The sequence below is a fragment of the Cupressus sempervirens genome, chromosome 6 (genome assembly GCF_028749045.1).
Source record: "Cupressus sempervirens isolate cs-2001-9-10 chromosome 6, ASM2874904v1, whole genome shotgun sequence".
NCBI lineage: Eukaryota > Viridiplantae > Streptophyta > Pinopsida > Cupressales > Cupressaceae > Cupressus > Cupressus sempervirens.
This window is the reverse complement of record NC_143123.1, coordinates 665,847,685-665,981,377: the sequence shown is the minus strand read 5'-3', so window position 1 is coordinate 665,981,377 and position 133,693 is coordinate 665,847,685. Positions and strand designations below refer to the sequence as shown.

General features: G+C 36.0%; 1 protein-coding gene across 1 annotated transcript; it reads left to right on the top strand.

Annotated features, from left to right (window-relative positions):
* The first annotated feature begins 21,993 nt into the window (after window positions 1–21,993).
* LOC149553950 (coatomer subunit zeta-1-like) lies at window positions 21,994–90,203 on the top strand. The gene is made up of 6 exons (XM_089789287.1): window positions 21,994–22,224; window positions 31,501–31,660; window positions 57,684–57,831; window positions 89,433–89,510; window positions 89,691–89,775; window positions 89,937–90,203. The coding sequence occupies exons 1-6, from the start codon at window positions 22,219–22,221 to the stop codon at window positions 89,994–89,996; spliced, it is 537 nt and encodes a 178-aa protein (XP_089645413.1). The 5' UTR covers window positions 21,994–22,218; the 3' UTR covers window positions 89,997–90,203.
* The last annotated feature ends 43,490 nt before the right edge of the window (window positions 90,204–133,693 follow it).

Here is a 133,693-nt window from a genome sequence, read left to right as displayed (position 1 = left end):
CTAACCTTTTCTATACAAGGAATATTCAAAAAGTCTTCAAATCGTGTATCCAATGATTGAATTTGGTGTTTGCTAGCTTCCAAAAGTGTTTGCCACCTTGAAATAGTGTTTGCCACCTTGAAAGAGTGTTTTTTGTGTTGAAACCCGCAATTTCTGTCGGGATAACAGAGTGTAGAACAGAACAAAAGTAGAGAATGAATAAAACGGGCCACAAAGTTGTTTTTTGACCATTTTTAGGTGATTTCACATAGCGTATACGCGCTATAGCGCATACGCACTATGTGAGAACACATCACTCTCCACCCTCCCTACTCTCTCTCTCCCTACTCTCTCTCTTCCTACTCTCTCTCCCCTCTCCCATCCCCTACACTCTCTCTCTCCCCTCTCCCATCCTTTACTCTCTCTCGCTCTCCCTCTCCCACCGCCTACTCTCTCTATCTCTCTCACCCTCTCTCCTCTCCCATCCCCTACTCTTTAGATCTCTCACACAAACTCCCATCCTCCCTCTCCCACTTCTTACTCTCTCTCTCTCTCTCTCTCCCCCATCTCCCTACTCTCTCTCACACTCTCACATCTGCTACTCTCTCTCTCCCATCCCCTAAACTCTCTCTTTTACAGATACACACTCCCATCCCCCTCTCTCTCTCCTCTCCCATCCCCTACTCTCTACTCTCTCTCTCCCATCCCCTACTCTCTCTCTCTCACTCTCTCCCATCCCCTACTCTCACTCTCTCTCTCTCTCCCCCATCCCATTCTCTCTCTCTGCCACCTCCTACTCTCTCTCACACTCTCTCCCATCCCCTACTCTCTCTTACACACACTCCCATCTGCCCCTCTCTCCCATCCGCTACTCTCTTTCTCTCTCTTAGGCTACTCTCTCTCTCCCCTCTCCCATCCCATAAACTCTCTCTTTTGCAGATACACACTCCCATCCCCCTCTCTCTCTCCCCTCTCCCATCCCTTACTCTCTAGATCGCTCACACGCACTCCCATCCCTCTCTCTCCTCCTCTCCCACTCCCTCTCCCACCACCTACTATCTCTCTCTCTCTCTCAAGTTCTCTCTCTCCCTCTCTACTCTCTCTCTCTCTCCCATCCCCTACTCTTACTCTCTCTCTCTCTCCAATCCCCAACTCTCTCTCACACTCTCTCTCATCCCCTACTCTCTCTGACACTCTCTCTCATCCTTTCACTCTGTCTCTCTCATCTCGTACTCTCTCTCTCTGCCACCTCCTACTCTCTCTCTCACTCTTTCCCATCCTTTCACTCTATCTCTCCCATCTCATACTCTCTCTTTGCCACCCCCTACTCTCTCTCACACTCTCACACTCTCTCCTATCCCCTACTCTCTCTCTCTTTCACACACACACACACACACACACACACCCATCCCCCCTCTCTCTTCTCTCCCATCCCCTACTCTCTAGATTTGTCACACGCACTCCCATCCCTCTCTCTCCTCCTCTCCCACTTCCTCTCTTAGGTCACCTACTATCTCTCTCTCTCAATTTCTCTCTCTCCCTCTCTACTCTCTCTCTCCCATCCCCTACTCTTACTCTCTCTCTCTCCCATTCTCAACCCTCTCTCACACTCTCTCCCATCCTTTCACTCTGTCTCTCCCATCCCATACTCTCTCTCTGTCGCCCCCTACTCTCTCTCTCACTCTCTCCCATCCTTTCACTCTATCTCTCCCATCCTTTCACTCTGTCTCTCCCATCTCGTACTCTCTCTTTGCCTCCCCTTACTCTCTCTCACACTCTCACACTCTCTCCCATCCCCTACTCTCTCTCTTTCACAGACACACGTGCACTCTTATCCCCCCACTCTCTTCTCTCCCATCCCCTACTCTCTACATCTGTCATGCACACTCCCATCCCCCCTATCTCTCTCCCTCTCCCCCTCCTACCGCCTACTAGATCTCTCTCTCTCTCTCAAGTTCTCTCTCTCCCTCTCTACTCTCTCTCGCTCTCCCATCCCATCCCTTACTCTCTCTCTCTCTCTCGCCCATCCCCTACTCTCTCTCTCACTCCCATCCCCTAATCTCACTCTCTCTCTCCCATCCTGTACGAGCTCTCTCCGCCACCACCTACTCTCTCTCTCACACTCTCACACTCTCTCCCATCCCCTACTTTGTCTCTCTTACACACATTCCCATTCCCCCTCTCTCTCTCTCCCTCTCCCACTCCCTCTCCCACTACCTACTTTCTCTCCCCATCCCCTACTCTCTCTCTCCCCTCTCCCATCCCCTACTCTCTCTCTTTCATAGACACACACTCCCATCCCCCCCCTCTCTCTCTCCTCTCCCATCCCCTACTCTCTAGATTTGTCACACACACTCCCATCCCCCCTCTCTCTCCCTCTCCCACTCCCTCTTGCACCACCTACTATCTCTCTCTCTCTCAAGTACTCTCTTTCCCTCTTTACTTTCTCTCTCCCATCCCCTACTCTCACTCTCTCTCTTCCATCCCCTGCTCTCTCTCACACTCTCTCCCATCCCCTTCTCTCTCTCTCTCTCTCTCTCTCTCTCTCTCTCTCTCTCTCTCTCTCTCTCTCTCTCTCTCTCTCACACACACACACACACACACACACACACACACACACACACACACACACACCCATCCTGTACAAGCTCTCTCTAGCACCCCCTACTCTCTCTCAAACTCTCACACTCTCTCCCATCCCCTACTCTATCTCTCTTGTACACATTCACATTCCCCCCCCCCTCTCTCTCTCTCTCTCTCTCTCTCTCTCTCTCTCTCTCTCTCTCTCTCCCATCCCCAACTCTATCTCTCTTACACACTTCCATTCCCCCTCTCTCTCTCTCCCTCCCACTCCCTCTCCCATCACCTACTATCTCTCTCTCTCTCTCCCTCTCTCTCCCATCCCCTACTCTCACTCTCTCTCTTTGCCACCCCTACTCTCACACTCTCACACTCTCTCCCATCCCCTACTTTCTCTCTTACACACACTTCCATCCCCCCTCTCTCTCCCTCTCCTACTCCCTCTGCCATTGCCTAATCTCTTTCTCTTCCATCCACCCTCTCTCTCCCTCTCCCACTCCCTCTGCCATTGCCTACTCTCTTTCTATCCCATCCCCTACTCTCTCTATCTCTCTCTCCCCTCTCTCATTCCCTACTCTCTTTCTTTCACACACACCCATCCCCCCTCTCTCCTCTCCCATCCTCTACTTTTTCTCTCACTCGCTCTCTCTCTCTCTCTCTCTCTCTCTCTCTCTCTCTCTCTCTCTCTCTCTCTCTCTCTCTCTCTCTCTCTCACTCTCACTCTCTCCCTCTCTACTCTCTCTCTGCTACCCCCTACCCTCTCTCACATTTTCACACTCTCTCTCTTTCTCTCTTACACACATTTCCATCCCCCTTCTCTCTCTCCCTCTCCCACTCCCTCTCCCATCGCCTACTCTCTCTTCCATCCCCTACTCTCTCTCAAGCTACTCTATCTTCTCCCTCTCCCATTCCCTACTCTCTTTCTTTCACACACATGCACTCCCATCCTCCTCTCTCTCGCTCTTCCTCTCCCACTCTGTCTCCCACCACCTACTCTCTCTCTCTCCCCCATCCCCTACTCTCAATCTCTCCCTCCCAACTTGTACTCTCTCTCACACTTCCTCTCTCTCCCATCCCCTACTTTCAATCTCTCTCCCCCATCCCGTACTCTCTCTTTGCCACCTCTACTCTCTCTCTCACACTTCCTCTCTCTTGCATCTTGTACTCTCTTTGCCACCCCTACTCTCTCACATTTCCTCTATCTCCCATCCTATACTTTCTCTACCACCCCTACTCTTTCTCACTTCCTCTCTCCCCTCTCCCATCCCCTACTTTCTCTCTATCTCTCTCATACACACAAATAGCCATTCCCTCTCCCCACCCCCCCTAGCTCTCTTTTGGTTTTGGTTTGCAATTTAGGTCTCAATAGTGTGTGCGCACTATAGCACATGCGCACTACCTCGAATTCAATAGCGTTTTAATAGCGAGTGCACACTATAGGGCGCACGCACTATTCAAAGCTTTGCATTAAAACCAAGCCTAAGGCTTGGTTTTGCCTTGGAGATCCAACCCAAAGGTTTGGAGTTTATAAACAGGTTTGAGACATGTTTTCTAGCAAACATACAAAAAATGATTGATTTTTCTTGTGTGCTCCCCTTCAAGATTCCTCGTGGTTGGGTATCGATAAGATCGGGTTACATAACATTATAGGTCTCTGTGTTAGCTATCTAACCATATAATTTATTTTTAATTTGAACTATTTTAAGTCTTTCATCTATAATTTCTTTTGAATGTATGTTCATTTTTTGTCAAAAACCACCATGTACTAATTGGGCTGTAGATTTTAGCTCATTCATCGAATTTTGTAACAACTTAGTTTTTTAGAAACTAGACTCCATTCTACACACTTTGAAAAAAAGAAGTTTTAATTTTAGATTAGTTTTCAATAATTTCTAGGGGGAGCACATAGATATTTCATGTTTTTGGGATGGGTCTAATTAAAAAATTCATTAAAAAAAAAATACACATTATAAAATTACTCAAAAAATCTGGGATAAACTACATAGTGTTAGGTAACTTTTGACTGGAGTGATTAAAGAATTTCAAAAAAAAAGTTAAAATTTTAGGGGGGCCACACTTTGTACTATGTTATGTTTTTTTGGAATAAACAGTACCACTTTCTGTGGCCCCCTTTTTTGAGGACCTAAAACTAAACCATTTTGAAAAAAAATTAGTAGTTTAGAAACTAGATTCAAAGGACTACGACTTTTGTTTTTGTCATATCTTAAAATTTTGACCGTAACTATCTTCAAATTCTTGTTGAAGTCCAAAATTTGCTGATTTCAGGAAGAAGGTGTCCACTTATACCCCCCTTTTGGCACCACAACTTTGTGCACTTACCCACCATAAAATTCCAACTCTCTGACCCTTTAGGAAGAGTTTTCATTCTAAAAATCGAAATAGGGTTTTCTGGATCCAGGTACTTATCGTACATAATCTTAGCCCATTTGTGCTCCCTTTTCATAAAAAGGTGCCAAATTAATTTAGCTCCTAATGCTTCATTTTGCCATTGTAAGTTCTTAATCCCTAACCCTCCCATATCCTTTGGTTTGCATATATTATCCCATTTGACGAGGACCAATTTTGTGGATTCCTCACAATCATTCCAAATAATTTTTTTGAGTTTTGACTCAAACTTATGATGAAGATGCTTTGGTAAAGGAAGGTAGGAAAGAGATTATGTCGAGATGGCCGATAAAACCAAACTTATCTTGATACTCTTCCCAGCTTTTGAGAGCCACCTATTTTGAGAGCCGCCTATCTTTCTAGTAGCCAATCCTAGCCTCCAATTTCTCCAACATATTATGCCAAACCTTACTAGATTTTACACCCTTCTCTAACTCAATACCAAGGTACTTGCATGGGAACAAACCTTTTCTATATCCCATAATATGAAAAATCTATTTTTCCACTTTTGGATCCATGTTCAAAAAATATATCTTAGATTTCAATTCATTCACTTTCTACCTGAATGCATTCATGTATTGTTGTATGATGGATTTTAAACCAGCTGCCTCTTTAACTATGCTTTTAGCTGGCAGAATTGTAACATCTACATATTTTTGATGAGTAATGTTAGGAATATTCCTGGTGACAGTAATACCTTTAATCTCTCGATTGTTTTAGGCCTTAGTTAGAGATCTCCCAAAGGCTTTAGCCATAATTATATACAGAAATGGAGAAAGAGGGTCTCCTTGGTTTGTGCCCTTAGAGGTTTTAAAAAATCCTTCGAGAGACCCATTAATAAGAATAGAATTTTTTGTAGAGCAGATGCATTTATAAATAAGGTCAATCCATTGATGGGAAAAATTGAAGGCTTCTAGTATTTTGCAAAGAAATTGCCAATCCACCATATCGTAGGCTTTTTGAATGTCAAGCTTCATGAACATGCAAGCCTCTTTATTCTTTTGGGCAGAGTGAATAGCTTCTTGAATAGTGAGAATACCATCAAGAATGGATCGTCTTCGAATGAAGCATATTTGTTCTTCGAAAATAATCTTTGGAAGAATAAGTTTTAATCTATTTGCTAATATATTAGAAAATATTTTATAAATGGTGTTACATAGTGCAATGGGCCTAAAATCTCCTAGACTCTCAAGCTCTAACTTTTTTGGGATCAGAGTGAGAAAGGAGAAATTAATTTCAGCTAACAGGGATCCACGATTCCTTGATGCTTCAATGGCTTTCCAAATATCTACAACAATAATGTCCCAGCAATTTTTATTTAAAAAAATGCCTGAAATTCATCTAGACCTAGAGACTTATCAGGATTCATGTTAAAAACCACTACTCTGACTTCTTCCAAGGTAATAGGTTTATTTAATGCTTTATTATCTTCCATAGTGACCACTTTAGGGATCACTTCAAGAAAATTCTTTGTTTGAACCTTCAAAGTTATTCAATATTTTCTGAAAATAATCCACAAAAATCTTCAAAATTTTGATTGGTTTATCTATTGGAATACCCAGATGATTTTTAATACTAGATATTTTACTTTTAGCACTAATATAAAGGGTAGAATTATGGAAGAATTTGGTGTTCCAATCTCCCTCCTCTAGCCACCTCTCTTGTGACTTTTGCCTCCAAAAAAATTCTTCTGTGGATAACATTTCCTCTTGTTTAGCGAGTAATTCTTTTTCAAAAAGATAGTTATCATTATTCATACCTTTCTTAATGATTTCTACATTTAATTTCTTTAATCTATCTTCAACGTCTAGTTTTTCTCTAAAAATATTATTAAAGTGTTCTTTATTCCATTTGAGAATATTTTCTTTGAGCATCTTCATTTTAGACACAAAAATGAACATCCTACAGCCTTCAAAATTACCTTGAGACCACCACTCCTTTATATTGTCTAAAAAGCTGGAATCTAAAAACCACATTTTTTCACATTTAAACGAGTTCCTAGTAGGTTTATGTGGCTTAGAAAACTCAATTCTAACTGGAAGGTGATCAGAATCGGTAATTAGCAAAATAGAAGATTGGATGTTCAAGTTATTAACATCTAGTTCTCCTTTAATGAAGAATCGATCTAATTTTTCAGCTATATATGCAAAATCCTTTTGTTTCTTATTCCATGTAAAATTCCCATTATTAAATGGGATATCTATCAGATGGTGGAGTTCACACCATTTTTAAAAATCTCTAGAAGATTGAGATATATGTTGAGAACCCCCTTTTTTCATTCAAGTCTAAAATGGTATTCAAATCTCTACCTAGTATGATTAGGCTATTCTTATGATCCTTCAAAAATATATTAATTTCATCCCAAACCCATTTTTTCTCTAGACTATTAATTGGCCCATATACATTAATTAGAATAAATTTGAGATTGGTTTTTAGACTTTTGATAATACCACTAATCTAATTATTGTTTGTGGTAATTAAATCTAAGGTTACTTTCCTATGATTTCAAATGAATCCTAAACCCCCAGATGCACCTAAAGTTTCTTGCATAGAAATACTCTAGTTACCTAACCTCTTACCTAACCTCTTACCTAATTTAATTCCTTCTATCTTATTTAGTTTAGTTTCCTGTAATAAAATAATTTCATAATCAAATAGATTTAGATTTTGTTTTAGTAACCTTTTTCTACTAGGGGCGTTTAGACCCCTAGCGTTCCATGTTGTAATTTTCATGTTTCCTTGGGAAGGCACTTCCCCTTCCCATTATAAAATATCTTATCAATCTTTGGCTGATCTCTATTATGACTTTTTGTTTCCCTGAGTTCTTTAAGATATTTTTTGCCTCTTTTAGCCTTTGATTTTCCATATTTAGGTGAGTTTAAACCTTCCTAATTCATCTGAATTCCAAACTGCTCCATTTTCTTTTGTGCATTTTGAGAAACAATCCACTTGCTACTGTCTTTACCTTCCATATCTTCATTTTCCAGTTCTCTTAAAATTTGATTTATTATGCTTGATTGATTATTCATCTCTGAATCTGAACTTTATTTGCTTTCCTTTCCCATAACCTTCTCCCTTTGCTCTATATGTGCTCCATTTTCACTTATCTGAGATTGACTCTTATCTTTATCCTCATTCTCAACGTTCATCAAATCTCTTTTCAAATCTTCACATGTATAATTGTCTCCTCCCAATTTGAGTACTTTCTAAATTAAATCTTATCTCTAAGCCTCAGCACTTTTATCAATATTCTCAAAACTAAACACTTGGATTAATTCCTTGATTAAAAGATCAAGGTTGTTTTCTTCTGCCTTTGAAATGCTCATGTTCTCCAATTCTTCTTCCCATATTGTATCCCTATGTAAGAAATCACGAAGTTCTTTTGAAAGAGGATTTTCTACTTTATATAATTCATTGTTCTTATCCTTTTGATTGCTAAATAGGGTAAATGGTGAACTAATTGAGGATGTTGGTGTCTATCAAAATTTGAATAAATTGTTGGGTACCTCTTTGTTGGGAGTTGTTGTTGTGTCCTGTACAACATACAAATGGTGTTGATTTGATTTAGTATCCTCAACTAGGCTTTTTGGTTCCCCTTCTCCTCCTACTTTCACTTTGAATAAAAGGGAGTTCTCTACATCCTCTAAGTTGCCCTCTTCAATACCAAGTAATTCCTCTATTTGTTGTATTGTTGTGATATCTAAATCTTTGGCTTTTGCACATATAAGGCTTAAATTTTTAACCATAGTATCTTTACTATAGTTTACGTTTAATTCCTAGAGCTTTGTGTCAATGATGCTCGACTTTTTCTTTCCCTTATCTTTGGATTTTAGCTATCCTTCTAAATGCTATAATTTTGTGCCCATGCTATTCTTTGTGCCCTTACCTTCTTCTAAATCTTACTCTTTCCTTTACTATTGTTTGATACTCTCTATTTCTCTATAGTGGACCTCTACTTTTCTATTGACTTGTCTACTAGTTTAAACCCTGGATTCTTCCTATAATCAACCTCTATAACTGAGCTAAGATTTAGTCTTTCTATTGATACCAATTCCACCTTCCCTTTTTTATCTGCCCTTTCTATGTTATGCGGGTTCTAAATGAATCTCAATCTTTTGATAACAGTGTATAGGAGTCTTATTATCAAAAATCATTTGGCGTATTCTATTTTTCCTGATTCTCAACATTGAAAACTCACTGTTGAAATCTAAAGTAAGTGGTAGTGTTTTAAATCTGGTCTTCCTATTGTCATCTAATCTTATTATTTTTAAATATTTTATCATCAAAGCTATGCAAATTTAGGTTATATGTCACTTTATTTGTAATTACTTTTCTTTGCATACAAACTGACTAATTAATCTTACTTTTGATAAGCATTTTCACATTGTTGCAGCATTGAAAAAAAGAGTCTATACGTATTAGATCTCCCATAGATGAACCTAATTTCCTAAGTATCTCTATGTGAAGCAACTCCAGAGATAGAGATTGAATGACAAACCATGTTGGTAACATGATATCTAACACTTCCTCCCTACAATCTAGGAACCATTCTAAAAATTTAATAGTGTATCCTTTGAAAAAACACTTAGATACAAAAATAAAATCTTTTTAACATATTCATCCTTACAATACAAATAAAGTATAATGTATGAATAGTGAGAAATACTTACCTACTCCTCGCAATTATCTTGTAGCCAATTAGTGAGACCAAGTAATTCTTTCTTAGGACCATTCCAAAAGGCAAACACTCAGACTTTTTGACATTCATGCCATATGTCTTAACTTTCCTTATTGCTAATAATAGTGATATTGTTGTTGGGAATTGGTGGAGCTAGGATAACAGAAGGCCTACTGAGCTTCGATGGATCATGAGAACTCACAATCATGGGTCTTCGATGAGGGGGAATATATGATCTAGGAGAAGTGTCAAAGGATGGAGGATATGGAAACCCTAGCCTATTAGGATGTTCCAGAGAATTATGGAGATGATCTACAGACTCATTCGAGCAAAACCCTATTTATTTATGGAATAATTTATTGAAGTTTGAATGGGCATATTTAGTGAGATTAAAAACCCTAATTTGGTTGTCCAGATTAGCAACAATAAAAATAATTGGTTGTGATCTTTGAAACCCCAAAGAACCCATAGATCTATGAGGATATTTGAGCTTGGAGTAGCTATATTGAGGCAGACTATCCACCTGCCTTCTTCTTTCCTCTTGTTGCATGATAATGGATTTGTGAACACTAGGTTGCTATCCCTGATGTTCCTTGTCCTCAAATCTCTCTAGAATGGAGAATTTGTTCTCAATTTTGAGTGCATAATCTACCCTTGTCGAATCTTTTTGGGCAAGGAGACACAATGCTCTGATCTAGGACTTCATATTTGCCTTAGGATTGTTGGCCTTCCACAACTGCAAATTAGGGTTTTTTGAACCAAATTTGTTTCTATGATCAGTCAACAGGTCTGCTTTTTTCGCATTTCTAGGTAAGTTCACCATTTTTTATTTTTTATAATATGGTCTAAAGTTTATTTGTGACTTTTCAAGCTCAATTATTTTCAATTTCAAACAACATAAAATATAGAAATCTCCACCACTTGTCCTCTTTATGTCATTAACGTTGCCTACCCAATCAGAATCAGTGTATATTTTCAATTAAAACTTTTCATTCTTCTTATAATATAAGCCATACTTTTTTGTTCCTTTCAGATATCTCAATATCCTTTTCACTTCCATTATGTGATTCTCCTTAGGGTTTGGAGAAAATCTTGTAACAATCCCAATTGCTAGGACAATATCAAGTTTTTTGTGAATAACATATTATAGTTTTCCAATCATTAATCTATATAATTTCTAGTTCACATTAAGTGAATCATCATTCTTAGATAGCTTATGTCCTGTAGCCATAGGTGTACTCACTAATCTTGAACCTTCCATTCCAAAAGTTTTTAGTATCTCCTTGATGTATTTAGATTGAGTAATGTAGATACCTTACTTCATCTGGTATACTTGTAAACCAAAAAAGAATTTCATCTCACCAAACATAGGCCTTTCAAATTCCTTCTTCAGCTTATCTAAAAATGATTTGCATAATTCATGTCCTTCCTCCAAATACGATATCATCAGCAAAAAATTTAGGATAATAATATCTCATTGTTTCCTCCAATCTTCAAGTAAAAATTACAATTATCATTAGTTCTTGCAAATATAATCTTTACCAAATAATTATACAACCTTTGCTCTAGGGGCTTGTTTCAATCCATATAGAGCTTTGTGCAGTTTGCACACCATGTTCTTCTTGTTGGGATCTACAAATCCTTCTAGTTTTTCTATGTAAATTTATTCTTCAAGTATTCCATTCAGAAATACAAATTTGGCATCCATTTGGTACACTTTAAATCCTTTATAAGAAAAATAGGCAAGTAGTGTTCTATCTCCTTCTAATGTTGCAATTGGGGATAATCTTTCCCCATAGTCAATACCTTCTTCTTGTGCATATCCTTTGCACACTAGTCTAGCCTTGTTCCTTGTGACTTCTCCTTTTTCATTCAACTTGTTCCTGAATACCTACTTTGTTCCAAAAACATTCTTGTCCTTTGGTCTAGGTACCAGTGCCCAGGTTTTGTTCTTCTCTATCCATTCAATTTCTTTATTCATTCTCCAAAAAATATTTTAATGATTTAGGTTCAACCTCAAAAATTAAACATGTATCTCTTCACAGTCTTTTCCTTTTCATAACTCCCGAGTCGTTTTCTCGAATGATTTGTTCAAGTACATGGTGTCTTCTCACATATTTTGCTAGTACATGTTCTTTTCTTCTTTCTTCTTGTATAGGTTCATCTTGAAAATTGATTCCAAGTTCATTTTGTGTCTCTACTTTAGGTTATAGTTTAGGTTCTAATTGATCAACATTGTCTTCCTAATGTTCGGCATATACTACATGTCTCTTAGCATCATTATGCTGACGCTTGGCACCCACAATCTATTGTTCAACAGTCTGCTCCTACAACTCAACATTCATTGTTTCTTGTTGTTCAGTAGCTTCATTCTCTTCCTTAGATAAGGTGTGGGGAACACCTTCATCCACATTAATGAATGTGTTGTAATATTTAGGTTTTTTCTTGCATTCAAGTTTATTCTTTTATGCATACTCAACAACTTTCACATTTGCACTTTCCAAAACTTTGTTAGTGTTAGAGTTCAAACACTTATAAGCTTTGCTCTTAGTAGAATATCCTAGGAATATTCCTTTATCACTTTTGGCATCAAGTTTTCCATTTCTATTGTCTTTCAGTATATAAAATTTTCTTTCAAAAACTTAAAATACTTCATATTAGATGAATAGCCATACCACAATTCAAAGTGTGTAACATGTGTACCTTTCTTGACTTGTACTCAGTTCAAAGTATAAATGGATGTACTTACAACTTATCTCCAATATTTTTGTGACACGTTCTTCTCCATCATAAGTATTCTAGCACAATACATGATTGATCTATTTCTCATTTTAACTATTCCATTTTAGGTAGGGGTCCTAGGTGTTAACATCTTCTTTTTTATTCCTCTATCATTGCAGAATATGTTGAATTCATTAGAGATAAATTATACTCCTCTATCATATCTCAAGCATTTCAAAATCTTACCTATTTTCTTTTCAACTATGGCCAAATGCCACTTAAACAACTAAAAAGTGTCATATTTTTCTTTAAGAAACATTATAGTCATCATTCTATAATAGTCATCAACAAATAGAATGAAATATTTATCTCCATAATAGCTTTGTACTCCAATAGGTCCACAAGGGTCAGTATGAACCAATTCCAAAATATCATTAGATGAGTAGGTTTTTTCTTTAAACTAGACTATCATTTTTCCCAATTGACATTGTTTACATATAGCATTATCAATTTTCTTCAATCTTGGTAACCCTCTTACTCTCTTCATCTTACTAATGCTTACCAAATTATCAAAGTTCATGTTCAACATAACCTCTTATACCAAATTACTACTTTGAACCTTTTTAATTCTTGCAGACCTCCTATTACCTGCAGGTTTGAAATGAACATCAAAACAAGAATCAGTTGATTGCTCAGCAGGTTGTGCCTTTTTCATTATTAACCAAGAATTGGTCCTCTCAAACACTGTCTTTCTTCTCTCAAGGAGGTTATCCTCTTCTTTAGATTCACAATTAATAATTTCTTTGCTAGAAATTAAAGATTTTGTTATTTGAGTTCATGTTAAACCTACTTTATCTTCTTTTATACCAGAGACATCAATATCCAAATTTAAATGGAAAAGTCTAATCTGGGAAATGGTGAACCTGCTATATTCTCTCCTCCAAACTTCTAGCTCATCTACACAATCTTCCCAATAGTCTTAAACATTAGGATCATGCAAAAACTTCACACAAGAATCAAATAGGCTATGAGCTATCCCTTTGCTATCAAAGTCCTTCCTAGCATTATAGGAGCCAAGATGGAAATTGATTAAATATGAACTTATGCACATAGTGTCCTCCATACTCTTATAAGTTAGCTTACCTAGTTTGAGTAGAAAAATAACATTAGAAACTTCATCAATTAAGAGTTTATTTATGACTGAGACAAGTTATCAAGATACTTCAGCCAATATGAAACAATCAAGGGCAAACCTAGGGAGTCTCAAAGGTTCTTCATCAAAACTACCCACCCTTACGTAGGTAAACTTGGGAAATTGGATATAAATGCTACTAAAGGTTTGGACAAATTTTAGAGATTTAGAAGAAAACCTACTATGAGGAGAGCCTTTTAATTCGAAACACAACTTCTTTGAAAAAGTGTCATGAACCCTCCTGAAACTATCCAAAACTTTACCTCTATGCAACATAGGGTAATAATTATATACTGTGATGTTTTCTATCTAGGGTTTATGGGGTAAGTATTACAAATCTTGTGTATTGGCAAGCATATATGTCAACTAGGAAGACATATAAAAATCTTTCTTCATACTTAAAGCTCCTCTGAGCCAACTTCTTAAAGAACTAGCAATCAATTCGGCCCAATCTAAAAATTGAGATCCTTTCAAAACAATTTGAATATAAAAATGTATTCATTCCTCAAAAGAAGATACATATGAGGAAACATAAATTTGATACAATAAGACCATGACATCATGAACCTAAGGAGTCATCTAACCTTTCTTCAAGACCTTGGGCAACCTAGAGCCACCTTTATAAGGAGCTATAGTCCAACTCTTCGCAATGACATTTCTATAAACATCTACCTTCTTTGAAAATCTAGCCTGCGATAAAGTAGGAGTCAAATCTGCAAATTCTTGTTCTTTAAGATGGAACAACATAAACATGGTCTCCCTAGAGATATTCAATAGTATTCTTTTATCTTTCTTCAAAATATTTCCACTAGATATATTGTATCTCTGAATGCATTCTTGAATAAACTCCAGACATGGGTAGGCTTGTGGGAAATCAGAGGCCATAAGAAAGTTAGTGTCTAAGACTTTGGTAGAGAAGAGTCATGCTAGTTTCTCACACAATCTCTGTGTTACCCTGCCTATATCGACCCCTAAAATATTTGTGTCTAATGCAATAGGAGATTTACTATACAAACTGTGGGTATTCCCAAAAATGTGCAAAGTAGACTTCATGGTTTAAAATTTCCTCCTGTTGCTTGAAATTCAAAGTAGCAAACACAATTTCTTATGCTAACAGGTGAAAGAAAAAGGATTGAAGGGTTCAATAATTACCTGAATAACAAAGATTATCATGACTACAAAAGAAAGTTCCCTTCTTCAAACTCTTGTTGTCGACACTCAATCAACTAAAGAAAAAAATATGTCTTCAAAGAAGGGAAATTTCACTCATATATAATTCATAGCCAAATCAAGGCATTAATCATGGGAAGGACATAATTAATTAAATATGCAAAAGAAAAAGGAGGATGTGACAAGGTGGCATCTGCCAATAAATGTGAAGCAAGTAATGTAAATGATATGTTGCCTCTGCACGTGCCAAAATTCTCTTTCACCCTTTAAAAATAACTCTCGACATGATATTTGATAATTACCTTACTTTGATTTATTAACCATCCATGATTGATGATGTCACATGTGATCCGTGTTAGACCCAGAAAGGCATCTAGCTATAGTGCATCTTTTAAGAATCAGACTCTGTGGCATGAAAAGATAAGGCCCATCAACCATATTGCATGAAGACCAAAAATAGTTTGAAGCAATGAATCAATTGAGCCTTTTGAACTTAGTTCAAATAGTACAAAGTGTACAAATGGTTCAAGAGTTACCAAAGGAAAATAGATTTTTGAGAACTTTCCCTAACCAAAATGTTTACAAGGAAAACTTGGGGGTTAGACTTGGTCAATGATGAGCTTGGGGAAAGAAAGAAATGAAAGGGTGAGGTTTGTGAATAATTGATGAAAATGTTATCATACCTCAAATTACATTTGACTCTTGGCAGAACTAATGGTCCAACATAAACATTTGAAAACAAGAGTAAACCAAAAATAAAGAATAAAAATGGGGACTCTGAAAAATTACAAACTAACAATATCCAAAAAGGAATTGTATTCCTCACTTCTCACTTTTTGAAATAGAAATTTGAGAGTGAATTCCAAATCCTCTTCATGAGAAAATATTGTTCTATTCATTGTGGGAGCTACGAGCGTGGGATCATCGCGAAATTAGTGTCATCGGATCCAGCTTGGGGAGACCTTGGATTCCCATGATTTTTAGCCACTTCTATACGGTTTTTATTTTATTGCTCGTGTTTTCATTTTTTCCCTTTTGGTTGTGAGGTAGGGATCTCTCGTTTTATTGTTTCAACTTCGTTTCTACTTCTATTTTTGGTAGTCGTTTGTTAGGAGGTTAAGAACTAGTGCTCCCCTCTATTTCTGTACACTAGCTCTACTTGGTTGGGTGGGTATGAGTGTTTCCCTATTTTTTGGGATGGGGGGTTTGGGGTTTTGCACCATTATGCTAGTTGTTTTGCATACAAACTCCAAACCTAGATTTTATTTGCTATTCATGGCTTTTGTGCCCTAAGAAAAAATGGGTTTTAATTTTAAAATTTTTGAGTTTTGAGGTTTTCGCCTTGATTTGTGTGTCACCCAATTTTCTCAAGTTTTCTTGGCATGGTGTTGGTCGTGGATTTAGATTATCTGTAGGATGTCAATTCGACCATTGTTGCATCTCTATGTTTGCATTGGGATGTGTGTTACATCCATACTCCTAACTTTGTGTTCGGTTAAGTGATTTTGTATCTGGTGTTATTGTTCTAATCAGACCCTTGTTGGTATTTCATGGACGCTAGGATTCATGTAGAATCCATAATCCTAAATTGAGGTTGGTTGAGTGAGTTCATGATGTTTGGTTCAGTTGCATCATTTGGATTCGTGTAGAATCCATACTCCCAAATTAAGGCCAATTGAGGGAGTTCATGATGTATGGTTTTATTGTCCTTTGTGATTCGTGTAGAATTTGTTCTCCCAAACTTGTATATAGTAGAGTGTTATTTTGCTTGTGTTCTCATCCAACTCTTGTTTTATGATCTTCGTGATGGAGTTATGTTCATTGGGGTTGGGTTGGGAATATGCATGCCTTCAAGCACTCATCATTAGATGAGTATAGGTAGGGGAGGGTAGCATGGAGAGAGCTTCTTTCTCGCAGCCTGGTGACTATTTTCTCAGAGGGTTGGTGTGAAGAATTTCTAAACAAGTGATAACTAAATAAATTACCAGGTAATAAATTTAAGATAATAAAATATTATGTGAGCACCCGGTTAAGTTCGGGAACACAAGATTGTGCTCCTTTTGCTGGGGAGTTAAACTTTCCAATACTAGCTTGGGCTACCCGATGCCAAGTGATTTACCCTTTGGTGAGTCCCTACATAGTTTACTGATTGAGTTTCTAACCAAGACTTGATCCACTTGCATTGTCTCATGATCTTGGTTGCAATCCTCTTTACTCTCTAGCGTGAGTGTTAGCCATGGGTGTTTGTTTTATGTGTGTTTGTGGTTGGATCATTATCTCCACCAGCATGATGGGAGTGGACCTACGAGTTCCATGTGGTTGGAATGCATAGCTACCTTCACCACTATTGGGGACCAGTATACAGAGATGGTCTATTTCTAGTTGAGACCAATGTTTGATGTTCACTTGGTATTTTGGGTTTTCCGGAGTATGTTTCCTTATGATTTATGCTTTCATTGGAATGTATATTTTGGGTTTTCCAGAGTATGTTTCCTTGTGATTTATGCTTTCATTGGAATGTATGGATATCATGTTTAAATGATGTTAGCTTTCATTTGACACATTCCTTTAGTATGATGTTACGACATATGGTTAGATGATTTAATTCACTACTAGTTGGAGTATCTATGCTTTGTTAGATTAGCATGTTAGATCGTCTTGTTCTTATGATGTTAGTTACATTTCTAGTAGTAACTCCCTCATAAGACAACTCTAACTATCTAGTTGGCAGTTTGGGATATTTCGTGCGGGGGATGGCTAGGGCCTTTGAGGTCTCATGATGCTATTATGGTTGGGAGGAACTATGCACAAATTTCTGTTGCGTTGGTGCTTAGATATTTATGTTTTCCTTCATATGATATTTGGTTTATAAACCATGTATGTACATTACGATGTTGCTTTTGACATGTTCCTTCATATGTTGTTATGGATTAGATGGATAGATGTTTTCTACTTCCTTTTGCATGTTGTCCTGTGTTTCATGTGTTCGAGTGTCCAAGCCTCGATTATTGTGGATCTAGTACTCCTTGGTATGAAGGTCCTAACTCTTTTTCCCCTCTGATTGTTTTGTTAGGTTGTTTCTTTTCAATCTTGGGTGACAATGGTTCAACATTGGGTGATAATGGAAGAGTATTGCATGCCTTAAGGAGAAAGATCATATGGTACTGGAAAGTATCGCACCATAGCAGTGTGAAATATCGTATGATATTGGTAAAGTATTGCTTGGCCATACTGAGAATTATCGCCTGCCCATACTAAGAAGTATTGCTTATCTATGGTGAAAAGTATCACCTGGCTATAGTAAGAAATATTGTATGGCTACATTAAAGTGTCGCCTAACTTTCTTGCAAACCCTGCTTAGGCAAACAACAGGTATCTCTCAACTTTTTAGTTGTTAGTTGATTGGTGTTTTGGGTACCCTTTAGGGTTGTACTCCTTCATAGTTCAACATATGTTTCTATGGGGTTCAAAATATATTATTTAAGGAATTGTATTTAATTATACTTAAGATATATTTTAATATATGCGATGATTCTTTTGAGATATGTTCTAGACCTATCTAAGTTAAGATAAAGATTCTAGAAAATTTTAGGGCTTCAAAAATTCAACCTTAGCCAAATTTTAGGGCTTTAGGATTTTAGACTTAGCCAAATTTCAAGAGTCAACATTATCTTTTAGCATGGTGTCTAGTAGATGAGTGGATGTAACTTTAAGACCTTGTCTTTTGTATGATCGTTATTGGTCTCTGCTTGTGATTCTTGATTTTGATATGGTTAGTGGATATGGAATTGTACATCTAACCATGCTAGGAGCTTTTACATCAGGTTTAAGGAGAACTTTCCCCTTGGTATATTCTCATGATTCATGTGGTCTTGGTTTGTGAGTTGTGGTTTTGAGCTTAGAGATCTTTGGAAGTAGTTGTAAGACTTTCATTGGTGTAGGTGAATATGTGGGTCTTGCTATGTTCCCTATTCTCATCATCTTGTGTTGATGCTTCACTCTTGAACTTGGTTACTTTATGTTGTTGTTCAGTAACTTATCTTAAGAAAAAAAATATTCAATGCATGTTTTACCCTTGTCTTCCAAGGATCTTCGGGCGGGGCATTGTAGGTGGTTCATCTTGCTTATGTTTACCAATTTGCTCTACTTTCTTAGCTTCATCATGTTTCACTGACAAACCAAATAATTCAATTTCCTTTGATACTTCAGTAGTTGTGCTTGATTCTACTTTACTCAAATCAGATTCTTTAGGGGATTCAATAATTGGATTTGGTCCTCTTCTAATTCCAACTTTCTTGGATGATTTCTCTCCAATAAGATATCCAAGTTTTGTCTTATCATAAGAAGGTCTCTGGTGAAATATTTGTTCATCTATCTTCTCACTACTGGAATAAAATTTCTCTAACTGTTGCTTAGCTTGTGTGAATTATCCTTTCACAATGGTATTGTAATTTTTTAATTTTGCATGCTCAATCTTGATAGTATCTAATTCAAATGTAACTAGACTCAACTGGGATCTAAGGTCTACATTCTCAGTTTTTAGTTTAGGTTCATTCTTTCTACCATTTTTCTTGAGACTCAACTTAAGTAAAACAATTTTTAGTTCATGTTTCAAAATCTCGTTTTCTTTCTGGAGATTTCCTACTTCATCATTGTCACTAGTCTACGTAATTGATCCATTGCCAAATTTTAAATCTATTAGAAATATAAGAGGAGTAACTGAGAGGGGAGGTGTGAATCAATTGCCAGAAAAATAAATCCTAGATCCCTTAGATGTCAATTTAAATCAAAACTCTATACAAACTGAACTCTGTTGTAACTCGGTAAAAACACAAGCACTTGTTTTACACTAAAAAATATCGTAACTTGGTAAACACTGAAATAACTTGGCAAATGCTTATCATGAAAATCTTAAGATATTATCCGTGCTTAATCTTACTTTAATTTAGTTGCATACACATAAAAGAAATAGCATGAATACAATTGACTCCAAGATTTAACGTGGAAACCTGATTTGGGAAAAACCACCAATTGCAACTAGTTATTGATTTTCACTCTTCTAAAGTGAGCCCTGTTAGGAGCCAACCATGTTAAAGGTTACAAAAAAAACTATTGCGTGTGACCCTATTAGAGGATTTAATCACCCTATTAGGAGTGGCCTTATTAGAGGTCTTTAGACAATTCAATAGAAATGCTACCTTGTTAGAGGATTTACAAATAGTTGTTAAGCCAACTCTGTTAAGAGATTTAGATCACTACTACAATGGTTAGAGAGTAACAATGAGATGATCTAATTTCTGATGTAACTAAATTGTTGATTACAAATCTAAATTCTGGCTTGTATACTTGATCCTTCTTGATCAAATGTATCTTTGCATCTCAACAAAGATATTCTACTTATCCTTCTAATTCGCTTCCTCTAAGCATCATCAAATCTTCAATGTGTTCCACACTCTTTCAATCCTTAACTTGACCTTATATTTATATCTTACACATTGTCAAGTCAGCTTGGATACAACTTAGAATAATTAATATTCATCTCCTCAGTCAGTTAGAACCAACAAACAAAACAATTGAACTCAATATGCTAAAACAATAAAATCTTTCGTTAGGCAACCCTACTCAGTAGATACTAACTCAAAGTGATTTTCCTATGTTAACCAAGTGAACTCGGTTGACACTACATATTCACAAAGTTCCTTTGGTAACCGAGTGAGATCGATTAACACTAGTTCCATCCAACATTTCCTTCATTAACCGAGTGAGCTCGGTTAATACTCAACTTTTGTAAACTATCATTTGTCGCTTGAGAGAATTGGTAGACATTGTCTTCTGAACTAGGCAAACTCTGGAATGCTCAACAAACATAGGAAACTATCTTCAATGCCTAAGTGAGCTCGACATACACTGACTGGCAATGATATGACATTTTGTGTAACATTAAAGATAAATGTTACCAACAACCTCCAACAATCAGTATTCTACAAACTTTTACTCACAATTGAATATTATTAATTACTTTATAACTTGCCTATGAAAGTAAACCAACAATGTTGAACAGTAAACATAACCATACACACAAAGAACTCATAACACCATTATTTGTTAACTAGGGAAAAACTAAAAAAGGGAAAACCCCAGTGGGGATGATACCCACAAGATGATTCACTAAACAAAAGGATGTTGTTAAGGATATTGACCTTGTTAGGAGTCTATGAAGTACATATAGTGTCTCGAGTCTTTGTTAGAAGCCTCAATCTTGTTAGGAGTTGCTTCAACCCTATTAGGAGTTGGTAGATCAAATACAATATATGCAAGAAGAGCCCACTGACCTAACATGCAATTATACAATTAAGTTCTTCACAAGAATAGATATACATACAATATTTTCTGTCTAATGTAATTCACACTTGCTTTGATCATACATTAGATGTAGTTCAATATCATCTCATCGACTGCACATCAATCACAAATATCGCATAGATCACACATATGTCGCACACATATTCCACTTAACTGCACAAGATACGATCTCTACTTATACTAGGCAAATTAGTAAATCTTTGGTTAGTCAGCCTTCATGCCTTCACACACTGCATAATATAGAATAACTTATGGAATAACATCCACAAAGTTGGCTCAACATGACTTGGTAATTATTTTGTTACCAAAATAATTCCTTAAGTCATACAACTCAATTCTCTGCTATGCTCTGTCAAATACCCGAATTGGTATTTCAAGCATAACTCACATCGTACTATTTGCACACATTTGTGCAATAGTATACGTCATCATGACATTGCCATAGAACTTTCCTCAACTACGCATAAGCTAACTCTCAATGAGTCGTCCATACACATCGCATTTGTTCTCTGTGCTGTTGCAAAATATCTAATAGTTAGACAATTTTCTATCTCTAAATACATAAATGAAATGTTGTATACATATTACCATAAATGACAACTATCAAGATATCTATCTGACCATATTGCCAACACTTGTATCCTCCAACCCTTTCTTTATGAATATGTAACTTTATATTTTATTAATAAAAATGAACTATTCATTAAAAAAATATTACCAACAATACATAATTATACTTTATTAACGAGTCAAAATAAATATATTTAATAATATAAAAAATTAATAAATTAAAATTACGAATCTCATCAATTTTAATATTGTAAATACGAACCTCAAATTGAAAAATAGTCAAAAGCCATCAAATTCCAGGTCTATTACAATATTAATGTCCTATTTCCACGCTGCTGTGTTCTGAAGGAAATAGCTGTTAGATGACAGTCTCACATTCAAGTTTTACTTCCGAATGCCGGTCTCGTTGATCGCCAGGCTGAATCGACTGCATTGAGTTTGCTGCTGGCAGGCTTCAAATCCGCAGCTTTCATTGAATTGGCTGTCGAATTTAACATTTGCAACCAAGTCCACAGTATTCCGCGCAAGACGAGCAGTAGAAAGTCCTCCAATATTCAGTATGGAGGTAAGATGCTTCAGATCTGTTTGTTTCCGTCAAAATTGCTCATCCTCGGACAGTTTATTTTTTTTCGATGCCAGATATTTTATATAACCTAGTACATTGGCATCATAATGTTCGTTAACCTAGCAATGGCCGATATTGTATTGAAAAATTGAAAAATTCCCAACTAGAGTCGCAGATCTTTAGAGGCTTACAGATCTCTTTACTCGTAGGAAATGCCATTTTCTTGGGGCAGCAGAAGTTGAATTTCTGTTTACTAACAGAGATCTGAATTCTCTTAGAGTTTCTGTATGGTGAATCAGACGAGTCAGGATGGCGAAGCGTGCCGCTGCTGGCTCGGCGCATGGCCTTAATTCATCTATTAAGATTATTTACTCCGGAATTGTTCTATTACTAAAAATTGCATACGGACTTATTTACAAGGATTTCGATCCTGGGGCATTGCCATGACAGGTCTATTAATTTACCGCTTTATTGCTGCCGTAGCTTATTCCTGTATATATATATTACAGAAAAGCCACTTATTCGTAAACTGAAATATTTTTTATTTCTTACCATCAGTTGTTCATATTCTTTTGGACAGCTGATGATTTTTCTTTATCAAACATTTTGGCTGCACAAATTTTACATAATGTATATTCTAATATCATTTTAGCTTTTTAATTAATTGAAATTCTGGGCCATCAGAACTAATAGAATGCGCAGTGGCGAAGATGTATCATTGTTGATTACGACCCCAAATTTAATGGAACCCCTATGGTGGATTTATTTTGCCTACCAACCATATTATCTGCGTCTGCCAAAGATTAAATTCCAAAGGCTGAATTATATCTTTCACCGTACCCATCTAGCCTTGTTGTTCCTAATCTTCTCTGTTGACTTTTGTTAACAGATCACAGGTTTTATCATCTCAGAATTTAAAAGCATTTTACGATGAATGTCTTCTTTTTACCCGATTCTCTAATCTACTAAAAGTTGTATGTTTTTTCCCATTTTGTTCTTCCATGCATTTTTTGTTTAGTAGTGAGAACAACATTGATAAAACCAATATGCAATGCAAAATAATATAATAGAAACAATTCAAGTTATTGGTTGGACAGTCAGTGATGTTCCTGTATATGCATAATCTGATATGTTACTTGTGTACATTAAACACTCACTGAAGATAGCGGAAAGGAACAAACCATTGAAGGGCTGGTAAACAAACAGAGACGGAATGATATATTTCAAAGTGTAAAATTATAAATATTCAGATCTGACAAATTCAGGGACTGCACAGCAGCCTGATGTCTTTCATACAATATTTCTCTAGCTTGAGGTTCAACTTTCAAGAAAATAAACAATTATAATGGTAGAAATCAATCGGCTAGCTAGGTCTCTCACACCTGATACAAGTTTGATGTCTTCCTTATTTGGCTGGGTCACCTTCTGGTTACATACAGTCGTTGTGTGCTTTTCCTAGTTGTCCGGCTGGGGTGGTTAGTTGAGTGCAGGAGCAGCAGGCATGTCAGGTGAATATGGATAGAGATTGTTGTAGAGGTGGTGTTGTTGAATGCTTTTGATCTGAGGTTGCTAGAAGGGTGGAATTTGTCCACCAGTGATAAGGGACGAATTTGCCTCCTTAATCACTGTCGCCCTGGTTGCCAGTTGGATTTCCCTGCTGTTAAGTCTCTAGATCTCTTTCTCAGCTTGCAGTAGATAGTAACTACCTTTGCACTGTCAACTGTTTCTCTAGGAATGGCACCTCCTGATTTGTGATTATGTGGCCTGTGACCTGGAGCTCTAGCCTTATCCTCCCTAGATTGGGGTAGGATTATCAATGATGTGTAATTCCTTGCCCCGTAGAGTTCAAGATTTGATCTAATTAGTATGCTGCAGGCTTGATTGGAAATGCAAAAGAAAAAGTTGACGTTTTAGTCCTAACTTTGAGGGTGCTGCCAAGGATTTTGTCTTTGTATGTATTGTGCTTCTTTAGCTGAAAACTGCTAATAGGAAATTCCGAATGTATGCATGGGCCCAATTCTTGGTATATATAACCTCGTTAAATGAGGGGGCATTATAAGTTGGCCCTAAGCAATCATCACACTAATCCCAACAAGTCCAAGAGCAGATTTTATACCCTCTTGGCCCCAAGTGGCAGACACATTGGAGATCCATAATGGGGTATCGTACCTAGTGGGATGCTTGTCTTCTACCCTCCCTATTCAGGTCTCCTTATTCATCCTTTTATGGCTGTGATTTCTCCAACAATCAAGCATTGCAGAGCTTGGAAAGGAAAACACAGTAGGGTGCCTAGAAATCCACCTATCTAAGCCCAAGAGTAGACTTAATACCCCCTTGGCCCCAGCTGGCAGGCACATTTGACATCCATCGTGGGGTTGTCTACTTGGATGGTGGTTTCGTACCTCATTCTCTTTCTTGCACTTCCCTCTCTACTCTATGTGATTGCTTGCTGGGTTACAAAAATGAATGATTTAGAATATACATTTCACATTGTTGCACAGCAATTATTGGTTCTACTATTAAATACCACTAAACTTGTAAAATATAAGATTATTGCAGGTTATATGTTTTCATTTGGCTGCTGTCAATTAAACATATCTAACTTGATGCATTTTCCTCTTGGATGCTGCTTTTTCTCTTTTTGGACAAGTACCTATGCTGATTGGCTGAGTCTTTATATTTGATTGCTGAAGACTGTTCTGCTCCCTTACGAGGATTGATCCTAATTGAATTGCCTTTCTTCATGGCTACCTCCATCATGGTCTTCTTGCCTTTTATATCTTCCTTTTCATAACCCAAACTAATTGCTGCTTTATAAGCTAATTGCCACCTTTTTGATCGCTGCCTCTTCATGCACTTAATTGCTGCCTTTATGTAATATAAATTGCTGCTCCTTTAATATTTTATATATATCTAACTTGGGCAAGCCACAATTAAAAATATTAAATACATGTTTTTATTTCATATTGCAAAGCATGTTGGCCCAAAGATAAATAAATAGAGATTTATTTATATTGCATTATAAATCCCCAAGGTTCGCCAGAGTTATGAGACATGGGTCCACCTTTCTATTTTTTTTAAAGGCAACATAAAGTTTAATTTTGGGCACGAGCATGAGATACTTTTCTGAGGAAGTCTGTATTCAGTTAGACTGGCAGGGGCATGACATTCTGCACCACTTTCCTCAAGCGAAGATTGTATGTAGTGCTGTAACCTTTGAAAAACCATGTATTGAACCTTGAAAGATTGTCTTCTTGTTAAGGTCTCTATAATTGATGCACATCATCATAGCCCTATTCTTCTTCTTCATCAATATTATTGGAAGAGGCAAATGGGCTAGAGCTCAGTAACTCTATGTCTACCACATCCAACTACTCATTAATTGCCTACTCATTAATTGCCTACCCAATTGGCTCCTTATGCCTCCTAGGATGACAATAAGGTCTACTAATGGCTGGTTTTGCTTCTTTTTCCAACTCACGTGCTGAAAACTTCTATCTTGTGGCAAGCTTGAAGGTATATTGTTGAACACTTTGCTATGCCTATCCAAGATGGATTGCATGTCAACATGATAAGATCTACCATCCTTGGATGAATTTGTATTTGTAATCAAACATTGTGCTACCTAAGCCACTTGGTACCTATGAAAAGTCATCACCATCCTTTTTGCCAACACAATCTTGAGTCTTGTTGGCTCACCATTGTCCAAGAACCTCTTCCTTTCCCTTAGATTTGAATCTCAATTCCATGGTTTGATAGTTTTGTTAAACTCACCAAGTGAATAAAACCATTGCACACTAAAAAACAGACCTGTCTCACCAATGCCAACCACATAGAGATCATCCCGCACTCTATGCCTCCCTCCACATAGAAATTATCCCGCACCCTATGCCTCCCTAGGGTCATATCAATATGTTGAATTCTTTTGTTATCCATAATAGTAATCTCATTGGCCATCATAACATTAAATACCTCAAAATCATCTATCCTCAGCCCCATCCTAGTCACCAATTCCTCATCAATTAAACTATGGGTAGCCTTGCTATTAATTAACATTGCTACTCTATGTCCCTGTAATACTCCTATGAGTTGAAAGGGATCATATGTGGGTGCTCCTAAAAAAGTGTAGTCAATGTGCCTCCCCATGACTCTTTTCCTCCTTTGCACAAATGTTTTTCTTCGTCTACAACCTTGGATTTGGCCTCTTATTTCTGAGTCCTTGTTGGAAATCACCTTGTTGTAGTGCACTTGCCCCTTTCCTAAACATTTGTGATTTGGGTCACAAGGCTCTGTGAAAGAAAATTATAATATTTTACTCTGGAGGCCATTTTCCAGCTCTTCCATCTTCCTCGTCTTTGAAGGTAGTCTCTTGGGTTGAAGGAAAACGTTATGAAAAGGTTTCTTATGTTGAGCTGATGGTGCACTCTTGGATTAGTACTTGTTGCTAGTCTCAAAATCCTCCAAATTTAATGCTTTCTTGGTGGTTTCTTATAGAGATATTGGGTCAAAGGTCTTGACCAAATCCCTGAGTGGTTTGGAGAGTCCCTCCACAAATAGGACAATGAGCCTCCTCTTTGTCACACCTAGAAACATAAGTGATACTTGTTGATATGTTGCAATTTTCGATATATAATCATCCACAGTGCCATGCTGTCTCAACAAAGCTAACTTCTTGAAATGTATCTGAAGGACCTTTCTATCAGATGTATCCATTAGTCTGTGTGTAAAATCAACATAGGTGACAATATGACAATGTCCTTGTTTGTTGAACCTGTAATGCCACCACTCATGTGCTATACCCTCTAGATAAAGAATTGCAAATTTGATGGCTTCCTCTTACAACTTTGAGCTGAGTGAAAGATGGCTATCCAAGTTTTGAACCTAATCATGTGCTGTACTTTTTTCTGATCCAGGGTAGGGTTAACTTGCTCAATTTTTGTTGCAAATCTTTATGGGGCTATTGTGTAGGTATTCTATCCTCTCTTGGTCCACCCCTTGACCTGAAATTGAAACACATTACACGGTAATAGTAATTTGATAAGATTCAAGACCCATGGCTCGTCCATGCAAGAATTGATGTCATATTTTGTTTGGTTCTGCCCTTCAATTTTAGGTAGTGCTTCTTTGAGTAAAAAGATGGGCTGCATTGGTCTAGCTGCTGATTCACATTGATCCCTATTATGATTGGTTGTGCAATTTGAGTTGATCCCATAACCTGTGAGATTCTGTGTGGATCTAATGGTATTTGAAGTGGCATTCATTCATTGTATTACCTGGATGAGAAGCTGATTTGTTTGCTCCTGCATTTGCACAAAGGCATCAAGTCTGTCTCCCTGTTTTACAATTGTTTTCTTACCTCTGCCTCTTACTCCAATACCAATTTTTATTTGTGCAGCCTCCAGCCTTTTTCTCTCCCTTTCTAAAGTCCTTTGATCTGTCCAATTCAACCACATCCATTAAACAATTGCATTCACAGGCTGGCAAGACTAATTGGATCTCGTACTAATGTGATGTTCTTGTATGATTATAATCTGATCTTTTACTTGTTTACATTCACTTAATCGCTAAGTTTTAACTAGAAACAACAAACCATTGAAACCTTGAAGGGCTAGTAAACAAACAGAGATGGAATAATATATTGCAAAGCATAAAATATTTTGGTCTGAATAATCAAGAGAATGCACAGGATGCCTTTAATACAACATTTCTCCAGCCAATGATCCAAGAAAATAAACCATTTTGATGGTAGAAATCAATTAGGTAACTATGTCCCTCCGACATTGTAAGTTTGATTATTCCTTATTTGGCCAGATCACTTGCTACATACATATGGTCTTTGCGTGCTTTTCCTATTTCACTAATTTGGGTTGGTGGTTTGAGTTCGGAGCAGTGGTGGTTATCAGCAGGATAGGGATAGAAATATTCATAGAGGTGTTGGTGCTGAATGCTTCCAATTTGAGGTTGCTGGTAGAATGGTAAGCTATGTTCACCAATGACGAGGGATGAATGCACCTCCCTAATCATTACTGAGCTGGCTGCTAGTTGAATTTCCCTTGCTGTAAAGTATCTAGATTTTTCAGTTGTGGCAGCTCGACCACCCTGTGATGTCAACTTTATTTAGAAATGTTGCCTCTTTAGTGGCAATTACATGGCATGTGGCTTGGAGCACTAACTTGATCCACATCTAGCTTGGGGTATGTTCAACAATGATGTTTGATTCCTTGCTTTGCAGAGTTCAAAATTTGATTTGTTTGGCAGTTGCAGGTCTGTGCTTTCATCTTAACCTTGAGGCCACCAGTAGTGAATTCCTTGGAGGTCCATGTGGAGTTTTTACACCATTGCCCCATTGCAAACGAGGACCTCCTCTTTTTGCTTTAGTGAGTAGGAGTCGTTGTCTTAGGTGGTTTTAGCTGGCAATGTTTTCAAGTCTTTACATTCAAGGGTGAGTTTGAACAATTTTGGGCTGCTAGGAAGTAATATTTGTTCAGGGTTTGTGTGAGAGTTTTGATGTCCTTTTGAGGTATTTTTGTAGCCTAAGTTCTAGTGGAAGGGTAGAGTTATAGTTGAAGTGAGAAAGGTTTGTGAGCTTAGGAGAAAAGAGTAGGAGAGAGCTATTAGTGTAGGAGACTAGAATAGATTAGAGAGAGACTTGATGAAGTTGTTGCTATAATGCTTGTCAAGTAATTGATAATTCATTGTTGATTTTTCATGTTGGATTACTTAATATTTCTTTGAAGTGTTTCATGGTTTCCTCAATCTTTTAGTGGGAGTAGATTTCTTTTCATGTTGAAGTAGTTTAGTTGAATGGAAGTTGTTGTGGATGTCTACTTGCTTGACTCGAACAAATATGGGCGACTGGCCTCTGGGTGATGGTAGGAGTGCCTTGTGTGGTAAGCCAATGATTGAGTGCACTTAACTTCAATTGGTGTTGAATCTTTAGCTTGCATCCATTTGTTGGGATTGGAGAGGAGATATTGATTTGAAAACCATCCTAGCGTTCATTCAAAGCTTGCACTAGGTGGGTGGAGTCGCTGGCGAGATTACATCTACTAGAGTCCAAGTTCATCCCTGATTTCTTGCATTCATAGTTAGAAGTAGAAGTGGAAATAGAAGTTACAAGTTGTAGTTGGAGTTGAAGGGGAAAAGTTGAAAAATCAAACCACATTTTCTTTGCACATTGTGAAGCAAAATCTATTGGAGTAAAGAGTTGATATCCCTTGAATGAATAACATAAGTCCCTTTTTGACAACCAACATATCACATCATAAAACTAAGTGAAGTCCATGATTAAGAAGGAACCTTGAAGTCATTTCATGATCTTACTTTGCAAGCTTAGCATAAGAGATGACCTTATATAAGGAGAGGATTGAGTGTTTGGTGTTTCTCCTTGAAACATTGATGCAGGAGCATCTTGAGTGTAAGAGCAATCTTGCATCAACCAAAAATATTTTGCTTTTACACCAACCAAAAATATTTCATTTTAGTTGTTTGAATAAGGGTTTGATGTAGAGTTGTTTGTGGTGGCTTGCTACTTAGTAAGTCAGTTATACGAGCTCGGAATGTCCTAATTTCAGAGGTGGATGTTCATCTTGGATATATTAGCCTACCAGTTGAAGCTCAGTGCCATATCATGCGTATTCATTTTTTTATTGTGGATTTTTGGTGTGCAATTTTGGTATAAAAACTTTAGGCTCACCGTTGAAGGCCTAAATGTGCCTAGATGAGGCCCCAAAACTCGATAGATGGGTGCTTGCACCAATATGAGCTTGTAGATAAAAAATGGAGAATTCCTAAAAGTGGTTATAATAGTCAACCGGAGCAACAGTTCGAGAGTTATGGCCTTCCAAAGTTGGGCCAACCAAAACTTCCAAAAATAAATGTCAAAAATCTATTTGGCCAACTCTATATGTATTGTTAGGGTCTGTCAACCCTAGGTATTAAGTTTGAGTGTCTAGAGCCTTCCCAAGTGGCATAAAATTGCCTATTTAAGAAATGCCTGAACATTGTCTAGGATAGCTCTGGGTGATAGTTCACTTGTTTTGTAGATTACTGTAATGAAGGCGCTCATGTAGGTTAGCATATTGTAATTCTGAATTCTGTAATTCCGCATGTGCGGCGATAATAAGAACGCCATATTTTGTTTTTGCAAATTGTTGTTACTTCTTTGTTCCTAATATGTGTTTAAGGTATCAAGGGGAGCACCCGTCATCAAACATTAAGTATTTGATTCTGCATGTTGTAGTGGAACAAAACTCACATCAACAATACCATTTTTTGAAATCCAACTAAATACTGCCATTATGAAAATTCAGTATGTATCTAGAGCAATAAAAATGAAAACTCATATAAATATACTTCCATGGAGGGTGCATGGGCCCATTTCTTGGTGCCAAGATATGAAGTTGCCTTCTCTTTTTAATTTTTTTATCATATATGTGTTTTATTTTTATATATATATATCTTATGTTGAAAAACACTTTTAACTAACCACATTGTGGTGTTAGGGTCAGCTGAAGAAAAGGAACATGGCACATTTAAACATGTGCTACTGGTTTGCTGTCCCATTCTTTAAATAGTGTATATCTCATTTCTGGATTTTACTTTTATAAAACTCGACAATGCCTAGCTTTACTATATAGTTTTTTAATATAAGCGAGCATTTGAATATTGAAAATAAGGTTAACTGGCATATATTACTGTGTATTAGGAATATTAATATAGTGTGCTTATTTCCCTGGAAAAAAGTGCATGCAACAAATTTTCTGTACTTATAGTTATTTAATATTTACCTTTTGTCTAAATCCTTTGCTCTAAGCAACTGTTGTAAGAAATCATCACTTTTTGCTTGTACTGTGTTTGTTTGATTAAATTACCAAGAGGGATGGATATGTTTTGATAATCTCAAGTTACTGAGTTTTTAGTTAGATGCTGTTCAAAGACCTAAAAGAGCGGAGTTCTTCAAACTGCAATCTCTTCTTGCTTTAGTTTGTTACTCACGCGTGCAATATTTGTAACTCTTATTGATGGAATTCGAAAATACACCTTTATTCATTTGCACAAATATCAAACCTTCACTAATTTGGGAAAATAATGAGCCCTGACATATTTTCTAGTTCCTGCAAGAGTCTGGAGGAGATATTGAGGACATTGATTCATTTTTTATCCTTTTAGATGATTATTTTAAATCATCAAATGATAGGTGATTTTATATCATTTGGCAAGGAATAATTAACATTCAAGATCAATTTATCTTTACAAGCTATTTCTGTGATCCAGGTGTCCTGCCCAGTTATTAAGAACATTTTGCTTCTGGATTCAGAAGGCAAACGAGTAGCAGTGAAGTATTATACTGATGATTGGGACACCCTTGCGAGCAAATTAGCATTTGAGAAGTCAGTTTTTACAAAAACTCAGCGATCCAATGCTCGTGCAGAAGGTTAAATTTCTCTTATATTTTTCTGGTTGCATATTTCACATTTTCTGATTGATGGTGGTTTCTTATCTTGTTTGGCATAAGAATTACTGTGTAATCTCTAATTTTTTATGACAAAGTTCAGGTAAAGGCAAATTGAATGTATGAAAGTTTCTTCATAACATTGGGTTTGTAACTGTCATATATTGCAAAAAAGATTTGATTCTCATAATCTAAAGCCAATTGATTAATCTTTCGCACTCTCTCTTCAAAACAGAAAGTATTTGTGATGAACAAATCATTGTAGCTTTTATATGATTCCCAAATCAAGTTCTCTAGTAAAAGGTGAAAGAAGAGTTCACTGTGCCTTGACCATGATGAACAAATCATTGTAGCTTTTGTTTGATCCCCAAATCAAGTTAATGCATTTCTTTTTGTAGTTTTGAGTTTGTTTCAAGAAGATGAATTAATTCATTATTCAGCAGTAACATAATATGTCTCTTCTCTCTTTAAATATTTTGCTTATGTTAATCTAGATGGGTTGTAAGAAGGAAGGACACTTGCTTTATTTCTATGGTACTTCTTTCTTATGAAATATGAGTGAATGTGGTTGAACTGTCTAAGGGCTCTCATAATGGGTTGCCCCTCTAAACTATAATTATCCAGGTCTCCAAGGGCAATCAGTTACCTGTTACTTGTCATTATGCTCCTTAGGTTGGCATTGCCAGTGTAGAACGTGTCATGAAGCTTCCTGGATAATGGGATGCCCATAGATAAAGAAAATTGAATGCGCACTGAGAATTGTTTGTAATTTTTCAGTATTGGTTATGAAATGTTGTTGACAGAAATATGTTTAATTTGTAGCCTTGTTCATTAGCTACCTATTATGACCATTCTGTATTGAGTTGCTTTGTCAGTGTTCACACGGTGACAGCTGCCGATCCAGACCTGTGTGCAGCTGAGAGATCAGCATGAAGATAATATAGTTTATAGGAGAATAAGGCCCATCTATGCAAGTGTCTTTCTTTGAGAGTAAGGCCCAGCTATGTGGGGAGTCTTCTTTGAGATTAAGACCCAGAAAACTACATGAGACTTGAGTGATTTGTTGTCATAGCTTAGTTTCAGTGAGATTAAGAATTATTTGTTGTTATATTAGTGTGATTGAATATTCAGTTGAGTTGACTGATTAGTCAAATTGAGTGTCACTCCAGTGAGTTGTAAGCTTAGCTTGGAGCTTTACTCAACACTTTATCTAGTTTGTGCTAGTTATATTTATAGTTTACTTGTCTATTTAATGGGCACATATTCTAATTTTAATCACGATGCATATAAAGTCCTTTTATCTAAATTTTCATTCCAGTGTAGTGTATTACTTTTCTGGTTTAATGAGAAGGCGGTTGCATGTTTGAGAGTTCATTATTGTGTATTCACTATTCACATTTCAGCAGCATGTGTTTGTAAATATAGCATAGTTAGAGATTATTGTTTTGAATCCTTGATTGAAGCTTATGTCTTAAGATACCTAGTTTTAGGACTAAATTTTCAGAGTGTAGAATCTACGTTTCAATGTCTGAATATTAGCATAGTACTAGAGTGGTAAATCCAAATTGTCCAAGGTTGAAACGAATGTTACTTGTAAGAGGGAGTTGTCAGATGGCTTGAGCAGGTGTAATGCCTGAGCTTCAGCCATGAAGCCAATACATGTTTGTGAGAAGCACAGTAGATTGTTGGGTATGATGCCTACAGTCTTCTAATGATTGAAATTTGGAAGGTTGATTTTAATTGGAAATAGTTGGCTGATTTTTGTGAGAGGGTGAGATGTGCAAGAGTTATCAGTGAATGAAGAGATTAGGAATTATGAAAGATTGTATAGGGGGGTGCCCCAAGTGCACAAGTGTTTGGAATGTTTGATCGACACTGGTGATAGGCTGTTGGTTTGAGTTATTTTCAATCAAACTGTTTGATTTTGGTGTGTTCCAAGAGTTGTAGGTATGACTAGTATCTACCTTAGAGAATGTGATTTTCTAGAGGACGCTTGCAACTTTTCACCTTGGACTTGTATATTGTAGATGCTGTTGCAGGAGGTTGATTGTTTTTGCAGAGACAAAGGTTGCATGCCTAGTAAACCTTGATTAGTTTGCTAAACATAAGATAAGTTGGCCAAGCTGAAGGAAATCATTCTAGTTCTGGTGAAGGACCATTTGATTCCTTCTCTTCATAGAGAAGAAGGCATCAAAGAAAATTAATGATGCCTTGATCCTTCTATACCATAGCATAAAGTTTAAACATTTCTCACAAGATGTTGCTGAAGAACAAGCTTAATGCCATACACAAGTGCTATAGACAAATTAGTCCGTTACATCATGAAGATTGAGTTTTGAGATCAACACAATGCTATTTGAGTTCTGGTGGAGGACAATGAGTTGGTACCGTAGCTATTAATGGGCTCTCTCCATCTTGGGATCCATTTGTTTGGGTGTTTGTTCTAGTGAGAAGCTTTTCACATTTAGGAAGCTATGGGATGATTTAATCCAAGAGGAGACTAGGTTGGAGTTTCAACTTGAGCACAAAAGAGTTGGAACCTAGCATTTATTGAGGAAAGGTGGTAAGAAAGGACTTGAGAAGGTTGATTTGAAACCTCGAGGAAAAAGGCTCGAGTCATTTGAAATTTTTCAAGTGCTGCGATATGGGCCACTCTGCATCTTAGTGTTTTGAGAGGAAGAAACCCAACTGGCAGAACTAGGAATTTCCAGGGATTGCAGAAACTTCAGCTGGAGTGGATGAGTTAGCATCTAGATTTGAGACGACTTTCTCACGGTGTCAGGTCTATCCACTGACACTAATTCAAGTGTAAGGTGGTTTGTGGACAGTGGAGTATCAAGATACATGACTTTCAACATGAAGGCATTTAACAGTCTATAAGAAAAAGAGGATTAGATATAGGTGGAGTGCGCCAGTGTTCCACTTGATATCAGATTGGATTGTCTTCTTCCAGATACCTTTAGGTGATACCCTTGAACTAGTTAATGTCCTGAGATAGATATGATGTCCTGTATGTTCCTGGTTTAAAAGAGAGGACTTTTTAAGTTTCCTGTATGAAATATCTTTATTGTATCATTCAATTTGCTGGTAGGATATCATAATTGAGGAGTGTTCTTCCAGCTTTTAAGAGCTAGTTTCTAAACTTACCATGGAATCATTTATTGAAAACATGCATGCAATTGACAGGAGCATTGAAGCCTACTAGGACCAATTTATTGCAAGAGGATTTTTCTGAGAAGCAGGGAATTGAACTTGTTAATGAAGTTTGAAATGTTGAAGAAGAGACTTGGATTGGTAGAAAACACTTTCCTTGTAAAGGGGACCGTTAAGGGTTTTCACCTTGAGTTCTTTAGCGTTCTTACTGTGACAGCACAGTAGTTACAATAGCAGATCAAGGTCTGTGTGCAGCTGAGTGATTAACATGTACAGGGTTTAGTTATATAGGGAGTGATCTTTTAGATTGTTTGTTGTTAGAGTAGCTTGGCTGCTTAATCAGATTATTTGATTGTACTGTCAAATCAAGTGTCACTGCAGTGAGTTGTAAGCTTAACTGGGAGCTTTACTAACCTTTTTTGGATGTTTATAAGGTTTTTTCTTCCTACAACTTTCTATTGTATACCGATATACTTTGAAGTACCATTGTCTTACTTTTGGTCACCTGTTGACATTAATATAATTTATTCCTCAGTTAGATTCATAATGCACTTGTATATTTAAAGATTAGATTCATAGTACACTTGTATATTTAAAGGGCACATATTCTAATTTTAATCATGATGCATGTAAAGTCTTCTGTAAAATTTTATTTCAGTGTGTTTTATATCTTTTCAGATTTTAATAAGATAGTTGCAGGTTTGAGAGTTTATTACTGTGTATTTGGTGTTCCATTTTCACCGGTACGTGTTTGTGGGTTATTGTAGTCATATATTATTGTTTTGATTGAAGTTTTTGTGTTTCAAGATTCCTAGTTTTAGGACTAGATTATCTGAATGCAGAATTTGCTTATGATGGTCTGAAAATAAACATTCTTAACATGACAAAATGCCATGCTTGGTCAAATTTGTCGTTCTATTTTGGGCATCCTTCATTTTATCTTCCTTTGTTGTTTCTTAGGAGGTTTCATCAAGTAAATCTTTTGCCATCCGCTCTTTCTTTATGCACACTTGGACATATTAAAATTTTCTTCCCTTGTTTTCAGGGTGTTGGTTCAATGTGATATTAGCTTATATACCTTTGGTAGTTTGTTTTTCAAGGAAATTTCAGAATTCTGAAATGCTCCTGCCTTATATAGGGCAGATTAATGTTGTGTGTTCTTCATAGCATTGATTTCTCAAGACTAGTTCCTTGACTGTATTCAGATCCTTGAACGTTTGTTTGATTGCATGAATTGATTAGATGATTTGAGTAGTGTCATGATTGGGTTTCTTTTTCCTCCATGGAGTTTGTGGCAATAAATTAGTAAGGTCAGATTTCTGTGTTTTGAGCCGTATGCCAATGTTTGTCTGAACTCAAAGTATTGGGAATGCATGTAATGTTCCCTTTGCCCTAGTGTTCGCTCTAAATCACAAATTCTAAGGAGAACAAGAAGTACAATAGATTCATATTTCTGGTTGAGAACTTGCAACATGTGAGGGAGTCATTGAAACATAATCCACAAATTAGAACTTTTTTATAAGAGACTCTAAAAACATAGATAATTTCAATCAGGGTTAGGAACATTACATTAATCATAAGATATATTTAATTTATTAATGGAGTTTAACCATATGGGAGCTAGGATAAGGAGCATATAGGGTGCCTTAAACAATCCTCTACTCTAGGCCCAAGAATGGATCACATCTTTTTTGGCCATCATGTGGCCCTTTGCCATCAATGTGAGGTGGTGTACCTAGTAAGGAATCCCATAGTTGTTTCCCTCTTCCATGGCCAACCTTATCATCCGCTTTATGATTAGAGTTCCGTAATATAATGGTCAACCAAGGTATAGGTTTGAGGAAACTGCAATAGGGTGTCCAGAGCGTCTTTCCCTTCTAAGCGCAAGGGTGGATTACTCCTGCCCCCTTCACCTCATGTGGCAATTTTTCACCACCACGAGGTTGTGTGCTTAGAAGAGGACCTCGTAATGGTTTCTCCCTGGTATTGCCCTATTATCCATACCATGATTGATGACAGCAAACACAAAGAGTTACACATTATTGCATGTATTCTTCAAATGTAAGATCACATAATAATATCATACTCATATACATTATTCATAAACAAGAAATTATAAATAGGACCCTCGATGCATCCTATTATAGGAGCTCATACTTCATACCAATCTATACATATAATATTCAGATTCTATATGGCTGAGTAAGATCTCTGTAGTTTAGATCTAATTGGTTTGATGTTATGCAACTGCTGATGCTTATTGATGTCCTGATTGCATTGCACATTTGATTGTTGTTGACTGATTGATTGATTAAATCAATTCCTTTGATTTGAAGATTTGAGTTATTGGTGAGTTATGATTAAGTTATCATGATTGGATGATTGCAGAGTGATGATATTATGAATACTAGTTTGATGCGTTGGTGGATGATAATTGAATGAACATTGATTTGATAGAGTAATGCTTGATTGCTGAATTGTATGTTTTCTTGATCCCAAGATATAGTGATGGTTGATGTGGATTTGATGATTGGTTGCTATCTTTCTGATTGATTGTTTGCTTGATTTCTTGAGGGATTAATAATTGATGGAAGAAGGATGATGATTGATAAATCCTTCTTCTATAGTTGGAATGAAATCTCCTTCATACTCTATAGGTGAAAGGGTCACCACCTTTCATAAGAACCGAGTCACTACTTTTCATTGTTCCTTTGAGAATAATATATTATTCCCCACAACAATCTCTCGCGAGTGTCCTCAAATGAAGCCTTCTACCCTTAATATTTTCAAATGTGGGGGAGAGTCACACCTCTTCATCTTGTCTACACTTTGCAATGGTCATGACCATTCACAATTACCACCCTTTGAGAGTGTGACAACCCTTCGCCATTTCTGCCCTTTGTGTGAGTCACAACCTTTCATAATTACCACCGTTTGGGAGAGCCACAACCCTTCATCATTCTTGCCCTTTGAAAGAGTCACAACCTTTCATTACTTTGACTTTTGAAGGAGTCACTTCCTTATTTTCTTCTTATTCCTTTTTCACTTCCACTGATTCTTTCTTGAATTACACCTTCCCTTTTCTCTTCCTTCTTCTTTCCCTTGCTATATCCCAAATTTTGACCCAATTTAAAATGTCCATATAGCTGTTGAGGTTTCATGTGAAGTTAGTTAACAGTTAAAATTTGTTATAATCATGTGAAATGGTAAGATGGTTAATCATTATAATTTCATATGAAGATGACGTGCTAGTTAACCATTATGATGAGACTTTAAAGCTATTTCGAATTGTTGGTTATTTATCATGAATGCATGGGAATTGAAAAGGCAGTTAGTTGTCATAATCATTTATGATTAATAACTTGTTATGGTAATATGATTTAACTGTGGAGAATTTTTTTGTAAGAAGCACGTCAAAGGGGTGGAAGCATTGTTAGAAAAGAATCGGGCATAGGGGCAAATGGGTATGAATCTTGAATCACCATGGTTGAGGACCTAGCGACTGCATAACAGAATACATACATTGGACACGCATGAGCTAGTTGGACAATCAATAAAACATTAAACATTTTAAACATAATCAAAATATGTACCTTTAATGGTTTATGTTGACATTCTCATCACTTCAAAATTTTATATATATATATATATATATATATATATATATATATATATGCCACATAAGTATAAGAGTATGGTGCCACCATAGTATTAGATTATTCAAGCTCATCTCTATTATACGTATACATAAATATGCGTATACCCCAAGCAGATATGAAGATAAAATAATCTTCCAAATATACACGTATTTAAATATATGTATCCAAATAAATACAACCTTGGACAAAAAATAATAATATGATGTTACCATTTTAAATTATATATATATATATATGTGCAAATAAATATAGATGTATAATTTTATAAGTTATCCTTTTTGATTAAGGTAACCTTCGAGTTCTTCCTCATATTTATTAGGCTCTATAAGAGACGAGAATGTACACTTGGCATTTCTTTTTATCGGTGAATCAAGAAGCTAGTTTTCTTTCTTATAATTGCTGCAAGAGTCACAACTTCTTCCAAGCCTTTATATTTTTCCATATGTCTTCTTGCGGGATACAGGTCTGAGAATCAAAAACCGAGTTCAACACTTTACCTCTGTTCTCTCCTTTTCTTATCTTCTTTATTTCTGTGATTGAATTTGAAGACAAATCTGAGTCATTGTTTTCATTGAAAGATCTCCGATTTGAGCTCTACATTTTGGAACATGCACTTCAAGAGCCGACTGTACGGAGTCAAGCCCAAAGCTCCATATCTTTATTGATCAGGTTAAGTGATCAACTTTCCCATATTGTATTTGATATATATCTTATGCATTTGATAGTACAGTTGCAAGGATTGTGTCAATGATTTATATGTATCAATGTTTGATTGTAATATCCAATAGTACATTTGATGAGTCCATCTCACCATGTTAAGTCTGAACCAATACATATGTTATGCTAAGATACCTCTTTGTTTCAGTCGTATTCTAGATTCAAGTTTATTTCTCTGATGAAGTTCCTTAAGTGAAGTTCTCGATTCTTAAGAACTGTATTGTGACAGTAATGATTTTATATTATTTTTCCCATTAGTTGGGTTTCAGCAAAAGAGTTGATATACTTTGAGATTAGACACCCGGAACTCATCCGACTGGTTGGCCAAGAAAGAGGGTGAAGAGGTGGAAAGAAAGTTCTGCAAGAACAAGAAAATAGAATAAGATCTAATATGATAATTTTATTACTTATAAAGAAACTATTCAATAGCTCATGCAGTCCAATTCATATACTATGTTGTCAAGTCGAGTGGTGGAATGAAGTACCAAGATGCTCAATGGATGGACAAGGTGTTCCATGTCTATTTCGGGTAGAGAGGGCCTTTCTAGTTAGAGAAAGTGTGGGGATAAGTTTAAGGTCCGTGGTTGGGAGGTTAAGCCCCTGACAATGTTTTCCCTCTCCACAAGATGTTAGGATATGCATCAGACAAAGATAAGTTAAGCATTCAAAAATTTATTGGTAACAGGTATTTTAATTTTATGATGTTTATTCAAGTAGAAGATAAGATGGTTTGATTTATGTCATTGTTTCAGTTATCTCCTTAAATGAAAGGAACTCTTCTCGTCAATGTAATTGGCAACCAGTTAGATTGGTTGATTTTCCAACTGGACATGGAATATATCTATATGGAAGAGATAGGTTTATCTAATGGATTATTATTTTAGTCTTCCATTTATTTGCATGATGAATAAGAGTGTACCTTCTAACTGTATGTTACCACCAGAGTTAACATTAGAAAGAAAATGATACAGTGATATTTGATGCCCTAAATGATATAGTGGTATTTGATGCCCTAAATGATACAATAGTATTTGATGCCCTAAATGATACAGTGCTATTTGATGCCCTAGATGATATATTGGTATTTGTCCTTATGATAAAGTAGTATAGCTATTTGTTCCTTAAGCGATATTTATGGACTAACTTGGGTTTTGTAGAAGAATCCCTAGACGGATTTTGGTTTTGAATTTTATGCTACGTAGATTTTAAATTCCTTCTTAAAATCATTGATGGTGTTTTTTAAATTGTTAGTTATGAAATTTTCCGTTTAACTGTTTTATAACCATTAATCTCATTCACATGAACATAACTGTTATTACTATCTTCCTATGAATATGAAGTATGTTGATGCGAGTTTTGTATCACTTACATAACATATTAGTAATTGAACATTTGATACGGAGTATCAAACATACAATTCCTCTCTTGAAAAGTTATTGCTCATGGAATATGAGAATAACTCCAATGTTCCTTACTCTTGTGGATACTTGCTCAGTTTTCTCGATATGATTTGCTATTAATCACGTAGGCGGCTTTACGCAAATTGTTGAGGATGACTTGGACTTTGGTGGGATGAAGGTGATGGTGGTTCGGTTTGTGAAATGTGCGAGTGGTAGATAATGTTGATGGTGGTGATGATGGAAGATGAGTCTGCCGATTATGATGTTGATGGGAAAGCAATGGTGGTGGAAGGTGAATGGATGTGTTCTAATACTCGACCTACTCCTGTAACTCCTTTCCCTAAACTTCGACTATCTAGCTACTCACTATTCTACTCCTACTATGAATGGAAGGTTAGCAAATGGACGTGGATCGAACCTAATGAGAGCTGACCAGCGGCCTCACTTCCACAAGTGCAATGATTCAAAGGAATAATAAATTAGTTTGCCACACAAAGCTTCCCAACTAGCCGCTAGGATGCTAGTGGTCTAGTATTGACCCCTATCAAACATTTACCAAAGCTACCATACAACTATCCATCTACTTTAATCTCACTTAAACAACTTCAAATAAAATTTGCTTCAACAACTTGAAAGGAAATCTAATTATGTGGAAGTAGAAAACATGCAATAACACCCAATGTTCTTAATCAACATGCAAATTGCAACAATGAAAAAGAGAGCAATTTTGGTATCATCTTCGCAACAATTTCTCCAACACTTTACAAATGAGAGCAAATGGCCTTATATAGGGGCTAGAAATACAACGAACAATGAAGATCAAAACAAGATCAACAATCCAGATTGGATCCTAAAAACTCTAATTAGAGTTGCCACCCCATCGGCCAATGAGAAGTTGCCACCTCATCAATGGACCAATGAAAAAAGTGCAAAAAGTGGCAACCAATGAGAAGGCACCAAAATGGTGGCCAATAAAAAATAGACACTTGTCCTATTCTAGAAGAAAGAGAAATTGCCACTTGGGTTTACATCAAATGATTTTCTAATATAAATCTTCCTTTTTCTTTCATTTTCTTAGCTAAGGCAATGAACTTAGCTAGTCTTTCATTAACTTTTTCCGTAGGAGGACAAGGTGTGTGCTTTGCCTTGAGTTCCGTTGACTTCGCCACGCCGTTCGCTGCTTGTAGTATCTTTTCGTGATCCTTCTCACATTCTTTCGCAAATCCAATAAAAACATTGAGAGAGGAAAGGGTGCCCAAATACTTCTTCTTGATAGCAACCTTTCCTAACTCACCCAACCTCAATCCAAAATTTGTCTCGTTGACATCCTCTTCTTTGATATCTTCAAAATCAAGTGCCACTCCAATGTTGCTCATCATGGTTGAAATAGAAGTGTTGACGCTTGGGCTATGATGTGCAACTGCCTTTTGTATTTCTTTTTATGGTACCACCATTGGTATTGGTTATTCGCCTCATTTTTGAGAAGAAGGGTGTTTTGGGCATCATATCCTCTTTGTCTTGCTTAGTGTTTGTCCCTTTAGGATTCTTGCTTGTACTAACATCCTCCATCTTGTCGCCCTATTACGGGATGGTAGAGTGGTGGACCAGAAGGCAAGTAGAACCAAGGGAAGCAATCTTTAGACTAGAACGAAAGAAGGATGTCAACTTAAGGACCCCTTGCAACTCTAAATGATTTGAAATTACCTTTACCAATAGCCAAGGGGGATTGTCCTTCCTTTAGTCTGTCTTTCATCCGTATCATGTCCACTATACTGATATTGGTGTTGGTTATTCTCTCCATTTTTGAGAAGAAGGGTGTTTTGGGCATCATATCCTCGTCTTTCTTAGTGTTTGTTCCCTTGGGATTCTTACTTGCACTAACATCCTCCATACTCGTCGCCCTATTATGGGATGGTAGAATGGTAGACCAAAAGGCAAGAAGAACTAAGGGAAGCAATTCTTAGACTAGAACGAAAGAAGGATGTTAGCTTAAGGACCCCTTGCAACTCTAGATGATGAAAATTCACCTTAATCAATAATCTTACGATGACTTTTCAGAATTAGGACTAGACCTCAAGAACTTCAAACCCACTTGCAAATCAGAAATTTATCATGCAATTTACCTCCAAATAAAATTATCTAACCTAGGGCAAAAATCGTAGCCTTTTGCAAAAATCAGAATTTTATCTTCCACAAATTTCAGCTCCCTCAAATTTTGTATTTTGGCTCCCACAAAATTTGGCCTCCACAAATTTCGGCACCCACAAAATTTGGCTCTCACAAATTTCGGCCTCCACAAATTTTGGCTTCCACAAAATTCAGCTCCCACAAAATTCGCCAAGCAAGAAGAGTGTAGATCTGCTCTTGCAAAATCGCCAATGCCTTGAGAAGGAGAAGTGAGAAGTGAGGAAGAAATGGGAGAGAGGCCTCTTATTATACCCAACTTTCTTACTCCCCCCAAGCTAGCTGACTTGGACCCTGGGAGCAAGAAAAGCAATAATTAATGCAAAATTATGGCCCACAATTAAATACTTAGCTAAATATTAATTTTGCCAAAATGAAAATTGCCTTTTAAAATTGCCAATTAGTTCTAAATTGCAAAAGGAAATTAAATGGTGCCTTGGAGATGTTAAATATTTTCATTTAATGAGGATTTAGTAATTAATACGTCATTAAAATTGGATTTTGGCTAACCAAAAACCATTTTTCAATATTAAATTACCAATTTCATTAAAGGCAAAAAGTTTTCAAGGCAATTTTAATCTATTAAAGCCAATTTTTTGCAATTTTTTACCCAAATTGATTTTGCTATGCCAATAATTTTTTTTTGACAAAAATAAACTAAAATTGCTTCTAGAGCCAAAAATCAATTTTTTGCAACTTAGCCTAATTTCAACAAAATTAAAATTTTCACCTAAAAAAAATTTGAGATTTCCCAAAACTCAAGTCTAACAAAATTTCTTCTTTTGAAAGATTATTCAAATTTACACAATTATATTCGGATTTTCAAAAGAAAACGTCTAAGTACAAATTTACAATTTTATCCTGCCAAATATTGTTCTTAAAAATTTTGTTTGGCCTAAGGATGAAATTGGTTGCTCTGAAACATCAAGCAAAGCCAGGTGAAAATAAGCTAAGCCTCCCCACATTTGTCCTGAAGGTGCCAAGGCATGAAATTTTCAAAACTCAAAAATTTTGGACAACCCAAAAATTTGTCGAGGTGATCAAAAAAAGGGGGTCCCCAAAGAATTTGGGGCGATGGTGTGAGAACATCACAACATCTGGCGACTCCACAGGTGAAATGTTCCTGAACGTTTCAAGAATAGAATAACTTAGAACACAAATCTCAGGATGGCTTATTCGCAGATCTACTTAAGGACAAGCACTCAACAAAGGAAAGAACTCTCAAGTTGAACCTAAGCATCCTAACTATAAGTTACACACGTGTGTGCAAATGATTTATTCCCCGCTCGACAAGAACTTGATAATTTCTTAGATTCATCAAACTTAGCTATTTTAGTATCCTTACTTCAAAAGCAACCTGGATAGAGCCCCGCTGCCAGTCAGGCGTCTATAGCCACAACGGAGTTATCGCTGTTGCACCACAATCATGGATCTACCTTTAGTGATTATTTTTATAGCACCGATAGAGATGATTGCACACCCTTGAACCAAATTTCATCTTTTATTTTCACCTTCATAATGCTTTTTCTCTTTTCTCATGATATTTTCTTTTTTCTTTTCTCTTCAATCTTTTGTTTGGTTTGTAGACAATGAAGCTTGCGGAGGGTTTGGAAGACCACAATGGCGCTGAAGCAAGCGTATGATTTTACTAAGTCCAATTTCACTTCGAAACATCAAGAACTCAGAGAAATTAAGTGTGAGTAGAATGTTGTAACCATGTTAGAGATAACTCAAGAGCCTCTATCAAGTTAAACCCAAGTTTAGTACAAGTCCTACCATAGACCAACGACTAAACACATCCTTTAATCTTTGGTCCTTGTCAAATATACTCAAGAAATGAACGAGATGGACTCCGTTTCGTCACCAAAAATGTAAAATCTACACACCTCGCCCACGAGTGATAACATGGACCCTCTTTTGCATTTGCAAAGGCCCAAAACCAAAACTGCTAACTAAGGGAAGCTAAAAGATTTCAAGTCAAATGACTTGATGCAAATCAAACTCGAGCTTCCTCACAACATCTAAACTAAACAACTGAAAGAAATCTATTTTAACCAATTGAAAGGGAAACTACTCTAAACCCTTGGGCCAAATGGTCCAAGACAAACTCTACTCTAAAGAATAGAAAAACAAACAAACTACCAATTGAAAGCAAACCTATTCTAACTATGTACAAAAGGGCTCCAGAAGGAGTCCTAGGCTTGGAAATAATGCTTGAGGAATTGCCCATTGACAGGCAATGGGACATCCTCGCCAGTGAGTGTCTTTAGTCTAAATGCATTATCTTCGATGATCTCGGATATCTGGAAAGGACCCTTCCATAGTTTATCAAATTTGTCATGTTGTCCTTTTTTCTTATGGTCTTTGTCCCAATATAAGACCAAGTCTGAGATCCTGAAGGCCTTATTTTGTGCTCTTCTATCGAACCAACGTTTCACTACCCCTTGAGGTTTTGCAAATTTATCTAGGGCTTCATCTCTTTTCTCATCTAACTGCATCAATTGAGTCAACCTAACTAGGACTCGATCTTCGTCCTCATCATAGTATTCCTGTATGAACCTCAAAGTTGGAATTTTCAATTGGATCGGGAATACAAGATCTTGTCCATAAACCAAATGATAAGGTGTGATTCCTATGGACTCTTTTATTCTAGTTCTGTCTGCCCATAAGGCGTATCTCAGTTTTGTGTGCCAATCTCTTGGGTTCCTATCTAAGAGTTTTCCAATCACGGTCAAAAGTTTCTTATTTGTAGATTTTGCTAGGCCATTTCTACGGGGATAGTATCCTGATGACAATTTTAAAATTATCCCATGGTCAAACGCCCAAGTATGGAATTTTAAAGAAGTAAAAGCAGAACCATTATCACATACAAAGGCAGAAGGACAACCAAACCTGGTGGTAATCGTTTCTTCTAAGAACTTAATGACAATCTCAGCAGTGCAATTCTTGAAAGCTTGGGCTTTTGACCACTGAGTACAATAGTCAGTTGCGGTTAGAATATACCTGTGTTGTGCTGAAGAAGGTGGATTGATGGAACCAATGAAGTCAAGTCCCCACATCATGAAAGGTCTCACCTCGATGATTGGCCGCAAAGGCATCGCTGGGTTCCTTTGTCTCTTCGCCGTAGTTTGGCAAACATGACAAGTCTTCACATGCTTGTGAGTGTCTTTGAACAAAGTTGGCCAATAGTATTTGACTCTTAGTATCCAATGTTCTGTGGCCAAATTTGATCCATGTCCTATTCCCCATTTTTCATGAAAATGTTCTAAGATGTTCCTGGCTTCTTCCTTTCCGACGCATCGCAAATATACCCCTTCATGATTCTGTTTGTACAACACTGCTCCTTGTAGCATATATCTTCTTCTCTTAAATCTCAGCGCCCGTTTTTGTATTGGATTCAAATGTGAAGGACATCGGTGATTTAAAAGATAGTTGATAATGTCCTGATACCATTCATCAGAATGTACCTCCTCTAATTGATAAACTTGTTGTACAAGTCCAGGTCCTTCTGATGCCATGGTCTGCGCTAATTGTTGTCCTCTGACTAGTTTCATTGGTTGGATCTCTATGTCATATTCTTGAATAGTGGCGACCCACTTGCCTCTTCTTTCTCCAAGTTCACTTTGCATAAACAAAGTCTTTACTACTATGTCAGGCACGATTGCGTGTACTTTGCTTCTCAAGATGTAATGCTTGAATTTCTTTATTGCTTTCACCAAGGCATAGGCTTGTTTTTCCACATTTGGGTAGTTCAATTCGGCCTCCTTGAAATGTGCACTCATGAATGCAATCAGATGCTCTTCACCTTCCTTATTCTTTTGTGTTAAAATGGCCGCACATGCGTCATTAGAGGCGAAAGAATATATGTTGAATGGCCTCTCATAATCCGGGCTTACCAGGACCGGTGCATTGATAATAGCATGTTTTATTTCCTCAAATGCCCTTTTCGCTGCTGGATTCCAATCTAGCTTTGCCTCCTTCTTCAACATGTCATTCATTGGTTTCACAATCTCAACAAATGCAGATATGAACTTCCTCATGAAGTTGATCTTTCCAAAGAAAGATTTGAGTTCCTTTTTGCTACCTGGCATGCCAAGTTTGGAAATTGCTTCCACCCTCTCTGGATCTATCATTATACCCTTCTTTGAAATCATATGTCCTAGAAGCCTCCCTTCGATAACTCTGAACATGCATTTCTTCAGATTCAAAGAGATTCCAAACCTTCTACATCTTGTGAAAACTTTCCTCAGGTCCATTATGTGATCCTCTCTGTTCTTTGAAAATACTGTCATGTCGTCCATGTAAATGATAATGCATTTGTCTTTTAAGTCCTTAAAGGCATAGTCCATAGCTCTTTAAAATGTTGCGCCTGCGTTGATTAGGCCAAAAGTCATTCTTCTATATGCAAATGTTCCCCACTTCGTGGTGAAGGCCGTTTTCAATCTATCTTCCTCTTACACTATCACTTGATTGTATCCCGAGTATCCATCCATAAATGACATCATTTTAGCTCTGTTCACAATTTGCAGAACCTCGTCCAATGATGGCAATGGGTAATTGTCTTTTTCTGATGCTCTATTTAGGTTTCCGAAGTCCACACACAACCTTATCTCTCCATTCTTCCCGACTGGGACAAGATTGGCGACCCACGTTGAGTGTCTCACTGGGAAGATGATTCGTGCATCGACCAACTTCTTGACTTCTTGATATATCAATGGTTCCAACAAAGGGTTGACTGGCCTTTGCTGCTACCTAAATGGCTTTCTCCCTTCCTTCAGTGGAATCGTGTGTGTAATAATGGTGGGATCATATGTCTTCAAATCTCCATATCCCCAAGCAATCACGGTAGAGAATTCCCTCATCAAATTCAATATGTCTGCTTTCTCTTTAGGTGTGCAAACTTTTCCAATGTGGACAATCTTGGGACAATCCTTTTTTCCCAAATTAACTTTTTCACACTCATCGTCTCTCGTAGGTTGATACTGTGTTTTATGGAATTGGTCCATGTCAAATATTCTTTCCAATTCAATCATTCCTTTTGGAATAGTGTTGGTCTTTAGGCTCATAATTCCTTCTGTGTCAATCTCCGCTTCTTCATCCACTTCACCATCTATGATTTGTGTTGTGAATATATCTGAATTGGTCAAGAATTTAAGAATATGTCTATCATCTTCGAACGCTTGGAAATTCTTGACGTTGTCTGGTACTGATGGAACCGATGCCAACTCAACTCTAAACATCTTCAAGCCATCCAATCTGATTGGTGCTAGTGAGCTTGCAGTTTGTGCGAGGGCATTTGCCACTTGATTGTTTGCTCTATAGCTGAACTTGATGTTGAAGGCATCAAAGCTTTCTATCAAATCCCAAACTCGGTTTCTATAACTCTTCAACCTCTTGTCATGGCAAGCAAACTTTTGCTTTATCTATTCAATTATTAGATATGAGTCCCCGAGTACATGAAGTATTTTGGCACCTTTCTTGATAGCACACAACAAGCCTAGAATCAATGCTTCGTATTCTCCCATGTTGTTGGTGCAGGGGAATTGTAATCTGTGTGCCTCCAAATATGTTGCCCCTGTTGGGCTGACTAACTCAAATCCGGCTCCAGCTTCTTGCTTGGTTTTGGAGCCATCAAACCTTAGAGTCCATACTCCATTTCTTTCTAAATACTCCTTTTGTAAATTCTTCGACTCATCCGTTTCATCATCTTCTTTTATTTCTGCATTTGGTGGTGTAATTTGGTTCCTTATTTCACCCATCATGCTACTTTCCACTTCCTCAACTTGTTGAATCTCAACCTTTTGGTCACCATGTTGATCTTCTCGTTTTAGGGTCCCCGGGATCCTCTTTTCAAGTTGTTCCAAGGCCACTGTACACAAAGAGCAAGATAATTCCGAGTGGAATGCATTGTGGATTCTGCACTAGTTGGGTAATAATAAGTCTCTTACTGGCATTCGGTTACCGAACTCCATTCCTTGCTGCATAGTTCTAGTCATGAAATTCTTGAAGTTTTCAAACATGCCTTTACCCTCATCGGACAAAGCATCTGGATCTGACTCAATCGGGTTCTCGGTGGAATCCTTTCCTTCGCTCATGATGGTCATAGTCAATACTTCTACTTTCTTTGGTCTGTATGTGCTCATATTTGTTTCCATGAACAATATTTCATTTGGTTCGTCCTTTTCTGTGATTGTCAATCTCAACCTCGGGGTGCTGTTGATTCTGATTTGATTGGCTAGTCCTTTCCAAGGGAGCCACATGCGAGAGAAGTCCGTTGCCATATATCCATTCAATCTTCTAGCCCAATCTCTACCTAGGATCAATCCATAGGTATCGGCTACATCTACTACGAAAATGTCTACCATGTGTTCCATTCTTGGATCGGATGCCAACTGCATGTGTATGTTGTGTAGCTCACCTACCTGACACTTCGGTCTTATCTAATTGAGTAACCCTTTTGTTGGAGCCCAAAGGCATGATTCCTAATCTTCTGCAAATGTTCAAAAGCATGACATTACTTGATGCTCCTGAATCTATTAGGCAATTGTGAAGCAATTTCCCGAACATCCTTACTGACAGCAAAAATGGGGCTGGCTCATCCTTCCCTTGATAATACACTACTGGTGTCATGCACTTGCTTTGGCTTCACTTCGAAATCTATTGGTTGAGTAACCTTTTCCTCCTTTACTTTTTGTTTGTTGTTTATCAGGTCTTGACTCCTTTGAGTTTGTTGTTCTACAGGCGTTGATCCTTGAGCCACGTAAACTGGTTGAGGTCCCGGTTGTCTATTGAACTCACTGATATCACCATATGCAATTTCCTGTGTACAACTTCCTATTTCTCCGGATGAAGTGTCTTGAGACGAGTTTACCATATTTGCTCCTAGAGCGTCTTGGATTACATGCACTGAATTAGGAGGCCTCCCTTGAGTCTGTGTTGTTGCACCTTGAGTGTGGAATCTTTGTGATTTACTATCTTTCAAATTATCAAGGAACGAGTCTCTAATCTCCACTTCCTTCAATAGTTCGAACAAAGGGAGACTGATTTTAACTTTCTTCATCTCCTTTGTCACGCTTTGTCCTAATCTCTTCAACTCTTCATTGTTCACGACATCGTTTCCAGTTCTTCCTCTATTTGCTTCTTGTGTTGATTGGACATTCTGCGTTCTTTGAGTACCTTGATTGTTCTGCTGTGTATTTTGTTGAAAGCTCGGTTGTCCATTCCCACTGCCAAGGTTACCTTTTGTGTATTTGGGTGCATCCCTTGAAGAATTCGGTATATTACTCGCATCGGGGTGTGGAGGCGTATTGAAATTATTTGGGGGTATGGAGGATGTGAAGGGTCCATCATTTCTCCTGTTGTTCCTTTGATAGGACCTAGCATTGCTAGCTAGTTGTTGAAATGTTTGGTTCCCACCTGTTCCTTGAACTAGAACAGTATCTTCCAAAGGTGGGAAAGAAAAATCCGACCCATTGCCATATCCCTTCTGATCTACTACCTCATCAATAGGTCCGTTTGCTGACTCGGGAGGAAATCTCCCTTGGGGTTCTTCATAAGCTTCAAATTCTGGTGGGAATGAAAACTCCTCAAAAGTCAGAGATTGATCATATCCTGGGGATGGGATAATCTCATGCCCCGTAACCTTAACATCTTCCTGGTTATTTGATTCATCTATTATGTTTTGAAACAGGTCGGATGCTCTCTTGAATTCCGCACACCCTAACTCTGAATGTTGATCCATCTCATGGAATCTGCAATACTTGGACATGGCGGACTTAGCCAAGAATATTTGGTCCACTGGTCTATTATCTGCTGAAGCTTGATTATCAAGTGGCGACACCACATTTCCATTGTTTGGACCCGTGTTCCAAGTTCTCCTCTAGTTGGATTGATTGTTGTATCCTTGGTCTTGTGACTGATTGTTACCTTGGTAGTTATTGTTTTGATAGTTCCTTTGGTAACTACCACCTTGGTTATTCCTTTGGTAGTCTTTGTCTTGATAATTCCTCTGGTATCCTCGTTCTTGATGGTTTCTTTAATATCCTCCTTGATAACCTCCACCTTGATTTTGGTAATTATTCCCTTGATTATTTCTTTGGGAACTTTGGAGTTGATTGTTCTGGTTTCTCAAATAGGTGACTTCCGTAGACAGCTTCTTGACTTGGTCAATTAACTCTTTCATCTCATCCTTTTCTTCTTGCGTCCTTGTGGAGGAACTTGCACCTTGCAGATAAACTGGTACTGATGGTGGTGCTTGAGATAATGGAGGCCCTGGTTGTACCACTAACTAATTTGCAGGCGCCTGGTATGCAAGCTGTGGAACAGGATTGTTTGGATATCTTACACCTTGGGGTTCCATTCCTTGTTGGCCTAATTGCCTTCCTATCTCAATTGCTTTAGTGTAGGCCTCAGTTAACGTTGTGGGAGCAGGATTTGCCATTCTCGTGAACATAGCCGTCTGGTTGCCTAAGGCACTGTAGTATGCTTCCAATGCACCGGCTTCTGTCATTGTGTTAGGGGCTTGCAGTCTCGTATAAGCCTTATGGAAATGATCATAGAAGGAACTTATTGTTTCCCTATCATGCCTCCTTACGTCCACACACCTTCTATGTAACTCCAGTGGTGTGATGGGCATACCAAACTTTGCAAGAAAGGCTTCCTTGAGTTGAACCCATCCTGTTATTGATGATGTTGGTAAATTGACAAACCAGTAATAAACTTCTTACCCCAGTGAATAAGAGAAAAGCCTATACGCGACATCTTCCTCTTGAATTCTTCTATTGCACAATGCCTCTTGGAATACCTTGATATGCTCGTTTGTTGTATGATTAGGATCATTCATAAAAAACTTGGAGCAAAATACTGCCAGATTCTTTGGTAGATCATGGTATTGTTGGAATAAGAGGGGTGAGGCGTTGTTTTGGATCCATGGTGGTTGAGCCATTGTTGGTTGATTGATCTGAGCTTGAACTGGCTGATTGACTAGGGTCTGAATCGGTGGATTAATTTGAGCCTAAACTGGTGGACTGCTTGGAGCCTGGATTGGTAGACTACTTGAGGGGCTAGCTAAGTTTGAGGTATCAGCTACCCAACGATTCCTTGGTTTCTTGGGAGATTCCAACACAAGTAAGTCCTCTTCTTGGTGTGGTGTATTTCTCAGTATCCTTTACCTTCTATTAGATATCAGTCTCTCAAATCTCTCGGGGGAAAAAGACCCAATCTTTCTATCCAGCTTGAAAATAATCCCAGCTTGATTGTCTCTAATTCAAGTTCTCTTCAACAATAACTTGAGCTTGTCTTTGTGCTTTCCTTTCTCTCTCAAGCTTCCTTTCCAATTCTGTTTGATGTTCTAATCTCCTTTGGATTCTCCTTTCAATATCTTGCTTTCCTTTCTTCTTGATTTAGCACGTCAACGGTGTCTAGGTACTCTCTAGTGTTCTCACTTTCCTCCCAAGCAGTTGAGCATAAACTAGCTACAATGTGATCATGAAGTGTTCTCCAAGTTGCTCTAGGCTGATTTAATCTAGGAAGCACCATTCTTCATAACTGAATGCCAATAAATCCTCAAAATTAAAATTTTTGGCCCTCCTTCTAGCGCCAGATAATGTTGATGGCGCGACGATGGAGGGTATGTGCCTCAACAATGCTCCAATTTCCTCAAGAATGAATTTAAATTCATGCCCTCCTAGCGCCAGATAATGTTGATGCGAGTTTTGTATCACTTACATAATATATTAGTAATTGAACATTTGATATGGAGTATCAAATATACAATTCCTCTCTTGAAAAGTTATTGCTCATGGAATATGAGAATAACTCCAATGTTCCTTACTCTTGTGGATACTCGTTCAGTTTTATTGATGCGATTTGCTGTTAATCACTTAGGCGGCCTTATGCAAATTGTTGAGGATGACTTGGACTTTGGCGGGATGAAGGTGATGGTGGTTTCGTTTGTGAAACGTGGTAGATAATGTTGATGGTGGTGATGATGGAAGATGAGTTTGCCGATGATGTTGATGGGAAAGCGATGTTGGTGGAAGGTGAATGGATGTGTTCTAATACTCGACTTACTCCTCTAACTCCTTTCCCTAAACTTCGACTACCCATCTGCTCACTATTTTACTTCTACTATGAATGGAAGGTTAGCAAATGGATGGAGATCGAACCTAATGAGAGCTGACCAGCGGCCTCACTTCCACAGGTGCAATGATTCGAATGAATAATAAACTAGTTTGCTACACAAAGCTTCTCAACCAGCCGCTAGGATGCTAGTGGTCTAGTATTGACCCCTATCAAACATTTATCAAAGCTACCATACAACTATCCATCTACTTTAACCTCACTTAAACAACTTTAAATAAAATTTGCTTCAACAACTTGAAAGGAAATCTAACTACTTGGAAGTAGAAAACATGCAATAACACCCAATGTTCTTAATCAACATGCAAATCGCAACAATGAAAAAGAGAGCAATTTTGGTATTATCTTCGCAACAATTTCTCCAACACTTTACAAATGAGAGCAAATGGCCTTATATAGGGGCCAAAAATACAATAGACGGTGGAGATCAAAACAAGATCAACAACCGAGATTGGATCCTAAAAACCCTAATTAGGGTTGCCACCCCATCGGCCAATGAGAAGTTGCCACCTCATCAATGGACCAATGAAAAAAGTGCAAAAAGTGACAACCAATGAGAAGACACCAAAATGGTGGCCAATCAGAAATAGACACTTGTCCTATTCTAGAAGAAAGAGAAATTGCCACTTGGGCTTACATCAAATGATCTTCTAATATAAATCTTCCCTTTTCTTTCATTTTCTTAGCTAAGGCAATGAACTTAGCTAGCCTTTCATTAACTTCTTCCATAGGAGGACAAGGTGTGTGCTTTGCCCTGAGTTCTGCTGACTTTGCCACGCCGTTTGTTGCTTGTAGTATTTTTTTGTGACCTTTCTCATATTCTTTCACAAATCCAATAAAAGCATTGAGAGAGGAAAGGGTGCCCAAATGCTTCTTCTTGATAGCAACCTTTCCTAACTCACCCAACCTCAATCCAAAATCTATCTCGTTGACATCCTCTTCTTTGATATCCTCAAAATCGAGTGCCACTCAAATGTTGCTCATCATGGTTAAAATAGAAGTGTCGACGCTTGGGCTATGATGTGCAACTGCCTTTTGTATTTCTTTTTATGGTACCGCCATTGGTATTGGTTATTTGCCTCATTTTCAAGAAGAAGGGTGTTTTGGGCATCATATCCTTTTTGTCTTTCTTAGTGTTTGCCCCCTTAGGATTCTTGCTTGTACTAACATCCGCCATCTTGTCGCCCTATTACGAGATGGTAGAGTGGTGGACCAGAAGGCAAGTAGAACCAAGGGAAGCAATCCTTAGACTAGAATGAAAGAAAGATGTCAGCTTAAGGACCCCTTGCAACTCTAAATGATTTGAAATTACCTTTACCAATAGCCAAGGGGGATTGTCCTTCCTTTAGTTTGTCCTTCATCCGTATCATGTCCACTGTACCGATATTGGTGTCGATTATTCTCTCCATTTTCGAGAAGAAGGGTGTTTTGGGCATCATATCCTCTTTGTCTTTCTTAGTGTTTGTCCGCTTGGGATTTTTACTTGCACTAACATCCTCCATACTCGTCGCCCTATTACGGGATGGTAGAGTGGTGGACCAGAAGGCAAGTAGAACCAAGGGAAGCAATTCTTAGACTAGAACGAAATAAGGATGTCAGCTTAAGGACCCCTTGCAACTCTAGATGATGAAAATTCAGCTTAGCCAATAATCTTACAACGACTTTTTGGAATTAGGACTAGACCTCAAAGAACTTCAAACCCAGGGCAAAAATCGCAGCCTCTTGCAAAAATCAGAATTTTATCTTCCACAAATTTTGGCTCCCTCACAAAATTCGGCCTCCACAAATTTCGGCTTCCACAAATTTCGGCTCCCACAAAATTCGCCAAGCAAGAAGAGTGCAGATCTGCTCTTGCAAAATTGCCACGCCTTGAGAAGGAGAAGTGAGAAGTGAGGAAGAAATGGGAGAGAGGCCTCCTCTTATACCCAACTTTCTTACTCCCCCCAAGCTAGCTGACTTGGACTCTGGGAGCAAGAAAAACAATAATTAATGCAAAATTATGGCCCACAATTAAATATTTAGCTAAATATTAATTTTGCCAAAATGAAAATTGCCTTTTAAAATTGCCAATTAGTTCTAAATTGCAAAAGAAAATTAAATGGTGTCTTGGAGATGTTAAATATTTCCATTTAATGAGGATTTAGTAATTAATATGTCATTAAAATTGGATTTTGGCTAACTAAAAGCCATTTTTCAATATTAAATTACCAATTTCATTAAAGGCAAAAAGTTTTCAAGGCAATTTTAATCTATTAAAGCCAATTTTTTGCAATTTTTTACCCAAATTGATTTTGTTATGCCAATAATTTTTTTTTGACAAAAATAAAATAAAATTGCTTCTAGAGCCAAAAATCAATTTTTTGCAACTTAGCCTAATTTCTACAAAATTAAAATTTTCACCTAAGAAAAATTTGAGATTTTCCAAAACTCAAGACTAACAAAATTTCCTCTTTTGAAAGATTATTCAAATTTACACAATTATATTCGGATTTTCAAAAGAAAACGTCTAAGTACAAATTTACAATTTTATCCTGCCAAATATTGGTCTTTAAAATTTTGTTCGGCCTAAGGATGAAATTGGTTGCTCTGGAAAATCAAGTGAAGCCGGGTGAAAGTAAACTAAGCCTCCCCACATTTTTCCTGAAGGTGCCAAGGCATGAAATTTTCAAAACTCAAAAATTTTGGACAATCCAAAAATTTGCCGAGGTGATCAAAAGAAGGGGCCCCCCAAAGAATTTGGGGCGATGGTGTGAGAACCTCACAACAAAGTATTAACTGTATTTCTTTGATATGATATGATGTTAGTTAAGACCCGAGAAAAGTGGTTGTTACATCCCCTTTCAAACAAAGTTATCTTCTCCCTTTTTATATCTCATGTTTGAGGGAGTCATAGCTTTTAATTTCATGCCTATTGACCCTACATTAAATTAACTAAATTTTAATTTATTCTTTTATTTTTAATTCTTTTATATTTTAAATATATTATTATTGTTTATTATTAAATCCTATTTTGAAAGGGGGACATTTCAATGCAGGTAGTAGGCATCATGGGATTAAGGTCGAGATGGACAACTCAGATTAATCCATAAGATCTCTGACTATAACTATGCACTTTAAAAATCTAGTCTTTATATATGGAGAAATATAGAATCTTAAAGAGCTGCAGGATATTTTAAATAACCAGTATAATCAATTACAAGTAAGTGTATATCCTGCAATGCATCAAAATACATATTTTGAGATAAGAAGGATAAAATTGATGATTCATTGCTTTCCATGATGTCAAACTAAAATGACTATATGATGGCATAACTGTGCTTCATGATAGATTTAAAACTGGAGAATATAACTCCAGAATAAGGAGATTGTGAAAGTTGAAACAATGAATAAGTCAACGACGAATCAAGATGCTATGAAAATGATGCAAATTAACATTATCAGATTTCCACGTTCTATTTGAAATGTGTAATTTTATTTCTGGATTCGATTGTGTAAGTTTTTTAGCATCAATGTTTTGGATGACACTCCGTGATCCATCATCAGGATGAGAGAATGCAAGAACGGATCACGGAGTGTGATTTGAAACACTGATGCTAAAAAATCTTACACAATCAAATCCAGAAATAAAATTACACAATGTGTGAATTGAAACACTGATGCTAAAAAAACTTACACAATCAAATCCAGAAATAAAATTACACAATGATGCAAATGATAAAGCAGGATCAAACAGCTTGTGTTTAGGTCTATATCTAGTGTACGTTTACAAGGAATCAGGTTTACTTTGCATTGTGGAAATCTTGTCTTTATATATCTATATAGAGAGGAGTAGAAAGCACGTGGAACTGTTAAATGTTTTACATAATGACGACGGTCAATTACAAGTGCATTATGCATCATATACATATTTTGAGATGCAAAAATATGACATTGATGAGTCACTGTTTTTTGGATAGCAAACTAAAATATATAGTAATACATCTGTTATCCATGATAGATGAAAAACTGAGAAGTTAAAATGTAGGAGTTGTCAATAACTAGACAATGAATGAAACAATAAGAAATCACTCTCCCAATCTTCAAAACGGGGGCTTAACTATGGCATATATACTTCAAACTTGGGGCATAGCCTCAAGTAACCTAAATCTAAACAGATATCCTACAGTCTTCTTTTCTGACGAAGATTATGGAGGCCGTGCTCACATAAACGAAAGAAAGATTCAAATTTCACTGATTCAATGTAGTTAGTCTCACAAGAATGACACATTAGACAAAAGAGAGGAAAGGTAATCTAGAGCAGTACACCATGAGTCCATGTTTCCAATTGAGCAAGGAACCATGCACGGAGCACTATTTTAATTTTCTTGAAACATGGTGTTCTATTGATCGGCCATGTCAAATTTGTGGAATTTAATTTAATTTAGTAAATTCATCTTCTTAGGTAGCTCTGCCAGCTGTACTTTGAGCTCCCTTGTCCTTTTTAGGGCATTTATGGCCATTTATTTTAATTAATTTAAATTGTCATTTTCTGTTTTGCTGCTGTTTTTGTAAATTTCTGAAATTTATTACACAGATATGTCAACGAGGAATAACCTACTTTTCATATTAGGTTTAGTCAATATATTTTAATGCATTTCTTTGTTTGAATTTTGACATTTTTAAATTTGGCTTCTAATGGTACACAAACATATTGTGTCAATATGCATTTATTTCTTTTTGGAGCTTTTTTTAATTAATCAGTTCATTATGCAGCTGAAATTGGAATGTTTGATGGCTACATCGTTGTCTACAAGTTCATCTCAGATCTACACTTTTTTGTCACTGGGGGTGAAAATGAGAATGAGCTCATTTTAGCAACAGTTCTTCAAGGTTTTTTTGATGCAGTTTCTACTTTGCTCAGGTATGCTGCTGCTTTGTTTGGTTACATACTCCTTTGAGCTAAGAACAAACAATATAGATTTTATTCCCCATTTTATAAAATCAGTTTTATATTGCTGTTTGTAGAAAAATATGGTCTGTGAATAGCCAGAGTGCGTTACAGCTCAATTAATTTCACTTTGGAAGAATAGTGTACTGTGTCCAATGATTCTTACTCTGCTTAGGAGTTCAAGCATCAAGCTGGATATGCTGTACTTTTCTCTGCATTTCTGTAGTTCACATTTTTTCCATTCATTGCCATTGGTTTTCTGGTAATGTAGTAATGAAGAAAATCACGTCTTCAATAATTTGCTGCAATTCTGTAACACGTTTCATTATTATTCAGTTATGTATTATATTAATAACTCGATCGGTCCAGAATTTATGAAAAACTCAGAATTGCCAAAAACTTGGCAAAGAAATCAAAAGTTCTATTGAACATTTAAAAACATATAATTTCTTAAAATATTCCTAAAAACACACACATTTACACCAAATTTGTAGAACATATACTGATTTCAGATTTCCATTATATATTAATCAAATACATAGCAATTAGGACTTAGAAAATTAACATAGAATTATATAGGGTTATGCCAAATTTGACTTGTGGCTGAACTTGCAGCCTCAACATTGTGGATAGGAAAATGAATGAGAAAACCCTATTTTATGTTTAACTATTTATGTATTAAGATCTCTGTCTCCATTTTTTCAGAGAAACTGCGGGTTCTCCTGAACAACATTGCGCGTGGCAATGAAAAACTTGCTGTGATTTTTTGGGTGACTATATCGTATCCTGAAGTGAGGCAGGATATATTGCAGATACTTTCAACCATGATATATACTTTAGGTTGGATGTATTAGTATTTATGTTCTATGATCATGAGCCAAGTTTTTATTTTATTGTCTGCTAAGCAAAAACATTATTGCATAAAACACCAATCAAAAGTGGGTAAATATCTTTTGCGATCATAAATATTTGTTATTCATAGGGATTCCTTCATAGATACTAATAACCATGAGAACAATAAAAGTAAAATCCTAGAAGGATACAAATGGCAACAAGGATGAAATTTGGTGATAGAAGAGGACACAAGGAGAGAGGAAAATGAGGGTGGAAGGGCATATAAAGAAATGGAAATGTTTTGGACATGAAGAGGGACATAAGGACACATGGTGTAGGAGGAAAAGGGGCCTAAATGAGGTTCAAAAAGCTAATGGCTGAAGAGGGAGAATGGACAACATCACATCAAGATGAAAAACTTGATGAATCCATTAGAAGGGACAAAAAAATGCTCAAAGAGATTTCAAAAAGCTACCCCAAAGCTCCAAAACAATGCTTCATCAAGCCTCCAAAGTCCTAAAGCTTCCAAGGATGTTAGACAATAGCTTTACAAAAACACAAGAATATGATGAGAATCAATAGCTTGTAGTGATAAAATAAGGGGCAATCTATGGTGGCAACTTCATGTCATTTTGATCCACAATAAGTGAGATATAAGGGGTGTTAAAGATCCCACTGTATGTATGAAAGTAGTTTACTGCTGTAACTTGTAATAGCACTACTTTTTCTGTGTGTTTCATGTTACCTTCTCAATGAACATGTATATAATATTAAGAGACATGTCTCTTTAACTCTCATTAGTTATTACAAATAATATTTGCTTAAGGTATTTATCATGATTAAAATATGTGATATATATATATAGAACATCCCGATTTCCCGAGTCTTAAATAACAACTAACATACTTGAGAAATTCAGTTATTACTTTAATTTCATAGGAAGACAATTATAATAGTCATGTTCACGTGAAAGAGATTTACCGTTAAAAACAATTAAACAAAATTTCTTAACTAAGAACTCAAAACATCATCAATGAATTTAGTATAGAAATTAAAATCCATATACCATGGAATTTGAATCGATAAATCATTGTAGGGATGTTTTTGCAATCACCCAAATTAGTCTACAAATACTACTATAACAATATCATATAATGACTTCCATCCAATACTGCTCTATCAAAATCAAATGTTGATTACCATTAAATACCACTATATAAAATTAGGGCATCACATACCACTATGTCACTTAGAGCTTCAATTACCATTGGATCATTTAAGGCATTAGATACTGCTGGATCAATTAGGGCTTCAGATACCACCGAATCAATTAACGTTTCAGATACCACGATATCATTTAGGGCTCTAGATATCACTGTATCATTCCTTTCCTTCCGTTTGCTTTACTGTGGCAACAACTCAAGATTAAAAGATATGCTCATATTCAATATTCATATAAATAAAAGATTGAGATAACAATCCATCAGATAAATCTATCTCTCTCAACTAAGTGTAAAGTAACCGTAATGATGATAAAACTCAATTATTCTTAACTTCATCTTGCATGTACGTCATAAAAGTAACACTACCTATTTTCAACAACAATTTAATGTATAGCTTATCTTTTTTCAGTTGTATGTCCGCAACCTGGGGAGAGGTGAAACATTGTCAGGGGCTTAACCACCCAACCTCAGACCTTAACTTATTCTCCACACAATCTCTAATGAGAAAGGCCCTCCCTACCCGGAATTTGGACTTGGAACATCTGTCATCTACCGAGCAATCCTGGTATCTACACCACCTGACTCAACAACAAGAGTTACATTAATAGGATCATGCATGAGCTATTAAATAATTCATATTAAAAAAAAATGATAAACATTGATATGTCATAACTGATTACTGTTTCATGTTATTACAGATTCCTTTCTCTCACCTCATTACCCATTTCCTTGGCTACACGGTCAGGTGAGTTCCAAGTGTTCGGAATTCTCCAACCGGTTCTGTCAATTATACAAGAAGATTACATGCATCTAGCATTTCACAATCTGTGATTACATGACTATGTTCTCTTAAAAATTTCAAAATTGATTCTATTATCCAGTGGCAAAATGATTTATGGATCCATACCATGGTTACTTGGTTATCACCTGTCATGAACAAGGCTAATTTAAAGAAGTTCACTCTGTAATTTCAAACAAGATATCATCATGATAAATATTGAAACTTGCTGCAATCCATTCTATGCATAGATTCGTTGCTTAGTATGCTTATCACAACTGTGACCAGAAGATTAGGTTCTTGAGGCTATTTGGAAAATATCCTTGGATAGTATATTTCATTCCAGACTTCAATGCATTTGGAATTACGCTTCCATAAGGGTTGTATCTAATTTATTACGAAAGTTTAAGGAAAAATGACTGATAATAAGGGCATTGAATAAGTAGCATCTCATATTAGTTCTTGAAAATAAATCTGAAATGATAAATATCTTAAGACGCCTGATTGGCTGCTTTGGAAGGTAAATAAAATAATATGGAAATGTCATACATGACTTGATGTAATCACTGGATATGCTTGAGTTCCTTGAAGTTTTGAATTGGAATCTTCTACTCTTTTGTTGCAGACATATCAATGCATACTTACTCTAAAGTCTGAGTTCTTACAGTAGAATAACCATTGCAAATTGTATGCATAGACTGGAAGTAAATGGAAGGAACTTCGGCTCACAGGTTTATGTGGATTCAATGCCGAAAATGTTAAAAGAGCAATGAATGCTGTAGAAATGGAAGGCTGATGAAATAAGAAATGCAATAAAAAGTCGAGTTGAGATATGCGGAAAAATCATTTCAAGAATAAGACTCAACGTTAATGCCTTCGAGCATAAAATAAATAAATGCCAAACTTCATACGTGGCTTAAGTTAAAGGAAGGCCAATCTTCTAAAAAGGTAGACAAGTGAATAAAAGAATAAGTCTTCTTGCTGCCTCCCTCACGACTTCCATTTAAAGAGCAAGCCGTGACTTCTTGGCTCCCATCGGTTTCAAAGAAAGAAATCCATTTGAATTCAAACATTAATTTGATTTGAAAAGAAGAGAAATAAAGAGGGAAAATAATTAAGGAGTTGAAGAGTTATAGACTTTATTTTATTATTATAATACATTCACACAAGTTTATTGATGAGGTGACATCATTAGATTAAATTATCATAATTTATTGGTGCCATTTCATTTTTATATTTTCGTATGTAAGTGTTTATTATAATGATAAAATAAAAATTAATAAACAATCTCTAAAGGTATGTATTATATTTTAACCCAATTATTTCATGTTTCTCAAAATAGCTCATGTAGGTCCCGCAGATGTATCTTGTTTCAAGTCGCTAGGTTCTCAACCCATTTGCCTAGTGATGGTGATGCTCCTATGTCTAATTCTTTTCTGACAATGCTTCCACTCTTTTGACGTGTTTCCTACAAGGAAGTTCTCCGCAGTTAAATTACATTATCATAATAAATTATTTAATCATAATTAATCACAATGGTTAACCATCTTCTCAATTCCATGAATTCGTGACAAATGATCAACTAACTTGTTATCTTCATTTTGAAATTATAACGATTAACCATCTTATCATTTCACAGGATTATAACCAAATGAACTATCGACTGACTTTATGTGAATCTCAACGACTATATTTTAAATTAGGTAAAAGATTGGGATGTAACAATATATATATATATATATATATATATATACTTTATTATCAATAATACTAATACTCCATGATAATAGTAGTGTAGGATAGATATCAAATGACTAAGGTCGATAGGCCATTCAAACATTTGATTTCATCGATTGGAATCATCCAATCGAAGCTTCAATCATTGATACTCCCTCTTAGCTAGGGAGGATGATTTCTATCCAAATAAAACAGCACAGTGTACAACTGTAATCTCATAGTAACATCAGGAGTATGGTATGCCCAAGCACATCGAACATATGATATTCACTAGTCATATCTTTTCTTGTTATGCGCATTGACATAATGTCTCATGATGTCTATCAGAGAAGATATTTAACATAGATCCATTATTTAGATGTTACCTTATTATATCATAAAAAATATGGTCCAACCATGAATATCAACCCTAAGATATTCACCATACTTATATCTTCCTTAGTATGTGCATTGGCATCAAGTCTCACAATGCCTACTAAGGACAATATCTACACATGGTGTCTCCATATACTAAGTCTCATAGTATACACCATGCTATATCTCAGTAAGTACTAACTCAATTACTTGAGATATGCCCTATCATGATCTCCAAGGACATCAACCAAATGACATCCATCATGATATCAGGTTAAACTATTGTTAAGATCGTCAGCTTACAATAGTAACTACACGTAAACTTATTGAAAGATTGTCACCTCTTAAGAAGTTTTTACAAGATCATGTAATAACTCACATGACATCTGCCATGAACCATATCAAAGGGTGGATCCACCATGAATATTCCTAGAGGGGGGAACTGATGGAAGTATTGTCATTGATGTCAAAGCCTATCAGGGAGATTGTTTAGATGTCAAGTTATCAGGGTGATTGACGTTAAATAAAACATTCAGGTATGTGGTACACAAGATCATCAAGAATATATATAAGATTAAACATATAATAGATGGATTAATATTTATGATGGTATTAATACTTGAAGCAGTATTGAGGTGCTATCAAGAAAACAAGTGCCCATGTAATACAACAGTGATATATGAATGATATCTACGAAGAAGAGAAATGATGTTTGTATAAATAAAGAAGATGTGACCTATATGTGAAAAGATAAGAATTCAAGTTATGAGAGCTATTAAAAATAAAGAGATATATTATAATCTTCAGCAACTGCGACTATGTTGAAGTCAATTCCCAAATATGTTATAGCAATGATTGAAAAGATGCAGAAGTTTAATAAGTATTAAAGAGATTCTTAAATATACTTGATTCATCCTAAAGAGCATATGCAGAGCAGTTCGAATGCATTTATGTTTAATAGAAGAGCATATAGATTGAATAAAAAGCGAGTAATGAGGAGGAGGCAAATTTTCAAGAAGATTATTTCAGACTCATGAAGACTATTTGAGACTTATATATCCAAAGTGTATCTACAGGACAACATATAGAATGCAAATCCAATACATGAGTGTCATCAGATATATGCATATTCATCAGAAGTAAATTCAGCAGTGATTAATTCCCAAAGAACTCTAAGGAAGATGCCACCAAGAGTTTTCATAAGCAATGGACTGAGCAAGCTCGTGGGTTTCAAAAATAAGTCTGTGATGAGTTGCAATGAGTATTCAAATTCAAATATAATATAGAATAAGCTCACTGGTCCTGCTGGGTCATCAGTTGGTATTTACAGCAAGTATAAATTTAATTTATTTGTTTACAGCAATCGAAACTGAGTTTACAAAGATGTTCCATTTCTACATCAGTTGAGAGCCTCAAATTGCTAAAACAGAAATAACAGTGCAAGCAAGTAATATGTGCAATGAAAAAAAAGAAGAACAACTACCATGGATTAAATCTGGGCATAGCAGCGATAATATTTTGAAGGTCCAAAACATGACAGGGATATAATAATATGCAGAGTTACAGACCTAGCAGCGATAACAATGAATATAATTACATAGCATGCCGTCTGGAACTTATGCAGAGTTTGCAATGATATTAAAAATGGAAATATCAATTTATTTGAAGTCAACAATATTATTCAGAATATAGAGCAAATATCAATGACTACTAACAACACCCACCATGGAAGTTTTAAGAAATTGAGTCAGAGATAATATTTTTTAGGATGCCAGATAATGACGAGCGCATATGATTAAGAAAACAAAGTTTGAAAGGAGGGAAGTGTGCGACCTCATTGAGTATCATGGAGGTTGTGTGGTTAATACCTCTAGAAGAATATTTGCTTGAGACTAGTCCATCACAGTCAGCATTTATTGGCAGTATGGTCACTGTTTGAATATACAGAGTGCAAAAACATTGAACGCAAGGATGACAGAGAGCTCGACAAGTCTAATTAAGTATAGAATAAACAAAATATTAGAAGTGGATGTAGTGTTAACATATTTGGTGATATTATGATCCATGTCAGAGATAGAAAATGATGGAGGTCTATGGCAGTGTTGGCACCCATATAGGCCCAGTAACTAAATTTTCTATTTATGGTCTTGAACTCCTTTGAACAATGGTTCAAAATGGTTCAATTTGCTCACAGATGATCAGTGATTTGTTTCAGAAGGGTTTAGATGTACAATTTATTGGCTTGGGTTCAGTGGTTCATTTCCAGTTTGGAAATGCAGTTTGTCAGTTCACAAATTTGAAGGCTCAGCGATGCAAAGTTCATGTTTAAGGCCAAGTTTAGAGGTTCTCTCTAATACCATTAATTGCAATCGGGTTTAGAAGAGAGGTTCTGAACATTCTACAATTTTCGTGACTCAATTCAGATTGGTTTAAAGGTGTCAAAGAATGTCATAGCCCTGAGATCCAAAGCTTGGTTTCGAGGATCAAATTTGATTCAATAGGGCACGATGCAGCAGGATTCATCAGGTTCACGGATTGAAGGAAAAAGCCAGTGGGCTCTCAAGTATTCACACATGCAGACTATGATCAAGATATTATAAATGGGGACTGATTGGGAACCATTAGCCAATATCTCTACTACAGTCCAATTCACTATAGACAGTGACACAAAGATCATAATAGGCCCAGTCACCTCAATATAATAGTTTGAGAAGTTTTCAATGATTTATATTTATAGATTATCAAATATGAAATATTTGATTCCTCAGTCCTAATGAGTTTTGTTGTAGTTTAAGTGTTACAAAATGAGCAAAGGTTGAGCTTAATCCTGGAAATTATTTATCGAATTGTTGATCCATGCAATGATTATCATTAGTTTTGTGGTGCGTCATCATCTCCCTACATTTCTCCACTAAGGTGGGGTGCAAAGTTTGAGTTCAATTGGGCAATCTCAAAATGTCATCGGTTATAACCTTCAAAGATGAAGTCTTCTAGCTAGAAAAATACAATGTTAAAGGTTGTGACTAAATAAGACTTGGTAGATGGACATTCGATACTTGGCACAAATGACAACCCCATTATATAAGATATGTATATGTCATATTCGATGGGAGGCCTCAATCCATGTCTTTTTAAGAGTCATTGTTCCCAATTCTGACACAAAAGAATCGTGTTTGAACATGGTGATGACAGGTGACTGCCATCTATTTGATGAAATGTCAAGCTCGGTGAGAACAAAGAGGTAGAAGCAGAATTGTATTAGAAGGCAACACTATTTGCATGATATGCATGACAAAGTAAAGGTTCGAGCCCGCACATGACACCCTTGTGCGCTTGTTAGTTTATTTATGGGGTCCCACGAGATCACTGATCCGACACTTCGTAGATACATCTGACATATGCATGGTTCGAGAGCCTAAGCTACGGAATGAGAATCCCATAAAAATGGTGATGCGGAAGCAGTGAATCGAGAATGCACAACTGATTCGTCGTGCCCCTCATTGGAATCAACTTGCATATAATGGACTGGATCATAGGCTATGTGGGGAGATATGTTGCGAACTGTCTGACAGAATTCTTTGATAGAGAAAGGGGCGCATGATATTCTCAAAAAAGTAACAATGCCTTTTGATAGCATGGCTGGTGTGATTGTTGGGTCCAGTCATAGAATCAAAACTTCCAAATTGGACATCAGCTATGAATAGAGAGCCATAGAAAATTGTAACCAACTCAAGAAGAATGGGATGATGCCGGTCGTCCTCACTGCGACCATTTCATCGATGAGACACAAGGGCTATCCTTGATCAGAGCCTTCAAAATGAGCCCCCGTTGGCATGAGGAACCAAAGATCTCGGGATCGACTGCAACTATGATTGAGTGTTTGAACCTAGTTCACGCTGCCCATATGAAAGAATGAACTCATCCACAATACAGAGAGGTTCACATAAATTGTTTGACATAATGCCTTTGTGGATCACACCATTACTTGAACTGCATATTCAGTTTGCACTTCATTCTTATTTATCGTCACATGAATTGTTGGGGAGAGTGGTATCAATCAGTCCATTGATGGAAATGATAGCGTGCCAACCATATCTCCAGATTATATCAAAGAAATGAAGACCTCCACGTGCCAAAATATCTACATTCCTTATGATGTGGCAGCAAATTTCATGAATGGGTTTCCCAGAATTCTAGTAATGTTTGATTCTAAGGAACAAGCCATTGCATTATATATACATCTTTATGATGGTTTAAAAGAGACTTCACAAACTTTTATAGATAGATATTCACCGAGAGAGAGTTATTAAAAGTTGAAAGAGGTTTCACGGGAAAGAATCTCCAAGAAGCAGTTATTATAACTGATTAACCTCATTAGGATTGAAGGAAATTATATAGACTTTGAGAACGAAGAGAGGAGGGTTCCAGTTCTTGGGGAGGAAGCTGCTCTTTTTTAGAGACTGTGTGCTACGAGAGGGGGGGTTTTCTGCTTCGTTCTTATTCTAATTGTAATGCAGGGGAAGGGGATTTTTATTTTCAGATAGTGATTGTTGTGTAGGAAGAACAATATCTTGCTTTTTCTGTTGTGTTCAGAGGGGATAGATATCAGTATATTAAAACTTTGAGTTTAAATGCTTGTTTTGTGATCAATATTCAACTCTGAGTGATATTGATTTTCTTTGAATGTGTATCTGTTACATCTAATCGTCATCACGATCATCCTTTAGACTTGATGCTCTAGTTTTTTCATGTATTTGAAAAGAATAGTTTGTCTTTTTCTTTGCATTATTTTTGTAATGTAATGATTGGATAAATGGACTCCGTGTCATTTATTTTCTATTTCCTTTTAGTCACTTAGTTTTTCCGCATCTATGTCGTGTCTACAAATAGATGTTTGTAAACCTTTCTTGCTTTCAAGTTAAAATCATTATCAATCATAGTGTAGTCAATTCATTGTAAATCCTACACAGGGATCTGTACTCAGATAAATTTAGAGGGCGCTTACGTTTTTCAATAGTGAAGTAACCCAACTATTAGTGCTTATTGAGTGTTTTTGTCTGGGTATTTTAGGGTTAATTTGTATGTATTTCTTTGGAAGACAATCTGTTCACTAACAGGTAGTCATACTGGCTTGCCTGACTATCATCCTACTCTCCTCTCTTTTGCAATCTTCTATTCACTACCTTCGACAAGCTCTTCTCATTTAAAGAAGAATCAAGATGGCATTGACCATTTCCACGATTCCTGATTCATGGGAAAATAAAGATGACAAGAAAAATAGTTGATTGCTAGCCCAACTGCTCTACAAAACTATTGGTGGGGATAAGTAATACCTAAAACTAATGGAGGCATAGAACTGATAGTCATTGCTAGCTGGAAGTGAGATCAACTAAGGTTCTCTTGCATCACACACACAAACCTAGGGACAGCCAACTCAGTAAACCTAAAAAGCATTACGACAATTTGTATGTATTTGGGTGGATGTAGAACTGGATGGCCAATAGAGTCATACCAAACACCTTTAGGACAAGTTGAGAAGAATGAGCACCAAAGGCTGGATTGATATTATACCACGTTGAAGGGTGATCGAGAAGATGAAATGCTGGAATTCGTGGAGGGTGGACTGTTCGATTGGATGAATATCTTGTGCAAGGTGGTTAGAAGATAAATTATGCTTTCATCTACTGTTTTATAGATGGTTGAACTTATCAGATGTGGCCAAGAGAAAAGGTCAACGGGAGGCTGCCATGGAAGTGGACTTTCAAGCCTTGGTGCAGGATAAGACATGGGTGTTGTTAGAATACCTTAAGGGAATAGATCAAAAGTAAATCACGGACAAGTACAAAGATAGGCTTGTTGTAAATGGATATTCACAATAGGAAGGGTTGGACAGAGAATGCATTTGTCAATATTGACGAGAGTAACATATTGAGCGGTAATTTCTTTTTTTTTTTACCTATTTCTTATGGAGAAATTATAAAATAGACATAAAAAACACCTCCTTGAATGCAGATCTACTAGAGAAATAACATTTGGTTTGTAGGTTTGTTAAGTCCTTATGCTATTTTCACTAGTTTCTAATAGCCTATAATTATAGTCACTAAAACGGATCAACATCTTTGAGATTCAAAATTGGGAAGTCACTTTGATCCAAATATCTATATAAAAATTACTGATGATGGCATTATGATATTAATTGTCTACATTCATGACCTTCAAACATTACCAAGGGAGCCAAGTCATTTTAAAGAGTGAAATCTGATCTTTGTTCCATGTTTGAAATTATCAATGTCAGGCTCCCGCATTATTGTTTAGGTGTAGAATGTTGGCAACTTAAGAATGCTATATTTGTATCATAAACTGAGCATGCCAAAGCTATTATATAAAGGTTCAAGATATGTGTGTGTAATCCAGCATCTACACCCATGGAAGTTTAAATAAAACTCTCAACTAGCAGATACCCACCATCGGACTTTAATTTTGCAGAGCTGAAATTTGTTTTGGACTTTGCCTGGAACTTTTCAGAATCTACACATCAATGGAGTTCTGCAAAGGTCCATATTGATAAGAAGCTCTGGGAATTAGTTGCTCCCATGTGATGCAGAATCTTTGGAAAGAAATAAACAACAGGGTGTTCAGGGATATTGCCCTCCCTCCTAATCTTGTGGTTAAAATTAAGAATCGCATAATTGAAAACTATTAAAACAATATACACCTGGATCTTGATTTTGGAGCTGGAGGTGGTGCTGGTTCTTGTAATCAGAATGAGGATTGCAATAAAGATAAAAGGGCCGAAGCCAAATGGATGACCTCCCTACCCTGGCCGGATAAAGATAAACTTTGACAGGGCTGCTAAAGGCAACATTAGCGTTGCTGGATGTGGAGGAATTTTAAGGGATGATAAGGGTGACATTATTTTGGCAATTGCTTGTCCGCTGGTGATTCAATCTAATCATATGGCTGAAGCTATGGGCTTGCCCGACTATCATTCTACTCTCCTCTCTTTTGTAATCTCTTTTGTAATCTTCTATCTATTACCTTCGACAAGCTCTTCTCATTTAAATAAGAATCCAAGAAAAATAAAGATGACAAGAAAAATAGTTGATTGCTAGCCCAACTGCTCTACAAAACTATTGGTGGAGAATATGTAATACCTAAAACTAATGGAGGCATAGAACTGATAGTCATTGCCAGCTGGAAGTGAGGTAAACTAAGGTTCTCTTGCATCACACACACAAACCAAGGGAAAGCCAATTTGGTAAACCTAAAAAGCATTACAACAATTTGTATGTATTTGGGAGGATGTAGAACTGGATGGCCAATAGAGTCATACTCAACACCTTTAGGACAAGTTGAGAAGAATGAACACCAAAGGCTGAATTGATATTATACCACGTTGAAAGGTGTTCGAGAAGATGAAATGCTGGAATTCAGGGAGGGTGGACTGTTTGATTGGATGAATAACTTGTGCAAGGTGGTTAGAAGATAAATTGTGCTTACATCTACTGTTTTATAGATGGTTGAACTTATCAGATGTGGCCAAGAGAAAATGTTAATGGGAGGATGCCATGGAAGTGGAATTTCATGCCTTGGTGCAGGATATGACATGGGTGTTGTTAGAACTACCTTAAGGGAAGCCCATTGGTTGCAAATGAGTGTACAAGATAAAAAGTAAATCTTGGACAAGTACAAAGATAGGCTTGTTGTAAATGGATATTCACAGTAGTAAGGGGTGGATGGAGAATGCATTTATCAATATTGATGAGTAATATTTTGAGGGGTAATTTTTTTTTTTTACCTAGTTCTTATGGAGAGATTATCAAATGGACATAAAAAACACCTCCTTGGATGCATATCTACTAGAGAAATAACATTTGGTTTGTAGGTTTGTTAAGTCCTTATGCTATTTTCACTAGGCTCTAATAGCCTATAGTTATATAGTTATAGTCACTAAAATGGATCATTATAGTCACTAAAATGGATCAACATCTTTGAGATTCAAGATTGGGAAGTCACTTTGATCCAAATATCTATATAAAATTTACTGCTGATGGCATTATGATATTAATTGTCTACATTCATGACCTTCAAACATTACTAAGGGAGCCAAGTTGTTTTAAAGAGTGAAATCTGATCTTTGTTCCATTTTTTAAATTACCAATGTCAGGCTCCTGCATTATTGTTTAGGTGTAGAATTTTGGCAACTTAAGAATGCTATATTTATATCATAAACTGAGCATGCCAAAGCTATTATATAAAGGGTCAAGATATGTGTGTGTAATCCAGCATCTACACCCATGGAAGTTTAAATAGAACTCTCAACTAGCAGATACCCACCATCGGACTTTAATTTTGTAGAGCTGGAATTTGTGTTGGACTTTGCCTGGAACTCTCCAGAATCTATACATCACTGGAGTTCTGCAAAGGACCATATTGATAAGAAGCTCTGGGAATTAGTTGCTCCCATGTGATGTAGAATCTTTGGAAAGAAATAAACAACAGGGTGTTCAGGGATATTGCCCTCCCTCCTATTCTTGTGGTTAAAATTAAGAATTGCATAATTGAAAACTATCAAAATAATATACTCCTGGATCTTGATTTTGGAGCTGGAGGTGGTGCTGGTTCTTGTAATCAGAACGAGGATTGCAATAAAGATAAAAGGGCCGAAGCCAAATGGATGACCTCTATACCCTGGCTGGATAAAGATAAACTTTGACAGGGCTGCTAAAGGCAACATTAGCGTTGCTGGATGTGGAGGAATTTTAAGGGATGATAAGGGTGATATTATTTTGGCAATTGCTTGTCCGCTGGTGATTCAATCTAATCATATGGCTGAAGCTATGTGCCTTCTTCAGAGCCTCTGGCTTGGCTGATAAGTATCATTGCAGGAAAATTTGTATTCAGGGAGATTCTAAAAGAATTGTCAATTGTCTCAATAATGAGTGTACCCCTTCATGGTCGTTTGAAAATATTATTATGGAAGCCAAAAATATTGTTAGTAATTTTGATAATGTTTCTATATTCCATCTTTATAGGGAAGCGAATGTGGTTGCCGATGCTATAACCAACATGGCTATACTCTTTGATGTCATCATCACTTGGAATGGCGAAGATTTAAAAGTGGATTTAGTGGCCCTTATTAATTATGATAAGTTACATAGTAAATATGTCGATTTCTCAAATCATTACCATCAATAATTAAAATGCACTAAAATAAAAAGCTTAATTATTCCAATTGCACGGAAGGTGGCATCTTTGATGGGGAGAGTCAAGGAATTCTCTAACTTGCCACAATCTAGGAGTCATAATGGAGACCCTAAACAACATAAGATTCTACTTCTCCAAAACAAGGACGATCCTCAATGTCAAGGGTGACTTGTAGTAGATCCCAATCCCCAAATTTGAGAACTTCTAAAACCCCTAAGAGTTCCTTGAGGTTCAAACTCTCAAACTCCACCAAAACTGTCAATATGGCCTACTACCACTTCTCATGGGTGGAATGGACCCTGAGCAACCTTATATCACCAAATCAAGTCTTTTGTAAGTTTTATCCTTCACAATACCTTACAACCAAAATTGGCTAAGTTAGGCCTAGTTAGGGTACCTAATTAATTAGGCTTGCCTATTTAGTTTTTAAGGTCATTCTTCAAATTCCTCCATAGGACCCTACAAACAAATAACCTTTCCAAGAACCCTTTGTGGAGTACTATCAAACTCTAGAGAACCAAGTTCTGACTCACACAACTCCTACCCAAATGTTCATAGGGCCATTGTAGTAATTGGGCCTAATTGGGTCAAGTTACAAAGCAACTCCAAGTTCTATTGACTCCAGAACCAAACCAATCCCTCAGTGGACACATCCAAAACCTCCAAATCCACCTTTGGTTTCAACCTATCCACTCCATCCAATCATCTGCAATTACAATTGCACTTTGTTGTTGCCTGTGCACATGGAGATGCAGGGCTAGTGCATGAATTTTCTCACAAATGCACCAATGTCTTTGTCTGAAACTTTGTGAATCTTAAAGTACATCCTCAAGCTTGAATTCCTCTCAGAGCCATAAGTTTTCAACAGTGGAAATTCAAATTGGAGGCATATTTACATTAAACCCTAGTTTATGCTGTCCAACTAGACCAGTGTACAAGAAAAATTTGCAAGTGCTTTAAATAGATTCAAATAGAAATCAAACCAAGTGCAAATGAGAGTAGATTTAACCAACTTTCCAACCATGCCCACTTATTCACCCATACCAATCAATTTTCTGTACAAGGTCTGTACACAATCAATTTGACAGAGAAATCAGACAAGTTTTTATTGCTTCTTCACCCAAAATCTTCCAACCATTCTTGTGATGTGATCCAAGGGCATTTATAATGTTCTTACAACTTCCCCAACCGGTTTCAACCATCATTTGAATTGGTTAGCCGTTTGGAGCAACTATTTTGAAAAGTTGCATGACAACAAATGATATTATTAGACCATCTTACATCTTAATAGGTCCTTCATGACCATTACAAAGCAAATTGACCCTTGGAACAACAATTACATCATTTTGGTCCCCTAAAGGCCATTTTGGCCAAAACTTTGACATCACTACTAACAATCTCATTACATCATTATAAAATATGACACATAGGGTCTCGTAGAGCACTGCTTTCTAAACCTTGACAACCCCTTAATCTGGGCTTTATTCATGATCCTAGGTGCATTGTTTCCCAAGTTGGGGAATTGCCGACATGCTTTATGGGTTAACTTTCTTTCGTTAAGCCTGATTTCTATCATTTTCCTTAGGGCGTTTGTGAGTTTTCATTGTTGAGTCTTTCAATAATGTTCTTGTGATTGCTATTATGGGAGGTGATTTGAAAAGCAAGGGGCCGAATAATTGTAAAAAATGGAAGGAGCCAGAAATTTGGGACAAGTAGTCGAAGGGGGGTCTTCTTTCATGGAGAGTTTGGGAGGTTCTAAACTCGAGATCACTAAGCAGTTTGTGAATGATCACAGCAATGATTTTGTTACTATGGCTGGGAGATGCCTGCAACTCATTGTTGATATCATTGCTGAAGTGATGGATCTTAATCCCAAAGTTATGTATTTTTCCATGATAGGAAAATCTTTGAAAGAGTTGTTAAAGTTTTTCCTGAGGGGGAGTTTGAGAGGGATAAAATTGTTAAGGAATCAGGTTGGTTTTATGTAGTGGAATCCTTGAAATTAATATGGAATAGGGTTTTGGTGGCCATTATGGAGCATATCACCTTGGATGGTAGATATGATAGGGCTCACTCTTATCATTTTGTGCTTGTTAATCATTTTAGACACAAGAGAGCTTGCTTTCCGTTTTATTTTCTTTGTTCCCTTATTCAAAGTATCATTGCGCATAGAAAGAAGCTGCATAAGCCTATTCTGCACAAGGGTCTCATCCTCATCGCAGAGTATATTAAGAAGAATGTGCTCAACCCTATTTGGCCCTCTGTGTTTGAGAAGGGGGACCGCTCTAAGGAGCCTGGGAGTAGCAAGGAAAAAGGGAAACAAATTTTAATTTAAGGGGAGGTGGGTTCACCCCTTTTTTTGTTAAGAAACTAAAAACTGTTGTTGATGAGAAGGAATTGAAAATGGAGTTGAAGGGTGTTAGTGTTGAGGACCTCTCGTAGGTGGCTAATATGGAAGCTGGTGCTGAAAGTTTTGAATATGAAGGATGAGAGGGAGAGTCCAGAGTCTTGTAGCTCTGTGGAGAGGATATTTTTCGCCCATGTGCACCCTAATCCCACTAACCTTAAGTCTCTGTCTCCTTCTCCCCTGCCTGAGGAGAAAGCCCCTTCCTCGGCCTGTAGTGGTGTTAAGGATCATAATGTTGAAGTTGAGGGTGATGAGGGTCTGGAGAAGGAAACCCCTATTCTATTTGATTATGATAACTCGGTTGAGGATGATGTTCCCATATCTCCCCAAAACATTGCTGATATGGCTAAAATAAAACAAAAGCAGAAGGAAGCCAGTACTCTGTCTAAGGACAAGGAGAGGTGGAAGTGCATAAATGTATCCCTCTTCTGAAGACCATTGATCTAGATGAGCTTAATGACTTTTGGAGGACTTCCAAGATATGAAGGTTGACCCAATTTTTAGTGTTCTTCAAATTGCCAAGCTGATGTCTTTGTATTCATTCAGGCTAGAAAAATGGACTATTAATGCCATGAAGATATTGAATTTGAACTACAAGCCAATACTTATAAAGGTTGAAAAATTACTTGAACAATTCAAGGACATAGCCAGTGATGGAAGTCCTGCTACATTGCCACCTAAAAGAGCCATTAGTTATCAGAGGGACTTCATACCAGTAGCATCTTTACCAAACAACGCTGCATACAAGATGACTCCAGACCAAAATAAGGAGATTGTGAGGCAAGTGCAAGAATTGCTTGATCAGAGGTTGATAAGAAAGAGCATCAACCCATGTGCAATACCAATGGTGCTAGCCCATGAAAAGGGAGGTAAGTGGAGATTAAGTATTGATTCAAGAGCAATAAACAAGATAACTATTAGGTATAGGTTTCCTATTCCTAGAATAGAGGATCTAATGGATTGTTTAAGTGACAGAAGTTATTTTACTAAGATAGACTTGAAAAGTGGTCACCACCAAATTAGAGTGAAGGAGACCTAGATGATATCCTCATCTTTAGCAAGACCAAGGAAGAACACTTGAAGCACGTAGAGATTGTGTTGAAAAGGCTGCATGAGGAGAAGTTAGCTATCAATTTAGAGAAATGTGAATTCATGAAACAAGAATTGGTGTACATAGGATTTGTGGTTTCATAGGGATGCCTAAAGATGGACCCAACCAAGCTAGAAGATACCTTGAGCTGGCCTACACCAAGGACTAAGGTTAGTAGTTTCCATGGGTTGGCTCAATTCTATAGGAAATTTATGAGGGGGATTTAGTGAAATTTGTGCACATGTTTTAGACACCATAATGGGTGGAATGAAGACCAAATTTAGGTGGACTAATGAGGCCGATAGAGGGTTTGAGGTATCTTGTGAGGTTCTCACACCATCGCCCCAAAACTTTGGGGACCCCCTTTTTTATTAATCACCTTGGCAAATTTTTGAGTTGTCCAAAAATTTTGAGTCTTGGATGCCTTTAGGCTAGAGGGGAGAGGGTTAGACTTATTTTCACCCAGTTTCAAATTGAGTTTCTAGAACAACCAATTTCATCCTTAGGCCGAACAAATTTCAAAGAGCAACACTTGGCAGGATAAAATTGTAAATTTTGTACTTAGACGATTTGTTTGAAAATTTGGATGTAATTGCATAACTTTGGATAATTTTCAAAAAGAGAAATTTTTTTAAATTTGAGTTTTTGGAAAATCTCAAATTTCTTTGGTGAAAAGAAAAAACTTTTGTGAAGATGAAATCAAATTGCAAAATTGATTTTAGACTCTAGAAAGGATTTTATTTGTGTCAAAAACTAAAATTGCTTGGCAAAATCGATTTGAATTGAATTGCAAAAAATTGGCTTTAATAGATTAAAATTAATTGTAATAGATTTCCACAATCCATGCTATTTTTTGTTTATGTTTCTGGTAAGATTGTGTATAAACAAGAATAGATTAAAATTGTCTTGAAAATTTTTAAGCCTTTAATGAAATTGGTAATTTAATAGTGAAAAATGGCTTTTGGCTAGCCAAATCCGATTTTAATGATATATTAATTGCTAAATCGTCATTAAATGGAAACATTTACCATCTCCAAGACATTATTTACTTTCTTTTTGCAATTTTGTTCTAATTGGCAATTTAAAAAAAAAAAATTTCATCTTGGCAAAGTTAATTTTGAGCTAAGCATTTAATTGGGTGAATTGTCTTGTGTTCTAATTAATTTATTTTTGTTCCCAAGGTCCCAGTCGGCCAGCTAGGGAGGATGAGCAAGTAAGGTATATAAGGAAACTATTTCCTCTCATTTCCTCATTCCTCACTCCTCGTCTTGGGTGCTTAGGCAATTTTTGGGTAGGAGCAGATTTTCTCTTCCTTGAGCGATTTTCCTAAGGCAGATTGGCATCTTCTTTGAGTGATTTTTCTAACTAGGGCAGATTGTCATTATTGTTGGCAAATTTCTTCATGGTAGAGATCTCTATTTGGCGATTTTCCATGATTGAGGGCACATCTGCACTCTTCTTGCTTGGCAAATTTTGTGGGAGCCGAAATTTGAGGAAGACAAAATTCTGATTTTCAAGAAAGGCCGCAATTTTTCTCCTAATTTGGACTTATTTGGAGGTCATTGTGATCAAAGGTCTGATTTTTTGGGCAAATGGAGGACAATTCCAAGAGCACTAAATTCTGATTCTTTTCAGCTAGAGCCTCAAGATTTGCAAGGGGTTTGAAATTCTCAAAGTTTGATCCTAAATTCCAAAAAGAAGATCCGGCTATTGGTAAAGGTAACTTTAAATCATTTAGAGTTGAAAGGGGTCCTTAAGTTGATTTCCTTCTTTCGTTCTTGTCTAGATATTGTCTCTCTTGGTTCTTGCATTCATTGTCCACCACTTTTGCATCCCGTAATAGGGTGACGAGATGGAGGATGGTAGTGCAAGCAAGAATCCTAAGGAAACAAACACTATGAAAGACAGAGGATATGATGCCCAAAACAACTTTCTTCTCGAAAATGAGGCGAGTGACTGATACCAATGTCAGTACAGTAAACATGATACAGGTGAAGATTCCAAGAAGAAGACTCGGCTATTGGTAAAGGTAACTTTAAATCATTAAGAGTTGAAAGGGGTCCTTAAGCTAATTTCCTTCTTTTATTTTTGTCTAGATATTGTCTTCCTTGGTTTTTTTTGCATTCATTATCCACCACTTCACCATCCTATAATAGGTTGACAAGATGGTAGAGGTTAATGCAAGCAAGAATCCTAAGGGAACAAACACTAAAAAAGACAAAGAGGATATGATGCCCAAAACAACTTTCTTCTCGAAAATGAGGCGAATAACCGATACCAATGTCAAAACAGTAAATATGCTACAGATAGAGGACAGACTAAAGGAAGAAAAATCCCCCTTGGCAATAAAGAGATACAAAAGGCAGTTGCACATCACAACCCAAGTGTCGATACTTCCATTTCAACCATGATGAGTGACGTTGGGATGACACTCGATTTTGGAGACATCAGAGAAGAGGATATCAATGAGACAAGGCTTGGATCAAGATTGGATGAGTTAGGAAAGGTCGCTATCAAGAAGAAACATTTGGGCACCCTTTCCTCCTTCAATGCCTTTATTGGATTTGCAAAAGAATATGAGAAAGACCATGAAAAGACACTACAGGCAGCAAGCAACATGATGATATCGGCTGAGCTCAAGATAAAGCATACAGCGTGTCCTCCCATGGAAGAAGTCAACGAAACGCTAACTAGGTTCATTGCCTTAGCTAAAAGAATGAAAGAAAAAGGGAGAATTATATTAGAAGATCATTTGATGTAAGCCCAAGTGACAATTTCTCTTTCTTTTAGAATAGGACAAGTGTTTAATTTTGATTGGCCACCATTTAGGTGCCTTCTCACTGGTTGCCACTTTTCCAATGTTTTCATTGGTCCATCGACGAGGTGGCATATTCTCATTGGTTGATGGGGTGACAACCTTAATTAGGGTTTCTAGGATCCAATTTGGATCCTTGATTTTGCTTTTGATCTCTACCGTCAGTTGTAATTTTGGCCTCTATATAAGGCCATTTTGCTCTCATTTGTGAGGGAGTTATGTTGGAGAATTGTTGCCAAAATACTATCAAAATTGTTCTCTATTCATTGTTGTGGCTTGCATGGTTCTTCTCATCTCTCAAATTAAAGTAGGATTTCATTTCATGTTGTTAGAGTAGAAGTAGATGGCTAATTGTATGGTGATGTTAGTGAATGTTTGATAGGGATCTACAACTAGGCCACTAGCAACTTAGCCGTTGGTTAGGGAGCCTTGTGTGGTAAACTAGTTTATTTTCCTTTGAATCCTTGCATCTATGGAGGTGGAGCTGCTGGTTAACTTTCATTAGATTCGATCTCTGTCCATTTGCTAATCTTTCCATTCATAGGAGTAGGAGTAGAATAGCAAGTAGTTGAGTAGTCGGATTTCTCTCTAAGAAAGTTAGGAAGGTAGAAGTCATTAGAGGTATTATTGCTTCCTCCTCACACAATCGACATTATTTGGCGCTACACCCTCCACCATCACTGTCACCATCAACATCACCTGACACTCATACAAAATCATCACCATCTCACCAAAAACCCAAGTCATCCTTGAATGAACAATGTAGGGTCGCCTACGTGATTACCAACAAATCACATAAACTGAGCGAGTATCCACAGGTGTAAGGAACATTGGAGTTATTCTCATGTCCCATGAGCAGTAACTTTTTAAGAGAGGAATTGTGTGTTTGATACTCCGTATCATATATTCAATTAATATGTTATGTAGTGGTACAAAAACTCACATCAACATTATCTGGTGCTAGAAGGAGGGCTAAATGATTTTCATTCTTGGATCCACTTGGAAGTTCAGAGCAGAGATTAAGGAGCGACGAGCTTTCAAAGTTAGATTTGAGATGAGAGATCTCTTTTAAAGTGAAAATCAAAATATCAAAAAATCAAAAAAATTTTTTAAAAAAAAAAAAATTCAAAAAAGGGAAAGGTTTCTCAATGGACAAGTAGGTGGACGTTCTTCCCATTTGGTTTGATTTGAACAAAAGGTTACCTCCATTGGATTTGTCTCAACTTGCAGCATCAGGGAAGTGTAGGATACATGGTACTACGGATCATGAGGAGTTGGATTGTTTGGTGTTTCTCTTAAGAGTGGACTTGGCATTAAGAGGAAAATTTTCATTTTCACAAATACATGAGCTTGCGGTCTTTGTCAATTCAGAGGAAGATTTTCTTGTTTTCAAAGAAGATATCAATAGGGAACCAAAAAACACATACAGAAGAAGTTCTTGGTGCAGGATACATGGTCACTCACATTCAGAATCTTCTTGCCCATCTTGTCAAGACACTATTGACTTGGTCAAGTTTCAGTTGGGTTGGTATGAGGAAATATCAGTGGGGGGTGGTAAACATTTCTTTTAGCTTTTAAGTTGGACACCAAAGAATGAAGAGGGTAAGATTTATCAAGATGATATGGTTGATTCTAATGTTCAAGATAAACTAGTGGATGAACCTTCACACATTATATCATGAGGTGGAGAGGTTGACAAGAAAATTGAGGAAACAATTGAATTTATCCAAGAGAGAGAAAGGATGGTAGGCAAAGGTCAACAGGTGAAGACACTCAAAGAACTACAAATGGAACATCGAAAGGTGGACGAAAAGGACATCTTTGGTGAGCCTTTATGCATAATTCAAGGGGTAACTCTTAAGGATGGGTTGCAAGAAGTTTCAAATATCCTTAAAGAGGAAGATAATCAAGTGGGTGATTTGAACAAGGAATTACAAGATATGACAAGAGAGTTCAAATATGAGGAAAATTTTGATAAACCAATACAAGGCGCTATCTCCACTACATTCTTTGGGGGGATGCTTGAAGATCCTATAGAAGAAATACAAAAGGAGTCATTGCCCAAAGCCTTTCAAGGTGATCAAGTTGTTGCAAGTGGCATGATTCACCATCAACTTCGACCTCTAGAAATTTTGCCACTTGAAATGGAAGTTGATGGGCCACACACAAAGATGTATGATGGTTCTTCTATCAATCTTGAAGGTGCTATGTTTGGTGAGTCTATATAAAGAATTGTAGGATGTTCCTAAAGAGAGTCCAATGGGAAATTACGTGCTAGATGAGGAAGCTTCTATTGACGAGGATATGCAAGGATTATTGAGTGGTGATCAAGTTGCTCCCATGGAAAAAGAATTTAAAGAACAATTTGGGTTGATGCTACAGTTGGATATTGTGTTCAAGCAACTTGGAGAGGCATTTGATGGGGAGAATATCAAGGAATCCTTGATTTTTGAGGATACACTTGAGGAGATTCACAAGGATTTATGGTTCACTCTTCATAGGGACAAGCTCCCAAAGACGATATTTCATGAGCTTGATTTCAAGATTGATCTTGCCTAGACTACCAATGAGCTTGGTGTTGATGCTATTGGGATGGTTCACCACCAACTTCGACCTCCTACGACCGTGGAGTATTTTCAGGTTCGATTCGAATTTGAGTCATCCCAGGTTGTTTCTTTCCCTGCTCTTAAAGATGATAGGTTTGAAAGTTTTTATTTTGATTATGGAAATTTTGGAGAAATAACTTGTATTTGGGTAGAGTTTCTACAGTCCTACACATTCACTATTAAGCACAAGAAGGGCCAAGTAAATAAAGTTGTTGATGCACTCAGTAGGAGGTTATTGACAATAAGTGAAATTCAGTTGTAGGGAATTGGAGTGGATAGCTTCAAGGACCTATACAAGGAGGATGAAGACTCTGTAGAAGCCTATAAGGTATGCTTAGAGTTTAATAATCACTTTCATGGTCAATACGTAGACCTTGCAAAATGTACTGCTTTTCAAAGGTAGTTAGTTGTGTGTCCCTAGAGGATCCATGAGGGAAAATCTGATGCAAGAAAAATATAATGGGATTCTTAGTGGGCATTTTGGCCTAAAGAAGACATTAGAGCTGGTTCAAAGGTTCTACTATTGCTCTAAGATGCAAAAGGATGTGAGGAAGTATGTGGAGGAATGTGGAGAATGTCAAAGAGCAAAGGGGATTGCTACAAATGCAAGGCTCTATCAACCATTTCCTGTACCAAATAGGCCATGGGAATGCATTAGCATGGATTTCATAGTTGGTTTGCCTAGGACTAACTCTGGTTTTGACAATGTGTTTGTGGTTGTAGATAGGTTTAGTAAGATGAGTTATTTCATACTTTGCAAAACAACTCATGATGCTAGCCATATTGCTCAACTCTTCTTCAAGGAGGTAGTGAGAATGCATCGGTTGCCATTAAGCATTGTATAAGAGAGAGATGTGAAGTTAATGAGTCACTTTTGGAAGACCTTATGGAAAAAGTTGGGTACAAACTTATCCTTTAGCTCTGCATACCATCCACAAATAAATGGCCAAACAAAGGTCATGAAGAATAGAGTGTTGGGAAACCTATTGAGATGCTTGACCAAGGAGTATGGTCAAATGTGGGATCAAGCCCTATCTCAAGTTGAATTTGCTTACAATGACAGTGTGAATAGGACTATTGGTAAAAGTCCTTTTGAGATAGTGTATAGGGTACACCCAAGAGGTGTATGTGAACTTAGGGAACTTCGAGACATGACAGGGGAAAATGGACATGATGAGGACTTTGCTCAGTCCATGAAGGAGGTCCATGACTAGGTCGAGAAGGCATTGATTGATGCAAATCAAAGGCTTAAGGCTAAAAAGGATGAAAAGAAGAAAGATTTGCAATTTCAAATAAGGGGTTTGGTGATGATACACCTTAACAAGGTTAGGTTATAGAAAGGTATTCCAAGAAAGCTTTAGATAAGAAGGATAGGGCCATGCAAGGTTCTAGATAAATATGGACATAATGCTTATAAGATAGATCTTCCTAAGGAGTTATCTATCTCTCCTATTTTTAATGTGCAAGATCTAGTCAAGTATAGGGGTCCTGATGTAACAGAGAAGAAACAAAGTACAGAGGTGGAAAGTGATGTGAGGGAGCTCAAACTACTTGTTCATGTAAAGCCACAAGTTGAGCAGATTTCTGGATTCAAGAGTCAAGAAGCAGACAAGGCATGGTGTTTACATGGAACATCTTATCAAATGACAACATCAACTTGAATCACAAGCTACTTGGGTAGAAGAAAGTGAGTTCAAGAAGTTTGGCATCAACATGGAACTCCTATCCCCAAGAGTAACTTGACTTCTTTGTTGCAAGGGAGAAATGGTGCAAGAGCACCTAAGGTTTTGGTCAAACTCTAACTCAAATTTTGGCTTGTAAGTGGCCCTGGCCAAGCCACTAGTAAATAAGAACTCATAAAGAATCCCAAGTGTTTGTTTAGGTCTTTAGATGAAAAATCCAAACATGGGCACAAGATTTGCCTGAAAATTGTCAAAGTTGCTAGGTTATTGCAAAAGTTGCAAAAGTTGCTCTCATAGGTGAAGAGTTGTCAAAAGTGGGGAATTGACTCCAAAATGAGGGAAAAGATGCTAGGAGTAGTTAGACATCTTATTTAGACCATACTAGGCCCATTGGGAGCAAACATGGGTGATAGAAATGTAAGGATGCAAAAATTGCAAAAGTTGTCAATGACAACATTGACAACTTTGTGCAAACTTGACTAAGAATCGGTAGGGGATTAGTTCAGACAATTGAGACACTAGCACTTTAGTTATTTAAGCTCATTCCTAGTCAAAGATGAAGGTTGGAGTTTCATTGTACGGATTGTTATTAGTACAAACAAACAGTTATACTGTAAATCTTGTCACAGTCAAGTTGCAATTCGATCATCTATGCACTTATGGATTGCTTTGAGTATGTTCTTTGCATAGAAAGCTAGGTTTAGTTAACTACTTTCTTCTTTCACAATTTGGATTCTAGTTCTATTGTTTTGTTTTACTAAATAAAATTCTCTCTGTGACTAGTTCACTGGTCCATACAAAATAGCAGATGCAAAAATGGCCCTAGCATGAAATTTCATGGTTGAAATTGTACGACCTTTTGGAATATATTAGGGCACTTTGTAAATATTGTACATATGCATTTTGGGACCAGGATGAGCAGTCCTACTAATTTTAACATCAAGCCCTAGGCGAGTCTAGTGTTACCCAACTAGGGCCTTGTTAGTTGTAGACCAAGAATGAAAGGCTTAAGGGATTGTGTAATGCCCCACTCGGAGATCCTTGGAAACAAGGATGAAATACAAGCAAGATAATCTTTTTTTAAAACAAGTATAAAAGCACAAGACAACCATCATACGTGGATCATAAAGATCGCAACGGAAGACTAACCAAACAACCAACCACCAAAGATCTCCAAGCGTTACCATTGACAAAAACATAAACAAGAGATCAACCAAGTTGAAAGACAAATGCTGACTCCTGAAAATTGGCTAACTCTGAAATCTTGAAGCCTTGAAATTTCCTAGAATCTTTATCCTATCCTGTAGAGTTCTAACACCTATCTCAAAAGACTTGTCGCATATATTAAAATATATCTTAAGTATAAGGAATTAAATATACGTCAACTTATACTTTTAAACCCCATAGGAAATTTGTTTTGAACTACAAAGGTGTAAAACCTAAAAGGGTGCCCAAAACCAACTTCCGAACTTTTCTTCGACAAGCCTAGATAGCCTTTGTTTTTTGCGCAAAGAACATTCTTTGCCAGAATTCCGCACGAAGAAGTGCATCATGTTGCGCGAAGTGCTCAAGGGTGTGAGGAAGTGTTTGGCCGTACAACCAAGACACCCCAGAACTGGTGTAGGGTTTCGCGCAAGAAAGTGCCAAGCCTTGCGAAGAAACCCAACATGCCACACGAAGACATGTAGTCTCGCGTGAGAAAGTGCAATTTCACATGAAATCTCAGGTCAGCACACCAGAAAACAAAATAGAAGATAGAGAAGGAAGCTAAGAAAACTATGTAACGAAGTTCCTCCACATAGGGGAGTACTAGATCCACATTTTGAGGCAAGAACACTCGAACCATAACTGAATGACGAAAAGCTGGAAATAACATCTAACCATCTAAACATACATCGAAGGAAAAGAATAGAAGGTAAACATCGTAGAGTATTGAAAGCAACATCGCAGTGAGTAGTACAAACAACTAAGTATGCGGTTCCTCCCAACCGTCAATAGCATCATAAGACCATTGTGGGCCCTGGCCATCCCCCACGTCTAACATCCTAAGTCACCGATGAGATTGTCAGTACTATCGTAATAGGGATGTCACTACTAAAACATGCTACAACAAGCATAAGAAAATCAAACATGCTAGTAGTAAAGCATAAGATAATCCTACAAAGTAGATAACATCACCTATCACATGCTAATCATTAAAGTAAAGAAATGCATCAATAAATAATATCATCTAAACATGATATACAAGTATTCCAATGAAAGCATGAATCACAAGAAAGCATACTCTGGAACTTGAAGTGCCAAGTGAAAACATCCAGCAATGGTCGCACTAGGATAAAGATCGTCTCTGTACACCAGCCCCTAGCAGTGGTGTAGGTAGCTACACCTCTCAACCACGTGGTACCTGCAGATCCACACCCGCCGTGCTAATGGAGATAATAATCCAATCACAAACACACAAAACAAAAGTCCATGGCTAATACACATGCAATATAGCACGATGACTGAAACCAAGACAAAAGCAATGCATAAACTACAGGTCCTGGTCAGACACTCAAAGGCTACTAAGTATGGGCTAACATCATGGAGAGTTGCTTGGCATCGACAAGCCCAAGCTAATATTGGCAGCTCAAACTTCCCAACGGAAAGAGCACATCCTGAACCCTTTTATTATCTTAAGTTTTATTACCATCTAGTGTGTTATTTTAGTTATCACTTATTTAAAACTTCCTTTCCTCCGCCAACCCTCTGGGCACAATGATCACCAAGTTGCAAGATAGAAGCCCCCTCCATATGTTACCCTACCCTACCCATGCTCATCAATGATGAGTGCCCATAGGCATGCAAATCCCCAACCCAACCCCAATGATCATAAATTCTGGAAGTACCACGGAAGATCGGGCCTCACAAGTCACCTGATAGATGTACACACACTTACTCGTGTGTGGCACACCATCATCACGAAGATCATAACACAAGGACCGGATGAGAATACAGAGCAGAAAGTCATTCAATCGAAAATAGAATCGAGAGGACGGACGCAACACACATCCCAATGCAACATAAAAGTGCAATAAGGGTCCGACCGACATCCAAATGGATCGTCCAAGCCCACAACTAAACTCATGCCAAGAAAACCCAAGAAAACAAGGTGGCATGCAAAATGAGGTAAAAACCCCAAAATTTGGAAAACTTTGAAATTAAAACCCATTTGGCCTTTGGGTGTAAAAACCTCGAAAATCCAAGAATAAATGAGTTTGGACACTGTATGCAAAAATGGCTAGCATAACGACTCAAAACCCCAAACCCCCATCCTGAAAACAGGAAAAACATTCATACCTGACCAACCGGGCAGAATCAACAAACAAAAATGGAGGGGAACACTAGTTCTCAGCCTCCTAACATACTGCTACAAGAAACAGAAGCTGAAATGGAGCGAAAACAATAAAACGGGAAGGCCCTACCTGACAGAAAAAGGGCAGAAACCGAAACCCGTAGAATAAAATAAATAATCCACCGAAACTGTTGAAAGTGACAGCAATGCAAGAACTCCTTGAGCCGGATCCAAAGAGACTGACCTCGCGAAAAATCCATGCTCACAGCTCCTAGAGCGAACATAATTTGAATCCTTTAGAAGAGGATTCTCAAAAAGCTCTCAAATTTTCTATTTCAAAAAGTGAAGTGAATAATAAAATCGCTTTTCCAATACTTATTCACTTTTCGAGTGAATAGTCGGTTAGGGAAAAATAGCCAACTAGAGTAGCTAGACTCCAAATTGACCCAAATGAAAATAGGTTATTCTCCGTAACGAGAAATCACTTAAGGCAAAGCTGCCAAAAATTAAATTCGAAAAGATTTAAACCCTAAAAGCCCAAAATCACAGAAAATCACTTAACACTTTTGTGACAGAGCGAACCTCTAAATGCACAGACACGCTTACTGGTCTAATCACATAATGCAAATGAGTTTGGATTTAATAATCACTGAAAGGTTTTAATTTAAACAATTAAAATAAGGATACGTCGACCATATAGGGACAACATTGGTAAAATATGAACAGCTGAATCACTAACTTCATGTGCCACTGCTAGGGATATAATTTTTGCACACTAAAACACACGATCAAGTGCAATTGCATATAATATAATAGCCGAAGCAATTAATGCATTAAATAACTAATTAATCCATTCACACCACTCACGTTTACAGAAAGCATAAAGATACTTGAATGAAGTAAATATGTCCAGCTTATAACATAATCAACAAATATGTCCAATAAACCATATAACCAGAAAATCACATATCATCATAGATCTACTATCATCTCAAAATGGCATCAACTTGCAAATATGATAAACTGAACAACATAGCAATAAAGCATCTATGGTACTGAATCAAAGTATAACATTCGACCCTCCGATCATCTCAAAATACAAATAACAATAAGAGTACCGAGTATCTCTCGAATCAAAATAGACAAGGTACAAACTGCAAACACGAGAGGCACTACAGATTGACATGATTAGTCCCAGGGTTGGTAAGTGAAGAGGTCTGTGGTAAGGTCCTATGTGCAAGAGTTGGAAGTAGGGTGAATCCATTTGAGGGGTGTTAAGTTCAGAAATCATAACTATAAGCCCTAAACCCTTTTAAAAAGGCTTGTTTCTAGGATTAGGGTGTACGGACTGATCAGGCATCTGAGACCTTGAAAATCTTGTAGTACTCTGAAAAGGGTATCTATAATGCATCTTAGTTTGGGGTCTTGTTAAGGAGATTTTTGAGATATTGGTTGAAAACTCTAATAGGAGGCCTAATTGCGGGCTCAGAAGGCTACTAGCCAAATTGGAGAAATCGGTGAGGAAACCATGGAACTTGTGAGCAAGGAGGCCCCAAACCTTGTTGAAGTGATTTGTTTGGAAGCCCTTCCATCCAATATTGAGTTGGTCTTGACGAAGGAGTAGAAGTGGAATACTTAGTATGTGAAGTCCTATTGGCTTAATGAGGACAGTGTGAAGACATACCTTGGTAGAGAGATTCTTGTGGAGAGGGAAGAAAAAGGAGAGTTTCCCCTTGTGAAGGGTTATGTAAGTGAACCCTAGTAAGGCTAATAAAGAGCCTTGGAGGTCCTATTAGGACAAATTAGAAGGAATCTCCCTATCAATGTTCTTCGACATGTCAAAAGAACATTTACATTTGGGATTCTTTATTAACACTGCCAATTTCATGTTGTCTGTAGTACTGTGAAAAGGATATTTGTAATGCATCTTAGTTTAGGGCCTTTTTAAGGAGATTTTTGAGATATTGGTTGAAAACCCTAATAGGAGGCCTAATTGGGGGCTCAAAAGGCTACTAGCCAAATTGGAGAAATCGGTAAGGAAACCATGAAACTTGTGAGCAAGGAGGCCTCAAACCTTGTTGAAGTGATTTGTTTGGAAGCCCTTCCATCCAATATTGAGTTGGTCTTGACAAAGGAGTAGAAGTGGAATACTTAGTATGTGAAGTCCTATTGGCTTAGTGAGGACAGTGTGAAAACGTACATTGATAGAGAGGTCCTTGTGGAGAGGGGAGAAAAAGGAGAGTTTCCCCTTGTGAAGGGTTATGTAAGCGAACCCTAGTAAGGCTAATAAAGAGCCTTGGAGGTCCTAGAAGAGATTAGGACAAATTAGAAGGAATCTCCCTATCAATGTTCTTCGATGTTTTAAAAGAACATTTACATTTGGGATTCTTTATTAACACTGCCAATTTCATGTTGTCTAAGTATATTGACTGTGATTTGGCTGGATCAGTTGATACTGGTCGATCTATAACTGGGTATATCTTTATTTTTAGAACAAAAGCAAGTCAGCATATGGTTGCTTGGCTTCTGCGAATCAAATAACAAATAGGCTGTATGATCTCATTGCAATTGTTCCTATTAAATAGGCTTACAAAGGAAGATCAAGTTGGCTATGCAACAGTTAATACAGAGATACTGGAACAATATGGCTACTTGTCATACACTATGCATACAATATGAACATGTTCATCATGCAAAATAAGGGCATTGAAAAGGCTTTGATGGCATATGAGGGTTAATGTAAAGAGACACTGTCATAATTCCACGGACCCATGAATTCTTATAGATGTATAGACACCTACCTTAAAGTGCATTTTATTATCATAAACACTTCCAGTAAGTAGATGGAAAATAATTTCAATTGTGTTTAGTTTTATTAAGGAATGGGTTCTGAGATCAAAATGGAATAATGTTTTCTAACAATAACCTTGATCCAGCTATAGTAAAACAAGAGGCTTAATATTTAGTTTTACTTTGCTAGTAATCACAACCCTGATCTACGTTAGCATAAAAAAACAAACAGCTATTTTCAAATGTTATTTCGGTGATATAAAATTGTGTCATCTCACTAGTTTTAGCAGCTATCTATTGTATCCTTCGTTGTCAATGTTGTTCTTGATTGCATTTCATGAAAATAAATAAAACTATAATTGGATGTATACGTTTACTGACAAACTCTTCTGAGGTAAAGAAACTAAACTATGAAAACATTTATTTTCTGTTGAATTGTAACCATTCAATCTACATGAGGATAACTGCATCAAAGTCTCGCTTATTAATGCTTCTGCAGGCATGGAACTTAGCATCCTAGTTCAACAAAATGTCTCAAGATAGCTTTAGTGTGTTTCTGCACTGTAGGAAGATTAATATTGGTTGGCTTTATATGACCTCTGCATGCAACCTATATTTTGTTGTACATTGTCGTTTTACTGCAACTCTGAGTGCTTCTTATATGCCTGTAACAATGAATTTATTTTGGTCTCTAACTCGATGTATTTTTGTTGACAGAAATAATGTTGAAAAGAGGACAGCTCTGGAGAATTTAGATCTCATTCTTCTCTGTATTGATGAGATGGTGGATGAAGGGTATGGCGCACAACTCTCATTTCAAAAGCCCTTATATTCTTACAACTCTCATTTTCCCATTTTTCTATCCTTGATATATTAGTATTTATATTCTAATTTCAAGAGCGCTTATATATTGCCTCGTAATATCTAGACTCTGGTTATTCATTAATGATCACATTGTCCATTAACACAATGCAGAATTATCTTGGAAACTGAACCAACATCAGTTACTGGGAGGGTTTCAATGAGGGGTTCTGATATAGATGCACCACTTGCAGAGCAGGTAGTTATTATTTTTCTTATCTTGCAAATTTATTAAAAAGGATATATTAATAATGCATACAAGTTTGGTAGGCAAGTTGTATAAGTATAAAATAATCTGACCTAATTATTTTCTTATCTGTTTTTGTTTATGGGGGTTTGATCACTGTAATCTGAATGCAGACTATATCACAAGCGTTTGCCATGGCAAGGGAGCATTTAGCAAGATCACTTCTGAACTAGAAACCTCCCTAGCTGTCTCATAATTGAAATTTCATTTTTCACTTTCTGAGAATTTTTTGGTATTTATGGATAGTGCATGTGCAATGATACCGTTCAAGTTTGGTAGTTACTTTGAAAGAATTTCGAGAAACACAATTGCGTGATTATTGTAAGAAAACAATGCATTTCTAACTTTTTGATATACAAGTCGAGATTGATGCAATCAAAGTTTTCTGTGTCTGAGCAAAACATTCATAGAAGAAATGGGATCAGTTGGTTGACGATTTGAACTTGAATGTATTGATGAGCAAGTCCTGATTGTAAGGATTCTCACTTTATATATGGTTGGAGATGGTATCGTGAGATGATAATATTATCGGGAGGGAGCTCTGGTACAACATAGAAGTTATAATGATATTTGCTAGATTATAATTATACAAATTTATCTACGGCCCCAAAACCAGGTAAGTGGTTCCTGATTGCCTACACGGGCTTCTAATCTATGGTCAACAATTTTGGAACAAGAAGTTTCTTTCTCGACTCCTAAGAACGAACTTTCACATGAAATTGCCATGTTAAGATACTCTTAGAAGGGATTTAAAGGAATAGAACCAATGTAAATCCCACGCAAATTTCTTGGAGAGCAGGAATTTTATTTCTGAAATATTTAACCGTTTCGAATGCAAAATTGCATGTCTAAAATTTGAATTGTCGGTTATATATATATATATATTTTAAAATTACACAAATATATGTACTCTTAATAATTTAGTTAATTTTTTAAATACATTTTCTGTCGAAGTCCAAGTATCAGAGATTTCAATCAAATTTATTCTAGGTTTATATAATTATAAATATGTTTTGTTAATAATATATGTTAACAATATATAAAACATACATGCTATAATAATCAGTCGTCACAATTTTTATTTTGCATCTTTTTCAACATTAGCTTACCAAACTACTTTCTCAATTTATGCGAAATTACAACAAATAATTTATATAATCTTTTAGGGATTGGTTTTCAAGGCCAACGCTTATTGAAAAATGTTGTTTTAACATTTAATAATTGTTACCCCGAAATGGAAAATGTTCAATTTTTTACTTTTGAACCCCATTCTAGCCTTGATTGAGTTAATAAATCATGTTTGAACTCGAATAGTGGCATTGGTAAATGATAGAGAAATCTTAGGTCCTTCGCATAAATTTTCAACTTTTGAACCCCATTCTAGACTTGATTGAGTTTATAAATCAAGTTTGAACTTGACTAGTGGCATTGGTAAATGACAGAGAAATTTGAGGCCCTAAGCATAATTTGGAGATTGGGTTTTCATTGTAGGGTAGAATCACGAGAATACTTGATTGAGATCTATAGTTCCAATTTCATATGATTTGTTGATTCTAGTAGCCAAAAGTGGGAAGTTTCAAAGTTCAAACATGACTCGACACTTTGATATGCCTATGGGTAATGATTCATTTACACTTGACTAAACTGCAAGGTTCTCTTTTCTATGCAAAAATCTTGTAGATTACAATTCCTTAATTGTTGAGGTGGATTGATTGAGGTGGCAACATGCTTTTCTAAATGAGAAGTACTATCATTTGTTGTCAGAACTAAATGAGCTTAAAGCTTGTTTATAAAGAAAAGTGGTGGTATTTTCAAGTCTATTTTTCTACAATGAAAAATAATAATTTCTTCTCAAGATGGGATTACTTGCAACTAATGTAAGTATGGAATGAAGAATCTTTGCTCGTGGTGCAGACAAATCTAAATTGGCTTGAGTTGGACCAAGATATTATTTTTGAATTATGCTCTGTGGTTTGGAGGGAAAAGACTAGCTATGTGGAATATTGTAGATACATCTTTGTCTTGGAGGAAGAGGAAGTGAACACTGAGCTTCATCATCTTATCATAGAAATGTAGTTGGTAGCTAAACAAACTCTTACACTATTAGGAATGATAGTTTCCCTTATTTTAGCACACATGGAATCTTGGTGATTAGTAATTTTTGGGTTGATGAAGCTATTTCCACTTCAAAATTCCTTTCTCGATATTGGTCATTTTCAAGATCGTTACTTTCACAATTGCTATGGTTTCTACTCTTCTTATATACATTGGCCTTAGAAGTAAGGGCTTTTGTTTAAAAAAAATGGATGGTAGGGGATAAATTTTGAGATGTATGCAGTTTTTGGTAGGGAAAGTCAATCGTTGTGAATAAAACTGTGTTATGGTAGTACTTTGTGATGTTTGTTTACGCAAATTGGTTATCATCCTCTTACATTAGAAACTTTGTGTTTTGTGTTGAAAATAATTCTTCCATTGTTCATTTGCAATATATCATGAGTGGAATATATCATGAATGGGGTGAACTTTGTGTCAATTCATTTTCTTTAAATGTTATCTGAATATTTCTCTGCATCTATTGTATAGCTATGCCCAAATGCCTAAAATTTTCCTGCTTTCTAGTTAAAAGTGCACCTATAAAAATAATATTATATCGTAAGAGGGAGTTGTACCTCTAAAATGCAAAGCAAGGTCATTTGTTCAACAAAGATCTCCCTAAATGTTACTTTAGTTTGTCCTTCGTCCATTGCCCTCAATATTGTGAGTCAATTTTCAAGATGCTTTGAAGGGTAAAAATCTAAACCAACAATACGTGCAATTACTATTCCAATATAAAAGAGATTAATATTGTTCTCTTGTTAACTAAGGTTCTTAATAACCTTTATTTTATTTTTACTCCCTTTTTTAACAAAGGATGAAATGATTTGATTTAGAGGGTCCTTTAAATGATATTTTATTATTATAAATTTTACATTTTGAGGAAAAATGCCAAAATGTCTTCTATTGTAAATGACTCACTTAGTGCCTATTCAATAAGTGAAGATATTAATTATGAAAACATTGATTCTTCACTTATGTAGCAAAATCAATGCCACAATGATTCCACTCTACTTTTATTTATTTATTAATGTAGTTTTTATAATTGTTGATTTTTATTCATTTTTCTTTATAAATTTAGAAGTAGGTTGTCAACAACAAGATTAGAACTATATACATTTTTAGTAAATTTTATGGGACATAGATGAATTTGTAACTAGGTGTTGGTTTATGGTCTTGTATCTTTTAACATTCTAAATTTGGTTAGTTGTGTAATCCTTTATATGTTATATATATTTTTTCTTCATAATTTCAAGATGAAATTATGTAAACATATAATCATAAGATTAGGTAGAATTTAGTGAGTGAATAACAAGCATATTGTAAGAATTTGCACAAGGCAATGAATGAAAATGCCAAGACCTAGAAGCTCAATTGATAACACAAATGAGAGAGACAAAAATTATATGATCAAATGATTGATTCAATATCGATTAAATAATGATGGATGCCCAAATCAATTGAAATATAATGTAGATGTGTCTCAATTTATAGGCAATGCATGATAACTGGGTGTGATGCTAGTGATAATCAATCAACTAGGCAAAGTGTAATCACATGTCCACTAAAGGTGGATCATCCTCAATTGTGTAATAAAGTATGTGCAACATGTACAACAATGAGAGGATGATAATGTGATAAGAACACAAAGGTGGACCTCACAAACAAGGTATGATACAACAACTAAGTGCAAGTGGATTTCTCCTACACAATGTGCTAAAATAAAGTGTGTACTCCTACATGTCTCAATGACAACTAATATGCAAAAACATTATCCTAAGTAAACTTTGGTAAAGTGTAATTAGTAATATTTAAGTACACCAACACCCCCCTTAAGTGCAACTCTAAGAGAATGCACTTAAGTTCAGAAAGCTAAATGACAATGCATGATGAGTCCTAACTACTAGGCCATGTTAGTTTCCCATGTACAGTACACAAGAACAATGCAATCTCTCATAAAGCAGATAAAGAGGGAAAACTTCATGGGAAAAACCCTGCACCAAAAAGAGAGATGAAAAAAAAGAAAGATGCATGCATGGATGAAATAATCAAGAACTCCCATTATGATATACATCATGTATATACAATATAGAATCCCCATATAGTAAGTCCTTTTCAATGTAGAATGTAAACCTATGATAGATGTTCTCAACTTGATGTAGAAACTACTCCATGAGTGTAGAACAACATTCCTCCCTTATGAAGAAGTAAAACCAAAGGTGCATGAATGAAGCCTCCCACATCTATAGGAAGAAACCTCAAAATGTATGGAATCTCTGAAACTTACTCGAGTTTTCCCATGTCAATATTGAAAGGTGCCTCCTCCAAATCAAGTGTACTATGCCACTCTATTGAAAAAGGCAAGTCAAGATCAACTGAGGATGAAAGTAGAACATGTGTCAAAGACTCAAGTGTCTCCCCTAAAGATAAAGTGACCTCCAATTGTTGTGTCAAAATATCCACCATCGTGTCAACGTCAAAATAATGATCTACTAGAGAACAAAGATAAGGGTCAACATGTGCCCTCACAACAACTAAAGAAGGATCATCCTCATCAACAAGAAGATGAATTTCATTGTTTACGTCTCCCAAATATGCAATGTAGGACTCCACAAAAAAACCTGCAATGTCTTTCAAGTAGCCATCTCATGGAACTGAGTTTGGAAGACAATGCAAGGAATCACCTGAATCCATGGTTGTGTGAATGCAAGCATCATCAAGAACAACAATAGATGTGATATAATAGGAGGAGAAGAAATGAATGCCTCAATGACTTGATCACATGTAAGATACCTAAGTTTAAGTTGCCAAAGTTATCCTCAAAGTCTGAAACATATCTAGAAATGATCAAAATTTTCTTAAGAATTACTATCAACATCATGAGAAAATTCTATAAAAAAAGTATAATTGAGATGTGTGATCAACCACCCTTTTAGAGAGGACCTCTCTATTTTCCAAGTCTTTGATAAAATTTAATTAGGTATGAATTCTATAGTCCTCCCTGTTTCCTATTAGTGACTTGATAGATTGAAACAAGATTTTGAGTTAGGTGAGGTACACATAACACATCTTTGAAGTATCCACCCCCTTGTTAATAGTTTCTCTCCCAATCACGTTTATGTAAGTATTATTGCCCATCAAAACAAGTGGATTATGAAAATGATCAAATGATGAAAACATAGACTATGAAGATGCCATATTATGTGAGGCCCTTGAATCTAGAAGCCATCTCCCTGAGTCATGACTTGAATTAGTAATAAAATCTTGAGGTTTTCCCTTCTGATCGTTTCCTTTATAAAAATAAGAATGTGAAGAAGATTATGAAGTATTCATTCTTGAAGGTAGACTTATTTGATTCATCTCGAGAAGATTCTTGAGTTCATCTATTTCCCTCTTATAATAGTGATGTTCTTCATGTCCATTCTTCTTGCAATACGCACAAGTAAGCAACTCATTCTTGGATGATTCCCTCCTGTTGTTGGTGTTTACTTATGGTGGGGAGGTTGAATGTTCTTCTCTTGTTGTGACTTTTGTTTCCATGGTTTTTGCTTCATTTTAGACCCTTTTCCTTGATTCTCTTTATTAGCCACCAATGCTTTACACTATGAAGATTTGAGAATGCCCATGCTCATCAAGTTTGACTGGTCTACCATCAACATATCTATGAAGGCATCAACTAAGCACTTAAAGTCAACATGTGGGTGTTGAAGCTAGAAACAAATTCTCCATACTTTAGAGGAAGTTTTTCATTGATTGTGGATTAATTTTTTTATCCTCTATGGTAATTCCACAATCCTTAACCATTGATCTTAGCTCAAGCATCTTGGTGATACAATCTTAAATTGTTTCAAAATTCTTCATATTTAATCTCATGAAATTTTCATCAAGCTCAAAACCCCTAGCTTTGTCAACTTTTGTATATAAGTGGGCAAACTTATTTCATGCTTCCTTTACCATTTTACAATTTTTAATATGGAAGATAAGATCATGATGTACAAACTTCCATAAAGTACCAACACAAACCTTACTGTTATGATTCCATTTCTTTAGTTCATCGGGATCAGATGGTGCAACCATGGTTCCATCAAAATAACCAATTAAATTGTTTTCCATCATTTTACTCCAAGCTCTAATTTTCCATGTAGCATAATTATGTGGAGTTAAAATTGGAAATCTAGGAGAACTCATGGTGCAAATTAAAAATCATAAGAAAAAGAAGCACAATCACCCAAGAAACCCCCAAAAAAATAATAGACTCAAAAAAATAAGATAGAAGATTGCTAAAGGATCTTATCAATTACTAGTGTCAAAATAGGCCAAATGTTGAAAGTACTATGTGCACTTACAATTTCTCCAAACTGATACCAGATCTAGAAAGTAGATGAAAAATCATGCACTGTGAAGAAAAAATTGCACGTGAGATGTATTTGTATGAGCTTGAATGAACTTTTGAATTTGCAAAAGCTAGCATTGGACATGTACAATGACCAAAAATTGCATAGTCTATAATTTTTTGTCACTAAAACTAGAAAATAGCTACACCAATGGAAAGTTTAGGAGATTCTAGCAAAAAAAATTAAATATTACACCTAATCTGGATCCTAAATGAGTGAGTTATTGCTTCTGAAAGTTAAACTAGCAAACAAAAATCCATAAGATGAGGGGTCTGATATTTTAAAAATTGGTGACGTTAGAAGAATGCAAAGCCTAAATTTGATGTTGTGCAAGCTTCATAGTGATGCAGTGTTAGGATAACCACGAACATAAATAACAATTATAGTCAAATATAACCAATATTAGAAAATAATAAATCACACAGAAGATAACACAAGACACAAAGATTTAATGTGGTTGACCCAATTCTTGGACTATCTCCACCAACAACAAGTCCAATATTATTATTACCAAGTGATTACAATCCACAATACCTTACAACTCAACACCGAAATAAGAAGCTACAATTTCATCATACATTGTGAAATCCCTAAACCTAAGCCATTTTATACAAAATTAGGGGTAGAATAAGTTATCCAATAGAGAAATAGAAGCCAACGCCTTTTACAATAATAAAGCTAGTTGAGCTTTTAGGGGTGCACTTGGGTTTCTGCCTCAGGAGCCTACAAGGGGCACTACCCTTTGGGCATTGCCCCCAAACCTATGTAGTAAAATGTTGGAGAAAACTGCATTGAATAAAGTGGGAAAAATTAACCTTTGAGTCTGAATAGGCTTCACAACACAAAATTTAGGAGCATCCTGGATGTAAGGGAAATCTTGCATCACCCAAAAGTATTTCTAACTTGTCTTTCAATAAGGGTTATCTCAGTGCAAATTTATTATTTCTAGAGGCTACTATTTTCAATAAGTTGGTCATTTGATCTCAGAAAAGTTTGATTTCATCCCTAGAGGTTCATTTTAGATATATCAACCTATCATTAAAGTTTCATTGCAATATCAAGTCTATTTGTGAAGTTATAATTTTTTTTGGTATTGGCAACAAGGTATAAACACTTTGAACTCTATTTTGAAAGCTTTAGAGGCTCCAAAAGGGTCAAGACTAGGTTTACTAGAGCCTACACAAGTTATTCATTGCAAATCAGATTGTGGAATTTCCTAAATGGGATCATGATAGTCAATTAGAGAAATTGGCGATGAGTTATGGTCTTCAGAAGTTGCACCACCTAAAATAAATAAAAATGTAATTTCTTTAAAATTTCTTTTGAGTTGTGAAAGTTGTTGGGGCCTAATTGAATATAATGAAATATGGAAAATAATAATAATTTAGGTTTGGTATGTGTTGTGGTTTCACAATGCATGCCCCATTTTGTAACTCAAAATGGGGACCACCTACTTTTAATTTCCTCACCAAGGCTTCTAGTCAAGAGCCTCGGTCATTTTGGACCCTCCCCTAGGACGTCTAGGTGAAATCCTAGTCTCTTATCAAGAAGGGTCGGGCACCTAGAGAGAGAGAGAAAGCTATTTTTGGATACAATTGTGCTTTAAGTGTGCACGTGCACATGTGCACTAATTGTGCACATGTACACTTTACCCTTGCTCTGGGGGTGCGCACATGTGCAGGTATGCATGTGTGCAGCTTCGAAGGTGTGCACCTATAGGGGTGCTCACTTGGCACACCATGGGGCCTATATAAGATTCCAACCCCCTCCCTTTCATTCACTTTTCTCTCTCTTTCTCTCGATGCCACACCTCCACACCCTGCTCCACTCCACTCTTGCACTTGTCTGGTCCCCCCTACAAAGAAAAACCACTAAGGTAAACACTTTAGGAGGTGTGCATGTGCACACCCTTAAGAGGTGTGCATGTGCGGACCTCCACACACTTCAAAAACATATAAAGAAAAGAAAAACTAAAATGATAAGACCTTCATGCCCCATGAGGTGCGCATGTGCGCACCTCTGTACACAAACCTTAAATGAAAATAGTTCCCCCTATGCACAAGCCACTTGCACATGTGCACAGTTGTGCACATGTGTACCTTGCCAGGGTGCGCATGTGCATTGGTGCACAACTACACACCAAGCCATTTCCAAGGCTAATTAAGTGTACTAGTGCACCTGTAAGGGTGTACTAGGTGCACGAAGATGCACAACAGTCTATTTGGGGGGGGGGAGAAACTGCATTTTTGTCTCTTTTGATTGATTTGACCTATTTTGGAGTCAGTCTAGGTTCTTTTTAGGTCTCATTTTTGTGTCCTATGATATCCATAAGACTAATATTTTCCTCTTTTGTGTAGATCAAATGATGTCGTCATCATCTTTCATGGCTGAGAAAATGACACCAAAACCTGTTGCTTTCAAATACCAAGGACCACCTAAGAAATCAAGATTCTAGGATGGATACACGAAGATCCAAGATACTAAGCTAGGCCACATCAATTGGAATGCCTTTCTGGCCATTTGCAACAAACCAAGGGAGAGGTCAGTGATGATATCCACACTGATCCGAAGTGGATTGGTAAATGTAGCATCACACCCCACATTAGTTTAATCTTTTGAATTGATAATGACATTGACAAAACATTATGTGACTAAGGAGAAGGTAGTAAAAAGCATCACAAGAGAGATAGTCCTAGACCTCTGACCCCAAAACATAGAGAAAGTGTTTCACCTTCCAAGGGCAGACTAATACCTCAAGATCTCATATGATGGATAAGAATGGTGGTACACGAAGAATGAGAAAGAGGCAAAGGAACTAGTGCAAACCTCATTTTTGATCGACAGGATGCCTTTGGGCTATAGAATAGGCAAGGTGGATATGAGTAGAGGTTATATGAAAGATGACATCAGATACTCGATCGTCCTCCTTAGTAGAGTAATGGGACTTCCTGAAATAGGCCACCTTCAAACATGGATGGTTTCTTTCATTAAACCATAAGGACCGCCAAGATGCCTATTGATTGGGCCACCATCCTAAGTGATAACTTGGATGAGTAGCTAGTCACCATTAAAATTGATCCTTGTTTCTACATGACATCATATATGGATGGTGTACTTGTTAGTAGCCATAACCACTGACTATCCAGGGCTCTACACAAAGGGAAGCATGCAAGATGCAAATGCTTGGCCCTATGTGGTATACCCACACTTGGTGAAAAAGAATCTCCCGCTATAGATTGTGGAATATAGAGTGGTCAATGTTGGGTTCATCTTTGCAATCATTAGATTCATTAAAGGAGATTACACGACGAGAATGTCAGTAGAGGCGACAGCCAAAATCACAAAGATAAGAATGTACTACATTCAATTCAAGAGTTTTACATATCTTTGGGTAGTTGGTACTCTTCTATGCCCCAAAAAGCTTCCAAGATATCCTTTAGATCGGTTGATACTCCTGAAGATAGCCCGCCAACTCACTTTGGCTTATGATAGAGGGAGGAAAGAACACAAGAAGACATAGGTTTGGCCAATCGCAATTGGCACATTCAAGGTAAAGAAAAAGTAGGACATTGCTACCTTTGACTTTGAATGGGATCAATATCCCTTGGAAGAATACAACTCCCCTCCCCCATTTTTTGACATTATTGGAATGGTTCAACATTTGGTAGGGAAACAATTTGTACATGTCGATGCCCTAGAATATCATTGGATGAACACAATAGATGACTATAGTGTCTGCATAAGGGACTATTCTAGGATGAGTCTATATCTAGCCGAAAATGTGTTGAAAATGAAGATTCCTATAAAGGCCATAGAAAAGGATGCCCTAGAAGTCATAGATCCTTTGTACAAAAAAGACAAAATCAATGATAGACGGATCGTGAATACTGAGATAGGGTGAGAGCAAAAAGATGACATAGATCATCAGGCCAAACATGTGGTTGAGCTGGCAAGGGAATGGATCTGGAAGTCATTCAGATGGATCTAGTTCCCCAGGCCATACCTCTACAAGCCACAACTAGGCCTCAAAAGGGTAAAGGTGCAAAGGTCACCGTACCAACCTACCTTGCTCAATCCCTTGTAAGGCTAGAAAGGTACATCAACATGAGTGGGAGGTTAAGTACTTCGAGGTAGATAAGGGCAAGAAGATAAAAAGGGAAGCCCTAAGGGAACATAAACAAGTGGTTGAGGCCCAGACACCTCCAAAATAAACACAACCTGAGCAAGAGCAAATTGAACCTCAAGCTAAGGAAGAGAAACCTCTAGAGAAAGCATAGCTAGAGTAGTAGGAGGAACAAAGGGTCCCATCACCAACAACTATAAAGGAAGAAGCTTTCCCCTCAACTCCAAAGAGAGCAAGAACATAAACAATTGTGGTGGGTACTCAAAGGATCAGATTGAAGAAGAAAAATACTTTGTCTCCACAGGTTCCAGAGACCATCCTGGAAGCCGAAAATGAGGAAGGAGGGGAACAAATAGAGTTTGTCCCCATTGACCTAGAGAACCCACTTGGCCAAAGCTACAAAGGAAGAGAGAAGGAGAATCTCTACAATGACACCTCCATATACTCCAAGAGAGCCTATCCAAGTATCAACTTTAGAAGATGAACAACAAAAGTGAATAGAAAAGATGGGGAGTGAAGGAACTAATGTCTTCAACCTCTCATATTTTGAATTTATGCAAGTGGGCACTGAGATGGTGGGAGAGAAGATAAGAGATACTCCCACAAGTGACCCATTAGGAGAGGATTGGAATCAATTGTCTCCTCTTCCTCAAGGACCTCTGGGAATTCCACCACCACCACCACCATTATAGGATATGGTTGTTCTGGATAAAGGGTTAGTAAGTCCACCTCCTCTAGTCATTCAAGTACAAAAAAAAGAATAAGGAACTTAGGAAGGAGATCTCCAATAGCTTCAGGTTGATGAAGTATCCAAGGAGGGACAAATACTAGAAGAAACTTAGGAAAATCCTCAAGATACAAAAGCTAGGTCCTTAGCCCAATAGAGCACAAAGATTCCTTTTGAAGATCTTCTTCAACATGAGAAGACTCTAGAGAGAAGTGATAAGGGGAAGGAGCCTGCTACAAAACCAACCTCTTCAACTAAGTATATGTCACCTATGGGGACCACACCATCATGGATGAAGTGGGAGGTTATGTTTTGATAGAAGAGGAAACTAGAGCTAACAAAAGAGGAAGGAATGAAGGAACTAATTAAAGCGATAAAGAAGCTCGAGCCACCTAAGGGTGATGCTAGAACATTGGCCTTCATAATGAAGAACCAAGACCAAGACCTTCTCACACATATTTCCATTCTTCCTCCTCATGACAAAACCAAATAAATGACTCCAAAAGATTACCAACTTGAGGAGGTCATGTTGGGAAAGCCCACGATGGATAGGACCAAAGTAATGATCACTATGGGCCTAAAAGAGGTATTCCAACATATGGATTAGGATGAATATGAATTGATAACACTGCATAAGTAGAATGAGCTACTTGGAGGCTACCTAAATGAAGTAGTGGGACCTATCGACCCAGAGAATCTAGAGGTCGCTCTTGGAGCGACACTAGGAAGAAAAGGGGGAAGAACACAGTTGGATTCATTTTTGGAGGGATGTCAACAATGGTGGGATAGTTTCGAAGAGAAATGAGTGCAAATAATACATGGCAATTTGAAACTGTTGCACAACATTCAATCAAATGCCAACAAGTTGGTTTCTATAGTGAACCAAGATTTTGGGTTGATGGATGAAGTATGTACATGGGCCAATGACTTAGAAGCATTAAGATCAATAAAGGTTTAGAGGTACCAAATGTTAATGAAGGTAAATGTTGTAGAGGAGCTTGATAAGCTTGATGATTGGATTGAAAAGATATCAATGGGAAATAAAGTAATGGAGGGATTGCATGAGGAGATCCAACAAATTAAAGACAAAGCTCAAGAGAATTTTTTGGAAGCAGAGAGGCAATATAATGCCATGTTCCTTGAGATTTTTGAAGATGAGACTAAGACCAATATTTTTGTAGTGCAATCAGTAGTCCAAAAATTCAGAGGAACATTTGAAGAAGCTTCATCAGAAGATAACATCAGACAAGCATTTAAAACCAAGGAAGCACTATTGGAATTGGACACCAAGCTTGAGAATTTTGTGGGGACTCATATATAAATTAATTACTGAAAAGTAGTAAAGAATAAGTATGAGACTTTAGATTTACCAAAAGATACTCAAGTAGTAGAGATGATAGAGAAGTTCAAGAATAAACATCCAGACATCATTTTGGTGTAAAGAGGGGAACAACCCAAATGCTAGAAATTTAGTTTTGACACTTAGTTTTTTTAAAAGATTTTTGGAACCTGTCACTGGAAACACATTTTGGCGGTAGTTCAACTCCCAAAAACACCTAAAGAAGGTTGAGCTTCCATTTCTAGAGCTCCCAGAGACTCATAAATCATCTCACAACTTCCTTCTTCTTATCTTCTTATTCTTTTGTGTCATGTAAAGACTCATGCACCCATTAATGGAGTGGAGACCTACTTAGCACCATTTAGAAAGTCAGTTTGTATATAATTAGATTTGTTTTATTAGTTTTTTAACAGAAGATTAAATTTAAAGAGCTCTCACTCCCAAAAAAATGCATGAGATGATTTCTTATAAATACATGGATGTAATATGTACTCCAGGCCATTATTTTGATGCAATAATATATGTTATTGGTGCTCTAATTGGGAGTGTAGTAAATCTTACCAAAGTGTGTTATTTTTGTGAATGCATATTCATGAATAATAATGGAGCCAATAGTTTTATTGTGTTGTTATGATTGTGTGACCTTTTAGTTCTGGTGTTTGCCTCGTGTTAACAAATTTCGTTGTTGTGATGAATTGGAAAAAGGATCATCTTTGTTCTTGCATAGTATATTGTCTCGCATGAGCACACTCTCTGTGGCCTTGTGATTTGATGAAACATGAAACATCTTTAAGTTATTATTGAAGTTCCCATCGATGATTGCATTAGCAGAGTTAAGGAAGTGTTGCTCCTAATTTCATTGATTTCCTACCTGATCATTTTGATAATTTAATTCACAGATGTGTTGTTACTATTGGTTTATGTCTATTAGGAATTTCCTTTTCAAGTTATTTGCTTTAATCTCTCGTTACTCTATCTTTTTTATTTTCTTTTCAAATGCTTGGTTAAAATAGGAATTCATATAGTTGCATCAATAAATTGCATTCATCATAAAACATAAAATACAAAAATATATATCTTTTGTGATTATATTTTAAGACATCAATAGATTGTCTAGATTGGTTTGAACTAGCAAATCCTCCTCATGAACATACATATTTATCTTCAAATTGAGCTACCCAATTGGTTGAAAAACCCATTCGGAACTTTGGAGTTGGTCCTTGATCCACTTTTCAAGAGAGGGATTTGAAAGGATCCCTATCATTTAGCATCGTGTAAAATGACAACTCAACAGTTTGGCTCAAGGTCTAGGGTTAAATTTTTAGAACATTCTTGGGTTGGTGGTGGTTTTGTCTTATAGATCATCTTAAGGAAAATGCCTGTGTGGCTTTGTATGTTTTATTTTTGAAATTTACAATTCCATACTTTTGGAGATAATAAGAGGCCAAATTTTTGTTCTTGCAACTTGTTATTTCTCTATTTCTATTATGTTTTTGTATTATCAAGGTGAGTGATGGGCCTCTAAAAGGTCATTGTTTGAAGATATTTTAATCTTGTTTTAAAGCAATTATCTTGTAGAAACAGACATGACTTTAAGGTTTTAAGCAGATGGACTTATGTTTTTATGTATAAGTTAAATATATGTTAAGACATGAAGTAGAAGTATGAGTAGTTCAAATATGCTATATTTGCTTGAATCTATGGACAAAAATGGTATAATGAAGTAATATTACATGCTGATAAATGTTTTCCCGTTTATGCTATGTCTTGGGTAGTTTTTTTCTTGTAGCCATAGGATTTGCAAGAGTGGTAATTTGTACTTTACAAGTTTTCTAATATTGATGATGAAATAAATATATGTATGTGAAAGTTGTGTGTGCATCCACAGATACTCAAGGGTCAACACCTCAATGTTAAAGTCAAAGCCAACATGATTTTTGAACCATCGCGAGTGGAGCAAGTCATTATATGTTTTTTGTTGGAACAACACACGAATGTGGCTTCCACAACTTGCTACATTCCTAGAGGATTTAATCTTGACTAATATTGATTTTTTTTTAAACTTTATGAGTCTATAATTGATCCTTATTAATGGAGTGATCGTAGAGTTAGGAAGTAGTTGTAGTTTCCTTTAAATAATGATTGTTGTAGCTTTAAGCATAGTTTTTGAAAGAGAAAGAGTAGGAAGTTGATTTTCATAGCAGTAGAGTGTGATATTGTTTTTAAGTGTAATCTTTCACCATGAATGAATAGAATGAGTAGTTCAATTTTATTTCTTTTATTTTGATTGTATTTTTTGTTCACTCATCCAAGGGGGGCCACTTGGTGATTGAACTATTATGTTAGAATAGATTTAATTTCCTTATTTGTTTCCTTGCAAAGTAGAATTTTGTTGCTCCTATAGCCATTGATAATAGAATCGGTGAATTGTTGAATTGTTCTTGTATCATAGGTGCATAGATAGGTTTACTATTGCAACATTACTTTAAGCTTTGAGTTAAGTTGTTGTTTTAGTTTCTAGCATAGGTTTCCTTTGACATTTCCTTTTCTTTAGTTGTAATGACTCAAAAAGAATTAGAGCATATACTTTGTAGTCATCCCCTCAAGTTTACAATCCTAGGTTGAGAAATTAAATGAAGTCAATGTACTATTTTAAGTAAAAAAAATGATGTTTTCTAACCATGGAATCACGATGAAAGGATGCACAATCCTTTCTTATTAAAGTATTAAGTTGACTGACCATTTTTGGCATCGTTGCCGGGGAGGTGTCAATGTAGTTTAACCCCGAAGTCATTATGTTAGTTTAAATTTTGCATTATTTTGCATGCATGGAAGAAGAGACCTTCTTGGGAGATTTCTTCCCCATAATATTTAGGAAGACATTTTTAACCTTGAGCCTAAAGAACCTCACAAAAAGAATGAAGAAGAAGAACCTTTTGAAAACCCATTCATTGCTGCTCAAGAATGAATACCCTAATCTTGTGAAAAATCCTTGCATTTAAATGATCTCTTTACTGAACTTGAATACCAAGATAATCCACTTGCCCTTGTCATCTATCAACCACCGCCGCCAGGTCCTCCTCCAAGAATGGCTCAACCTCGGCCTACATTTCCTTTTCCTATCCCTCCTCAGCAAGGTAATCAAAACTTGAAGAACATATCTTCTGCTGCACTCCCCAAGTTCTATGGCCTAATTACTGAAGATCCTAAAACCTTCCTCTTTGAGTTTGATATCCATTGCAGAAGTTATGACTATACAATTGATGCTCACAAGCTAAAGTTGTTTCTGGATCTACCCTAAAGGAAGCTGCTATGAGATGGTTCATGGGGTTGGGTGCCAACGTTGTAGTAGATTGGCTTGCAATGCGCAACTTTTTTCTCACAAAGTACAAAGAATACTGTAGGGGTTGAGATTTGAAAGGGGGTGACATTCTCAAAATGTCCCAAAAGATGATGAAACCTTGGAAGACTATGTTTCATGGTTCATGTTCAACATGTAGTGTAACACACAACATCAACTGAATGAGGAATCAAAGAAACATCTTTTTCTGAAAGGAGTAAATGATGGAAGTATTGAAGCTTTAGATCTAATGGCAGGAGGAGATATCACTCAAGTACACTAGATTGATATACAGAGCATATGTTTGAACTATTCCAAGGCCACTGTGAAGAAAGGTAGGGGACTTAGAGACCTACCACATAAGTCTAATGGCAATTCAAGAGTATCAAAGATGGAACTATCCAATTTGCTATCATATTTTAAAGAAGACATCATTAATGATGTAGCCACTCATATGGATACCATATAAATGAGAAGGATGAAGGATGAAGTTGATGCCATGTTAGCTAAACTCTATCCGTATTGCAGGGAAAAGAAAAGGCATTGTAGATGAAAGTCTTTTGAAAGCTTGGAAACACAACCAATGCCTACTGAGTTTAAAGCCATTGATAAAAATGGAGAATTGTTCTATGTCGCTCAATAAAGGCCATGGGCTCAAAGACAAGGTATGCCACAAGATCCTCTTAAAAGTTACAACAGTAACAATCAATGGAAAAATACTAGTTTTTGTGGAAATAATAATTGGCAACAACCTCAATAGGGTTGGTAGCAAAACCAAAATTGGAATACCCAACCTAGTCAGAATGCCTTAATGCCACCACCTTGGCAGTAGGCTCTAATGCCTCCTCCTACAACTAGTAATGCTTCTCCCAAGAAGACTCAACTACTAGTTCAGCCTAATCCTAACCCCAACAATACCAAACAACCAGCACAACAACAAAGTTATATATTTTCCTTGAATGATATCCACTTAAGGTCAGAAATTACTCTTCCTTCACCCCAAAAGCCTATAATAACTGAAGTTAAGGATTCCCAAGCTGAACAGGAAGATGTGTCGACCTCTCCTATAGCCAAAGAACCTCAATTCCCTCATAGGTTGATGGAACAAGGTCAACCTATAGAAACTATGCAATAATTGATTTATTCAATCAACTGAAGCAAATGATAGTACAAATACCATTACTTGATGCTATCAAGGAAGTCCCTGTCAATATTAAAGATATCAAGGAAGCAAGTACCAAACAACCAGGAAGAAATAAATAGGATCCAAAAACTATTCATTTCTTAGGACAATTGTCTAATTTAATGTTGGAAAAATTAGTTGTACCTAAATATTCTACCCTACAAGTCCTTTGGTTACTGTCACCATTCATGGGATGCAAGTTCAAAATGATTTAGTTGACTTAGGAGCATTTATAAACATCATGACAAAGGAGGTATTGTCTCGATTACATATCATTGGTCTCAGAGAAACACCAACCATACTTCAACTTGCTAATAGTTCTACCATCAAGCCAGATGGGATGATAGAAGATGTCATAGTCACCAAAGTATCCAATAGACTTTGTTGTCCTTTCCCCAAAGGCCAACATGGGTGGATACCCTTTAATTTTAGGGTGACCATGGTTAGCCACTATAGATTCCTATATAGCTTTATGGTCTAGAAAGATGACAATATCCAATGGTATCCATTCTAAGAACCTAACCTTAAACTCCCCTATTTAGCCACTGTTGTTAGATGACCAAGTAGTCTGGCCACACTTGGGTGATGGATATCTAGAGGTAAATTCCATCCATTAGCTAATGATGATAGGTCAAGAATCATTTGTAGCCTCTCAAGAAGAAGATGAGATTGTTTCATCCATTATCATGAATGAATATGGAGTAGAAGCTCAAGTGTGTCTTCAAGCTGACTGCATCCTAGAAACCATGTTACCACCTTTGAACACACCTCAACATTTAGAAGCTTCCCAATTCCTTCACTCCTTATTACCTCATGAGATGGAATCTTCTCCTATTGCCCAATTATTCATGATAGATAAGGTTATTAAGATGAAAGTTGGTCCAGAAAAGGAGCTGAATGTAAACAATGCCTTATCACCTTCCCATCAGAAAATTATTTTGTTGTTACTATAGGAGAATCAAAAAGAATTTTCTTGGGACTACATGGACATGAAAGGACTAGATCCTATTCTTTGCACTCACAAGATTTACATCAGTCCTAATTTCAAACCTGTTTGACAGCCTCAGAGGAGATTTAACCTTGTTTTGAAGGATGTAGTTAAGAATGAACTGCAAAAACTATTAAGTGTTGGTTTTATCTACCCCATCTTTGATAGCCATTGTGTCTCACCCCTAGTTATAGTACCAAAGAAGGGAGGAAAAGGGAGAGATTGTGTAGACTATAGGGAGATCAATTCAGCCACTAAGAAAGACCACTTTCCCTTACGATTAATAGATCAAGTTCTTGACCACCTAGTTGGCAAGTGATATTTCTCTTTTCTAGAAGGTTTTAGTGGTTACAATTAGATACATATAGCTCCAGAGGATCAAGAAGAAAAAAATTTCACATGCCCATGGGGTACTTATTCCTAATCAGTCTCACCCTTTGGCTTGTGTAATGCCCCAACCACATTCCAACGAGCTATCATAAGTATCTTTTCGGATATATTTGTTGACTATATGGAGATCTACATGGATGATTTTACTATTTATGAGACTACTTTAGAGCAGGAAAAAGAAAACTTAGAGACAATACTCAAGAGATGCCAAGACTATAACCTTTCGCTAAATAGTAAAAAAAGTTTTATGATGATGGAAGGAGTAGTACTAGGTCATTTCATTTCATCCAAAGGCATCCAACTAGATCCTGCCAAGATTGAAGTCATTAGTACCTTGCCTACACTAGAGAAGTAGAAGGATGTCTGAAGTTTACTAGGATATGCTAGATATTATAGAAGATTCATCAAGAATTTCAATCAACTTGCAATACCCATTTATAACATGTGAAAAAAGGATTTTGAATTTGCTTGGGACTTTGAGAGTGCTACATCTTTTCTATAGCTTAAAGAAGTTCTCACCACAACACCAGTTTTAAGATGGCCCAATTGGGGATTGCCTTTCCACATCCATATAGATGCCCTAGACTATGCTATAGGCGTAGTGCTAGGAAAAAAGGTAGACTTAGTTGAACATGCTATTTATTTCATTTGTAAAAATTTGCAAGGTGCAAAGTTTAACTACACAGTCACTTAAAAAGAGCTACTTGCAATTATTTATGCACTGAATAAATTTAGGAACTATATTACTAGATATGGAATATTTGTTCATAATGATCACTCTGCTATAAAGTATTTAATGAATAAGCCTACAATATGAGGAAGATTGGCTTGCTAGTTGTTACTTATACAGGAATTTGATATCACAATAATAGATAAACCCAACAAGGCCAATGAGGTAGCTAATTTTCCCTCTCGATTGCATGTTCCTAATGATCTTGCAACCATTAATGATAGTTTTCCAGATGAATACATTTTTTTCAACACAAAATCCATGGTATGCAGATATTGCAAATTACCTAACCACAAAAAAGATGTCATCTCACTTCTCTGCCAAAGAAAGGAAGTTACTCTCTGAAAAGAACTTTAACTATTCTTGGATTGCTAGATTTATGTTTTAAACTGGACCTGATCAAGTAATGCATCAATGCATAAGGGAAGATAAAACATATGATATCTTGAGGGCATTCCATGATGAGCCCTATGGAGGTCATTTTGTAGCCAAAAGGACAACCTTTAAAACATTGACAATCGGGTACTATTGGCCAAGTTCACATGAGGATGCAGCTAGATACACCAAGAAATGTGTTAAGTGTCAATGTATGGGAAGACTTGCTAAATCAAATAAAATGCCCCTGCAACCTCAAGTAGTTGTTGCAACCCTTTGATAAATAGGGGATTGAATTTATAGGCCCTATTGAACCCTCTTCACAAGGTGAATCCTATATCTTAGTTTGCATTGATTATGTAACTAAGTCGGTAGAGGCCAAATCCATGAAACACCCAAGGGATAACAATGTTGCCCAATTTTTGTATGAATCGATCTTTACAGGAGTTGACATCTGATCAAGGAGCTCAATTTACATCTAATCTTATTGCTACTCTCATGAAGGAATATACTATTCAGCATGGTAAATCATCACCTTACCATCCACATGATAATGACCAAGTAGAAGTTAACAACAGAGAGTTGGAATCCATTCTCACCAAAATAGTAGCACTTCATAGGAAGGATTGGGCCACACACCTTCCTGAAGCTCTTTGGGCTTATAGAACCACCTGGAAATCTACAACAAGTTTTACTCCTTTTGAGTTCGTCTATGGTAGGTCAGCTGTAATACATGTAGAGTTTGAATATAAAATATTAAGGACTACTTTGGAGCTCATAATGGAACTCACTATTGCACAACAAGACCAAATCCTAAGTTTAAATGGCCTTAATGAATGGTGCAAATCTGCATTAAATAACACCGAACTCATCTAGCATCAACAGAAGTAGTGGCATGACAAGTTTATCAAAGATAAAATGTTTATTATAGGAGACTAGACACTTCTTCATGATTCCCAGTATCAACATAATCCAGGCAAGTTTCAAACTCGCTAGTTAGGGCCGTATGAAATTGTTACTGTATTTCCAAATGGAGCGGTCCAATTGTCTTCTATTGATCCTGTTTGATTCAAGTTACTTGTCAATGAGAATTTCCTCAAGCTTTACAACAAACCAATTAGTCACGAGGAGTTCCTGTATCAATTTCAACACATTGAAGATATACTCATTCCTGTAGCTGCGCAGTGTAGATCTTCTACCCTGACTGTTACTAAATCTTGATTCCTTTCAAGATTTTCATAATAAACAATTTCTTCTTGAAATTAATTTCTCCGCCATACACTTCATCTCACCCTCTCTCTTCCCCATCTTACCATCCCATCTCATCTCATCACTCCATCACTTTTGATGATCTTTTGCAGTGCACTTTTCTTGTAGCACTTACCAGGTACATGACACATAACCTTGTATGTATTTTATTTTATTCATTCTTTGTTAGGAATTCATGTTGTTTGAATTTATTACTCTTCCATATCTTGGCTTGGTGGGACCCATGCCTTTACTTAGTTGTTGTTGGGGGGGGGGGGGGGGGGGGGATATCCATTTTTCAAACTTTCAAATCGCATGAAAACTTTAAAAGTTATTATCTTATGAGATGACTGTCATCACATGTTGATGACCTATCCTTATGTGATTGGGTCATTAAGGAAATTAAGGACATTAAAAGTTGAGCTTAACTTTTAATGATAATTAGTAATGTGTTCGGGGTGATAGACTTGTACATCAGCAAAAAATTATGAGACTTGATGTAAGGAAGGATATCATGAGATTTCGTACATTAATTCTTTTAAGAAGCACATAGTAATAATACACTATTTTCTCTATCTGGTGCCATACCATTGAAAATTCTATTAAATTGCCATTGTTGAGCTTTGGAAACACCACAATTTTGCCAAAATTTTGCTATGCATAACAATGGGTGGAGCTCTTCATAGATATGAACCAGTTGATCACTAGGTTTTGTTGGGTGACGTGACTGTATGCACCCTAAAATGGTTGCCTAGACTATGGGCCTCATTGTTCAATTTCAATTTTCTGAATCAATTTATCAATTTCCTGAATCAATGCATTGCAATATTTTATTGAATCAATTCAAATAATTTTCCTTGATCAGATTGCAATTAATTTAATTATTTCAATATTTCCTAAGGTTTGATCATCTTGTTCTAAATCTTATTTAATTAAAAGAAAACTTCTCTTTTAATTAAATAGAATAGCTCCTATTTAATTAAAAGAACTTGTTTCCTTTTAATTGAATAAAATCCCCAATTAAATCTCTCTTTACAATGAAAAAATGAAATAAATTAAATAAAAATAAATAAATAAATTTTTTTCCTCTACACTTAAATGCACATATTTCTAAGTGAGATTCCTTAATTTTCTCTTTCCACTTTCTTGTCAAACACTCCTCTTTTCTCATTGGTGGAATTTGTCTCAAACAAATCAAGCCTTATTATCCCATATTGGTTGTGAGAAGCCTCCCACTCCATAATTGACTATATAAGGGGCCCTCTCCTTCTCATTTCAAAATAAGAAGAATGATAGTGGTTAATTGTTATACTATTGTTATGTTGTAGGTTTAGAGAGCTATTTTGGAGGAGTTTGAGTATTAGGGTTTGAGCCTTATGGCTTGGACATTGGAGCTTCATTGCAACTTCTCTCTTCTTCTCTTCTTCTCTCATGCATCCATGGCTTCCATCATTATGCTTCATCCTTGAATTTTCATATTAGCTTAGAGTCATATTAAAATAGAAAAAAATTTAAAAATTTGGAAAAATTGAAAAAATCAAAAAATTGCAATAAAATCCAAGTGGTGAAAACTTGGAAATGAGTGCTACTTGAGGCCTTTGTACCCCTATTTCTTAGTATGTGTTCTTGACATTTACCCTTTCTCCATCATGCCTTGTCCATGTTGCCTTGGTTTGGAATTGGTCTTTGTCTTTGTCTAGGAGGCATAACTATGTTAGTTTTGGTCTCTTAGATGTGTTAGTCTTTAGGACACCTCGCAAACAATGTTTTTCAACACCAACCCAATTGTATTTTTCAATACAACCCATGAAATCAAGTGTTTATTAACACTTATTGGTTTGGTCCTACCCTGTTTTGTCATGTGATCTTACCCACTTGCAAGCATTTAATTCTTATCCTCAAAACTCAGTATCAAATAACACACTTAAATTTTTAAACAAAAACACTTAATGCTTGAGCTATGTCACGATCTTTCTTTATGCGCTAACTGTTATTGATTTTCATTGTGTTCTTATCTAATAAGTCTCTTTAGTATGCATAGCTATAGAACTTGGGGCATGGGGCATGTTTTTATTTTCTTTCTACTTGTGGGTGTGGTCTTAAAACTCTAGAGTGTCTTGTGTTGTCCCCTTGAAACACTTAGGAGATTTGAGGCATCATCCTTGATTATTTTTGCACAACTGTTCTTATGGTCATCCCAACATCTATGCCTTGATGGGAGTATGGTTTTCTTACAATAAATTGGATAAGCTAACATCAAAGTCATCTTGACCTTTATGTCTTTGATTCTTATGTTAGAATCTTTCCACATTCCAATCCGATATAAATCACATTCATATCTTCATATTTGCGCTTGTGACTAGTGATGATTGTGTGATTTTCTGATGTCTGTTAATAATGGCCCAATGATAAAAATAAGCTCCTTTGCATTCTTTCATGAATGATGAATACAAAATCCTATGTTATAGTTGCTCTATAGCAAGTACACCTTTGCATTCTCATGTAGCTTGCATTGTTAGACTTCATGTTAATTTGCATTTTTAGGTTGCATTATGAGTTTGAGAGGGTTTTCCTTCATCTTTCTTGTGGACTTTTATTCAACTGTGGTCATGTCTTGATCTTCATTTCCTTATATTCTTTCTTGATCTCAGTTGAAATTTTCTATCTTAACTAGTTGATTGATTTTGAGGCATTCTCTTTCTTGAGGAAAATTCTATTTCTTCTCTCCATTTCTTTCCACCTCTTCCAAACTTCTATCTTCCATTTTATTTCACCTCACTTATTTTCTTCTAATTCAACTTTGGGGCATAATCTTTCATGCTTTATGATCTCCCTTGGTTTTGTGATCTTTATATTTTTCATCTTACATCAAGAACCTTATCTTTAGTTCGATTTGATCAAATTTATCAATTTATTGTTTCTTCTCTATTTCATTTTGATTTCAATCATGAGGGGGTGGTACCTATTAAACTTCAATCTTTGTTCTGCCTGGGACAACCTTGTCTTTGTCAACTCAAAATTTTTATCAAATTTTTATTATTTGTCCTGATGTATTCCTAAGTTGACCACACATTTGTGTTGTTTTATGATCCCAAATCGACCTCACACTTCAATTGCATTCTTTGACTACATTTGTTCTCGAAATGATCATACATTAGTCAAAGAGGGGCAAATGTATGCACCCTAAAATGGTCGCCTAGACTATGGGCCTCATTCCTCAATTTATCAATTTCCTGAATCAATACATTGCAATATTTTATTGAATTAATTCAAATGATTTTCCTTGATCAAATTGAAATTAATTTAATTATTTCAATATTTACTAAGGTTTGATCATCTTGTTTTTAAATCTTATTTAATTAAAAGAAAAATTCTCTTTTAATTAAATAAAATAGCTCCTATTTAATTAAAAGAACTTGCTCCTTTTTAATTAAATAAAATCCTCACTTAAATCTCTCTTTACGATGAATAAATAAATAAATAAAATAAAATAAATAAATAAATCTTTTTCTCTGAACTTAAATGCACATATTTCTAAGTGAGATTCCTTAATTTCCTTTTTCTACTTTCTTGTCAAATACTCCTATTTTCTCATTGGTGGAATTTTGTCTCACACGGATCAAGCCTTATTATCCCATATTGGTTGTGAGAAGCCTCCAACCTCCACAATTGACTATATAAGGAGCCCTCTCCTTCTCAATTTAGAATAAGGAGAATGATAGAGGTTAGTTGCTATAGTTTTGTTATGCTGCAAGTTTGGAGAGCGATTTTGGAGAAGGAGTTTGAGCATTAGGGTTTGAGCCTTAAGGTTTGGACATTGGAGCTTCAGTGCAACTTCTCTCTTCTTATCTTCTTCTCTTATGCATCCATGGCTTCCATCATCATGCTTCATCCTTGCATTTTCATATTAGCTTAGAGTCATATTAAAATAGAAAAAAATAGAAAAAAATGAAAAACTAAAAAAATTACAAAAAAATTCAAGTAGTGAAAACCTGAAAATAGGCGCTACTTGAGGCCTTTGTACCCCTATTTCTTAGCACATGTCCTCAAAACTTAGCCTTTCTCTATCATGCCTTGTCCTTGTTGCCTTAGTTTGGAATTGATCTTTGTCTTTGTTTAGGGGGCATAAATGTATTAGCTTTGGTCTCTTGGATGCATTAGTCTTTAGGACACCTCAAAAATCATGTTTTTCAACAACAATCCAACTGTATTTTTTAATACAACCCTCGAGATCGAGTGTTTTTTAATACTTATTGGTTTGATCCTATTCAATTTTTTCATGCGATCTTACCTACTTGCAAGCATTCAATTCTTATCCTCAGAACTTGGTATCAATTAACACACTTAAATTTTTAAACATAAACACTTAATGCTTGAGCTATGTCATGATATTTTCTTTGTGTGTTGACTGCTATTGATTTTCATTGAGGTTTTTTGTCTAATAAGTCTCTCTGGTATGCATAGCTAGTGGAGTTGGGGCATGGGGCATGTTTTTATTTTCTTTCTGCTTATGGGTGTGATCTTAAAACTCTAGAGTGCCTCTTGTTGTCCCCTTGAAGCTCTTAAGAGATTTGAGGCATCATCCTTGACTATTTTTGCATAACTATTCTTATGGTCATCTTGATATCTATGCTCTGATGGGAGTATGATTTTTCTATATTAAATTGGGTAAGATAACATGGAATTCATCTTGACCTCTATGTCTTTGATTCTTATGTTAAAATCTTCCCACATTCCAATCCAATATAAATCACATTCATATCTTCATAGTTGCATTTGCGACTAGTGATGATTGCATGATTTTTTGATGTCTGTTAATAATGGTCCAATGATGAAAATAAGTTCCTTCACATTCTTTTATGAATGATTAACACAAAATCCTATATTATAGTTGCTCTATTGCAAATACACCTTTGCATTGTCATGTAGCTTCCATTGTTAGACTTCATGTTAATTTTCATTTTTAGGTTGCATTATGAGTTTGAGAGGGTTTTCCTTCATCTTTCTCGTGGACTTTTAATCAATTCTGGCCATGTCTTGATCTTCATTTCCTTATCTTCTTTTGGGATCTCAATTGAAATTTTCTATCTTAAACAGTTGATTGATTTTGAGGCACTCTTTTTCTTAAGGCAAATTCTCTTTCTTCTCTCCATTTTCTCCACCTCTTCCAAACTTATATCTTCCATTTTCTTTAACCTCACTTCTTTTCATCTAATTCAACTGTGGGGGTTTTGTGATCCTTATAATACTTCACTTGTGAAGGTCATTACAAATACCTACATGCCCTATATTTCAAGATTCTAGCTCATCTGCGACATGATTACAAACAAGTTTCCCAATTTCCTATTTAACATTGTTAAGAAGCAAGCTTCTTTAGTACAACTAGGAAAGGATCAATCTGTCTCCCATCATTGTTTGATAAAATTAGTTGTGGAAAGGGAGATAAACAAATAATCAATTGGAACATGGGAAGGTTTTTTACAGTTAATTAAGGTAGAGCCTAATTTGGTTGCCCCAGAGGCCAATGTGTTGGCTGAAGGGAAAGGACATCTAATGGTTTTTGTAAGGTTATTCCCAGGACTGAAAAATGTTCTTGAAGCCTCTCCCTCCAGTCCTAGATCAACTAAAAAGAGGATTTATAAAGTTGATACCTTTGTTTCTAGCAAAAAGAAAAGAAAAAATAGAGAAGTTCTTAGTGCCCCCAAGACCTCATCGTCTGTTAAGACTAGGTCTACTATTAGGGAAAGTAAAGATAAAGTTGTAGAACCTAAAGAAGAGAAATCAGAACAACAACCTAATGATGAAAGTAATATTAATAAAACCCTGCACTCGCAAGAAGAGGAAGCTTTAGAAAAACCTCCTAAAGCACCTATTGTAGAAATGTTTGCAAGCAAGAAGAAACAAAAGAATCCTTCATGCCTGTCTACACCTCCTGTGATGTAAAGTCCAAGGTTGTCTAAAGGAATTAGGGTTATTGAAACCCCTATTCCAATGGTTAAGCTAGAGTCTTCTGAGGTTGAGAAGGAATCCTCTTTAGAGGGAAAAGTGCAACAAGATATAGCCATTGACAATGAGTGCAATACCTAGAGTACACAACTTGAAGTCAACATTAATGTTAACTATGTGCTTGTTGATAGTGATAAGGAGTCTGACGAGCCTAAATCATAGGAGGAGTTCAAAGAAAGTTCTATTATGTAAGATATTGGTGAGAATCCATAAGACTTTCCTTCTAAGGACTATCTAGAACTCAGGAAATAAATTGTTGAGTAAGTAATGAAAAATCTCAATCATGATGGACTAGATACACTAGCCATAATAGTAGCTAAATCTAGTAAGGAAGAGAATGTGGTGAAAGCAATTGTCATAAGCAAATGAGAATGCTCCATGCCACAAAGTGCCAACAAAATTCCTCATTTGACATCTAAATGGATAGACATTTTAAAGCATGAACCATTGCCACCACCCAATCTGTCTACACCTTTATCTAGATGAATCAATTTGTTTTATCAATTGTTATGGGAAAGAGATCAATTGAAGATGGAAAGGGAAAATTTGAAAAATATCATTAATGAACAAAGCTATCAGTTGAAGTAGAATTCAGACCATAATGACGTATTAAAAAGGAGAATTGAACAAATCACATGATTGGTTCCTGAATTGATCGAATGTAGATCACCATCATTGGTGTATGCATTGTTTCTCAAAGAACAACTTGTAAACTTCAAATTGACTAGAATTTTGGAAGGGCTTAATCCCTCCATTTCAACTCCAAATGAGTTTAATGAAACATTCCAATCTATCCCAATGCCTTTAAAGAATTTACTATGTGAATTGTATCTCCATAATTTGGTAGTACCTAATGACACAAAGTGGAACTCACTCCTTTATATAGGGGATTTGAAGTTGAGAGCAATGATGTCTTGGATGCAGAATGAGATAATCAGGGAGCATCAAATTGCACCTTATAGGGGCAATGAAATGATAGTTCCTCTTCTCATGAGACCAGAAGTTCAACATGCTAGACAAACATTTTTGGATTGGACTTCTATCCTAGGCAACCCTGTTGGAGCTATTAAAGTATGTTCAGTCAGAGAACAAGCCTTTGTAAACTGGGAACAACACTCATCTCAAGATGTTGAGACAAAAATTGTTGCTTCTAGATAAAGGTGGACATGCATGCCACATGACCTAAAGATAAGAGAACCCCACTGTCCTCAAAATTTAACTCTAGCTACTATCAAAATTCATTTTATATCAATTTGGAAAGGAGTCGGTGCAAATGTTGGCTTCCATTAAGGTATCAACCTTATATTCTCCTACAACCACTATTGGTAGTGAATGAAAATGGAGAGGATCATGATAGGACAACAGAAGCTTGGCAACGAAGAAGGCTTAAGAGAAATTATGGGTACTTTGACTATGTTAATAATAAGCTAGGGGAGAGGACAACTAGTGATTGGAGAGTTCGGGCTAGAATCAAAGACTTCATGGTTGCTGGGGACCAAAAATAACTCAGTTGGGGGGAATGATAGGCCTCTAAAAGACCATTGTTTTAAGATCTTTTGATTTTATTTTTAAGCAGTTATCTTGCAAAAATAGTCATGACTTTATGATTCTAAGTAGAGGAACTTATGTTTTTGTGTATATGTTATATATATATGTTAAGACATGAGTTCAAATATGCTAGATTTTCTTGAATATATGGACAAAAATGGTATAATGAAGTAATATTACATGTTGATAAATGTTTCCCCATTTATGTTATTTCTTGGGTAGTTTTCCTCATGTAACCATAGGATTTGCATGAGTGGTAATTTGAACTTTACACATTTTCTAATATTGATGACGAAATAAATATATGTATGTGGAAGTTGTGTGCACATTGAGTATTTTTCATGTACTTTTTGTAGATGCTCAAGGGTCAACATCTCAAGGTCAGAGCCAACCAGATTGTTGAACCATCGTGAGCGGAGCAAGTCATTATATGCTTTCTTGTGGAACAACACACAAATGTAGCTTCCACAACTTTCTACATTCCTAAAGGATTTAATCTTGACTAATGTTGATTTTGTTTCAAACTTTATGAGTCTATAATTGATCCTCATTAATGGAGTGATTGTAGAGCTAGGAAGTAGTTTTAGTTTCCTTTAAATAATGACTATTGTAGCTTTAAGAATAGTTTTTGAAAGAGAAAGAATAGGAAGTTGATTTTCATAGTAGCAGGGTGTGATACTATTTTTAAGTATAATCTTTCACCATGAATGAATAGAATGAGCAGTTCAAGTTTATTTATTTTATCTTGATTGCATTTTCTGTTCACTCATCTAAGGGGGCCCACTTGGTGAGTGAACTGTTCAGTTAGAATATATTTAATTTTCTTGTTTGTTTCCTTGCAAAGTAGAATTTTGATGCTCCTACAGCCATTGATAACAAAATCAGTGAACTATTCCTGTAACATAGGTGCATAGATAGGTTTATTATTGCAACATTACTTTAAGCTTTGAGTTAAGTTATTGTTTTAGTTCCTAGCATAGGTATCCTTCAACATTTCCTTCACTTTAGTAGTAATGACTTAAAGAAGAATTAGAGCATATAATTTATGGTCATCCTCTCAAGTGTATGCTCCCATGTTGAAAAATTAAATGAAGTTAATGTACTATTTTAAGTAAAACACATGATGTTGTTTGACCATGGAATCATTGTGAAAGGATGTACAATCCTTTGTTATTAAGGTATTAAGTTGACCAGCTAGTGAGTGCCCTTCTTCAAGTGGTATCAAAGAAAGTTTTCCTAAGTGTGGGAGATGGTTATTAAGAGTGAGGTACTTTGCACTAAGATCGTGGTTGTGGGTCTGAAGGATAAGAACAAAAATTCCTCCATGAAGGAACTAGGGTAGAAGACTTGGAGGCATGATAGAAGGGGGTTTTAGAGACCTCTAGAGATAAGCACAAGAATTGCAAGAGGATATTCATAGAGGAATGAATATTGCAACAAGAGATGAAAATAAGGATGAATTTGAAGAGGAGTGGAATGTTGAACAAGGAAAAGAAGTGGCTAGAGATCTCGAGGAGGATAGGTTTTTCAAAGCCATTTTCAAGATTGGAAAAAGATCCAAGATTAAAGTCCCCACCTTTTTGGGAAATTTTAACTAGGAGGAGATGATCAACTAGATTAATGATTTAGAATAATATTTAGAGTATGAAGAAATTGAAGATCTTGAGGGACTCAAATTTGTGAAGGCCAAATTGAAAGGGCATGTGAAAATTTGGTAGCTAGAGATTCAATTGGAAATAATAAAAAGAAGAGGAAAGGATAAAATCACAAGGTGGGAACCAATGGAGGAGAAGTTAAAGAGAAAATTTATTCTTTCAATTATGAGCTTGATCTGCTAAAGAAAATACAAGGGTTAGAGAAAACATGAAGACAATTTAAGGAGTATATTAAAAAAATTTATTGAGTTCTCATAAGAATAGATTATCCAGAAGATGACAATTAGAAAATTTGTCATTACCTTAATGGGTTAAGGCCAAGTATTCAAGAGAAGTCGAGTCCAATTAGAATGAAAAATATTGAAGAGGCATACCAATTAGCCTTAATTGTGGAAAAAAAATTGAACATGAATTTTAAAAGAAAGCAAGATAGAAGAGGTCATGGTAGAAGATCTAATGAACAATCTTTAGGAGACTAAAATGGAGATGAAAAAAAGAACAATAGGGAAAGAAATAATTAGAACCAAAGGGGAAATTTTTTTAATCAATTTTGTGATCAAAATAGTAGGGATCAAAGAGGAAGGCAAAGAGGGAAAGGAAAAAGAAGAGGAGGAGGTTGGAAAAATTCAAGGTACTGAGAGGGGGGGTGAATAAGTAAGACATACTTCCTTACCATTTAACCTTTTGATTATAAGCTAGTAAATTTTAATACTCTTTCATCAATATCTATTGTATTATCAACTAGTTTATTGGTATGCAATAATTTATTGCCTATTACTACAATGAAAAGTAATAAAATTGTAACATAATACTTTATACACATAACTTGGTATTTTGGTCTTACAAAAAATCCTTGGTTAGAGGGAAATTGTGGTGGGAATGGCATGCACAACTCATCACTATAGTAATAAAGTGCTCACCTAAGAGCTTGTAATAATGTCATCTTCTGAATGACTTCACTCTGTTAGGAGTGACTGATACCATGTCATAAGTATCTACAATCCTATTAGAGACTACTTTATTAAGGTATTTATCCCTCTTATGTAGTGTTCACATTGTTAAAGGATTTAATATAAGTTCACAAATAGAACTTCTAAGTACGATAAAAACTTGCCTGATTAAAGGACTTCACAAACTTATTGCTAAATTGTTAGGAATAAATCAGCAAGAGTTTTTACATGTGATTTATTTCACCTCAAATATTTTCAAATCCTTTAAGCTCCTCATCTTCTTTGCAATTACTTTGTTCTATGATCGCTCTACAATTCTATAACTCTGTTCTTCACTAAGTCTATTTAGCATTCCTTTTCATATAATTCTCATATCTTTTTTATCTTCTTCTTCATATATTTTAAGTTATTCCCATGTCTAAACCTAGTTAGGGTTCTATGAATTTTCCTCTCAAATCTTTCATATAACATTTTGACCTTTAGATGTCATGCTTTAAATCTTGCATTGTCATCCTTGATAAAACTTTATTTTTATTTGCTAAATATTTTGTGAATTCAACACTCAAATCACTTCACCTATTTGTATAGATAATTTTCCTTGATTCCTTCACTCATGTCCTTCACTTATTCTTTTGTCCAAATTCAGTGAAATTCTTGCTATGATGATCATGCCTATGTTTTTTCCAAACTTTTCCTTTTCTTACCTATTTGTTTAGTTTATGGTTACTGATAGTGCTCTTTTCTTCTGATAATGTTCCCTTTGTTTAGATTAGGTGCTTGCTAGTGTTCTAGTATTCCAATATTACTTTTCCTCTCTTTCCTTTTTGATAGTGTCTTCTATTCTTCAATATGACTTATTTGTTTACTTGTTTGCTTAGCCAGTTCACCTACTAGCTTAACTTCTCAATAGTGTCTTTTAATCCAGTATGATTTTCTAGATATTACAACCATACTCAAAATCTTCATTAATAATTTGTAGAGGATTTTTCAAGTAACATTTCCCCCTTTGGCATTGATCGTAAAAATAATTTGTCAAAAATTCTTGTTTTTTGTATTATATCTTTTTGCTTTATCTTGAACTTATATTGCTCCTCCTATGCTTTTGCTTTACTTTTTTTGGTTCTCCTCCATTTTACTTGTATAAAATTTTCATTCTCTCTATGCTCCTCTTTTAGGACTTTTTTAATATTCTAGTTCCCCCTTTTTTGGCAGCAATGCCAATGATCATATCAAACATTGTGTATGTTGGGGTACTACAACTATTCATAACTTTTCATAAAATATTTTATTACTTGTCGATTATGTCCATGCAAAATTTTCTCCATACCTATTTGAAGTAATTAAAAGCAATGATAGTGCGTCAAAATTGTATTACCTATTCCATTACATCATGGAAGTTCTCTATCCTAACGTATCAAGTAGCTCAGTAGATTCTTCTAACTTCTTTTGCATCATCCATAGTAGGTGTTATCATATAGTCTATTGCAATATTTAGTATCTTCTTTAGTAGTGCATGTTTTCCTATATATCTTAGTAGCTGTTGAGATAATGGATGCTGCACACATTGCATAATATTATTATATTGTATTATTTTATTTTATTATGTAATGATGCACCTAGATGGACGTGCTACATGCAAAGATTCCCATAGGATATACTTGATGAGTTGTATTATTACATTGTGATAATATTTCATGTAATTATTTAATATTGGAGAAAATAATTAAATTTCCATTATTAAATGTGAGGTCAATGGGTTAGGTAGCACATGGTTTATGTAATACTACTTGGTGGTTTTGTGAGACTTGCTACTATATAAGTAGGCACAAGGGTAGTTGTTGTGTGAATAAGATAGAAGGCAAAAAGACAAGAGTCAAGTGGGACAAGGCTTCATAGGTTAGTCAAGGGAGAATTTGTGAATGTTGAAAGCATGGCATGGGATGTGTGGATTCATGCTTGTTCACATGGATTACTTGGTTGTTTCTATGGCTTTAAAGGCATCTATGGTTGTATTGCAATGGTATTTATGTTGAATAATACATGGTGATGGATGCTTTTGGAAGTTGGGCTTTTTCCTCAATGAGGGTTTCCTAAGGTATATCTTGTGTCATAATCTTTGTGAGTATGTTGTTTATTCTCTTGAATGTAGATTTTAATTACATATTTATTTCAGATATATTATGGGTTATGTGGAAACGATTATATTTTTAGTTGCAAGTTTCCTTACAAGTGGTATCAGAGCTATGGTTTTCTTATTGTAATGCTAGATTGAATCCACGGGAATGCATGAGAGGATAAAAGAAATGACAAGTTATATGAGTTGTTTATTACAGATCAAAGGATTTTGGATCTATTATTATGATGGGATATTGGTAGATTTTGGGCATATGAAATTGTTAGACAAAAGAGTTTTTTAGATATTTCATTTAAATGAGGGTTTTAGAGGGAGCTTGTAGAAATGACCTCCTAGATAAAAATAAACCTCACCATTGGATCTAGGTCATCGTTTTGATAAATTTTGATACATAATATGCCCTAGTTTGGCCATGTTCAAAGGAAATGAAAGAGTTTTTAGTTCCAGCCTGTGATGGCCATCAAATTTAATCCCATTAAAATTTTTGTCACAAAAAAAAATCACAGTGAAAATGGTGAAAAGACCGTCTTAGTAAAATCACCATAACTTTCTCTTAGGATATCAAATTTCAGACTTTTTATAGGCGTTGGAAAGCTAATTCAGAGCACTACAACTTGGTACATGTTTGGTTCTATGATTTTGAAATATTTTCAAGCTTGAAGAGCCTAAAAGTTAGATGTTATTTATTTTAAGCACAAATTAGGGCATAACTTGGGCATATAGAGTCAGATTTTAGACTTCGAGTAGTTGACGAAAAGCTCTTGGAGAGCTCTATACATTGCTTCAAATTTGGTGTAAGTTTGCCATGATTTATTTGGTGATATATTTATCTAAATAGTTTATGATATATATTGACTATAGTAACATTGTGAGTTTATGGAATTGTATATTTTGGAGATTTGGATTTGATGTCATTGTATACTCAGTTCATATTTTAGATTGGTCTCATGATGATGTGAGTATTAGTTTTTTATTTGGATATATATGATGACTTATTGGTTCTACAAGTTGTGCATTGTTGTAAGCGGTCTATACTTGCATGTTGCATTTATGGATTGGTTATGGGTTGTCTTTGCTCGTTGATCTTTTATTATTGGTGCATATTTAGATTGGTGGCTTGTATTTGGTTTGTCTATGCCATAAGTCACATGATTTATTAATTTTTTCTTTATGTAGAAGGGATGAGATGTTGTTACTAGGTACAATCATGGTGGAGGATTGTGGTTATCTATTTTATGCTGATAGGTTGGACATATTGACAGTTAGTTTCTCGATTTGTGGATGTGATCATGGTGGCATGTATTTTGGCATGACATAATTGGATATATAGGTACATCCTTGATATTCATTGGTTTGGATTCTTGATTTGGTTATGGTGGTATATCTTCTTGGTTGACGATCATGGTTATTTAGTTTCTTTTGAGGAGCTGATGATGTGCATTTTGAGTTCTTCAATAGTTTTATGCCTTAGTTGATTCTAATGGTTAGAGGATGGTTTTTTCATCATGATGTCATGCATAGCTTGTATACACAATTCAGTGGGAGCTTGTGATAGTAATGAGGTGACAGTATAGGATTAGTTCCTGGTTTGGTTTGTATCTTCTTGGTTTGGAGATCTTGGTTTCACTTGGTACTGACACTTTGGTTGTGTGAGTGTAGACCTCGAGGATCTTCATGTAGGAGATGGATGTTATGATTCCATGGTTGAGTAGGATTTATTAGCATTGATATGTTTATTAAGTGTTTGCAAATGTTAGAAGTTTGTCTTAGATCCTGTTGCTATAGAAGCATCTTTGACATTTACATGGTGCACTTGTTATCTTCATAGTGTGTGAATTTGGTTAGATCTTGAAGACTCATTGGGTTCTTGGTTATATTCATGGTGTGTGAAGATGGTTCTTCATGGTATGTGGAGATGGTTTTCTTCATAGTGTGTGGAGATGGTTTCATCTTGAGAACTCATGAGGTTCTTGGTAAAGGTGTGATTTATGCTTGCATTTGACATGTTATCCTCGGTGTTAGGATGGTTTCATCTTTATGTCATGATATACTCTTTATACATGTTTAGAGTTTTGACACATTATAGTATGTTCATATGGAGCATGTTATCTCTTTGGTTGAGATGGTTAGATCATGTTGTCATGTTTATGTTCCTTAGGCCATGGTTGGAACTCTTACAATGATCTTGGTTTAGTTTCTTGGTATTGAGTACATTGATCATAAGTTGGATACTTCATGATATTTCTATGTTGAATTTGGAGTTGGCATAGATTGATTGGTTACAAGTGCTCATGGATACTTCGAGACAGTGGTGATGCTGATTTCTCTTGGATTAGAGAAGTATTTGTTGGCATAGATGTTTGGTTTCAGTAGAGAGTTTAAGGGGCATTCACCTGATATGGACTTGAGAGGAGATTTTTCTTAGATGAGTCTTGGTTGGAGACTTGGATATCTTGATGATCATTCTCATTCTCCACTCTTGGTCTACTCGGCAATTTGCTACTTGAGAGGTATAACCCATTTTTTCTCTAAGGTGCATTATGTCTATTCTTGTTTTTCATGGATATGGATATTGAGCTATGGTACATGAGTTAGTTCTAGAGGGTTTATTTGAGAGACGGTTTAGCATTGGTTATCTCCATTTTCATATTTTTTTATGTTGGTTGAATTTGGGAGATGGTTTTATATTGGGCATATTCCTTGGATTAGGAATGGTTTATGAGTTTGATCTTCTTGTGAGAGGCTTACATCCATGATTAGTTATATAGTATGATTTGAGTGTTGTTGTGGCTTCTTGTTTGGGGTTTTATGGAGGAGATCATACTTGTACAATTTACATCTAGAGGTATGTGTAGAAAGACATGATGCAGGTTATGATTTACATGATTTCTCTTTGATCTTGGTTATTTTTCTGGATGCTTAATTTTTCTTGCATTGGAATTGAGATTGGTTAGAGATTGTGCTCATTGGTTTGTGCTCATGTATTTCATGTGAGAGATGACATGGTTATTTCTTTATCTCTTTTCTCTATTGGTTATGGAGAGCTTGAGAGAGTGTTGGAGACTTGTTATGAGAGTTGTTCTTGTAGGTTATTGGTTTATGTATTGTGGATGTCCTTGATACTACGTGGATTCACTTCTTTGAGATGTTGTGAGTGGATTGGTTACAAATTTGGCATTATCTTTTGTAGTGGGAGATTCTTGGTATATATGTGAAAAGCATCTCTCTTGAAGCTTGTGATTGCAAGTTATAGATTGGATATGTTGATGATGTGAGATTCACTTGGTATATATTTGGAAGTATGGATAGTTGGATGGGTTTGGCACTTGCTAGGGTGTTATTTCAGCTATGGATATTTTGACAGCTATGGATACATGTGATTACCTTTGGATCAGGTTTTTTGTGCTTGGCATTTTAGTTGGTACATGATTTTATGATCTTCTAATGTGACAAGTTGGGTAGCTTTCTCTTTGGATGGCTTCTATGTATGTTCGGTGGTAGTGGCATTATAGGAGGTGAGATCATTCATGTTTGAGATGTTGGATACTTTGATTTTGTTGTGGGTACTGGGATGGAGAACTTCATGTACTTTGATCCATGATGGTGGATGTGTTAGGAGGGATTGTTCCCTTGTTCATTTATGTGGCTACAGATTGACCCTATGCAATGTATACAACAAGTGGGAGATTGTTGAGATAATGAGTGTTGCACACATTGCATATATTATTATATGGTTTTTTTTTTTAATGTAATGTTGCACCTAGATGGACGTGCAACATGTAAAAATTCCCATAGGATATATTTGATGAGTTGTATTGTAACATTGTGATAATATTTCATGTAATTATTTAATATTGGGGAAAAGAATTAAATTTTCAATATTAAATGTGAGGTCAATGGGTTAGGTAGCTCATGATTTATGTAATACCAATTGGTGGTTTTGTGGGACTTGCTACTATATAAGTAGGCACAAGGGTAGTTGTTGTGTGAATAAGACAGAAGAGAATAAGACAGAAGATAAAAGGGCAAGAGTCAAGTAGGACAAGGCTTGATAGGTTAGTCAAGGGAGTATTTGTGAATGTTGAAAGCATGTCATGGGATGTGTGGATTTATGCTTGTTCACATGGATTACTTAGTTGTGACTATGGCTTTAAAGGCTTCCATGGTTGTATTGCAATGATATTTATGTTGAATAATACATGGTGATGGATGCTTTTGGAAGCTGGGTTTTTTTCCTCAATGAGGGTTTCCTAGGGTATATCTTGTGTCACAATTTTTGTGGGTATGTTGTTTATTTTATGGCATGTAGATTTTAATTACATAAGTTTTTCAAATCTATTATGGGTTATGTGGAAATAATTATATTTTTTGGTTGCAAGTTTCCTTGTAGTAGCTTCAATAAAATTTTCCTTTATGTTCTCTTTTAATGTTGTCATAAGGTCTCAAATATTTTGCACTTTCTTCTTGTCTTGTCCATTATGCAAATTTTTCTCAACTTTTTCTTTGATTTACACTTTTTTTGTCTTGATCTATCTAAATTGTACCTATAAATACCTTTAGGTGATCAATGAATGGTTCATTCATATCAATAACAATTTCTGTTAGAAACTCTAAGAATATTTCAATTGTTTTCCTCATAATTTTATTTTTTTGTCTCCTTTTTTAATCTTTCATTTTCAATCTTCTCTTCAAACATTTGTACAAAAATGTATTTCTCTTTGTAGCTCAATTCATTTGGATTTCTTTTGAGAATGATGTATTTAGGATCATTAAAAGTCTTCATCCTCTTCATTTGATTCTACTTCTCTTTTCTTCTTTTTCATGTTCATCTGTAATCAAAATCATAGTATGTAACTTTATAGCAACTTGTACTTCTTTTGTCTATACTTCATATGTTTGTTCCATGTTTCTTTATGTAAATTTTCTTTTCTTTTTGATGGGTCTTGAGACCTATACCTTATTAGTTATTTACGCTTCTTCATTTTTAGTACTTGTACCTACTTCTTGTTCTGTTATGTCTGTGACTTCTAATCCTTGGTGAAATTAGTCTTCCTTACCATATATTTTCTCATCAGTATCTTCTTGAATTTCAATAGGTTGATCTTCTTATTGTTTTTCTTCAATTTGAATAGTATCTCATTTTGTTGGTGCATCAGTACTTGTAGAAACATCATCTTGTTCCTTTGTTAAGTCAATATGTACTTGATCTCTAATATTTTTTCCAACTATATTACTCATCTCATGCATTTCTCTAATCTGTTGTGATTCTTCAAATTCTGATTCTAGGGGTACACTTGCATCAAGGATTGTATTGTAAAGTTTGAATGCTTCATCTTTTACTTCTTGATTTAATCCTGTTAATATTTTTGCACTTATATTCTTTTGTGAAAAAAAATATTTTTATACTTATCCATTTTTGGATCAATTTCTTCAACATGTATCTCTAGTTTAGTAATAATAAATATTCTTTCTCTTCTCTCCCCTTGCTCAAAAAATTCTTCCCATCTTACTTTTATTTTGTCAAGTAATTTCTTGGGAATATCTTTTCTAAGTTCATTTGAAAATATTTTAAATTTGAAAAAATGAGATAGTCTTGCATCTTACATGATTTTTTTGTCTCTATCCTACCATATTCTATACTTTATCTCATGTATGACTTTGATAGTTCCATGTTTCTTTATTTCTTCAGCTATGTTGATAGCTAACTTAGGAAACTTAATAGCTACTTGTTCTCTTTCAAGTTCATTCTTATTTTTCCTTGTACCTATATTGGTTACTACTTATGTTTGGCTTCTTGTTCTCCTTCTAGGTTGAGATGTAGCTAGTATCTTTTGAAATTTTAGATATTGTTCTTATTGCAGGTGTATCCTCCTCAACTTTCTTATCGGCAACATGTATCTTAGCTATTTTATTCTTTATCTTAGCATATGTTGCAAGTATTGTTGTAGATTTTTGTCTTATGATGTTGTTACTTCCTGTACTTTTCTCATCTTTAGATTTCTTTTGTTCTAATGTTATCTTTCCACATACCTCTTCAAATATTCCAAATGCATTTTCTTCCACATCCTTAGGTAGACTTAGTAGTCGATCAATGCTTGCAATTAATTCATTTTTATTCACTTGATATCCTAGGAGTGGTATCCATGATGTTTGCATCTCATATATTCTAGATCATACCAATTTCTCTAAGTCGCAATTACATATGCAACTTGTACTACTCCTCGTGGTATGTTGTTTAACCCAATTGAATGATAAACTTTATAACCAATAATCATTGAGGTGAATCTAACCTCCTAATCTGAAATACTTCTTACAATGATGGATTTTGATCTTTTTTTTGGGAAAAGAGGGGTAAAAATTTATTAAGACAGAAAGGAATACAACAAGGAGAGCTCAACAAGGAGCTCGATCTTGAGCAACAAGATCATCAAATTCTTGCACCATCTCAAAGGAAAGTTGCCTCCTATCCCTAATATTCCAACCCGAATCATGACTATAAGCCCATTTGGCTAAACAATCAGCAGTTCTGTTCCATTCATGAGGAATATACGTGAACCTAATGAACTGAAAAGATGATGGATTTTGATCTTGCTTTAATTTAGTTAATCCCTTAATTTCTATTTTGGAGTCCAGTTTCATAACACATTCTCTTTGATCAATCAATAAAAAAATTATCATGTGAATGATCTCTTTCATTATTTTAATTGGTTTGTCACCATCCAACTAGATGTATTCTTCATGAACTCTACTTAGCACATATCTGATCCGTTCTTCATCATTTTTTTATAGATGTACCATATGTATCAGTCTTTTTGTTTCCAGATGTCAAAACTGTTGGCAATATGTCTAGGCAATCAGATAAGGTAAGTTATGGTTGTCTTTATGGCAACATATTTGTTTTGCAGATTAGCCTCATTCAATTGCAAAATAAAATTATCTAAGTGTCAGACAATGTTATAGCAACATGATAGTTTTGATGATAACACAATATTCCCTTGGAATATTCTCTTACATAGTTGTCCAAAGATGCATGCCATCATAATGATGAGGTATACTAGTGCACATGTTCGTACAATCAACCGAGTTCAAGTTATGAAGAAATTAGTGATGCAATGATGACATAGCGTAGAACAGAGCATATCAACAAAATATGTTTAAAAATTTAATTTATTGTTTTGAGTTATAATTTCTTGTTGAGCCGACTCTAATAATGTTATATGAGCTAACTAAGGAAAATTTACCAATGGGTTTTGTATAAGAACTTTATTTACAAAGTAAAGTGTGTGAGAAAAAGTTGTGCGAAAGTGAATGATGATTCAATGATCAGTAAATGTGAAGTCAATATGATCTTGTGAAATGTGAGTAACAAGTGAATGTGATAATTTGCTATATGATGTGAAGATATGATGCAGATTAATATGTGCGTAGTTGCTCTTGAATGAAGAATCATCAGACAAAAGATTTGTGAAGTACAACAAACTACTCAGTATTGTATGTATACCTATTTCTTGAAGAACTTATTGTATAGTTGCATGTTAGGTCAGTGGGCTCTTCTTGCATACATTTGTATGTAATCTACCAACTCATAACATGGTTGAAGCAACTCCTAATACGGTTGAGGCTTCTAACAAGGCCTAGTCTCCTAATAGGGACTCCAATCACTATACATGCTTCATAAAATCCTCACAGGGTCAATATCCTTAACTGGATTCTTTATATAGTGAATCATCTAGTGGGTTCCATTTCCACTGGGGTTTCCCTAGTTAACAAAATATGGTCTCATGATCTCTCTTTGTGTATGGTTGTTTACACTATTCTGCACTAGTGGCTTATTTTCTTATGCACATGACAAAGTAAATAATAATATTCGGTTGTGGGTAAAAAGATTGAAAATACTGATTCACCCCCCCCCCCGCCCCCCCCCAACTCAGTATTATCTATTTCTAACAAAAAATCTTCCTTAAATTTTCCATCCTCAACAAACATCTCTATATAGGCTTCATTGATGTCTACATATCTGAGTTTAATCAATTTACAATGAGTAAAGATTCTAATATCTTCTACCAATATGAATCTTGGTGGTATTGAAGATAAGACTCCAATTTCTTTTGCTTTTGTAGCTTTTAGTGAATGTAGCTGGTATTCAGGTTCACATTCCTATGAATTTTCAATCAATATAGGGACATTCATGCTCGAAACCATAACGATTCTTTGATTTTTAAAAACTTTTCATACTTCTACAATTTTTTGAAAAGTTCTTCCTTTTGTACACCTAGGGTTTGCAATTAGATCAATCATGTACCTTCAAAGTCTTCATGTATGATGAATCACTTATTAGATTATAATGCATACTTGATCTTTGCTCACACAATAGCTATTTGGAATAATGTGAGAATGATGAAATAGAAATTCCTATATATAGTATCCAAAGGTGTTAAATAGATATTTGTACATAACATTAAATGTTCTTAGTCGAAAATATTTTCCTTAACTGATATTAACTTTATTACTACTAATATCCTTCAATCCAACAATTCATCTCTTTTTCAATAGCATAAAATTATACTCCTCTCAATTCTTATGAGTCTATAGTAGTCAAATTTATCTTACTTATTGGGCTATATAATTCTTCTCACCAATGTTTTTATATATGTTGATAGGTGTTATAACTCGACTAATTTAAGGGAATAATTGATAGTTCAATGAAATTCTAAGTCCCTAAGAATTTACTTACTTTCTTAGTTGGTAGTTGAATTCTCTATGATTGATGACAAAGGGTTTTCTATTGAAGTAACATCCCCATCCTTCTTTACCCATATTTTCTTCATATCTTCTTTGATTTCTTCTTGTTTTGAAATTCCCTTCCTTTATTGCCCTTGTGGCATAAAACATATATCTACAATTTATGTTGCATGATCAAGTTTATGAAAAATATAACATGGCAATATCATTTCTCTCTAGGGTTCAAATTTTCTTCCATTATCTCCCAATCTACACTTTGATGTTAGATGTCCAACTTTTCTACATTTAAAACACTTAATAGGATGCTCTTCATTTCTTCTCTGATTTCTTCTTGTTTTGTAATTCTCTTCCTTTATTGTCCTTGTGGCATAAAACCTATATCTATAGTTTATGTTGTATGATCAAGTTTATGACAAATATAACATGGCAATATCATTTCTCTCCAGGGTTCAAGTTTTCTTCCATTATCTCCCAATCTACACTTTGATGTTAGATGTCCAACTTTTCTACATTTAAAACACATAATAGGATGCTTTCCTTCTTTTTCATATAGTCCACCAATTTGTTAAAATTACTTATTGGTGACATCTTGGTTCTACTTTCCTCATATTTATGTCCATAGTAGTCACATTTATAATAGTATCTCAAAACACTTTTCTCTTATATACTACTGATTATTCTAGATCTACACTCATAGACTTTATGACCATACTTATTGAAATTGTAACAATAATTATTAAAAGATGATACTTTTGGAATGTTCACTTGTTTATTTCTACAAACATTAGTAGTATAGAATTTTTTTATATAATTATAATAGGTAGGCTTATAGGGATTCTTTCCCTTATGGAATTCCTCAAGGGCTTGTGTTTATTGTTCAATTCCAGATTTTGATGATTCTCCAATTTCAAGTTTGTTATTGCAAGTATATCCCAGTCTAGTAGTATCACCAAGTTTCCTTTGAATTTCTAGTTCCTCATCATTCTTTTTAAATGCATAGATAACTACAAAAATATGAATCTTTGCATGTAACTTTAATGAAGATCCTTAAAAACTAGTCTTCACTCCAATACACATAACTTACACAAATCTGAATGCAAATGACCCAAACCAATTGGAAATGAAAGATAGTTCACATATAGTTCCAATGAATACAATTATATTTATTTATTTATCCAAATGTATCTATACCAAATGTTTCAATATGACTGTAGTCGGGCATCTTCAAATCTGCAAATAACAACTTTTACAAAAAGTGGCATAACTTATTCATTTCTCTATGAAATAAACCCAAACAAAAGAAAAAAGAAATTTTATTCATCCTAATATCAAAATGTATAGATTATATATGATTTATAGGCTTTACATGGCCATAAAATTCCTAGAACCAACACAAAAATAGAAAAACTAATCAAAATAACAACTTAGAGTTATTCAAAAAAAAATTTCAAATGTAACTATTTCCTTCCATTATGTTTTGGTTTGATCATAAATTAGTTTTTTATAGAATATTTGGTATTTTATAACTTCCCAAAAACCTTTTTAACCAAATCCTTACATTCTTTTAATCATGATGCATTTTCATGACAACATTTTATGCATTTTATATTACAACTTTCACAAGTTTAACTCTAAAATTGACAAGTCTTCACATGGAAACTTGAATCACCCTAAAATAGAATTAAATAGACATTTAACATCAATTTTAGCATTTATAAGGCATTCTTTCATATTTTTACCTTCTTGGCCACTTTAAGACCTCCTTGCACAATTTTGACGACTTATTGCAAATGGCTTGTCAAGCCTTTACATCTTGACCTAATTGACTCAACTACATTACAAATGACTCAAATTAATTTCAATGTCTCATATAAGATATCTCATCTTCCTTTTTTCATGTTCTT

Bases quoted from the DNA above. Each gene is read 5' to 3' on its own strand.
- LOC149553950 (XM_089789287.1), top strand. The intron at 31,661-57,683 runs GTTAAATTTCTC...TTCATTATGCAG, and splicing joins ATCCAATGCTCGTGCAGAAG to CTGAAATTGGAATGTTTGAT. The intron at 89,511-89,690 runs GTATGGCGCACA...AACACAATGCAG, and splicing joins GATGAGATGGTGGATGAAGG to AATTATCTTGGAAACTGAAC.